This window comes from Aotus nancymaae, unplaced genomic scaffold (assembly GCF_030222135.1).
Source record: "Aotus nancymaae isolate 86718 unplaced genomic scaffold, 86718_ANA_hifiasm-v0.15.2.pri h1tg000025l, whole genome shotgun sequence".
Taxonomy (NCBI): domain Eukaryota; kingdom Metazoa; phylum Chordata; class Mammalia; order Primates; family Aotidae; genus Aotus; species Aotus nancymaae.
Window position 1 is genome coordinate 16,638,357 of NW_026988438.1, and position 144,179 is coordinate 16,782,535.

Consider the following 144,179-nt stretch of genomic DNA (forward strand, 5'->3'; position numbering starts at 1 on the left):
GAATTATTATGAATTAAGTAGGGTGGGAGAAATGCTAAGTCTTTGCTAGAAATAAAATACATTTTCTAAATTTAGAAATATTTACTTATACAAATAAAAATAGCACAATAAGGAACAATGAGGACTATAAAAAATAGTCAACAATGCTGCTTCTGATGCAACAAATGGAAAATATTCCATTTACCCTCTTAATGATTAAATCATGGTATAAGTGAAATGTAGGGAAAACAGCTGGTAAAATGCCACATGTTGTTTACACATTACCTGTCAAGATAGTAAAAATTAACTAATTGAACTAAGTTCTCATACACAAGTAATCTCATTTGCCCCCATCAGGTTGAATGGCATTTACTTCCTCTTTGTGAACTCATTTGGCAATTTTGATTCAGGGTCTATCTTCATTTCACTTTTTTCATAATATCTACTCGCTATTTTTCATCTTTTTTCAATTATTCCATTATTTCTGCTGAGAAACTGAAGATAATATTTGCAACTCTGATATTTTTCAACAAATGAGAAATAGTTGCTTCAACAATAAGCAATTTATTCTATATTTATGAACACATTTTGAAAAATATTTATATTTGAAGATAGATTGTATCAGTTTATTTTCATACTGCTATAAAGAACTTCCCAAGACTGGGTAATTTATAAAGGAAAGAGGTTTAATTGACTCAATTCCACTTGGCTAGGGAGGCCTCAGGAAACTTACAATCATAGCCAAAAGTGAAGGGGAAGCATGGACCTTCTTAGCATGGTGGCAGGAGAGAGAAGAGTGACCAAGTGCAGAGGAACTGCCTTTTAACCGTCAGATCTTGTGAGACTTACTAACTATCACAAGAACAGCATAAGAAAAATCTCCCCCATGATTTAATCACCAACCAAATCCTTCCTTCAACCTGAGGATTACAATTCAAAATGAGATTTGGGTGGGGACACAGCCTAACTATATCACAGACTATATTGTAATATAACTGAATTTGAAAATGTCTTTCAAAGATATTTTATTAATACTATCAATAATGATAAAGCTCAACATATTTATTGAATACTATGTGCTGAGGACTGTAAAACATTTTATATATACATTTATCTAATTCCTCAACTGCCCTATAATATAAAGACAGACTATCATTCACCTCATTGTACAAATGAGTTAATTGAGGCTAAGGGTGGTTAAGTAACTTTCCTAGGGTCGCCCTACTAACAAATGAGAGAGCCAGTATGTAAATTTTAAAAGTTGAATTCTAGAATCATTACTCTGAAACTATCATATTGACGCCTCATATCAGTTTTCATTTAAGTTATGTTAAGCTAACCAGATAATTATGGCAATATAAAGAATTCTAGATATATGACAAACAAATGTATGGAATTTAAATTCATACAACAGAGAGAAAAAAGAGGAAAACACTGGTATGTATGAGTGAAGACTAAACATCTTTAAAGTCCGTAAAAGTCTGAAAGGGCTTCGTGTGAGAACTAAAAAAATAGAAGATTATGTTCAGCAGTTAATAAGCATAATTCACTACTCAGCATGGCTTAAGCTTTTTTTTTTTTTTTTTTTTTGAGACGGAGTTTCGCTCTTGTTACCCAGGCTGGAGTGCAATGGCGCGATCTCGGCTCACCGCAACCTCCGCCTCCTGGGTTCAGGCAATTCTCTTGCCTCATCCTCCCGAGTAGCTGGGATTACAGGCATGCACCACCACGCCCAGCTAACTTTTGTATTTTTAGTAGAGACAGGGTTTCACCATGTTGACCAGGATGGTCTCAATCTCTTGACCTCGTGATCCACCCGCCTCGGCCTCCCAAAGTGCTGGGATTACAGGCGTGAACCACCGCGCCCGGCCAGCTTAAGCTTTTTATTACATAATTAACATGATCATTCTGTAAGAGTTAAAAAAAAAATACAAAAGATTTAGATAAAAATAAGTATTTTCTCTCAATCCTACAACTCACCTCCTCAGAGGAACCCATTTTAAACTGTTTCTTTTTTTTTATCATTCCAGATATATTTTGGTAAATGTAAATATATGTCTATTAGAAACACAAAAGGCATGAAACTATAAATATCAATATATAGTTTATTTTTAACTTAACAATGCCCGTTGCAGTTCTTTCCATATAATCCCATTTGATCTCATTCTTTTTAATAGTTATATTCTATTTCATTAATAAAAAATCAGTATTCTAGATTTTTCTGGTTTTGTGCCATTTCTAAAACTGCTGCAATAAACATCTTTGTATATTCTCCACATACTAGTATACTTGAAGTAAATTGATAGGAATGGTTGGGTTTAGGTTTTTTGTAGACCTTCAAAAAGATTGTATTTCTATGCTCCCATCAACAATGCAGAAGTACATTTTTCTTCATACAAATACCAATGCTGGACAATAGAAGACAGTTTGGTCTTTGCTAAACTAACAGGCAAGAAAACTCATGACATCAATTTGCACATAGTTAATTGTGAATAGCATTAGTTATAATAAAATCAATTATTTATGAGTAGAGTTTTCTCATATTTGAATAGGACATTTGTATTTTTTGTTATTCATTTTTATTGAGTTTTCATCTATTGATTTGCTATTTGTTTTTATATGGACTTCAGAGTACTTTCTGTCACGTATATTGTGAATATTTTTCCAAGTTCTTGATTTTTTATGTTTTGGAGTGTGTGTGTGTGTGTGTGTGTGTGTGTGTGTGTGTGTGTCCTTGGAAATAAATTTCAAATTCCTATCTTACCAGAATTATCAATCTGGCTTTATGTCTCCTAAGTTCAATGTCACCCTTGGAAGCTCTTTTTCTATTCTGTGATTCAATAAATACTCATATTTTGATCTACTGTTCTTAATGTTTCATGTTTTTACATTTACTTATTTTATCCATCTGAAATTTGTTTAGCAGTAGGAACTGAAGAAGAACCCCATTTTTCCCCCAAGTCTTTGAAGTTGTTCCAGTGCCATTTATTAAATAATCCATCTTGTCCCTACTAATATAAAATGTCACCTTTTCCCTATAATATTAAATTCCTAAGAGGAGTTGGACTTATTTCTGGATTTTCTGTTTAGTTACATTAAAATAATCCCTTTCAACATTCTCCCTGTGTCAATATTTTTCTCAATGAGATTTCCTTATCTTGGATTGAAAATGTATCCTCATTACAATCGTAAGATAGAAAGAAACCCTAAGAGGTCGATGAGTCTCACTGTCTTCACAGTAACAATACACAAGGAAGTTCAGTGTGTTTTGTTTCATTTTTAGTATTCCAGATCCTTAAACTTTTGATAGCTGGAATGTAAGAATAATTAAGGTTTTGTTTTTCTTTCCATATAGTTAATCTGCTCCTAGTTTTCAGCTATGTAATCTTTAAGGATTCTAAAAAAAAGATGGCAGCACTGTTATGAATTGTAATGCTATATTTAAAAGGTCTTTTGCAAAAATAGGCATTATTTATGGGAACAAATCATTGCTAGTTTATAACATAAGATTATTTAATCTTTACAACTATCTGAAGGAGTATTATTAACATCATCTAAGTTTATAGGGTGGAAATGTGTCTCCGAAATGCAAGTCATTAGTGCAAGGCCATATGGCTAGCAAATAAAAAAAAAAGATCTCAAATCAAACTCTGATCTTTTGATAGTAATCCAAAGTTTTTTCCACTACTTTGGATTTCCTGAGGTTAGAAGCATTTTCAACATTTGGGCTTTGTGCCTGGCACTGTGATAGGTATTGAGTAGTAAAAAAATCTTCTGTTCTCACTCCCTATATTAAGAGGGAATTACTTCTGAAGTCCATAATAGACTAGGCAGAAGCAAAATTATGATATCAGTGGTTAATCTTGACATCCTTCTTGCAACCTCATGACACCTGCTTCTCAAACACCCAGGCATTTTATACTCTCATGGTTCTAATGTGCAAAAAACCTCCCTAATGTCTTACCCAAGTTTATCTTCCTTCAACTTACTCTCATGCTCTAAATCATAATTTCTTTTCACTTTCAAAATGATAAATTTACAGCTCTGCATCTTAGTCTCCTAAAACCCCGTGATAATTTAAGAGTGATACAATATCACCCTCTCTTCTAAGCCTTTTATACTGTATAGAGGACTTCTGATACTGTATTATTACTTTTTAATTATAAAAGAAATATATAGATCATTTTAGAAAATAAGTAGTAGTATGGGAAAACTTCATCATCTTATAATTAGAGATAATCTTTATGTATATACATGTAACATACTTCTAGACTCTCTTGACTTGCATGGATTTATTCTTTTAAGAGTTCTAGTCATAATGGTTCATAGCCTTATTTTTGTTTTTTATTTTAGGATATGTTTACAACATCTTTTCATGATACTGAATTATCTTCCAACATAATTTGTAATTGTTGCATAGCAATCCACAATGTGTCTATCTCCTTGTTATGAGGCATTACACTGTTTTCATTGTTTGGTGTAATGATAATAATCCCAGTTAGTATTGCTGAAGCAAAAATCTTTATCCATATATAAATATTTCCTTAGAATAAATTCTGTGCAGTGAATTCCTGAATCAACGTGAAAACAAAATTTTGAAGCTTTGTGAAATAACTTAGCCTAACGAAACAACTTCGTAGTATGGCATTCGAAGCCATCCTAACGGATGCACCATAGTTTATTGGATCACATTACAACAAGCAACCAACTGTGCCACCTACTAGTTTGGGATTATCATGGTTTTGAAAAGCCATATTAAAATCTTTTTATATGTTTAACAGAGGGCGATGTTAAACATTTTACATTGTTTTGAGGAAAATTTTAAGGTAAGACTTGTAAAAGAAAGGATAGGACTCTGGGATATGGTCACACTGATTTTGAATAACAATGAAAATTATGCACACACATTATTTCATGTATAACTAAAAAAATAAATTCAATTATACTATGACTCAATGCTTTCTTATTTTTAAAACTTTTATTTTATGATTATTGAAAGAATTCTTTTAGATCCATTTATACATAGATGTTTATAATGTATCAGTCTTGTGGGAACATTGAAATAGAAATGGCGATAAAAGCAAAATTGTTTAATCTACCCTAAAACTTCACATTCAGATTTTGACATTCCTCAAATCACATTTTGACTAAAAATTGTCCATGTTCATATTTTTCTACTCAGCTTTGAATTCTGATGCTCATTCTACAAATCTGAATGTGCATTGGTAAGAAAGGACAGACAGCTTTATCATGACTGCCTTCTGGGGGATAGCAATTATAAGATCCAACTCTACTTTGGAGATACTCAGTTGTTAAAAATGTGCAAATGGTGTATGTGCATATATTTCATTAGAATCAATCAGACAAGAGTGCAGCAAAGAAAACATATATAAGCAGATATATTTGAGAAACATAAACAACAATATAACAGCTAAAGTAATACTATTCATAATAATCACAATGATATATTTTATTTGTGCCATTCATCATTACCAATCAGATGAGATTTTCCAAGCATTTTTGGTCAACATAAAACAGTAGGTCCATGCTTTGACACACCTGTGCCACAAACAAACTGAGTCAGGGATATAGTAACTGATGGTGCCTAAGAGTTCATCTCCCATAGGGTAATAACTTCATGCCATTTGCTTTAGAATGCCTGCAAATTTTCTGCTTATAAGTATTTTTTCCACACACAAGAATTCATATGTTAGGGGAATATTTTGTCTGCCTTATAGCCATCTTGAGAATGGTTTGAAAGAAAGTGATTTACAATGATAAGAATCATTAATTGATCAGTGTAATTCAATTTGTCAAAATGTATTTATCTAGAAGGTATGAAGAAAAAGGCTTATTCTACTGATGTCAGAAACACTTGAAGATGTGTTTGTGTCCAGAAGAAAAGCATGTTCACGGTTTTAGAAAGGACATAGATGTTGCTGGAATCCACATGGCCTTGTAATATAAATAAGTGAGTCGTACAATTTTAAGTTGCACGAGCATGATATTACTTTTTCCATTAGATTTCTAAAAGTATTTTTAAATAACCTAGATATACTGCTTATTTGTGCTGCTACCATTCTTAATGGCTCATAATGGCAAGTTATTGTCTCTGAATAATAGAACTTCTAGGATTATCTATTGGTCAACTGGTTGCATTCTTACAGAAAGAGAAAATAAAATTTATTGGAAAACTGAAGTAGCACTTTAAAATGTACACATGAAATCAAGTTAATGTTTTCAATAAATAATTATTTTGAGTGCATTAATACATACACAGACATGATGCTGAATATAAGAAATTAAATAACTAGATTTGGTAGCAGCAATAGAGTGATGTCAACTTTAGTGAGCTGCCATAATTCAGATTAGATTCTTATATTAATATATTATTATATTGAAGGTTTTACTTGTTTCTGAAAATTAATTATATATGATATTGATAACAACCAATTATTTATTTTATAGTATTGAAGCACTAACCAGAATTCTTCAGCACAGATCCCCTTCATATTCAGGGCTCAGTAAAGTATTACAAAAGTATTATAGCTACAATGTTTAAAAGACTATAAATATGTGTCAAATTCATAGTCAAATTTAAAGGGGTCAATTATTACATATTATATAGTTTTTTCTTTTCTGCCATAGCATATAGTAACCAAAATTGAACATATAAAAACAAATTATTTTCTATTTCTTTGATGGTAAGCTTACCTCTTAATTGAGCATAAGAGTTACATTCAGACTATGTCATCATATAGACTACAATTTCACCATCTTAGCTCACCTTGTCCTTTACTTAGTGCAGAGTGTAGTAATTGCTCTGAGAATGAATAAAATTACAGATAAGCAAAGTTCTAATGACTGCTTCAAACATAGAATGTTACCCGCTATGTCTAGCCTGTGATTTGAGGGAAAATGCTGCTCTGCAAGTGTTTCTCTATCAGATCTCCAAAGTGCATTGACCAGAAGATTTGAAGCATTCTTCATGGTTGTTCAATGTGGCAACCATGATTGAAAGAGTTTTGGAATACTGTAGAATGAGAAGGAAGGGCAAGGGATTTTAATTTCCTTCTGTACTTCTGTGTGAGTGAAAACCATTCCATAATTACCCTTTGTTTTGAGTGTTTATGGATATCTTCTTTGTCTTTTCCTGCTCTAAGCCCTATGTTAGCAAAAAAAAAAAAAAAAAAAAAAAAGGGAAGGGAGGAGTAAGCCATTCTATTTCCTGTTTACCCTGATAATACCAAGTGTAAGTCTATTTCTTACTAAAGTTGCAAAAGAAAATTGTAGCCACAAACTTCCAGAAAAGAGATGGCTCTCAGGATGTCAAAAAAGGTCAGTAAATACCTCTAGGCTTATATTTAAATTGACTTTTACAAATAAGGAAAAGCTAATTTGCTACATTTATTTCCTTTGTTGGTAAATAGAGTGTATTAAAGCAAATCTGACCAGACCACACAACTTCAAAATTAGACCTGAAAGGGCCTCAAGCACATCATAGAGGCTGCACAATAGGGCAAAGAAAAGGGCCTTAAACTGGAATATCTGGGTTATAGTCCTTACTTTAGCAATTATTAGTTGGATAATAATGGCAAATTCCTTGGTTTCCTTGTCTTATATCTAGCCTGTATAGATGGTAAACCACAAGCAAGTTCCTTCAATTTTTTTGAGAAGGAGTCTCAATCTGTTACCCAGGCTGGAGTTTAGTGGCACAATCTCAGCTCACTGCAACCTCCGCCTCCTGGGTTCAAGCTATTCTCCTGCCTCAGCCATCTGAGCAACTGGGATTACAGCCATGTGACACCATACCCAGCTAATTTTTCGTATTTTTAGTAGAAACAGGGTTTCACCATGTTGGCCAGGCTGGTCTAGAACTCCTGACCTCAAGTGATCCACTTGCCTTGGCCTCCCAAAGTGCTGAGATTACAGGCATGAGCCATTTGCTGTCCCTGTTAAGGGTTGTTGTGAAGTATAATTGAGATCCTGTATATGGAAGTCAACTGCAAAATACAACATGGTATGAGATCAAAGATGCGGAATAATTCACTCATAAGGATACTAATCTTCACACAAATCCTGCTCAGACCTTTCTGGTCTCCATTGGTATGGGCCATCTACTCTTGCTATGTAAGGAGACTGACACAAACAAACACTCTAATAACTCTGCAGAAACATTAGGCCTTTAAAGTTCAAATTTCATCATAACATATAGTAACCAAGAAGATTTTCATCCCTCTCCTTACATAAAGGTTAACAGTATATTTTCACTATGTGGAAGGTGGACATAACTCCTCTAAAATAGGTCCCTTTGTCTCACCACAACTGGAACTTACTAAACTTACAAATTCTTTTATTAGATGAGTATCACATAAGCAAATAACCCAGTCAGCAAACTGGAGCAGATTAGATCGATAGGCTGTCAATATCATTTTCATTGTTTTCAAGGCAAATGAAATATCTTGTATTTTATCTTCAATGACTAAGACAGTAAGCTAGACTTGTGGGTAGAGGTCAAGTACAATTTGAAAAGGACCTAGGTATCAAAATATATTAAAGATAAGAATATTTTAACAGTCCACTGCCAATATTAGACATATCAACGAGACAGAAAATTAATAAGAATATCCAGGACTTGAACTCAGATCTGCACCAAGCAAACCTATAGACATACACAGAACTCTCCACCCGAAATCCACAGAATATACATTCTTCTCAGTACCATATCACGCCTACTCTAAAATTGACCACATAGTTGGAAGTAAATCACTCCTCAGCAAATGCAAAAAAAAGGAAATCATAACAGTCTCTTAGACCACAGTGCAATCAAATTAACACTCAGGATTAAGAAACTAACTCAGAACCGCATAACTTCACAGAAACCAAACAACAGGCTCTCGAAAGTTGACTGGATAAACAATGAAATGAAGGTAGAAATAAAGATGTTCTTCAAAACCAACAAGAATGAAAACACAACATACCAAAATCTCTGGGACACATTTGAAGCAGTGTCTAGAGGAAAATTTATAGCAATAAATGCCCATATGAGAAGCAAGGAAAGATCTAAAATCAACACCCCATCATCAAGATTGAAAGAGCTAGAGGAGCAAGATCAAAAAAATTCAAAAGCTAGCAGAAGACAAGAAATAACTATGACCAGAGCAGACCTGAAGGAGATAGAGACACAAAAAAAACCTTCAAAAAATCAAGAAATCCAGGAGCTGTGTTTTTGAAAAGATCAATGAAACAGACAAACCACTAGCCAGCTTAACAAAAAAGAAGAGAGAGAAGAATCAAATAGATGCAATAAAAAACAATAAGGGGGATATCACCACTGATTCCACAGAAATACAAACTACCATCAGAGATTACTACAGACAACTCTATGCACATAAAGTAGTAAACATGGAAGAAATGGATAAATTCCTGAACACTTGCACCTTCCCAAGGCTAAACCAGGAAGAAGTCAAAATGCTGAATAGACCAATCATAAGGGCTGAACTTGAGGCAGCAATTAATAGTCTACCACCCAAAAAAACCCCAGGTCCAGATGGGTTCACAGCCGAATCCTACCAGACATACAAAGAGGAGCTGGTACCATTCCTTCTGAAACTATTACAAACAATCCAAAAAGAGGGAATCCTTCCCAAATCATTTTATGAGACGAACATCATCCTGATACCGAAACCTGGCAGAGACTCAACAAAAAAAGAAAACTTCAGGCCAATATGCATGATGAACATAGATGCAAAAATTTTCAATAAAATACTGGCAAACCGATTGCAACAGCACATCAAAAAGCTTATCCATCACAATCAAGTAGGCTTCATCCCGGGAATGCAAGGCTGGTTCAACATACACAAGTCTAACAACATAATCCACCACATAAATAGAACCAAAGACAAAAACCACATGATCATCTCAATAGATGCAGAGAAGGCCTTTGACAAAATTCAACAGCGCTTTATGCTAAAAACTCTCAGTAAACTAGGTATCGATGGAACATATCTCAAAATAATGAAAGCTATTTCTGACAAACCCACAGCCAATATCATAATGAATGGGCAAAGACTAGAAGTACTCCCTTTGAAATCTGGCTCTAGATAAGGATGCCTTCTCTCACCTCTCCTGTTCAATATAGTATTGGAAGTTCTAGCCAGAGCAATCAGGCAAGAAAAAGAAATAAAGGGTATTCAATTAGGAAAGAAGGAAGTCAAATTGTCTCTATTTGCAGACGACATGATTTTATATTTCGAAGACCCCATCTTCTCAGCCCAAAATCTCCTTAAACTGATAAGCAACTTCAGCAAAGTCTCAGGATACAAAATCAATATGCAGAAATCACAAGCATTCCTATACACCAACAACAGACTAAAAGAGAACCAAATCAAGAGCAAACACCCATTCACAATTGCTACAAAGAGAGTAAAATACCTAGGAATACAATTAACAAAGGATGTAAAAAGGATCTCTTCAAGGAGAACTACAAACCACTGCTCAAGGAAATAAGAGATTACACAGAAACACTCCATGCTCATGGTTAGGAAGAATCAATATTTTGAAAATGGCCATACTGCCCAAAGTAATTTACAGATTCAATGCTATCTCTATCCAGCTACCTATGACCCTCTTCACGGAACTGGAAAAAAAATACCTTGAACTTCTTATGGAAGCAAAAGAGAGCCTGCATAGCCAAGACAATTCTAAGCAAAAAGACAAAGCTGGAGGCATCATGCTACCTGACTTCAAATTATACTACAAGGCTACAGTAATCAAAACAGCATGGTAATGGTACCAAAACAGAGATATAGACCAATGGAACAAAACAGAGGCCTCAGAGACAATGCCACACATCTACAACCATCTGATCTTTGAAAAACCTGACAAAAACAAGCAATAGGGAAAGGATTCCCTGTTTAATAAATGGTGTTGGGGTAACTGGCTAGCCATATTCAGAAAACAGAAACTGGACCCCTTCCTGACACCTTACACTAATATTAACTCCAGATGGATTAAAGACTTAAACATAAGACCTAAGACCATAAAAACCCTAGAAGAAAACCTAGAGAAAACCATTCAGGACATAGGCATAGGCAAGGACTTCATGACTAAAACACCAAAAGCATTGGCAACGAAAGCCAAAATAGACAAATGGGATCTAATTAAACTCCAGAGCTTCTGCACAGCAAAAGAAACAATCATTAGAGTGAACAGGCAACCAATAGAATGGGAAAAAGTTTTTGCAATCTACCCATCTGACAAAGGGCTAATATCCAGAATCTACAACAAACTGAAATAGATTTACAAGAAAAAAAACAAACAAACCCATTCAAAAGTGGGTGAAGGACATGAACAGACACTTTTCAAAAGAAGACATTGATAAGGCCAACAAACATACGAATAAATGTTCATCATCACTGGTCATTAGAGAAATGCAAATCAAAATCACATTGAGATACCATCTCATGCCAGTTAGAACAGCGATCATTAAAAAATCTGGAGACAACAGGTGCTGGAGAGGATGGGAGAAATAGGAACACTTTTATACTGTTGGTAGGAGTGTAAATTAGTTCAACTATTGTGGAAGACAGTGTGGCAACTCCTCAAGAAATAGAAATTCCATTTGACCTAGCAATCCCATTACAGGGTATATATCCAAAGAATTATAAATCGTTCTATTATAAAAACACATGCACAGCTATGTTCATTGTGGCACTGTTTACAATAGCAAAGACCTGGAACCAACCCAAATGCTCATCGATGATAGACTGGACAAGGAAAATGTGGCACATATACACCATGGAATACTATGCAAACATAAGAAATGATGAGTTCGTGTCCTTTGTAGGGACAGGATGAATTGGAAACCATCATTCTCAGCAAACCGACACAAGAACAGATAAACAAACACCACATGTTCTCACTCATAGATGGGTGTTGAACAATGAGAACACATGGACACAGGGAGGGGAGCATCATACACTGGGGTCTGTCAGGGGGGACTAGAGGATGTACAGTGGGGGATAGGGAGGTTGGGGAGGGATAACAGGGGGAGAAATGCCAGATATAAGTGACAGGGGGGATGGAGGCAGCAAACCACATTGTCATGTATGTACCTATGCAACAATCCTGCAAGTTTTGCACATGTACCCCAGAATCTAAAGTGCAATCAAATATATATATATATATACACACACACATATATAAAATAAATAAATAAAAAGATAAGAATATCATATAAAAGATTAGGATGAAGTTTCTCGAGCTGTTATAAAAACTAGAGGATGTCAAGTTTCAAGGGACCTTAGACATTAGCTAATAAAACTTTTTCATTTTATAGATGTGAAACTAGAGTGATATATTGATTAGCCTAAGATAATATGAGTACAGTTAGCAGTAAAAACAGGACAAGAATATGGGTCAATATGACTTGAATATTATTTGAAATTCCAGTAATTATATACAGTCTTCACATTTCCTTCTAATTTTATTATAAATGTTGCTTCATAGGTACTTAGGGCATTCCCTAAAATGCTTTCCCCATCTCCTCAGGATGTAGAGCTGGTTCTATATAAGAATGATACACTCAAAGGAAGCTTTCAATAGAGAAGGTAAAGAAGAGAAACAGGATCTCATCCTTTCTTTAATCTGAAAGTTCTTTGCTCATTTGCATTCAGGATATCTAGGACAACATGTCTTAATATGATGCTCCCAGGAAATAGCACAACAGTTACTCCTCCTTCTCTTCTTAATATCACTGTGCCTCATTTTTTATCTGTAAAATGGGGTGACAAAAGTACCTACCCTATCTATTATGGTGAGAATTAAATGAGATGACACATGTAAAACATTTTGAACATTGCTGATACATAGTAAGTTCTAATAATATTAGCTCTTATTGTTGCTATTGCTATTGCTATTACTACACCCTATCCTCAGTGTTGGTGAGATGCAGTTTTTAAGCTATTAAGGTTAGTAACAAGACACATGAAAAAATCTGGCCAAATAGCCTCAATATAATAGTTGAGATTATTCAAAAAGACCAGTTTCAGAGCTGAATAATTTTAAGATTCTATTGGAAATTATTCCTTATAATTATAATGAGAAGAGGTGGTGTAAAGGATAGTATGTGTATAAATAGAACACTACTTTTTTAATGTTAGAGTTTAAAATTTGGTCATGAAAGAAAAAAGTTTACCAGGAATGTGTAAAAATAACCCATAAATGTTTGACTCTCTCCTAATAATCTTTTTGTACAAGAAGACAAAGGTTATCATCTTCATTCTATAAGCTTTTAAAGGACTTTCTACCTGCATAATTCTGGACCCTCTCTCTGACTTATTAGGCCATCTAGAGGCTACTTTATGCTGAATGAGAAATGGAGCAGGCCCAGGTCACAATAAACTAAATATCTGTATATTTATTTGCAAAGAAAATAAATATCTATATATTTATTTGCAAAGAAAATAAATATCTATACGTTTATTTGTAAATAAAAACAAGTATGTATTTATTTGTAAATAAAAACAAGTATCTACGTATTTATTTGTAAATAAAAACAAATATCTACATACTAAATAATTACTGCATGTCAACTGTTTTATGGACCTAACCTCCTTGAAGATCACATTAATGCTGCAAGAGAGGCATTACAGTCTCCATTTTTCAAATGAAAAAATGGAGTCTCAAAAAATTAACTTTCCAAAGGTCACACAGATTGTAAAGACCACGGCAGGGATTCAATGTTAGCTTACTCATTCCACAATGCCATCTGGAAAGTTAAAGTGGTTTTATTGAAAAACCAACTTTCTAGAAAACATTATCTTTTATAATACATACAGAAACATTAAGAATAAAACGTGGAACTACAACTCAAATAAATGAAAATGTAAAAAGTGAAGCAATCGCTTTTTAAACCAGCTATTCTATGAGAAACACGTGGTTCTATATTGTAGTATATAGATATACTAGAAATTATAAGGTTTCCTAGTAAATAAACATATATGTACTTCATTTAGTAGATGTTATTTGAAAGAGCTTTTTCATTTAAAACATTTATTACAGAAATGATCTTCCTTCAAAATAATTTTTTCCACATCCTTTATGGAACATTTGGGGCTGCCAATTGTCATTTGGGATTACTCATGTGTACCCCAATTTCCTTTGAAGTCAGTACTATGTTAAGACCATGCTAGACGTGCACTGAGAAGCGAAGAAGTCAGGATTCACATGGAGGTGAGGTTTCCAGGCTTTCTCAAGTACAGAACAGTGTGGAGGCAGCAGCTCTGTATCTGTATTTGGGCAATGGACATGTATTAGAAGAATGTTAATAGTCATTCCTGGACTTCATGAGGTCTCTGGTTTACCTTATTTTGTTTTGTTACGTAACAAGCTTTACTGCCTTAATTAGATGCTGGTTTCTAAATATGATAAGCATTGGTTGGAAGGAAAACAGTTATCATGTCAGTATCACCACTTATAAAGGAAAAAATTTTTTGAGTGCTATTTAGAACCATACAATTTTCTTTGGAATCATATGATCCCCCTGCATGTGTAAGGGGCAGGTGCAGCCAAACTGCATGGAGCTCTTCAAGAACTGCTGAAGAGCATCTTCCACTCTGCAAGAGAAATTGCTTTTTAATTAGACTTTTCAGATTGTCTGTACAAGTCATAATAATTCATTTCATCAAAAATATAATTATCTTAAATATTTTAGGATCCCCAGCTGGATTTAACTAAGCAAGAGGGTATCCCCATGTTTATACTCTTCAAAAGGTTGCTGATTCCATGTAAACTTTACAAAAGTCTCATCTTACTTGTATTTTTAAGGCCCTGAATTACTTTTATTACAAACTGTGGTGCCATAAAATTAAAGAAAGGCTTTTCTAAAAGAAGAAACCACCCTGAAGTACTGGGAAAATGAAAACATGAGCTCTAGCGTCAGAAAGACTTGGGTTTGAATTTAGATTCTACCTCTTGCTAAATGAAAGACCATGAGTAAGTCTCTTAATCTCTCTGGGATGCAGTTGAGTTCCTTCCCCAATAAAATGAAGATGTCAGGTACCACACAGAGTTGCTGGCTAAAGTACATAGCATGATGCCTGGTCACACCAGGTCTCCAAATGTTTTGAGGTCCTTTCTGTAATAATCACAAAGCATACTCTGCCAGACATGTAGCAAAAAGATTGAACATTATTCAGCCTACCTTTCACCCACCACTGAAGAGGCTATAGTTAATGGGAACTAAGCTGGGGCTTAGAGTTGGCTCCTAAGGAAGAGCATTAAGCCTGGCTGGTTCTAAGTGAAAGAAGTGTTCCAAGTGGAGGAAATTAAAATTGGGCAGATTTATGGTTGGATTTAACTGTGGAATCTGATAGTGACCGCCACCTCTCTACATTTACTCATATGCCAATAGTCCATGCCTACCCAAAAAAGAAGATTCTTTCTTTTGCTAGATCCAATCTGCTGTTAAGCCCATCCAATGAATTTTTATTTCAGATACAGGACTTTTTTACTTGTAGAATTTTCATTTGCTTCTTTATTAAATTTTTTAAATCTCTCTTAAATTCCCTACCACCTCATCCACAATGGCCATCATTCACTACAGTTTCATCCATTGTATTCATCATTTTCTGTAATTATTTAATGTATGTTTAATAATTGTTTTAAAGTGTTGGTCTGCAATGTCCAACAACTGCATTGTCTATGAGTCTACTACATTTTTTTCCCTCTTCAGAAGGAATTATATTTTCCCACTTTTTCACATATCTAGTAATTTTTTATTGTGGATGATCCTCACCTCTGAGCATACACCAATGTGTTCAATAAATTACTGATGAAGTGATTATTATAAAAATCCATGTAAGCCTAGATTTAGATCTCTCAACAATGGGAGATTTGTCATAAACTCTCCCAAATATTAATTTACTAATTTATATATTACTTGTTTTTAAAGAATTTAAAGTCTTGAGTAGATACTATTTATAATATATATGATACAAAAGTAATTGTATACTGAATACCCATTACCCAGTTTAAAAAGATCTCTAGCAGTACCTGTGAATCCTTCTCCAATTTTATCCACCATCCACTCCTTCCCACTCAGAGATAACTATTATTTGTTATTCTAGAATTTTTAGTTTCTGTGTTCATGATTTATTTTCTTAATTACATATGTGTCATACATATATGTATATACATATACATATGTCATATACATGTATATGTCTATATATATACATATATGTGCATGTGTGTGTGTATATATATATATAGAGAGAGAGAGAGGGAGACAGGTTTTTTCACTTTGCATGTTTTTACACTTCTCTTTCTGCTCTCAATTCAAGGTCTTCTTCTCTATGAAGGCTTCCCTAATCCCCCAGGCCCCATTCCCTAACTAGCTCTGCTTCCAGGCTTGCTCTTCCCCAATCCATTCTCCAAACCGAATCTCATCACGCTCCTAAATAATTTTTGTTTGTTTGTTTTTGTAAAGACAGGGTCCTGCTCTGTTGTCCAGGCTGGATGGAGGGGCAGTGGTGCTATCATAGCTCACTGCAGCTTTGAATTCCTGGGCTCAAACAATCCTCCTGCCTTGGCTTCTCAAGTAGCTGGGACTACAGGCACATGCCACTACACCTGGCTACTTTTTATAAACTTTTTTCTGTAGAGGCAGCATCTCTTTATGTTGCCCAGGCTGGTCTTCAACTCCTGGCCTCAAGCAGTCCTCCCACCTTAGCCTCCCAAAGCACTGGAATTACAAGTATGAGCCACCATGCCACACCCTAATTACCTCTCTTTAGAGACACATCTCTTTTTGTACAGGCTTAGCAATGAAAAATTTGGGGGGTATACATGTGTAAGCTGCAGTGTTATTTGTAGTTTTAAATGTTCTCTGCATTGGAACTGAATCATTTTCTGAGTGATAAAAAAAAAAATGTTCTCAAGTAACTAAAACTCCTTTAGGAAAGCCTTGCTATTCACTGATGGGTGCCTGCCTGGACCAGTAGATCAGATAGCAGTCTTCATGGGTCTGTCACAGAGAGACTTGGAGACTTTCTGAACTCTGGTGAAAGATGAACCCGATCTTAATATTAATGAGAGACCTGTCCCCCATGGATATTGGATGGGTTCTAAGTAGCTCCTGATGTTACTCTGAGCCAGAAAAATGTGGAGTAGAGAAATGCCAGCCTACTCTGATTTTTAAAAATAGCTTTTAGGAGAAGGCATAGTTTTAGATAATCAATGTAAATAATCATTGAGTATCCACCACCCTACTCTGAGTTCTGCTTTTATCAGTGAAATAATAAATAAATGTCCTTGCTGATGACAAATAAATTTATACAAAGAAAATCTCAAAAGTCTTTAGTAAGAGTTGTTTGTTCTTTATAAAGATATAGGTCACTCCAAATCATCTCTGAAAAATCCCTTCTAAATTAAAAAACTATTAAAAGCCTTATAAATGTAATACCCAACTAACTTGATTGGAAGGAAGCTTTAGGTCGAACAAATGACATAAGTCAATTGTATTTTTATGTATTAAACCTAAAAATATTCATGTTTTGGGATTCAAATTAAATATTACTAATTTTACCATAGGAATTCTTCAGTTCTATATTTAGACTTTCATAATATAGTATTGTCATATATACAATTTATTTGATTCTAAGTCCTTAGTCAGGGACACAGTCTACACATGCAACATTATTCCTGGAATAAATAAGATTTACTTGAGTGAATGATTTTATTGAGCAAATAAACTGGAAACTTCTATATTTGGCAAAAAGTTAATCTCCACATATGTGAGTGTTCTAAATGTTGCTTTGGCCAAAGATTTAGAAAGAAAATAAAGCTAGTTTCTGCTCTGAAATCAGTTGATCTCTAGAGTATTAGATTGATTCTAAATTGGAAATTTTTTGCTAAGTTGTCTTAAAAGTTTTTTCATTTTGTTTTGTTTTGTCCTATGTGCTAAAGGATCTAAAAGGATTTCGGGCTTCTGTTTATTTATATGATTTGACTTAGGAAGCCTATTAGTTCTTAAATGCCCTATTAGAATCTTCTCCTTTCCAGATATCTAATACTTGAATTTTAGAGTTGCCTGCAACTCTAGGAGAAGGTAGTTCCTTAAATTAGATTTTCAGTAGTGTAAGAGGTAAGACTTCATCATCTCCTGTGTAAAACTCAATATTCTGGGGGGAAATTTAAAGAAATTTGGATAAGAGAATTTTGCCTGGGAATCTTACAGGATCCCTTTCTCCCATGCTTTTATCTGAGCCAATATGGTACCATGGTGTCTTGCTCTACTCAAATTCAAGAGGAGAGAATATACACTCCATCTCTCAATGGAAGAGTGTCCATATCATCTTATAAGCAAATCACATGAGATGAGATAGAATAGCTAGGTAATTCAGTTTTAGTGAGGGAGTAGGAAAGAGAAACCCAACTTCTCAATTTTTAACACAGTGCTATAGAAATTACTCCTCAAAATTAGGGAAACATTACTGCAGGGCTACATTACTGCATGTACCTAGGGTCAATAGGTACCTGGACAGTAAAATCTTACAGACCAGGTACTAAATTCCAAATCTTCCACTTTCTCATCTGCAAACCTGCTTTCCTCTTAGGTTTTTTGAGAGTTAATTTGGGTAATGAAAGTAAAGGCCTTAGGCACCATTCTAGGCACACAGCTATTATAGCAAATAGATCACTACGAGGATTTGCCAGAAATCTTAGCTCTCTACCTGTAATGCTTTGACTAATCTTCATTTCAAACAGGGTTAGGTCAAAGTAATTCAATGACCCTACCCACTAGACCATTCAACTACTTTTTAAAGTCATAACTCTGCTTATTTATTGCTATATGAGTTCAATGTTAATAGAAGCAGAATTAGAATTACAGCTTAAATTCAATAAACCATGCATATAAAAGTAATTCTATTTAATGCTTTGATTGAATTTTGTTTAAAAAAAAAGTCCACCCTTCTTTATGAGTCCATATGCTCTCTGATAGCCACAGTTTTGAGAGTGTAGTATGCCCAACCGGAAAATATACTACTTTTGGCTTTGATTCATTTTCCCCTCCTCTTGACTAAGCACACTGAGGGTTTTTTTTTTTTTTTTTTTTTTTTTTTGCAAAATAATATGTACATTAGAATTATCTTATGTCAACATTCATGAAGTGTAAACTTATTTTTCTTTGGCTATATGCCAAATGGCAATATAGGTGTGAATTGTATTTAGTGCACATGCTTTCATAAGATCCTCTGAGTATGTCATATGACATATAAAACGGTTCTGGAACTTGTAAGTTACTCAGAGATTCTAGGTTGCAGGAAATTGGGTATATTAATTCTTAAAATGAAAATTGAAGAAACGTTGTCTTCTTCATCTTGGTCCATGTGAATAATTTTTTCTTTTTTTAATGCAGACTTCATCAGCTTGATTTTAGTTCTGCACACACAATGGTGGAGAGAAAGGTTTATTTGGTTTCTTGCACTTTTCTTGGTCTTTTTTTCTTTCCTTGGAACCTGATTCAACATCAAAGCTGTCTTGAAAACATTATACTGAGGGTCCCTCATGGTGGTGACTCCGTTCTTTTCAGTCTTGGCTCTTTACCCTCCCCACTTCTCAATGCCCTGACAGCTGCTTCTCCCTTTAAAGTACTGCTCCTAAACTAATGTTTTCTCCATCAGGTATTAAGTGACATATAACATTTGATTTCTCCCCAAAACCCCACTTCTTTTTAACCACTTTCTCACCTTATTAGTCCATTTACTCGTGTGTGTGTGTGTGTGTGTGTGTGTGTGTGTGTAAGTATTCTGGGCCTCCTTATTACATTAAAGTTGCTTAATATTCACTGATCCTAAACTAATATTTGGCCCTTTGGGCCTTTATTCTTTCCTGATGTATTAGTCCATTCTCACACTGCTAACAAAGATATACCCAAGACAGGATAATTTATAAAGAAAAAGATGTTTAATGGGTCCATCAGATTTCATGAGATTTATTCACTATTATGAGAACAGCATGAGAAAAACCCACCCACATGATTCAGTTACCTTTTACTGGTTCCTTCTCACAACATGTGAGGATTGTGGGAGCTACAGTTCAAGATTTGGGTAGGGACACTGTCAAATGATATCACCTGATTGTTAGCCAGCTTCCTGGAGGAGAAGTTCATGCATAGGAAAATAAGCTAGGAAGCTGAGAATCTCCTGGTCTTATGCCCCACAATGACCAAGTGAAGCCAAAAAAAAAAAAAAAAAAAAAAAAAACAGTCACAATCAACCACTATTTGATCAAATAATTCAACAAACAAATGAGCCATCTGGATATTTAGTAGCAAGTTGTAACAGCAACAGAATCCTGTTTATTTTCCTCAGGGTCATTAAGCAATATTCTTCTGTAGTGAGGAGATTGTTGCTTTTTGTTTGAAGGACATTAAGGAAATATAGTAAGTAACAGTAAACACTATCTCTGTGACTGCTCTTAAAGTCAGTGTGAGTTGGTTATGTAGCCTTAAGTGTGCAACTGAGAAACACACCTGCAGGAGAATATGGATAAGAAGCTGGGAAATTGGTCTTTAATAAAAAACAATTTCATGTCCTAAACTTATGAACCTCCCCGAAAAACCTAATCCTCCTTCAGTGTACCCTATCTCAGTGAATCCCATCTACATCAGTCATATTATAAAAGCCAGAAAACTGGTGAAGCAGCATCATTGTCTGGAGTAAATGCCTGGGGTTTGTCACGTCATACCAAGAAAACTAAGGGCACAGACAGACACGGGGAGTGAACTTAGGGGTGGTATTTTAATAGGCAAAAGAAAGAGCAAGAAGAGCTCTCTTTCCTTTGAGAGAGAGGGACACCTGAGTGGGACTTCTGGCCTGTGGCAGAGTGCACCGGATTTTATAGACAGGCTTGAGAAGGCAATGTCTGATTTACATAGGGCCCAAAAATTGGTTGGATCTGGTGTGATATTTACATAATGTGTGGGGAAGCTGGCTGACCCACCCTAATCTTATACAAATAGGGTCTTTGCCTGGCTGGCACTATGTTGCCTGCTCCTTCCTGTATGTACATGGGGCTGACAAAGAGAAGGGAAGATGGAGCTGCCATTTTGAACATTCCTAGGCCTTTTAACTCGTGCAAACTTCTAGCTAAAATAGGAAGGTAAGAAGTGTGTGCATGTGATTTTGCCTTCTATTTTGCACAGGAGAGTTAGGTCCTCCTCTTACCTCATTTTATAGACATGACTTATCTACTTCTCTTTTGATTTAGTCTTTATAATGGATTATAGTGGAGATAAGAAGTTCGGCAAAGTTCCCTGAGGGGAGAAGACAGGAGAGAAAGACATAGTGAAATGCTCACAGAAGGACCATCCAGCACGTACCTGATTCCCATTGCTGTGTACACACTTTCTAACTTTGGACAAGTTCTTTCTCCTCCCTGAGGCTTGGTTTCTTCATTTTCAAATATGGGTTTCATATTAGATAATCTCTAATGTCTGACTGACTCAAACATCTTTCATGTCTAAACTTCCCTGAATCTATCACACTAATTCATATCCTTCCGAACGTCCCAAATGAAAGTGCAACTATTTTTACAACCAATGTCATCAAATTCTTCTTGCTTTGACAAAAACAGATGCAACTGGATGTGCCAACTGATTCTTTGAAAAGGGAACTCAAACAATTTTTAGGGGAGAGTTCTGCAAAGAACATTGTGGTGACTAAGTTTTTGTAGGATTTTTTCCCCCATTGAATATATCTAATCTTATCTACACACCATTGAAAATATGCTAGAATTGCAGGCCTTTTTCAGATGTCCTTGATATTACTCAGAACTGGTACCTTCCTTGACACTTCTTTTTATTAAATAGTGTGGGTGATGGGACTATGTCAGAAGTGGCAGAGATAAATTTCTGTAGGAACCCCACTGCTTATACTATAAAAGCTCTTTCTGCAACAGCCTCTTCAGTGAGGAGGTGAGATACTACCTGGAAATATTGCTGCACCACTAAGATTTCTACATAAGTCTTGTATGGCTGCATCTGCTTTAGAAGGAACTTAGAGATGTCAGTCACAATTATTACCAGAGTGAATAGACAACACTAACTCAGTCTTCCTAAGAGAATATCAGAAAAGAGTAACTGGACAGATTTTATGTCATGTCATTCTTTTTTTTTTTTTGGAGACAGAGTCTTGCTCTGTCCTCAGGCTAGAGTGCAGCGGCACGATCTCAGCTCACGGCAACCTCCTCCACCTCCCCAGTTCAAGAAATTCTCCTACCTCAGCCTCCTCCCAAGTAACTGAGACTACAGGTGTATGCCACCCTGCCCAGATAATTTTTGTATTTTTAGTAAAGACAAGGTTTCACCTGGATGGCATCGATCTTTTGACCTCATGATTCACCCACTTCGGCCTCCCAAAGTGCTGTGATTACAGGAGTGAGCCACCACACCCAGCCTATATCGTTCTTATGGTATGAAGTTATTTTATTTCAGGAAACTTAAATTCTTTGTTGTGCTAAACTGAAAACAATACAGTTTTGCCTAAGGGTGAAAAGGAGAGAAAGGAATAGCAGATGAGGGTATTGAACATTTTGAACATTTATCTCTCTTAGGTCTTAAAAACTTTCGAATCATGGTAGGCATATTTATGAGTACTATTTGAGAGTCTCCCCAAAATGGCAGATCGCAGGTTTTACATATGGTGGGAGACAGAAAAAGACATTGCTGAAGAGAGGAAATAATACATGGTTAAAGAATCCTACTGACATTCTTTGAGCACCAAATATTGCTGAAGTTAGATATTGAAACTATCTCATCGTGTGTTACTTTGCAGTCAGGGGTTTCCTTATTTGCAGCACAGAAATAACTAATTTTAGCTATACTTAATATTACAATGATAGTTTTTTTAAGGAAGGCAATTGTGAAATATAAGATAGAATTTGTTGTTTTTCCCTGTTGTGGGAAATTTCCAAAGAACCCAAACAACGATAAGAATTAAAATGGGCAACTTGGGCAATTTTCTATAATATAGTGGAATCTTTCTGCCTTTGTTTGTATATTGCTGGAAGCTGTTTTTATGGGTGTATTACAACTATTCTTCACTGGCCACTGAGATTAATTTCCCATTATAGTTTTGTAATTACATTTGTGAAATACATTTTTTAACACCTAATCACCACCAGGGCACTCTTAAGAGATGTAATTAGAAAGCCCATCAGACATTCTGTATTCAATGTATTGCTAATTAGTACTAATTCTTTTTTTTATTGCAACTTGCTGTTGGTATCATGAATGAAGACTTAATTATAGAGAACAGTTCTCACTGAAATGGCATTCCCATTGGTGTAAGAGCCTTCTTTTAATTTGAGGGTTGTTCTTTATTGGGGATTATTGTCGAACTTTTAAAAAAGTATATTTCCAGTTATCTGAAGACCGATTGAAAGAAGAGCCAAGCAATTAAGGTGAAACAAGTATAATTTCCCTCCTCCCCCTCCTATTTTCTTATTCTGTACTCCAAAGCTACACCACACAGAACATTCCTATCAGCAACAGTGCATAAAACATAGAATAAAACAAGATAGTTCATTTCCTCTTTTTTTTCAAAAGCAATTACTGTATATTGCAAAAATTGGAAAATGTAGACAAGCAAATCAAATAAATCACTTTTAATCCCATACCTGGAGAGGTTTCGTCACCTTGCCGTGGAAACTTGTGCAGTTTTCCTGTGGGGTGCGTGTGTGTGTGTGTGAGTGTGTGTATGTGTGTGTGTTTCTAATTATTTGCTTTCTTTTTCCTCAGAAAAAGGATATATATTCCTAATTCGTTAACTTTCGCCTTAATGTTGTAACTTGCTTAGGGCAATAGGGTGTGAGTAGTTGTGTCTTACTTCATCTGAGCAAAGTTTCACTCCCCTGGCAGGACCATCTTCTGCCCTGAGAACAACATATTCCAAATGAGTGCTGCTCCATCAGCCCCGGGCACAGAGAGAAAATCATGTGGAGCAGATCCATAGAGGGAGCTTCAGCTGCTCCACAGTTACCATGTAATTTGAGGAAAAAAATCAGTTATTTTTAAAAAACTGAGATTTGGAGGTTGTTACATAGCAAATCTAGTATTTTGCCTAGCCTCTCTAAGATTCAGTTTTCATGGCTGCAAAATTACAGTAACAATAATAGTATCTACATGCGAAGGCTATTGAAAGGATTAAAAAAGGTAATACATGTATATTCATAGTGCTTGCTGCATATTATATTCTTTAAGCCTTTTTTCTATTCACATATAAATGTGTACTTACAAAAATGAGATTATGTCATACGTTCAGTTTGTAGTCACCTTTTAAAGTAATAACATACCACAAACATCTATCTAGGTAATTAAATATTCCAATACACATTTTTTAATGGCTGCAGAGTATTTTATTCATATAAAATATGCGAAAGTTTATTTAACAAATTCACTATTTGGGATATTCAGACTATTTTCAAATTCCACTACAGTAGGCAAAGTTATAATGGACATTTCTACAATCAAATCTGGACCAATTTATAATATCTAGAGGAAAAAAATCCTTAGTCAAAGGGTCTGGATGTTTTAAGAATTTTGACATATAAAATTGTATACCACTTACAAACTTACACAGTTAATACAACAAACCTTAGCCGGAAGATAGCTATGTAATCTTATAGGGCAGATCGATTAAAGAGAAAAATCATTAACAACTTATTTTCAAACTTCATTATTTTTAATGTGCATGTTGATTTAAATACGTATGTTTCTAGAATCAGTGTGAAATATGGAAAGAAAATATATTTTGAAGAACTATTTTCAAGTTCTGTCTCTGCCACTTATTGACTGTGGGATCTTAATGAAGTTATTTAACATCTGTGAACCTTTATTTCCTTACATATAAACTGGAGATTTAAATGCCTACTTGCATTTCATTTGAGGATAATGTAATGTGTATAAATTGCCTGGCTCCACTATGCATTCAGTTCATTTTAGTTCCTTCCTTCTTTTCCCCCTAGTTATCCCCTATTCCCAACCCCTCCCCAAAAAAGGAGTCCATTTTAATATTTTAATTTAGCCAAAGACTACCGTACATTCTTGTGTATCAGTCAACAAGGATAATGGATAGATTTTCTTGATAAACATTAGGTTTCATCTATATCTTTCCAAAGAGTATCAACTTTCTCTGAGAACTAAGACCAAGGGAAGAGCTCTGTTGCCTGTCACTCACCTGGCAGCAGTTAGTTCAAGTCCCAGAACCTACACATTAGCAATGGCAGAGAAGCAGTGAACTTAAGTTAGAGTCAAGTTGTACTTGGAGAAGCTATTGCTAGTCAGGTTTCCTTTAGAGAAAGCCACAGGTCCTACTCAGATTAATTTAGTCAACTCAGTTATTCCAGTTCAGGTCACTGACTTTGCATAAATTCTGGTTTAGTTCTATACTGCTCCCTTTAGCTCCTATCACTGCATGCATACCACCACCAGAGAGAGGTGAGGAATACAAGATGTCATAGAAATATGAGTCAGCTATCAGAAAAATATGAATGGGATTACCTATGGATCAAAATCACCTAGACACCTCTAGACACATTCTAACTGAACTCCTCAGTTATTAACTAATTTGCATCCCCAAACAAAATCACGTTGGTTAAGATTATTTGGTATTCCTGATTAAGTTTGTGAGGTTGATTAAACCTTGTTTTATGTGCTGTCATTTTTTGTATACTTAATTTTTAAAAAGTGAACTGATGATTTGATCATTATACCTCATGAATATGTAATATTACAATGAGTCAATTTTTAAAAAGTGAATTGGCAAGGTTAGTCATATGCAAATTTCTCACAATGACTAAGCTTTCTCAGCAGGGTGTTCAGTTCACCTGAAAAACTCAATTGCCACATTGAAATTGACTTTGACATCATCATTTCAGATAAAGTCCCTCAGATCAGACCATTGAGTATTAGCTGTTAGGGTCATGGTGGGAAACAACTGCTATGATGAAACTATTGTATATCATTGCTGACATTTAGAGATCCAACTTGGTTGGCCATCCCTGATATCATTAATCTCACTTAATCGCTCTGTTTTTCAAGGGAATCTAGCTACTTTTACAGAACCTTTTGAACTACTTAACAGCCATGAAGAAAGGATAATTTCCAAGAGCACTCAAATTTCATGGAAATGGATTCTTAAATAATTTAATAGGAAGAAAAGGAAAGTTTATCGTGATTAAATTACATTTGATGGTGCTTTTCTTTATTAGTAAATATAAGCTACTGAAATTAGAACTACAGGAACAAGCTTGTCTTTTATAAGGTTTTAGATGAAATATCTTTGTATGAAATCCCATAAGTGGTGAGAGGATTGAGAGAGATGTATATTAACGGGGTGCCTGAAGGTAGCTCCCATACCAGCAGTCTCTGCAATGCAGAAAGACTCCATAAGAGCAAGAACTGGATTCAGTAAATATTTGATGAGTGAATTTATAAACACAAGTGCTCTGCTTCTTTCTACCCCACTTTCATTTCTGCAAACACAAACATACAAAGATAAATGTACAATGCAAAGCAAGGTTATGGGGGAGAGGCAGAAAATTAAGAACCCCAGACTGCTTTATAGTAGAGTATTTGTACAACAGGGCCTGTGGCTAACAGCCAGCAATTGTTCTAACTGGTGGATGTTTCAGTGGCAACAACTATTAAATAACGTTGAATAACACCCCAGATGTCCTTTTATTTAACCTCATTTTATTTAGGTCTAAGCACATTCTTTCTTAAAATACTCTTGATATCAGAACCAAACAGAATTTCTAAAGGTGATTAACAGAAATTAAAGTAGGCAAGAGGATGAACTGTCATTATGGTTACTTCTACCCCAACTAGACCCATCTTTAGAACTTCATGGCAGAATATTGAAGTCAACTAGGAAAAATCTTTGATGTGAGACAGAGTGGTAATTTAGAACATGAACTAGGATGGACTCTATGATAGAGTTTTAACTAGAGCTCTTCCACTAACTTTCAAACAGGTTTGAAATAAATCATTCAGTAGCCTTTTTTAGCTCATCTATAGAGTAAAAAGTTTGGGATATGTGAATTCTAGGATCCCTTCCAGTTCCATCATTTAATAAAATCAGGTGTACTTTTTCCTGAAAAGGATTTTTTTCAACAGTGTGTGTATAAGGACAAAATAACATTTTGTATAAGGACTATATCTTAATCCCAGCACTTAAAATTCCTATTGGTATTTATAGAATGGTTTCGTATGTATGTGGCTTTGAATTCTACATAAATATTTTAAAACTTGGCTTAAAAGGGTTTATAACTTGTGCCAACCAATTTAGTTTGACTCAGAAAGTCTCCTGTGTAAGACATAATAGAAGGGTAATTCATCCATATTTGTGAAAGTGGACTTTCAAAACCAAGCACCAACATATTAAACCAATTATATATTTACCGGAGTTTCAATTAGCCAAACAAGTTGTAGCAAAGTCCTGCAATTTCTTTTGCAATATAATAAAGAAATGCTGATAAGTCTGCAACATTTGTCTTTTACTGCAGCCTCTTCTGCTAATCAAGAGACCAACATACTTTTCATTCGGGAAATCAATGGAAGGCAATTATTACCCAGACTTAGCCATCTATTCCTTGAGTATTCATTACACATTAATATTGGCAAATACAATTAGAAATAACAGCTAATTTAAATGGATTTATTTAGAGGATCCATGGTTGCAGGACTTTGTAGAAACTTTTAATATCCTAACACACTCGTGAATTTACAGAGAAGAGCATATGGTATTGCACATTTCACAAACTTTGTTCCGTGAACTACTCATGTCTCTTTTTGTTATTAATGAGTGTTCACAGAGATCATATTTTGTAAAACTAGTGTGGAAATGCTGTTTTAGTTTATTTTCTATTACAGTGTCAAATAGATATTTATAGATAAATATTGACTCTACTGCTATCTTGTCTCAGTCTGCCAAATACATGTTTTGTATTTTATTGATGGCTAGGTTAGAGCCTACCTTGGAGTAAAAAAGACCTTTAATTGTGGTCCAGTTGTCTAATTTTATAAATTATGAAATGCATGCCCAGAAAGATACAATAACATGCTTAAGAGTCATGTGGTGAGTTTGAAGTTGTTCTGGGATTACAATATGGATCTCTTATTCCTTAGCCCATTATTTTTATCCATTATACCACACTGACTTTTCTTCTAATATTTGCCATAGTTGATCTTAACAGAAGTTAAAAAGTTACAAAGAAATCTTGAACATACTAATTATAGTCAGGTTCTCCAAAGAGAAGATTCTTCTGATAATTAAATTCTCATTTGTCCAAAACTGAGTTTACTTTATTATTCATATCTGACAATCTATATGTAGTGACTTAGAACATGGACTTTGGAATTACTCCACTTAGGGTTTCTTCAATATGCTAGTAATTCCAGTATCTTCATGCAGATCCTTTAGACTGGATTATTTTTCTCCCAATCTCTCACATATTGAAGTTTAGCTTTACCTTAAAAAAGCAATGAAACACATCTAACAAGTGCAGGATATATTTTTAATTAAATTGATTTGGACCAAACAGTTTCTATCCCCCCATTATCATGGCTGTTATTAGAGTTCTAATACTAGAAAGTATGCATGAGGTTACAATGCCCTTTTCTTAAATTAGTTTTAATTAGACAAATCACATCTAATTATACATTAATAAGAGCCATTTGAGTAATGGCACAATTCTGAACTGCACATAATTCTGAACCATTTCTCTAAGATCTCCTTGTTTGTTAATGTTGCCTGACCAACTACTTAGATGTCATGTATCTGTTTCAGTCAATAAATATTTATTGAGCACCTACTATGTGCAAGGCTTTGTGTTGAGTCTTGTATTAACCACTCTGTTACACAGGATTTGGTACTCAAATTTGAAGTAAAGTCTAATTATTTCTGAAAACTTCCACCAAACCAGTATATATCATTGCTTTATTTTACATCTTATATCACTGTTTTGTTTCCCATTAGCAAGTATGATTAAAGTCCCTTAAGGAGATGGGTCTTAGAGTAGAAATGCTGACAAAAATGTGACCAGCAACGTTTCAAAATTTGTCAAATAATTTATACCACTCCACCAGGGTTAGGCTAGCATCTTGGAGTAGAAATATGCTTTCTAGTCATTTCCCCTTAATAGCTGGAAATGTATATCCATGCTGGATTATTCCACCATGAATTTCTGGACTGTGCACTTTTGGTCTTTAAACTTCTAGACAGTGATAATAAAAACATCATTTTTGTGCTTAAAAATAACAGTGAAAATAACATATATGAGTTGATAAACAGATATAATAAAGATCAAGAGTGATTTGAGACTGGGTTCCCCATGGAAACTTTGAAAATATATGAAGAGCATGGCTATTAGATCTTCTTTCCATTTATACACTCACAAAAACATGTATTGAACAAGTATGATATGGAAAGCCCTGGGCTGGTTGTAGTCAGGAATCTTGTTAAGACAGAAATAGCTTGGTGGTTGGAGAGACCACTCTGAGGGCACAGGACTAGGAGTCAGAACACCTGATCTGTCCACTCAATAACTTCATGACTGGAAACTAACCTAATCTCCTTGAGTTTTGAATTGCTCTCCATAAAAGGAGAATCTACAATATTTTGTCTTAAGAACGAAATCAAAGAACATGTATATAATAATCTAGCATGGTACTGAAAACACAGTAACTATTAAATGTTAATTAGATGCTATATACATATAATGTAAGATACAAAGTGGTTAAGTTTATAAGAAATCAATGTGTGGCTAAGTTAGCATGACTGGTATAAAAATACATAGCTGTATCAGGTCATTGACATGAGTAAAAGAAAAAGTCTTATTTCTTTCAATATGACATGATTTTTACTCTGTTTCCCCTATCAACTGAATTCTTCCCCTTATTGTGTGTCATGCTGTTTACCAATAACACCTCTCCAATGCAGAAAGTGCCAAATGTTTTTACCAGCTAGACTTGGAGCCTGGATTTAGATGGACATTTTAAACTCATGAAGAGGAGTAGAAAGGCACTCTGTTTTGCTTAATGTGGCAATATAAATTAGGTTTATGGCCACATTATGCCTTGGCAAGTTAGTTCCGGTAATAATGAAGACTAATTTTCAAATAGGTTGTATAATCAAGGAGTTGTCCAAACAGAATGCTTTGCTATGGCAACAAACTAGCCTATCCTGTGGTTTCACAAAATTTATTTGCTTATTCACTTAGACTGCACCTACAGAAACATATTAAATAGAACTGTCTAGAAAGAAATGCCAAATTTTATATTTTAAAAAGATTCTAGGCCTTGGGTGACAACAGCTCATAGTTGTTTTGAGACAAGCCATGTTCCTGTTGACTACTCTTTGCCCATATTCCTCATCCTACTCCTTGTTCTCATAGTCAGGATATTGGTGGAAAGGTTCTTGAAAAATACTTTTCCAAAGGAGTAATCGCCTGTGAGATGCCCATTATAGTAATGGGCTTTGTACCAAGGCTAAAGAATGTTGAAGACCTTAGAAATTCCACTTTTGCTTCATAAAGGGCAAAGAGAGAAAATTTTAAGTAAAAGGGTCGCTCGTTCTCATAACTTGCAGGCTTAATCAACTAGAGTGGTTTAAAAATTGCCATTGAACTAAAAGAGTATCTTCCAAAGTGTATTCTATAGATGGGTTATTGACTGTTTTCACACCATAAAAGTGTTTAATGGTCAATCAGGTTTGGGAAATGAAGAGTTAACATCAAAGGATTTATGTTTAAGTCTTTAATCCATCTGGAGTTAATTTTAGTGTAAGGTGTCAGGAAGGCATCCAGTTTCTGCTTTCTGCACATGGCTAGCCAGTTTTCCCAGCACCATTTATTAAACAGGGAATCCTTTCCCCATTGCTTGTTTTTGTCAGGTTTGTCAAAGATCTGATGGTTCAAACACCGCACGTTCTCACTCATAGGCGGGTGCTGAACAATGAGAACACATGGACACAGGGAGGGGAGCATCACACACTGGGGTATGTCGGGGGAAATAAGGGAGGGACAGCGGGGGGTGGGGAGTTGGGGAGAGATAGCATGAGGAGAAAGGCAGCAAATCACACTGCCATGTGTGTACCTATGCAACAATCTTGCATGTTCTTCACATGTACCCCAAAACTTAAAATGCAATTAAAAAAAACATCAAAGCAGTCTTTTTCCGTTTAAAGTGCTAATGTCTATAGCAAATCTCTTAGAGGAGAATAGGAAATACTTAATTTCCTAAACTTGTTTGGCCATGGAAACCTTATGCTTCTTCTCATGGGATTACTGCTCTTCTATGAAACATGCTTTTAGAAATGCCAGTCTATGAGAATAGACATATTATTTTCTGACATTGACATTTTGTACTCTTTCCACAAAAAAATAAAGATAATATAACTTTACTTTTCAAGGAAATTTGTTCCCCTTACATGAAGATATTCTTTTCAATTATTACCATGATTTACTGATTTAGACTTTATTTATTCACAGAAAAAAATGGTTCCCACTGAATCACCCACTTTTGCAACCTCAGGATGCAATTTTCTGGAGAGAAGTTTAGTGGCAAATGCCCATTTGTGGATACAATGCAGTGTAGATTCGGTTGTCTCACCAGTAACTGAACCTCTGACAATGGTTTCTTCATTTGAATGTTCTAAATCAGCTACCACAAACAGATTTTTAGGCTCCACATTGACCTGGTTTAGGCTCCACGGGGGCTCCTGCTGGAGCTTTTGTTTAAAAATATTGGTTAAAAGATATGTTGGAAATCATTACCCTGAGGAGCCAGATTACTGAGACAGGTCTCATATGTTTCTCCTATTCAAGGAGTCATTCTGTAGATAAGGAAGTGGCATAAAGGTGAAGCTCTTTGTTCAAAACTGAAAAATAATAATAATAAAGGGAGAAGCAGAAATTAGATTTTTTTGGCTCCACAATTAGGGCACTTTAGGAAAAGGACAATGCTTCCTGTCTTACCAAATTTTCAGATTGACATTCCTTAGGTTCGGTCCCCAAATCATCCAGTAAATCAAGCAACCAACATTTACTGAGCATTTACTATGTTCTAGGTTCTTCTGTAGGTTCTAGGGTTGCAAGAGTGAAATAAATCCTTGCTGTGGAGATGTTAATTTATCAAGAAGTAAGTAAACAAATATCTATGTCACAGTTAAACTTTGTTCTGTTTTTCTTTGAGTCATCTTCCTGGTGTACCAGATGATTTTCTAGTTGCAGGTCTTCTGAATCACCTATTTCCATTCCAGTTTGAAAGTTCTCAAGGTATATTTCATATCAACTAACTGCTGTTTCGTGATGTCCTTTCTACCTGGGTCCAGGTTTCACTCCCTAAGCCTCGTGTCAAAGCTTTTCTCCTGAAGGTCTCTGAACTGTGAACATAACCAATATCACCCTAAACCTGTTTATTTTAAATCCCACACTAATCAATCTCTAGATTCTACACTTCAATCTATCCATCCTTTCATTCTGTCTTTTCATCCTCTCTTCAACTAAGCTTCCTTTGGCTCCTGTCAGTTCATCCTGGATTTTTCATGGTTGTCACTCTCATTAACTCTCTCTCTCATTCTTTTCTTCCTTCTAATAATCTCGGAAAGGGGAATTATCTCATTCTTCAGTCTGATTCTACTCTTCTTTGTCTTGCTTTTCTCTCTGAAACTGATAAAGCACTTCCTTTCTTCACAGCTCTACCTGTATATGTTTTTTTCTCCCCTCCTCAGGAATCACCATAAAGTGCTTTTTTTTTTTTCCCCCTCCAAAAAACCATATCTACAAGGCATTGTTTAACCCAGGACAATTGCAGTGTAACTTTTCTAACTAGAGGCAGACTTGGTGAGCAGAGATCTACTGTAAGTTTGGGCATGAGGCATTTGTTATGGTTCCAAATAATGCAAGTCTTTAAAATTAAGACCTCCTCAATTAATAGGCAAAACAAAATAAGTTGTTCCTTATGTAAATCTCCTCTGTTGTTTCCGAATATTCACTCTCAGATCTGTCTTCACACTATTTTTGTTCTTTTAAGCTGTTTGTGATACATTTGTAAATGTCATGGATGGGACTTTAGGGGGTCCCCTTTTCTACAGCAAGATAACTGTGCAGTCCATTCACCTTAAAGTGACAAGCCTCCCATGGCCTCCAATGCTCCTCATTTTAATAACACTGTTGAGTCAAACAGCAACTTCTAAATTATAAAATATCAAATACAGACATGGATAGTACCATGTACTATCAATTAACCATCTAATCACCACATACTTACCTTCATAAAGAAGCTGGCTTCTGAACATCTTAGCTCTCACATTTGGAATTATTGAGGAAGACTACGTCAAGAGGAGATTTGGTTTTTAACTCTGGCACCACCCTTGGTGTTCTACATATTCTTTTTTTCTCAGAGGCTAAATTACAGGACAATTACGAACAGTAGCCTTTAGGAGTTTAATGTGTGTCTATGACTTCTTCATAAAATGCAGGATGTAGACAAGGAAAACTGTGTCAGCTTCACAAGTATGTATACATATCAAAAGCTCTACTTTCACACCAGGAAATAAGTCTCACACAATATATCCAAGTAGTAATATTCCCAATCAAGAAGAAAGACACAAATTAAAAGTTTGCCTCCTCCGCCACCTTTCCTTTCCTCAATTTATCTGTCCTTTTACCAAGCCACAAATCTAAGAGACAATTTTAATTTTTCTGTATTTCTCTTCATGATCATACTAGTGCTTGTTACTATAAGAGGGTCCTGTATTGTATTCCTAGCCAACAGTTCTTCGCACTTACTTAAAGTTTGCAGGGAATTGCTAAAGAAGGAAAAGATCGTACTCATTTTAATATACAATACAAGTTGGAGGGATTAAGACTTGAAGCAGGGAAACTGGTCTAGAAGCTGTTGCCAGGGAACTGAAGAGAAAGATGGTGGCCTGCACTACGGTGGCAGAGAGGGTAGACATGTTTGAAAGGATCCTGAAATTCAGATGGAATCAGAGTCCTAGAGATTAGATGTTTGGAATGAAGAAGTGAGTGGAGTCGAGGATGATACCTACTTTCTCATTCATACAATTCATGGATAATTGTGCAAGTCACTGATATGGGAAATCCAAGAAAATGGACAGAGAAAATAAATTTAGATTTGCCAATGTGGTGGTGTGGTGAGGATACAGTTGTACAAAATCAGAATTCCATATTTTATTTAACTCTTTAGATCACAAGGCATCATCATTATCAATAATAATAAGCCTGTGTAAGCAATTTTGTGATGTGCCAGAAATACACAGCTATCTAAAATATAATTCTTATCTGAAAGGGTTTAATATTAGGTAAGGTTGTTAGGATGTCTACATATGTAGATGAAAATACATGGAAATATATAGAATGCCAAAAGAATAGTTGGGGTAATAAATTTCCTAAGCACTCAAAACCTACTTATCCAGTCTTATTTCCACTTTCTAAGAGGGTCTACGCTCCAGCCAAATTAAATTATTATATTCATTATTATTTAGTTATCCTAAATTTTCCTAGATACATGTCTTGTTTTTATCTGCTTTCTCTGACTAGGAGGTCTTTGTTTTTCAAAACACTATTCAGGTTTTCAAATTTTAGTTCAAAATATAATTCCTTTCCTGTTCCCCCAATCAAAAATTATATAACCCTCTTATAAGGCCCTACATTTTTGCAGTTTCATTGAACCTTTTACCCAGTCTGCATTTGAGTTATTTTGTCACATCTTATATCATTCATACCCTTCCCCACTCAGATGCTCAGTTTCTTATACTGGAACCATATCTCATCCAGTTCATATTTACATCTCATGTAGCACCTCAGCACTCAATACTTCTAATTTATTGAGTGGACTTGAAATAAATCAGAAACAATGAATAATGATCAACATATAAAATGAGATTTCAAAACTATAATTTACATTGTCAATTTCCTATTATACCAATATGTAAATTGAATAGAATTTACTCTTCTGGGGACAAGTATAATGGGCATACATTGTAGACAGTAATTTATATCTGGCAGGATCTATAAATACTTTTTCTTTTTTTCTTTTACTGTTCTTTGTTTTTTCAAATATGTGAGTGCATATGTAATTTTTTTCTTTTTAAAAAATAAAATTTTTGCACTATCGACCTTTCCTCTAAGTTTCCTCCCCTCACACTCCACCCCCAAACAGGCCCTGGTGTGTGTTGTTTCCCTCCCTGTGTTCATGTGTTCTCACTGTTCAGTTCCCTCTTATGAGTAAGAACATGTGGCATTTGGTTTTCTGTTACTGTGTTAGCTTGCTAAGGATAATGGCTTTCAGCTTCATCCTTTGCAGGGGCATGATCTCATTCCTTTTTATGGTTGCATGTTATCCCATGGTGTATATATACACCACATTTTTTTTTATACAGTCTATCACTGATGGGCATTTGGGTGGGTTCCATGACTTTGCTATTGTAAATAGTGCTGCAATAAACATACATGTGCATGTGTCTTTATAGTAGAATATTTATATTCTTTTGGGTATATTACCCAGTAATGGGATTGCTGGGTCAAATAGTATTTCTGGTTCTAGATCCTCGAATAATTGCCATACTGTCTTCTAAAATGATCGAACTAATTTACATTCTCACCAACAGTATAAAAGCATTCCTATTTCTTTACAGCCTCACCAGAATCTATTGTTTCTTGACTTTTTAATAATCACCACTCCACCTGGCGTGACATGGTTTCTCATTGTGGTTTTTATTTACATTTCTCTAATGATCAGTGATGTTGAGCTTTTTTTCATATGTTTACCGACTGTGTAAATGTCTTCTTTTGAGAAGTGTCTGTTCATAACCCACTGTTCATATGTCCACTTTTTGGTGGGGTTATTTTATTCTTGTAAATTTGCTTAAATTTCTTGTAAGTTTTAGATATTAGACTTTGTCAGGTAGGTAGATTGCAAAAATATTCTCTCATTCTATAGATTGCTGGTTCACTCTGATGATAGTTTATTTTGCTATGCAGAAGAACTTTAATTAAATTAGGTCTCATTTGTCAATTTTGACTTTTGTTGCAATTGCTTTTGGCATTTTTGTTATTAAGTCTTTGCCCATGCCTACGTCCTGAATGGTATTGCCTGGGTTTTCTTCTAGGGTTTTTATGGTTTGGGGTTTTATATTTAAGTCTTTAATCCATGTTGAGTTAATTTTTTTATAAGGTGTAAGGTAGAGGTCCAGTTTTAGTTTTCTGCATATGGCTAGCCAGTTTTCCCAGCACCATTTATTGAATAGGAAATCCTTTCCCCATTGCTTGTTTTTCTCAGATTTGTTGACGATCAGATAGTTGTAGATGTGTGGTATTATTTCTGAGGTCTCTGTTCTGTTCCATTGGTCTATATGCCTGTTTTGGTACCAGTACCATGCTGTTTTGGTTACTGTAGCGTTGTAGTATAGTTTGAAGTCAGGTAGCATGATAAATGGCTCTTATTATTTTGAGATATGTTCAATCAATACCTGGTTGATTGATTGAGAGTTTTTCACAAGAAGGAAAGTTGAATTTTATCAAAGGCCTTTTCTGCTTTGTTCTTTTTTCTTAGGACTGTCTTGGCTATACAGGCTTTTCTTTGATTCCATATAAAATTTAAAGTAGTTTTTTCTAATTCCATGAAAAATGTCAATGGTAGTTTGGTGGGAATAGCATTGAATCTATTAATTACTTTGAGCAGTATGGACATTTTCACAATATTTCCTATCCATGAGGATGGGATGGTTTGTCCATTTGTTTGTGTAATCTCTTATTTCCTTGAGCAGTGATTTGTAGTTCTCCTTGAAGAGATCTTCACATCCCTTGTTAGCTGTATTCCTGGGTATTTTATTTACTTTGAAGTGATTGTGAGTGGGAGTTCATTCATGATTTGGCTCTCTGCTTGTCTATTGTTGGTGTAAAGGAATGCTTGTAATTTTTGTGCATTGATTTTGTATCCTTAAACTTTGCTGAAGTTGTTTATCAGCTTAAAGAGTTTTGGGGCTGAGATGATGGGGTATTCTAAATATAAAATCATGTCGTCTGCAAACAGAGACAATTTGACTTCCTCTATTCCTATTTGAATGCCCTTTATTTATTTCTCTTGCCTGATTGCCCTGGCCAGAACTTCCAATACCATGTTGAACAGGAGTAGTGAGAGAGGACATCCTTGTCTTGTGCTGGTTTTTAAAGGGAATGCTTTCAATTTTGTCCATTGATACAATATTGACTGTGGGTTTGTCAAAAATAGCTCTTATTATTTTTCAGATATGTTCAATCAATACCTAGTTTATTAAGAGTTTCTGACATGAAAGGACGCTGAATTTTATCAAAGGCCTTTTATGCATCTATTGAGATAATCATGTGGTTTTTGTCTTTGGTTCTGTTTATATGATGGTTTACGTTTATTGATTTGTGTTTGCTGAAACAGCCTTTCATCCCAGGGTAAAGCCGACTTGATCGTGGTGGATACGTTTTTTTGATGTCCTGCTGGATTCGGTTTGCCAGTATTTTATTGAGGATTTTCGCATCGATGCTCTTTGGGGATATTGGCCTGAAGTTTTGTTTTTTTGTTATGTCTCTGCCTGGTTTTAGTATCAGGATGATACTAGCTTTATAAAATGAGTTAGGGAGGAGTCCCTCCTTTTTAATTATTTGGAATAATTTCAGAAGAAATGGTACCAGCTCTTCTTTATACCTCTAGTAGAATTCAGCTGTGAATCGACCTGGTCCTGGACTTTTTTTGATTGGTAGGCTATTAATTACTGCCTCAATTTCAGAACTTGCTAGTGGTCTATTCAGGGATTCGACTTCTTCCTGGTTTAGTCTTGGGAGGCCTTATGTGTCCAGGAATTTATCAATTTCATCTGTATTTTCCAGTTTATTTGTGTAGAGGTGTTTATAGTATTCTCTGATGGTAGTTTGTATTTCTGTGTGGTCAGTGGTGACATCCCCTTTATCATGTTTTATTGTGTCTACTTGATTCTTCTCTCCTTTCTTCCTTATTAGTCTAGCTAGTGGCCTATTTTGCTAATTTTTTCAGAAAACCAGCTCCTGGTTTCATTGATGTTTTAGAGGCTTTTTCATGTTTCTATCTCCTTCAATTATGAACTGATCTTAGTTATGTCTTGTTTTCTGCTAGCTTTTGGATTAGTTTGCTTTTGCCTCTATAGCTCTTTTAATTGTGATGTTAGAGTGTCAATTTGAGATCTTTCCAGTTTTGTGATATAACCATTTAGTGCTATAAATTTCCCTCTTAATACTGCTTTAGGTGTGTCCCAGAGATTTCTGGTACATTGTCTCTTTGTTCTCATTTTCAAAGAACTTCTTAATTTCTGCCTTAATTTCCTTATTTACCCAGGAGTCATTTAGGAGCAGGTTGTTCAATTTCCATGTAATTGTGTGGTTTTGAGTGAGTTTTCTAATCCTGAGTTTTGATTGCATTGTGGTCTGAGAGACTATTTGCTATTATTTCAGTTCTTTTGCATTTGCTGAGGAGTGTTTTACTTCCAATCATGTGGTCAATTTTAGAATAAGTGTAGTGTGGCACTGAGAAAAATGTATATTCTGTTGATTTGGGTTGGAGAGTTCTATAGATGTCTATCAAGTCTACTTGATCCAGAGCTGAGTTCAAGTCCTGAATATCCTTGCTAATTTTCTGTCTCATTGATCTCTCTAATATTGACAGTAGAGTGTTAAAGTCTCTATTATTGTGTGGGAGTCTGTCTCTTTGTAGGTCTCTAAGAACTTGTTTTATGAAGCTGGGTGCTCCTGTATTGGGTGCACATATATTTAGAGTAGTTAGCTCTTGTTGAATTGTTCCCTTTACCATTATGTAATGCCCTTCTTTGTCTTTTTTGATCTTGTTGGTTTAAAGTCTGTTTTATCAGAGACTAGGGTTCTAACCCCTGCTTTTTTTTTGCTTTGCTTTGCTTGGTAAGTTTTCCTCCATCCCTTTGTTGTGAACTTATGTGTGTCTTTGCACGTGAGATGAGTCTCCTCAATACAGAACATCAATAAGTCTTGACTCTTTATCCAATTTGCCAGTCTGTGTCTTCTAATTGGGCCATTTAGCCCATTTACATTTAAGGTTAGTATTCTTAAGTGTGAATCTGATCCTGTCATCATGATGCTATCTGGTTATTTTGCACACTAGTTGATGCAGTTTCTTCATAGTGTCATTGGTCTTTATATTTTGTGTGTTTTTGCAGTGTCTGGTACCAGTTTTTTCTTTCCATATTTAGCGCTTCTTTCAGGAGCTCTTGCAAGGCAGGCCTAGTGGTAATGAAATCCCTCAGCATTTGCTTGTCTAGAAAGGACTTTATTTCTCCTTCGCTTATGAAGTTTAGTTTGGCTGGGTATGAAAGTCTCGGTTGAAAATTCTTTTCTTTAAGAACATTAAATATTGGCCCCCAGTGTCTTCTGGCTTATAGAGTTTCTGCTGAGAGGTCTGCTGTTAGTCTAATGGGCTTTTCTTTGTAGGGGACTGTGCCTTTCTCTCTGGCTGCCTTTAACATTTTTTCCTTCATTTTGACTTTGGAGAATCTGATGATTATGTGTTTTGGGGTTGATCTTCTCATGGAGTATCTTAGTGGTGTTCTCTGTATTTCCTGAACTTGCATCTTGGCCTGTCTTGCTAGGCTGGGGAAGTTCTCCTGGATAAAGGATATAAAAATTCTATAGGTAATGCAACGGATATAGTACAAGAGGCAATTACCACTTTGATGCAATCATAACCACTCACCCCAGTTGGAATGTAGGTTTCACACAAATCCCACTGATGAAAATAAATATATGTATATTTAAAATGTTTAATCCTTTCTTATCTTTTCTTGTCTAAAATTATCTGCAGAGCCATGAAAAACTGTTTGATATTCGTGACTAAGCAGCCTGTTTGGATATTATGCTCTTGAGTATGAATGGTGAGCTGTTAGATGACATACTCAATCATTGTTATGGAAGAAATTTGTCCTTACTAGCAACTTGGAGTTTAAAGAAACATTTATAGGAAAGAAAATTACTCATAGCTTTAATTAAGGCTACTTTTAGAATTGGCCTTAGATTACCTAAAAGGCATGACTATTAATCTTTCACAACTTATAGATTTTATTTGTTCATATCCGGTGAGGTGACTTCTTGGTAGATATCTTCATTGCAATTTTCAGCAGCTTTATTGATGACATATGTTAACTGATGCCGACACGGGTTGCTCTTGCTCTCTTGGAATTTCTTTATTTCTTTCCTAATATTCAAAGGTAGTACCAGAATTTCTTAATAGGAGGGCCTCAAGGATGACAATCTAGTTGACAGGAAGAACATTGGAATCTGCACTGCATTTGCTTCACAAGCATACTGTTCTTCCTTACATTTTTTTTTTAGGGTGTCTTGGGATGTTGATCCTCTTTAAGTCAATAGAAAGAAAAGTAAATGAAATGCCATAGCCAATATTAGAGATATATTAATTTAAGTCTTTGTTGCTTTTATATTTTTCTAGGACAAAGAAATCTTCAACAACCAAAAATGAGGTTCATATTTACAAGCCGGTTCTTGGCACTATTTCTTTTTCTACATGTAAGTAAAACAAAATCATCCTAAGCCATGCTAATGAGGAATGCTGAATAAGGAAGAATGTTTTGAGTGTGACTGAATTAGCATTTGCAAGGGTAGGCATTGGTTTCCAGACCCAAAATTAATTTCCTCAAAACCATTATTTTACTTAATATTTTGTTAACAAATCTCCCCTCTGAACTGTCTCTAATTTAAATGAGTGTTTATGGTCTTCCTAGAAATTTGAGCTTTGTTTACTAAACTTTAGCATTGAGACATCTCCATATTATCTTAGAAATTAACATAGACAGTAAATAATGTTCTCAGATAAAACGTTTTTCATGTTGAAAAACATTTTGAATCATAGTTCCAAACTATGATTTGAATTATAGTTTCTGGGCTGTTCAATCCTTTTAAAACATCTGAACTCTTTCAGTCTGGCTAATGATTTCAAATGTATTTTTCATCAAAAACTGACTACGGAATCTTCAAGTCTTTATATACCACTATTATTTCATAACTCTTCTCCAACCTTTTAAATTATGTTTAGTTTATGTAATTCTATATTGTTTTATTCCTAAAAGATTTACCAAGTAACCAGAAACATAATCATCTTATAAAACACTATCAATACCTATTATTTGTGTCAATTTTGCTAACCCACCATCACATCAGCTTCAATAGCACATAAAAGGGAGATGAGTACATTTTACATAAATTAGTGTGGAACTGCCTTGCTCCTTATCCTTTCTATCACATCAGAATAACATTTGCCAATGAATTACAGCTGGCAGCAAAGATCACTCAATATCTCATATTGTCCTACTCACCCACACAAAGCTTGCATAGGGTTCCAGGATTTCCATTGTTTATTAATGTGTATTTATAGGCCTACAAGTTTGTCTAAACTGCTTGTCTTTACGTTACTCAAGAAAAAAATATTACTAGTATTCCATAAATGTTCATTTAATTTGTGAGGCAATTTTTATTTTGTAAAATTATATATCAAATAAATGGTTTATGGGAATGACTGTTAATGCAACCCTTTTGCACCTATTTGGATAATGAATATAACTTATTGTCAGGCTATCTTATCATTTTATCCTATTAAATATTTCTTTGGACAACTTACAGTATAATTTTCTAAAAGTAATCAGTATTTGGAAACTCAGGTTAAAACACTAAACAAAAACTACCATGGAAACTAGTAGAATAATTTGACTGTAAATGCCCAGGCCTTATGTCTTCTATAGATGTAAAAATACAGCTATATATTATTGATATTGTTATTTTTACAGCTCAAATGAAATCCTAAGTGATCTAGTATATTTGAATATTTTTGAATAATCATGTTTCATAAAGGAAATAATTATATTGAAGATGACAAAAGAAAAACTAAAGAAACCACTAAATACTAACAAAATCATTTGAAGATTATCTAATTACTTTTTTACTACCAAAACTATAGATAATTTGTAGTGTGTTAAATAAAGTAGGTCATTTTTATTCAATACTTTTACCTAATGTAATCTATAATTTAAATATTGAAAAAATTTCACATCTTTGCATGAGTCAAGTACAGAAACATTTTAGGGTTTGTGGGCATCTCTTGACCAGCAAGCAAAACTGAACAGGACACTTAAACAGCTTTGTGCTCTCTTTGCTGTGACAGAGAGACATTTGCTACTCTGTCTGTATTTGGATTACATATTTGGATTTGGAGGATTCATGGATAAAACAAAACTGATATGTTAATTTTCTTCAAAACATTTGTTATGTTCACACTGACAAGTCTCAGAGAAAAAATATATTTTTAAATGACAATGTTCCTAATTAATCCAAAATATTACTTTTTAGACAATAGATTATTGTGAAAATACACTATCTATTAAACTCTTTCAACTCGATTTCCATATAGTTTTTATAATATCAGTTTGGGTCACCACCTTCCATTAGTCTCTTTCTGTTAACCATAACCACCCACTCAATTCTTCTCCTTCCTTACTTACTGAAGCATACAGTAAGTTTAGAACAGTGGTGATATAGAGTGAGCTCTCAGAAAAAAAAATGCTAGTAATGATGCTGATGACAACAATTCCAACGACAATAATGAAGACATAAAAAATTAGGTTCTTCAGAGCAGGCGTTACTGTTATTTGTTTACTTAGGTATATTCACCTATTTGCTTCGAATTAACAATATATGCAGTTTTGTTGTTTGTATAATGTAACTAGAATTACACAGTACACCAGCCAGGCATCTGATCATATCTGGAAGAATCAGGGCTAATACTTTTACAACATTGTACTCTGTCCTTTCTTATTTTGAAAAGTATAAGTAACTGAAAAGCAAAAATAATTATTTATATTATCAACATTAAAGATGGTGACATGAAAATCCCATTGGTTACATCAGTTTGTGGATTCTAGGTTTATTTTCTTTTTAGAGCAGTTTTGCCTGTGGCAATCAATAGGAAGCTCTCCCTTCAGCACGGCAGCTTGGGTCTATACACTCAGTGGGCTTGAACTATTGCAGAGATGAACCGTTTATCAAAGTTCCATGAAGAACAGCTCTGTAACTGTCTCTGTACTTCTAGAAACTTCCTGTAACCCAAAAGCAACCTGACTGTCCTACATCACAGTAGGAATTGCATAAGCATATGACCATTTCAAATCAGATTGCTTTCCTCTGGACTTCATGATTAGTGTGGATAAAGTCTAGAATGTAAGCTCCATGAGAGCAGGTGGCTTGCCAGTTTTGTTCATTGCTCAATTTCCAGAACCAGTGCCTGACATGTTAGAGGCACTCAAAGTATTTGTTGACTGAAATAAACAATGATATTTCAGCTGCTGACTACTGCTGTTGGTGGCAGCTTGGTGGTCGTATGTGTGGCGCCATTTACTTGATCCTTTAGGAGTGACATCACATATACGGCAGCTAAACTGCTACATGGGACAACAATTACGAGGTTTGTTTATTTGTTCGTTTGTTGAAAAATCATGTAAGATGGTTTATATGCCAAGCTTTGAACACTGATGTTTATTCAGAAAAACAATATGCCCTCAACATCTCATTTCTATCTGGTTGTGATCATATAATCATATATTTATTTAAACCCCCAAATATGTAGTATAGACATAACACTTATAATAAGTAAGATATGTTAAGTCTCTTACATTGCTTGGTAGTTTCATCTAATCACTACTGGTTTTATTTTGTCTCTGTATTGCTGAAAATAATACCACCTTCCCAGCAATTCTTATTTGTATAAAATTATCAGCAAAAGTTTAACATTTAATAAACTTTATGAAATTTGTATATGTGTTATTTTTTAAGCAGTAGTAATTCCATTATTGGAATCATATATTACATATATATAAGCATACATATACATATATTTATATCTATCTCTATCTATCTATACAGTCAGCCCTCCAAATCCATGGATCATACATCGGTAGATTGAACCAATCTCAGATAGAAAATATTCAAGAAAAAATTGTACTAAAAAAGTACAGACTATTTTTCTTGTTATTATTCCTAAACAATACAGTATAACAACTATTTACATCACATTTACATTGTACTAGGTATAAATAATCTAGGGAAAATTTAAATAAATTGGGAGGATGTACACAGGTTATATGCAAATACCACACTATTTTATATGGAGGACCTAAGCATCCTCAGATTTTGGTATCCACAGGAGGTCCTGTAACCAATCCCCTGAGTATACCAAGAAATGATTGTATATATAAACAGAATGCCCCAATGGGTAGGTTATTTTAGGAAGAAGGTCACTGAGACATTCATCTACTGCTGGGAAAATTCCATCTTCAATGCTCAAATGTGAACCAGACCAGGAACTGACGCAGATGACTACTGCTCATCTGACAACAGAGGTTCTAATTTTTCATTCCTTCAGTGTTGAGACAATCTCTACTGAACCAGCTTTAAACAAGTTCACTGGAGTTTGTTTCAATATTGCAAGAATGACAAGTTGGAAGCTACTTTCATCAGCATAAATTATAACTACTTGTATTCAAACTGTCATATTTCCACTGTTACTGATGTTAAAACTACATTAAAGCAAATAAACATGTAATTTAAAATACAAGCATAGGGTTTTCCACTTGATATCCTTGGACATACTATTTATCCATGGTCTCTATGAAAATCTCTTGGTTGAGTGTCAGTTGCATAAAAAGAGAATTCAGAATGTTACTTTTGGGAAGAAAGCCAGCTTTAAACAAAATATTTTCCAGTGTTTAACATATCTAATACAAGTGACAGAAAAGATTTTTATATGACATCATATTCCATCTAATTTGAAGATGGTGAGAAAAATGGCCCAGAAATTAACGATGTATCAAATTATCATTCTCATATTAACTGAAGATTACTAGAGGCACAAAAGAAGAATCTTAAATAAATGTATAAGCTGAACCAATCATTAATACCTCTATTGTGAAGACATCACGATCCATCCTTTTTTTGATGGTTACCTGATATTTAATTGAATTTTTATAACACACATATTCATACAAATGTTGGGTAATGAACTAAAAAAAGAAGCCTCAACATGGAATCCCCTCAAAATACTCTTTTTTAAAAAGTTTCACAAACCATGTTCCAATTCTATTAGGAATATATAAGAATTTTATGACTGATGATTCTTTATTGTTTATAATTTCTGGTATCGGAAATATGTTTTATATTGTTGATCCCTCTTGCCAGACTGTAACCTGTATGAAAGCAGGATCTATACTTATTTTGTTGAGCACTGTATCCTCAGCATCTGGCACAATGTTGGGCTCATCAAATGTGATCAATATTTGCTGACTGATCTGAAGACTGGGGGGAAGTGTCATATATCAATAGAATTGTGTTCAGCTACATTGGTAAAGGATTTTCACAGTTTTAATCATTTTTGTGGGTTCATTACTTTCTCTTCTGACATAAATTTGAGACATTAAAATTAGACATGAACAAAATGTCTAAAGAGTAGAGTGAACTTTATTCACAATTGGTGTCCATTTGAAGTTATCACAGTAATGTTACAAAAACAATGAATATTCACCCTTCTCTTTGCAAGCTATTTCCACTGGGATGGCTTGCTATCATCTCCAAAACTAATCCAAAATAGGGCTTATTCACCAAGAGGAAGAAGTTTCCCCTAATAACAATTTTCTTTCCAAGCAGCTCTTGTTTCTTGGGAATTATTTTTTTCCCAAATATCTAGGCTAAATATCTGGGCCATTTGACTATTACTGTTTTACATTCCTTGTATTCAAATATGACTTTATGTTTTGATTATTTGAGAAGGTGCTAAGAGTGGCACTTTCTTGTTCTAGCATGGATGAATCTAGTCTAGACAGGCCTTCAACTTCCTGGCTGCCCCCACCTCACCCTGCAACTTTAACCTGTGGACATCTGATGCCTGCTGCATGAGTTTTACTGAAAATTCTCCTTTGACAACCTTCACTGATTAAAAATCTATAAAACGTCTTTGTCATATTATATTATGTTACACTAACACGTTTTAACAATATTAGCTAAAATGTTTTGAACCTTTCATGTTACTGACAATTTGTGTTTATTTTATTGTTCATCTTCACAATATCATAGATGATAAATATTATTCTTATTAGTCTTCTTATTTTACATTTCCTAGGTTGAGGGAACAGACCTAGTGAGACGTTGCTAACCTACTCAAAGTGACGAAACAAGTTTTAACTCTTTTTTGTTACCTGAATATCAGATAATACAGAGTCTCGAAAGCAAAGTTCTGACCTTCTTACCTTCAAACATGCTCCCCCGCTTCAGACAAGATGTTTCCCTCACAATGGCTCATGCATGTCATTTCCAACCTCCAGACTTCTGTGGGAAAGGTCCCTCCATCCCAAAAGCCTTCTGTCTCTCCTATGCCTATGCAGAAACTACATAATTTTATTCAAAGTTCAATTCAAATTCTACCTTGTATCTGTAGCCATCCTGACTGTTTTTGCTCCCTATTCCCTCCAAACTCTGAATTTTGACTGGATTGTGTGCTGGACAGCTTAGCAGTTAGTGATGTGCTGTCATGTCAGACATACACAATGGCATACATGGAAAACAATGAGAATTCACCGTGAAGATCCAGGAATATATATGTCAACTCAATAGGGATGAGTTTTGTTTAGAAACTGGCACATACAGAAGAGTACATAACACCACTTCTGCCATCAATACAATTGGAGAAACTTCAATCTTAGAATTGAAGTTTCAATGGGTATGATAGATATTAAGCAGTATTCTTAACTTCAGAAAAAGGAAAGTCAGTGTATGCTGATGTTTTTAGGTTTCTCAAAAAAAAACAAAAAACAATCTCTATGCAGACCATGCATATTAAAAAGTCACAGATTCCTGAATCACTAAAAACACTGGCCATAGCCACAAAAGAAATTGAAATCTGTATAAACACAAGTTAGAAAGGACAGTATGACAGAGTGATCGTTTCAAACATCCACAGACATATTACCTTTGAAAAACAGAGACTTGTGACGGTAATGATTAACTGAAACTGAAAAAAACTACTGTCAATCTGTACCCAAAATGCAAATGTGCTGATAAAAATATCTAATAAATACACTGATTTTCATTAGGGAAAATAAATTGCCCTGTACAGGTCATCTGCTATTGAAACCAATTTAAGGAGATTATGGTCAATTATGAGGAGCAGAAAACATATTTTGTTTATTCCATGGAATAAATGGGGTAAATTTCTGGCAGTGTACACAGCACCAATAAAATTTAGCTAAAAGAATCAAATAAAAAAGCACATTTATTGAGCTATGTATATTTTTTAATAACATGATTCATGATTCTTAAGAGTAAGGCAAAGTTGATTTAATATTTGTATTTTTTGGAAATCAGATTATTTGTTTTGTTTACTTCTAAACTTTAGAATCATGGTAAAATTAAAACAATTCTAGCTGATAAAGAGGTGTGTGAGTGTGTATGTGTTATCCATTTTCAATAGCAAATGGAAACATGCAAATGTAAGACTTGCAGGTAGAATCTGTAAATGAAATGTAAATACATTTTTAGTTACATATATATGAAAAAAAATTCTACATGGAGACCATGAATAAGTATTGCTTAGAGAAGGAAAAATAAACATTTTCGAAAACTTTTTCATTGTCTCATTTATTTGTGCTCACCCATTCCTCCTGTCTATAAGTAATTGATTTTTCTTTTTAATACAGAACCCAACCACAATTTTTCCTACCAATTCAAATCAAACCTATTCAACAATAGAGCCGGAGCCATTTCTTTATGTCGTAGGACGAAAGAAGATGATGGATGCACAGTACAAATGCTATGAACGAATGAGGCAGTTACCCCCATACCAAGGAGAAGGTAAAAAGAAAGATATATATGAACATATGCTTGAAACACCATTAAAGATATTTTCTTTCATGGTTAAATATGTGTTAAATAATTTTAATTTAATATGCCGGCAGTTTTCACACTGTGGTATGTTTGTGTATTTCATGCAATGGATATGCCTAATTTCTTTGTTCAAGTTCATCTGACTACAGTTTGGCTAACATCTGCCCTCATGATAAAATTACTGCAATAACTCAGTATTCACACCTGGTGAGCAGGAACAATACAGGACTGAGGGAGGGAGCAGACAGGGAAACTGACAGGAAAGGGAATTGGAAAATAGTGGGCAGAGAACTTGCCTGAGGTGGAACCTATCAAACCCTGTCTTGCTTGTATTAATTAGGTAGTACCTTCCCTACCTATGGGTTGTCAATTGGTTGGCAACCCATACTGTTCTTCCACCCTTTCTGGGCCCAGTTTCCAGGAGAATTAGAAAAAGATACCTCCTAGCCAGACATTGTTTGTCTACCACCTTTTCTAGAATCGCTCTTTGTGACTGCCCATATATTTTCAGGTCTGCATATCCTATTAGCTGTAGAGGACCCATAGAAAAACAAAAGGGGAGATGTGATAGGTAAATTCATTGTAACATCCCTTTAAATTCCCCTACTTGTCCCCTGAGGCATTTAGAAAGAGTCAGTAAGATCTTTTACAATCAAATATTTTCTTTTTTTTCAAGACAGAGTCTCACTCTTTCACCCAGGATGATCCTCCCACTTTAGCCTACCGGGCAGTTGGGACTACAGGTGCATGCCACCTTGGCTGGAAAATTTTTGTAATTTTTTGTAGAGATGGGGTTTTGCCGTGTTGTCCATGCTGGTCTCCAACTCCTTGGCTCAAGTGAGCCTCCCAAAGTGCTAGGATTACAGGCCTGAGCCACTGCATCTGGCCTACAACCATGTACATTTTAAGACAACCCAACTTAGTAGGGAAAAAAATGGTTAAATATACTCTGTTACTACACATTCTTTGCTTTCAAATAGTTCAAGTTTTAGTTTGTAGTTCTTATTTTTAGCATTTTCCTTTAAACAAAAACATCAAGTCAACCGAAAGGCAGATACATGTTATTCTTCTGTCTACAGTAGTCTCAGTATTTATCAAGAACTGAACAGGGATTAGATATAACTTTGGCCAGAGGAGAAACCATTTCTTTGAAGCCAATGAGATAATAAAAACACAGAACTGATATTTTCTGAGTTTTCTGAGCATTTTCTTCATTTTTAAAATAATTTTTTTTGAACTTTCTTGAAAGCCTGAATCTGATTCTTTTGAATATCTTTGTAGATGTAAATCTTCATGGTTTGGGGTAGTTTTTGTTTTTGCTTTTGAGAGACAGGGTCTTGCAATCTTTGGGGCTATTTGCTTTTTTGATAGCTCAACTTTGGAACCTTTTACAAAATAGGAATAGAGCCCTGTTTGTCAGTGAGATAATTTGGTCACAGATACGCTATGAATAAAGAATAAATAAAGTTTAGAAACTTTATTTCCAAAATAAATGACTTTGGCTTGTTTGAAATGTAGGTGGCTATGACTGGTGTAGTGAATTCAGCTACATGTAATATTGTCTTGGGATCAACCTTCTCTTATAGTTACATCCACATGGCTTCAATATTAATTTTTTTCTAAATGGCCAGGTCCATATTGCAATCGCACCTGGGATGGATGGCTGTGCTGGGATGACACACCGGCTGGAGTACTGTCCTATCAGCTCTGCCCAGATTATTTTCCAGATTTTGATCCATCAGGTAGATTGTTTATTTTCATTTTATGTTCTTGCTATAAAGCTTTTAGAATTTTCATGGTTTTGAAAAATCAGATACAAAATGTACCTACCTAATCATACTCCACATTTTAGCAGGTTCTGAGGCATTTCCTTAATTGAAATACTACTTAGTTGTCCTTTTTTTTTAAGTTATATTGCTGTCCTTTTTTTTTAAGTTATATTGCTGGTCAGTTGTACATGTTGGTATTAAATTCTGGTTTATAAACATAGCTTTTCTAAAACTCTATGAATATTTTTATTTAAATGTGAGTTTTTAAAAATCTTCAATTGTGTCACTGAAAAGGGGGTAGAAATCTTAGTTACAAAGGAGACCCAGATGCTGAAACTAAATGGATTAGCTACAGGCACAACATAGAAGTCCCTGTTAATGGGTGAAATTTGTTCACGAGAGTAAAGTGAGCCTGAGCCTACAGGGGTTGTTTAAGTGGCTCTAGAATCCCAATTAAAGAAGACAAATGAGTCTACTCCTGAAATAATGTTTGAAAGATGCTTTCTGTGCTTCCTTCAAGAGTAAAAGATCGAATTTGTCCCTGAAAACAAAATTTTACCTCAGTAAGGCAAGATAATAGAAGTGGGATTGCAGAGGACCACTTTTAAAACCAGTGCAGGCCAGCCACTTCTGGGAATTCCCACTGTGATGGAAAAGTTGGGATGTAAAGAAAGAAAGGGCCTTGTGCCAGGTCCTAAACCAGCTACATTCCTGGAATCTCTAACTAAATGCTGTTTGATGATAATCCTTCAGTCCCTTATTGATTCTTCCCAATAAATGATGTTTCATTAATCTTGATTTGACTACATTAGAAGTAACTTGATTGGCACAAAGAGCTGTTGTGCAATTGAGGCTACTAGACCAGTTCCAAAGCAGCAATGGGGCTCTTGTCAAAGTATACATAAATATTGACTACAAGGCAAGGTTTTGTTCAACAAATCAGAGATTTCCAGGCATCGATCCATCTTTTCAGCCTGGTTCTTATATAGAAACCTCTCAGCTGAGGGACAAATTCACTTTAAAAGTATATCTGAAAAATATACATATATTCCAAACTTAAATTATAAATATATATATACACACACCAAACTTAAATTCTTTAGGATTTTATTATTGATCTAATGCTTACATCTTAATGATGTACAAAACACATTAATGAAATGCCAGAGATCTCACTTTGGAAAAAGTCTTTGGTAAAAGACAGATAGTGAAAGAGCAAACAACTGTATTGAAATTAAAAATAGACTGACATTCTAAGGAATATGCTGGAATGTAAAAAGCAAAATTTAACAAAGAAGCATTTACAGCCCCGCACTTAAAGCCAAACAAACAACGTTAATGGCACAAAGCCAAGATGGTCCAAATATGATTTGGGACAATGATTCTCAACCCAGATGTCCTTTCAAAAACTGAAAAAAAAATGGTGAGCTTTAAAAAAATGCAGATGCCTGCCCCCTCTCCAGATCAATAGAATTTGAATCTCAAGGGATAGGATGTCAGAATCTGCAAGTAGTTACTCCATGTGACTCTAGAGTGAGAGAGGCATACCCTACTTTTCATGGGTCAGTCCAAACATAGAGTATTTTAGAGAGAAATAACAATTATCAAAGCACATGTGGAAAGTCTCCAGGCTGTGAGCGAACAACAAGCTGTGGGGAGCGAGTAATGAGGGATGTTTGGTTTGTAAAAGGAAGACCGAGAGCAAACATAATCCTTTCTTCAAATACTGAAAGACTCATGAGGTGAAGGAGGACAAATTCTTGATAGTTGCAAGTTAATGCCAAGAAATGCCTAGATCTAAACTTCAGTTAAAACAAACAAACAAAAAATACCATTTCCTATAGCCTTGTTCATGAGTTGAATGACCTCCTTTTAAGAGTAATATCTCTTTCTGCATACAATATACTTTCCCATATATGGCTACATAACTTCATTAAAACCAAATTATGTTCATTTTATTTTAAAAAACTACTTTTTGCAATATATAAATATGAAATGTGGCCACTTTTAAAAATTGCAAATAGCTTGGAAGGGTTGTAATTGACGAAGAGCATTAGCAAAATCATTGACAAATTTTCAACATCAATTTTTTGTGATTAGTGCTAACCCTTTTCCACACATTGCTAGTGTCCAATAGTGATACTTTAGAGTTTGTCGGCCAGGGCATGGTGGCTCATACCTGTAATCCCAGCACTTTGGGAGGCCGAGGCGGGTGGATCACAAGTTCAGGAGTTCAAGACCAGCCTGGCCAACTAAAACCCTGTCTCTACTAAAAATACAAAAATTAGCTAAATGTGGTGGCAGGTGCCTGTAGTCCCAGCTACTCAGGAGGCTGAGGCAGGAGAATTGCTTGAACTCAGGAGGTGGAAGCTGTAGTGAGCTGAGATCACACCACTGCACTCCAGCCTGGGGACAGAGTGAGACTCTGCCACAAAAAAACAAAACAAAACACTATGGCAGTGTTTTTCAAATATTACCGTATGATTTTGACTTCCACATCTTGTGCTAAAAAAGAAAATAGCCATCTATAAAAGCATTATCTATAGGTATAACAATATTTGCCTTTGTCAACATAGAAAAATGCTTCAAAAACATTTTCCCTGAGAAATTATCAAAGATGTGAAGATTCCAAATACACTTGCAAAATCTCCCTGCATATTATGCCAATCTAGGGTTGCTATTTGATCTCTCAGACCATAAACATATTGCATGGGTGCTTTGAAGAACTAAAGAATATCTGAATAACTCAGATTAAATTTGGCCAGTATATTCATTTTAATGTTTACTTGCTGATTATTTTTATATTATTTAATTCAACATAATTTTTTCTTTCAGTTGCTTGGCTAATTGAGAGGTTAGAATTTAAATATTATCTTGTTGCCAACAACATTACCTAAAATTCTTTACATCACTGGAATGAAATATAGATAACCTTGATCACTTATGAGATTTCCAGTTCCAAATTAGAATACTGTAGACCAGTATTATAATACAAATGAGAGGATTTTTTTAGACAACAATTCAACTAAATTCTAACTTTATTTAAGTGCCATTTCAGTTGTTTGCTAACAATATACTAGTTTTACAATGTGTTTATCCTACTGGTAATAATGTCTTGATAAATATTATTTCACCATTCTGACCACTTTTTACTCCCAATATATATTGTTGTGATTTCCCAGTCTCATGCACTTTACCCAGAATCTCAGATACATACTAAGTTAATAATTAAGCAAATACAGAACAAAGCAAAATATAGAAAACAAAAAAATAAGTTTTCTTACTTATTTTTAAGATAGAGCACTTGATGTAGGGTCTGCCATATAGTAAGTTATCAAATGTTATTTTTAAAAATTATAGCAGTTGCTATCATGGCCTAATATTTTAGTGTGAATTTCAGCAAAGAGATCATGAGTCATCCCCATGAGAACTTATTATTTCTATCAATTTTGGAACTTCACTTTGTACTGATACATATATACTGCCTTAAAAATTAAAATTCAAAAAGTACCAAGGCTTTATCATACTGTAACCAGCACTGGATATATCACACAAAAATAACTGAAAAAATAATAAGCCTGATGGGAAGCAGCAGGCACCACAAAGCAAGCACTTGGAAAGGTTCTTTCTCAGGGTTCAAAGAAAGTCTTCTTGTCCTTTTCCTCCAGAAAATTTTTAGTCTAAGTAGAACTGTTAACCTCAGTGAGCAACCCCAGAAGCCTGGTAAGATGCCAGGCTTTCCTCCTCTTTGCTAAGCATCAATTAAAAAAAAAATGGGCCAAACCAGTGTAATCTTTTCTTTCTATGCCAAATCCAACTTCCAGGTGCCATTTGCATCATCTTATTTTCTCACCTACATCTGCATCTTAACAATAAGGGCTTGGCTCTTGTCTTCTCTTTGACCACCTAATACATTGCCACAGAAATAAGAGGTTTAATTAGTGCTTAATAGCTCTGCAATAGATTTGGAATCAAATAGACTCAGATTTGATTCCTGACCTCACTACCTTCTAGTTAGGGAAGGAAAATTTACTTATATATAAAATGGGAAAACAATATTCACTTCAAAGTGTCATCATTAACGTTAAAGAAGATAATTCTGCTAAGTGTTCAGCACAGTGCCTGGCCCCCATTTAATATGCCAATCCAGCTGAGTTAAGAATTTCATTAACTAGCATCTATGAGGTATTTTAATAAGTAAATAGTAAAAACTAAAGCCTGGATTCCTATACATTTTCTGTGGGATGAAGAGAGATTATTCAAATGAAATCTCTTGAGAGGCAGAAAAATGACCGTTTGACATATCCCTTAGTTGTGGACTTCTTTGTTCTATTTGATTTAACTATATGGGATTGGGAAGATTTGGCCATTTGATCCAAAAACTACTGTTTTATACAGTTAATCTAATGAAGAAACATTGCAAATAAATAAAGAAAGGTATGGTCTTGTTCTTCTCCAGTAGTTTCCATCTATAATCTTTTTAATGTCTTTTTATAATTTTTTAATGTCTTAAAAATTACGAGGTATTTTTTTCGTATGTTTGTTAGCTGCATAAATATCTTCTTTTGAAAAGTGTCTGTTCATATCCTTTGCCCACTTTTTGATGGGCTGTTTGTTTTTCTCTTGTAAACTTGCTTTAGTTCTTTGTAGATTAGATTCTGGATATTAGCCCTTTGTCAGATGGGTAGCTTGAAAAAATTTGTTCCCATTATGTTGGTTGCCAGTTCACGCTAATGATTGTTTCTTTTGCGGTGCAGAACCTCTTAAGTTTAATTAGATCCCATTTGTCTGTTTTGGCTTTTGTTGCCATTGCTTTTGGTGCTCATCATCCCTTGCCATTAGAGAAATGCAAATCAAAACCACATTGAGACACCACCTCATGCCAGTTAGAAAGGCAATCGTTAAAAAATCTGGAGACAACAGATGCTAGAAAGGATGTGGAGAAACAGGAACACTTTTACACTGTTGATGACAGTGTAAATTAGTTCAACCATTGTGGAAGACAGTGTGGCAATTACTCAAGGATCTAGAAATAGAAATACCATTTGACCCAGCAATCCTATTACTGGGTATATACCCAAAGGATTATATATTGTTCTATTATAAAGACACATGCACATGTATATTCACTGCAGCACTGTTTACAATAGCAAAGACCTGGAGCCAATCCAAATGCCCATCAATGATAGACTGGATAAAGAAAATGTGGCACATGTATACCATGGAATACTATGCAGCCATAAAAAAAGGATGAATTCATGTCCTTTGCAGGGACATGGATGAATCTGGAAACCATCATTCTCAGCAAACTGACACAAGAACAGAATACCAAACACCGCATGTTCTCACTTATAGGTGGGTGTTGAATAATGAGAACACATGGACACAGGGAGGGGATCATCACACACTGGGGTCTGTTGGGGACTGGGGCGCTAGGGGAGGGATAGTTGTGGGTGGGGAGATTGGGGAGGGATAACATTGGGAGAAATACCTAATGTAGGTGATAGGGGGATGGATGCAGCAAACCACCATTGCATGTGTATACCTACATAACAATCCTGCAAGATCTGCATATGTACCCCAGAACTTCAAGTATTTTATATATATATATATATAAAATTCTTAAAAATTATGAGGTAGAATATAGGTAGCACTCATATTGGAGTAGTCTGACCCATCCATGTCTTTGGATCTAAATCATCCTGGTTCAATCTCAGTGGCTTTTCAAGCTCCTTGACTCCTCTCACTGTCTGCTTTGAATTTTTAAATTGAAGATAGGAATGGCTATTTCGCATGGCTTTGCTAAAGATAAAATGAGACAATGCATATTGACACACTTTGTATAATACATGATTCGTAGTAGTCTCTAGTGACATATTCACATTAAAGTTCTATAAAGTGATTAACATGTTGGAATGGCTTTTAAGCTTTATTATTTTTCCTTCTTGGGATTTTGAGATATTAATGTAATAACTATTATGTTTCATTAACAGAAAAGGCTACAAAATACTGTGATGAAAAAGGTGTTTGGTTTAAACATCCTGAAAACAATCGAACCTGGTCCAACTATACTATGTGCAATGCTTTCACTCCTGAGAAACTGCAGGTAGGTTCTACTTCACATTTCACAATTAGGTGAGAATGTCATTATTTGTACAAAGAAATGAATGCATAACTGTAAAATATCTGCTACCAAGAAGTCAACGGATTTTGTGGAAGGAAATCATATGATAATTGGTAAATTTTAGGGAATCTCTAGAGTAGCATCAGCGAAAATGACATTTCGCATCTTGGTTGGTACTCAGAATTAAGAGTCAATTGAAGTTCTGTGAGCATACAGAATCCGACCATTTATGGCAGGGGGATAAGTGTCCATAGAACAGATGAAAGGATTCCCAATGATGCCAGAAAGTAAACAACATTTCAACGGACTCTCTAGCATCCTCTATTCTTAGAAGAGTTTCAAAACTACAGATTTTTCCACAAGTCATAAATAACATGCTTCCCTTGTTTTGGCCATGACCTTAGTTTTTACTATAAGGCATAGAAAGAACTCCTAAAGTGGAGCATCTCATCAGCCCATTGATACAGGTATGGCTGTTTAGATCATTTTCAGTGAAAGTTCATTCTTATTTGTTAGAATTTGCATTTTACTGGCTGTTAAATATTTTGAATATTATCTCTGCTTAGAAAAATTCATCTAAGAAAATGGGGGGCAGAGAATAGATACTCTTTCTTCCTCAGATGCATCAAAAATCTGAAAAGTTCACTAAGTCTACAACCAGCCTTCTCACCCCACAGATCTGGGAGTTGCAGTTGGTCAATGTTTAGTTGTGCAGGGTGTTTCTAAGCAACCCAGCTGACTTTAACATAAATCTACTGTTTCCTTCAAAGATAGGCTTATATACTAAATAATTATTCAGTTGAAAGCTAAGTGCTTTTGTCTGTTATTCAGATGCTTTCAGGGTGCAGAAAAGTTTTCTTTTATTAAAAACAAAACAAATAACAAAAACAAATGAACAAATAGCTTAGAGACCAGTTGAATAGGAGGGACACCTCATCACAAGCACAGGCTAAGGGCACCACAGCCAGTTATCTCTTTACAAATGGTTTAGTCACCCTGAGAATCAGATATGTATCTACACCCTAATGGAGAGCTGTTAAAAAAGTCTGATTAATAAGCTATATCACAGAGTAGGGAATTTTCCAAATGAGTAATGATTATGATGTTACAGAAAAAAATTATAATCACGTTAACTGAATGATTGAAAATAGTGCAAGTCAAAATCATTCTTAGTGCTGTCAATGGCCTTCTAACACACACTGGCCACATCTAAGAAGGAAATAATTTAAAGAAGAAATGCTCCTCTCTAGGCACCTAATATAATGATCAAAATGCTTTCCACAAATCTTCTATATAAATATAGTCACATTAAAATTTGAAGAAACCAACTTAGAATTCATTTTTAAAAAAACTCAACCTTGAGAATGACACAAATATGGCAACTATTATGAGTTGCTGATTTAATCTTATACATTTAGACAACTGTATTTCAGAAAAACAAATATTTTTAAAAGGAGTACTCCGGAAGCAATTAAAAATATGAATTAAGTTATATACATTTTTCTTAGAAATAAAGTCTGCAAAGATTTTTTAAAGACAGAAGAGGGGGTGCAGATATATATCCAAATTAAAAACAGTATTTTAAGGGGAAAGACTGTTCTACATAGCAAACTATTTTGAAATAAGAACTTTTAGAAAATGCCACTCCTGATATTGTCTACTAGTGAACTTAGAAAAATAGTCAGAAGATGAATTACTGGGAGAAAAGATAGGAGGTGAATGTTTGTATGTGTGTCTGTATTCTTTTTTTAAGATTCCTAAATTCCTCCCAAGAAAGATATCTCAAGATTTTATCAGCTCCAATTATAAACCAACTATTCTAACTTTATTAACATTCCCTTAAAGGGTAAAAAGTGCTATTAGGAGAATGGTATCAACAATGAAAATGCCAAAAAATATGGAATGTCTGGTCAAATGATGCAATAGGCACAACTTAGGAGAAGCTAATTAATCTATTTAAAAATTTTAAGGTCTAGAAAAGGAATGTTCATTTTAGGACAGCAATAATGCACATAATCAACAAAGGGCTCTGAACAGTTCGAATGCATTTTAGCAGAATTAGTGACTCTTCCTAAGGAAGTTGACAAGAATCAAATATTCAAGGACATATAAATGCCACATTTATTCCAGGAAGTCAAAGAACTTCATAAAAGTTATTCAACTTATCTACACTACATTTGCATTCATACCAAGACCCAACAAACTGTGGAAGGAACTTAAGACCAAAAGTCAAGAGATTCAAGTACAGCTACAAAATAATACACAAATTATGCTTCACTAAGAAAAACAGCAAGTGAAAACAAAATCCCTAGTTGCTATAGATTCAAGTCTACTTCAATTATAACTGATGAGATTGGCTAAATAATAAAAAATGTAAAGGCTAGTGTCAAAATAGAATGAGAGTAAGAGAGAGAGAGAAAGAAGACCAAAAACATAGAAACAGACAAAGAGAAACAGAGAGAGAAGACAGAGAGAGATGGGTGACTGGATCAATCTCTCCTTTCTCTGTGATAAAATTATATTATAAGGAAAGGAAAGATTGTGATGACTAGGAAAAAGATGGTATGACATCACGCATTTTATGAAGACATTCTTCCAAGCCAACATAATGTTATAGGAGAATAAATAAAATTAACCATGATTGTGAAAAAGAGAACTATCAAATGGCTGCCAAGGGGAAAGGTTTCAGCTTCAACCAACTAAATACTAATGATATCATTTTAAACAAAGGCACAGAAACCAGCCTCCACAGTCTCTGCACCCTCTATATATACTGACAGTCAGGACAGTTTGGAAAGTGGATTATTATTCTGCCAGTTCTGTGGTATAAAATTAGGCATCCACTGTCTAAAAGATTCCAGAAGTTAAAACCTACCAGGATTGTTTACTGGGCTTAGGGATGATAATTTTTAATGCACTTAAAACTACTTCTGAAATATATTTTTGAATAATCTCAAGGAACTTTATATTATTATTGAAATTGACATGATAATTTTTAATGCATTTAAAACTACTTCATGCTCATCATCACTGGTCATTAGAGAAATGAAAATCAAAACCACATTGAGATACCACCTCACGCCAGTTAGAAAGGTGATCATTAAAAAATCTGGAGACAACAGATGCTGGAGAAGATGTGGAGAAATAGGAATGCTTTTACACTGTTGGTGGCAGTGTAAATTAGTTCAACCATTGTGGAAGACAGTATGGGAATTCCTCAAGGATCTAGAACTAGAAATACCATTTGATCCAGCAATCCTATTACTGAGTATATACCCAAAGGATTATAAATTGTTCTATTATAAACACACATGCACATATATGTTCACTGCAGCACTGTTTACAATAGAAAAGACTTGGAACCAATCCAAATGCCCATCAATGATAGACTAGATAAAGAAAATGTGGCACATAAATACCATGGACTACTATGCAGCCACAAAAGAGGATGAGTTCATGTCCTTTGCAGGGACATGGATGAATCTGGAAACCATCATTCTCAGCAAACTGACACAAGAACAGAAAACCAAACATCACATGTTCTCACTCATAAGTGGTTGTTGAACAATGAGAACACATGGACACAGGGAGGGAAACATCACACACTGGGGCCTGTTGGGGGTGAGGGGGGCCAGGGGAGGAAGAGCAGAGAGTGGGGGGATTGGGGAGGGATAACATTAGGAGAAATACCTAATGTAGGTGATGGTGGGGATGGATGCCGCAAACCGTCCTGGCATGTGTATACCTATGTAACAATCCTGCAAGGTCTGCATATGTACCCCAGAACTTAGTGCATAATAAAAAAAAAAGGAAAGAAAAAACTACTTCTGAAATATATTTTTGAATCTCAAGGGTCATTATTCTTTGAAAATCACAATTTATTTTCATAACATGAATAAAGATAAACATAATTTCATTCTCTGAAATATTTGTTACAATTGTAGTAGGTTTTTAAAAGGAGGAAAACATTTGTTGATTTACACATATTTAGAAATAGAAACAATTTTCTCTCTGATAAATCATTCATTAATTTTTTTTGTGTTTTTACTTTTTGTTGTCCAGAATGCATTCGTCCTGTACTATTTGGCTATCGTGGGTCATTCTTTATCAATTTTCACCTTAGTGATTTCCCTGGGGATTTTCGTGTTTTTCAAGTAAGTACACTTACAACATCTGCTCTTTATTTCCTCCTTAAAATTACAGAAATAAATGGTGAATTCTGCAAGGTGGAGGTGGGGAAGGGTCTTCAGCAAATTACAAGCAATATGCAATATTAGGACTCATGAAGTAGTAAGAAAAATGAAATGAATTTTTTAACCCTTTTTTGGGGGAGAACAGGATAAATTTATATCATTTCCAAAAGCACTATGCCTCAAGGCTTCCCAAAATAAGACAGTCCTGTGAACCTATAAGCACACTGTTGTAATATGGTAAAGGTTCCTTTTACTATGGGTAAGTTTCTGTTGAGGGTGGAGGAGAGGATATTCCACCTTCTTTTACCCCCACTCTAATTTTTAGAGACCATAGCCACAAATCGACATATACCCTGCTTAATTATTACTTGCTAGCATTTGTAAAACTAAGGAATAAGCAAGCATATCAGAGCATGTTTCTGCAAAACCTAATTTAAATAATGCTTTTCTTTAGGTTTTATGGTACACAATTATGCTAGAAAGCAAAATATGAAAAAACACACAAGGAACAACTTGAATACTTTATCTTGTCATCTTAGGTGAATATAAAATAGGATATTTACAGGTAATGGTACATTTAAGTTAGAAACTGTTATATATGCTTTCATCACAATAAATCCTAGTGAAAATAAAGCAGTCATAACATTGTCCTAAGCTGGTTTTCTGAAGTATATTCACAAATGTAGATTCAGAGTAAGCCACATGTGTATTTTTTCTAGACACACTACATTTCAGTAAATATGTCAGAAACTGAAGTAAATTGGATAAAAATGAAATAATACATGTAAGGTGTCTGGATTCATGTCTGACACATAAGTGAAATATGTGTTTGATATCATTATTATTGTTATTATAGTTATTATTAGAAGCAATGATAGTCATGGTAGTATCATAGAAATGATAAACAAAAGCCCTTTTGTAGACTCAGATGACAAACAATCATCCACACTTAAAAAATGCGATATGTGATTAAATGTACAGTGATTCACATATAGAATGGGGGGGAGAATATATATGTATTTATCACTACTAAACTATATACTTAAAATGGTAAAGATGGTAAACTATACATCTATACTTAACTTCAATAAAAAAATAAATTTAAAAAACAGAATAATAGAATCTTAATTTGATTTTTGTTAAAATATTGTCAGGATAATACTAAGGAAAGTTAAACCAAGGGGAGAATAATCACCTGTAAATACATCCTTAGCACAAGTGCTATGCTTTTTTCCTTCATCATTTTTCAATCTTTGTCTGTATCTTAGTCAAGATTCTTATATGGACTAAGCAATAGAATTGAATAGTAATTTTTCAACTGAATAGCAAATGATAGCATAAGCAAACAGACAATGAGCTCTTTCCATAAATGATTTAACGGGAGAAAGACTGATAAACAAAGTAAACAGACATGAAGTATTAATTACTCAAATTAGAATAGAAGAGTACTTTCAGTGATAATGATCAGAATACAGTAATCACATAACATGATTAATCTTGGAATATCTTCATTTTTCAGTTGCACTTTATTAGGGCAAACAAATACATCATCATGGTTCTCAAACAACTTTTAAGATATGCCACTAAAGTATATTTTTAAAATTTTTTAAATATAATCATAAAAAATTGAAAGAAAAATTCCCTAAATTTGTAATCATGCAACTAATTGTAGTCAGGACTTTAAAGGTAATAATGTCAAAAGGTTATTTTTTAGTTCCTTATTTCTCCAGTCACTTAAATAAGTGAGGAGATGTAAGAGCCAAATCAGTGAAGAAATTAAGAATATTTTTCAATGATCATTTATATATCAAGCTATATTGAAGACGGGTGTGTAAAAGTGCAGCACATGGGCAAAGTAGAAAATTTCTCAACTCCAGTTAGTTCCAAAGCAAAATGATTCTGATTGAACCATTGAGAGAGTGTGGGGCAGATTGCCTAGAAATCACCCAGCTTTGCCCTACTGTCTCTCAGTTCTAAGAACCCATGAAACAGCAACTTAAATCTGGAGAAGAAAAACAAGTCTTACTGATTTATCATCTGAGTCTAATAATGAGAAGAAATAAACTGAAATAGCTGGTTCTTCAGAGCAGACACAAGAGACGCATACTGAGATGCCAAATACTTAAACCCAAAAAAGCTATAAAATTTTTATACTTGTTTTCAATCATATCTTAAACCTTACCCAAACTAAAAATATCAAGGGCATCTGTTTTCTTAAAATTTAACAACTATGTCCTTGACCCTTTCATCTTTTTTTATATTTGAATTCCAGAAACATTAAAAGTGATTGTGGAAGTAGAAAATAATACTGATCTATCACTGGAATTTTTTTGTGAATTAGCAAATTTGTTCCAGAATTTATTTTCAAATACTCTACATCACCTGTAAGATCTTTACTGCACATTACAATAGAAGGTTTCATAATTTATGCACTTAAATGGCATCATCTGTGTGCAACCTGAACAAAAAATATCATCACTCCCTTGCTTAATTCTATATTCCCAGGTCTGAGTAATTTTGCCAAACCCAAACAATTTTATAAAACTTTCATGAAACCAGAGTGAAAAGTTACCCAGCTCCACTTTGAGAGCTGATGCCCCATTCATAATCAATCATTCCACTGATATCTCACTGTAAAGCCCTCAGAACTCCTTAAAAGTGCCTTATAAAAGGCACTGTCCTCCTCAAAAAGCAGGCTAAGGAGGCCTGCAGAGCCATTTAAAGTCACTGATCATACAGGAGGCTTTGGAACTGCCAATACTTCACTAAAAATTTGGGCTATTACTCAGAATTAATTTATTAAAGCATGCCTTTAATCTTAATGTAATTTTATTCCGAGCATGCAGGGGAAAGTAAAAGGCAGAGCCAAGTCAGCAAAGAAATTAAGGATATTTTTCAATGATCATTTCTATATTAAGCTCTTGACGATGGGTGTGTAAAAGTGCAGCACATGGTCAAAACAGAATATTTCTCAACTCCAGTTAGTCCCAAAGCAAAATGATTCTGACTGAACCCTCGTGAGAGTGTGGGGGCAGATTGTAAACTGCAACCTTAAAGCAAACAGAAATCATGCTCCTTGTGCTGCTGGAAAATTAATGTAAAAATGTATACAAAGTCTTCATTTTAATAGAAGAAAATTATCTTCTATACCTTCTTCCAAGAGAAAGAGAAAAGGTAGGAAAAAAATTATCAGGTTTAATTCACAGAAAAGTCAGCATTAAAAATCTTAACTGTTCAAAAGTTTAAATAATATTCAAGATGATATGCAGGTCATTTCTGGTACATCAGTTAAAGATAGAAGACTGCACTATTAGGATGGTATTTAGTTTAAAACATTTGCAGAAAAAATCGGAGTGATAATATGAAAAGAGATTAAATATAAAAATCAAATTAGTTCAGCAAGATCTCTCACTGCTAGATGCCGATAGTAAGTGTCAGCAAGAGAGCTAAAATGAAGATACTTTTAGGAAAGATTGGTTTAAGAAAGACACATAGTGGGCATTATATTTGAACTTTGTTCTTGACAATTTTCAGCAAATTTCCAATAAATTCACTTACCCATAAATTTTAATTACAATTTATCAATTTGCTTTTCTGTGGAATAATCCTAATACTTCAACCTCTCACTGTATCATCTTATGAAAAGCATAACAGACCATTCATTAGCATTTATTTTGACTGACTGTTACCCATGCCTTTCTGATTGGCATTTTAAATATTCATTTTTCTTGCCTGAAAGTTGATAGAAATATAGGTTGGAAGACAGTCTCTTCATATTATTGTCTACAGTACATTACATTGGCCACATTGACAAAAAGGTAATCATGAAGGTCAACAAAGGTGGCTTCCAGTGGGTCATCCTGAAGGAAGACTGATTTCTCTACTACTTACTAGGTATTCTTTTTGTTCTATATCACCTCTACATATTGGGTGGATATATGAATCTTTATCTTGTGTAGTATCCACCACCATTTTACATCTCTGGCTACCTTCCTGTTGCTCCAAGAAAACCATGAAATCAATGGTATCAAAGATGGCCTCCTTTCTTCCAACTCACCAGTGGCAGGACAGACACCAAAGATAACTGTTGATGATACCACAGCATACTCTTCACCCACAGAACAGTAGTAATGGGAAAAGCAAGAATTTTTATTGAAAGATAATTTATTAAAGATAAGGATTTTGTGCTAAATCAAAAGGATAAAGTCCTTGTCAAATAGGGAAGATACATAATATAATGTATTTTGAATTTTTCCAGGAGTTTTAATGCAATCCATTTCACATTACTTCCTCTCTTCCTCTCAGTTCTCATGTTCATCATGAATAACATATTATCTCTAGGTCAATGAAAACTTAATGTTACACTAGAAGATAAGATGGGCTTGTACCAATTACAGAAATGATTCCTAATTCATATTTTCCCATGCATCAGTAACTTCACAACAACTTTTACTTGTTTTCTTTTTGCTACTTTCTTTCTTTGCTTTGAATGTGACTATAATTACACTGTCTTACATAGGAGAAAATACTGCTCTTCCTCACCCTGTGATATCAAATTGATTTACACAATCAGCAAAGCTCAAGACCAAAATTAAATGCTATCTTATAAAACTACAGGCTCCCAAAAAGCACACACTCACACACACATAGGGTACTAATAACTTGAAACAAATTCCTCAGTTGAAAGATTTACACCAGATAAGCTATAACCATGAAAATGACTTTCTGTTTTAACCTTAAAATATGACATCTTGAGATTCATACCCAAGTAAATCATTATCTCTTCCTCATATTTGAATGACACCTTGATTGGTAGATTATGTTGTAGAAGTAGATTATGTTGTCTCATCCTCCCACTATTGGAGAATTTATGGTACTTACGATTTCCCATCACTCAAATAATAAGCAATGTTCTGTCCATCTAAATGCCTGTTTGTTTGTTTTTTTATCAAGGGAATAGAATATAGCTAGTGTCAAGTTGGTGCTATTTCTACCTAAGATGTCTCAGATCTGACAGAAAATGTTATCAGCTTCTCTCATGTTCATTTAAGTGACATGATATTTGCTGAGGATTTTTAATGTTAAGTTCAGTTAATTCTCTCTAGCATCCCATACCTCTTCTTCAGAACAATTATCACAGTAAAAGCAAAAAAAAAAAAAAAATGGCATAGTATATAAGGTCCCTGTCCTCTGTTATCTTCCTGATGTCTACCAGCTCCGGATCATAGCGAGTACACAATAATATATTTTGGATTCTTGAATGAATTTTGAAAAATTTGCAGTACCTTTGACTCACTTCAAAAAGATGACTGTAAATGTCATCAAGTAAGTATAATAAAAATTTTAAAACTCAATGAGCAAAAATTATATTAAAACTTTCAAAAAACAGAAACTCATGTATTAGTAATACTTCTTTGGAGGCTAGCAACTTATCTAGTTTTAAACTATCATTTTCTCTATATTTCAACGAAAAAATATATACGATTATATATATATACAGTATTCTTTATATATACTATATCTATATACACTATATCTTTATATATTTATGTATACTGTATCTTTATATATACTGTACTTTATATATACTATAACTATATATACTGTTTGTATGTATATATACTATACAATATGTTTATTTTCAGCTAGTGTTGAACAATAGGATAATGTTCCATATTAGCTAGTTAATATGAAACTGAAGAATTTGGCAAATGTTCAGTACGATATGAAGTATAAAGAAGGAAATTATTTAGCATTTAATGTAATTATTTGATGTACTGGAAAGTTGCTTAGTGATCATGGCTCAAAACAGGAAATTTTTCTTAATTATATTTTTAAATTCAAAAAATGACTATTAAGCCCAATGATGTGTCAAACAGTGTTCTAGGTATGTAAATTCCTTTAGCACTTGCATTTTAGTGGGAGAAAAGGAGAGACTAACAGGCAATAAATAAATATATACTGTGTCAGAAGGTGGTGAGTGTTAAGAAGAAAAGTAAAGAGAAAAGTAAAGCAGGGACACCAGAGAGTAAGCTGGAGGTGGAGGAAATATATTTTATTCAGGGTGGTTTGGGTTTACACAGGAGAACAAAGTTAATGAAGTTATTTAAGCTAATGCACAACAGCAGAATATTGAACTCTCCCCAGTCAGAAGAAAACCAGGCATAAAAATAACATCGCTGTATGATATGTTCATTCATACTCTTTAGTTCTAGATAATGTCAATTATCACTGGTCTAAGCCAGGCTGAATTAAATAATGAATCCCATAATTAACTTCCAGTGAGAATTATAAATTGCTCTTGTGACTGTATGAAAGATGGCAGGTCACAGATTCAACTGTGCTGACTGCAGCAGTCACAAGATGGGCATTTATGCAGTATAAATGAGCATGATGTTTCACATAAATAATTTTTTGTTGAAATTTAAATTTGAAACGCACCTTTGATGTTATGATAAAACCATTTGGGTTTGATTTATTTAACAGACTTCTGTACTGCTGAATAGAGTAGTCCATAGAAGTGTGTGTGTGAGAGAAAGCTCTTCTCTGAATCCTATCTTTATCAGAGCCTGCCTCATGGATGTAAATTCTACATCCCATCCCTGCTTAACAAGTTAAATTTTTAAAAATATTATTTATTAATAATTTACCATTTGTGCTTCCCAAAAAGTCAAAAGCTGTACCTATAATAGTTAAAATATCCTCTAACAGCTGCCTTTATTACTTAAATTTGCTTTTTACCACAGGTAATTGACAACTGTTTTTCCTTAGAACTGGAAATATAGGAATGCATTGTAAGTAAACCCAGGCTATTTTGTATGTCATCTTTCCCCAGAATTTCCTTTTCAAAATTCTTCATTTCTAACTTTATTCCATGAAGATTTTTTTAGGAATAGTGCGATGAGTCGTTAGTATCATTAACCGCATATTTTAAGCTTTCACATGGTGAATGACACTATACTAATATTTTTTGCATTGTCAAATATCGTAAATATAAGATTTTCATTTGTTTAGAATAATCACTGCAAATTTGTTATAGCCATGACATAGGCTCTCTCCATTGCATCAAAAAATGAAATAGGACATTCAAATTAATGTTTGTTTATGTGAACATTCACACCAACACATATGTACAAGTTTATGAACTGGAGGAGAAAATAATAAAAGCCCCACCAAATTGCTTAATACCCAAAAGTGGGGAATGACTCTGCCAAGAAGCAGCAGCATTTGGATAGCTCTCATTGGATCCAAATCACAACATGCCTCATAATGAAACTTCATTTGAGCCTATTAAGAATTCTCTGCCTGTGTCTGAGCTCCACCATCAGGAGGGTTGGAAAAGAGGAACTACAGTGATTACTCTAGTTGGAATATAAGATCTAAGATGTTAAAAGAAATAGTGAAAGAGAAGAATGCCAGGAGACGTGAAGCGGGTGTATGTAATGGCTCAAGGACGTAGATTCAGTACCTTGTCACAGGTAGCCTCGGTTCTGACTTCATGCTCTGTGACCCCACTGGCCACATATTTTCTGCCTGGTTGCAACAATAAACAGTATGCTTTTCATTTGAAGCACACTCCAAACCCTAATGGTTTCTAATCTAAGAGTCCTTCTGTTAACTAATTTTACATTTGTTATAATTAAAAGTGATTTTATCACCTACTCTTTCAGTTGTTGTATGAAGTCACCCTGAGGACTGAACACTATGAGCTTCTATGATTGGAAAAGTGTTTTTAAAAATCAAGCAGAAAGGTAGTAATAAATCTGAAAGACGAGACCAGCCTTACTTTTTTCTCTATGTTCTCTCATCTGTTTTTAAAGAAAATATGAAAAACATTACCAAAATGTTTTTTTCCAAGTACTCCAACATTTTGGCACTGGTTAATGCTTTACGTTACTTTTTCTTCCAGGAGCCTTGGCTGCCAAAGGGTAACCCTGCACAAGAACATGTTTCTTACTTACATTCTGAATTCTATGATTATCATCATCCATCTGGTTGAAGTAGTGCCCAATGGAGAGCTCGTGAGAAGGGACCCGGTAAGTACTGAATAGTTTTGTTTTTATTTTTATTTTAAAGGATATAGTACTTGTAAATAGTTAAACTTAAGCAGCCGTTTACATGTGTAATCATATTTACTTCTACAGTCAAGTTTTGCATTTCATGAGGCATATCATTTCTACATGGTTTTTGGAAGAAATTATTACATGCTCTAGTAAAGAACTGAAAATCATTGAATCATAAGCAAATAAGAATCATAAAAAATCATGCATTTCTGGGCCGGGCACGGTGGCTCAAGCCTGTAATCCCAGCACTTTGGGAGGCTGAGGCGGGTGGATCACGAGGTCAAGAGATCGAGACCATCCTGGTCAACATGGTGAAACCCCGTCTCTACTAATACAAAAAATTAGCTGGGCACGGTGGTGCGTGCCTGTAATCCCAGCTACTCAGGAGGCTGAGGCAGGAGAATTGCCTGAACCCAGGAGGCGGAGGTTGCGGTGAGCCGAGATCGCGCCATTGCACTCCAGCCTGGGTAACAAGAGCGAAACTCCGTCTCGGGGAAAAAAAAAAAATCATGCATTTCTAAGACTAACCAATAATATAATATATATATATATATATATATATAGAGAGAGAGAGAGAGAAAGAGAGAGAGAGAGAGAGCACTTTAGGTTCCGGGGTACGTGTGCAGAACATGCAGGATTGTTGCATAGGTACATACATGGCAATGTGGTTTGCTGCCTTCATCCCCTGTCACCTATATCTGGCATTTCTCCACATGTTTTCCCTACCCAACCTCCCTACCCCCCATATCCCTCCCCTATTCCCCCACAACAGACCCCAGTGTGTGGTGCTCCCTCCCTGTGTCCATGTGTTCATATCCTTCGTGCACTTTTTAGTGGGGCTGTGTTGAATCTATAAATTACTCTGGGCAGTATGGCCATTTTCACTATATTGATTCTTCCTAACTATGAGCATGGGATGTTTTTCCATCTGTTTGTGCAGAAATCATAAGCATTCCTATACACCAATAAGATACTAAAAGAGAGCCAAGTCAAGAATGAACTGCCATTCACAATTGCTACAAAGAGAATGAAATACCTAGGAATACAACTAACAAAGGATGTAAAGTACTAACCAATAATTTATTAACACCTATGACAAATTTATTGACCACATCTTGTGAACATAGATGATACTAGGTACAGTAAGGCAGTGCTTCTTAGTGATCCTGGTGTGCCACAAATGGTTACAGGTGTGCCTAAATATTGATTCCCCTCTTCATTCTGATGCCAGGCTGGGCTTAGCCCAGTCATCTCCACTATGTGTAGCTATTCCCTTATGCTAATGAACCATATAAATATGATCATGTTTTGTGTCATTATGCTTTCAAAAAGGTTTATACTGACACAGGAAATGCAAAAGTCAGGGCAAGAGGACATACATCCCTGAAACTCATGTCTCTTCATGCACAATTACAACAAGCAAGCATGGTGTGTGTCCTTCTTCTATTTGAGTACTACAGAGAACAAGAGAGTTAAATCATTTAGCTCCATTACTGAGAACCATTCTGAATTTCTTCTACCAGAATCGTCCTGAGAGTTGTTCAGAGTAACGCATATTTGTTGTCAGTCTTCTCTCTTTATATCCAAGATAGTGTTTTTCACAGTGATTTCCTGGCTCTACTTCAGAATCAACAGGGGAGATTTCATAAATATGAAATAGCTACTGTCCACATGATGCTAGAGAGTCAGTAGATATGAGGTGGAGCTGAGGAATATATCCTGGGTATTTCTTTGCTGCCAAGTTTGGAAATTATCAGCCAACTACTGGATGAAGCAATTTAACTGGCAGGGGAGGACAGAGGAGGAGCATCTTGAGGCTTTGCTTTTTCATTGATATCAGTCCCTGGTATTACAAACTAACAAAAACCAGAACTAAAAGGGATTTTAGAGGTTATTTATTCTTGACTCCTCATCAGAAACTTGAAGATAAAAAGGCAAAGTGATTTCCCTCAAATCATAAAACTGACTGGAATGGGGATCAAGCACTGAAATTCGGGTCTCCTTACTCTCAGTTTTTGTTCTTTCATTTACATTGTCAGATGTGTCTCTGTAAATCAGTGAGGGTTTAGCGACACCAAACTGGTTGATTAGGTTTCCAAATCTACCAGATTAATTTTTTAAAAATCAAATCACTGTGGCACTGTAATACCAAGTAAACACTTATTTTACAGAAATTTTTATCTATCAATCCAGTGTTTAAATAATTTATAATTACAGCTTCTATTATTTAATAGTTATTTTGTCCACAGTAAATATTTTCATCTCAAAAACTCCACAAGTGCTTCTCTGCTGTCTCCTTTGCAAACCTGCTTTCCTTAATTTTAACAAATCTTTTCCTTTTAATGGGCTATGCTTTAATTGAATGATTCAAAATAGTTTAATGATATAACCGTTTATTCAATTAAATATAAAATTGCCAATATTTGATCCTTTTTGTTCTGCAAAATTGATGAATCCATATGTTTTATTCTAATGCAAATGTGTAGACAATGCACTAGGATATAGTAAAAGTGGGGACTATTTCCACTCGAGGCCTGAATGGACAAGTGGATGGAAAGGTGTATGAACCCAAAGACAGAGAGTTGGTGTGGTAAAGGAGGCCCTACGGAAACTCAGGACTTCCATCTTAGGACACAGCCAGCCTGTGGCAACCCCACAAAAGGAAGTGGAGAAATAAATATCCCTTGTTCACTCACTCTCATCTTCCAGTCTCTACTGATGGTCCCCATTAGCTGAGCTCAACCAGAAACCAGAGGGCAAGGAAGCCCTGCTGGAGATGTACAGATTTATTTCTGTGGGCCCAGGGTAGAGGGAACAGGATGGAGAGTGCATCTAGAAGCACGAATAGACGCTATCTAGCTCAAAGTGAAGAGCCAAGGGATATTTTCACTTTTGTTTCTCTGTTTAACTGTGTTATGCAAACATCTGTAGATAGCCTCATCTTTCAAAACTGGCATTTGACAGTTCTGCCAACCCAATAACTAAAATGCGTGAAATCTGCCCAGAGCATGCATCCTGTGTGACAGTGGCATGGCATGGGAAAGCAGCTTAATTTGGCTTCTAGTGGCTCCACAGTGTTAATAATTTTTGCAGTATGAATATATGCAGAGAGACATTATAATCTATCTTTTAAAACCATGGCATCTGTTATCAGATCTTTTAAAACCTTGGCATCTGTTATCAGAGACAAAGTCCTGTCTTACCTGCAGAATAATGTGACTAAATGGGTTTACCCTGATGAATGTTTCTTTTTAATGTCAATTGATCTAAAGAAAATTTATCTCACTTAATTTAATTTTTGTAATATCCTAGCAATGGGTGGAATTATCCCCATTTTTAAAGCTGGGACACTGAGGCTTGATGAGAACAAGCGTTCTCTGTACCATGAATACTTAGAGATGGGATTCAAACCCAGACATATCTCACACAGGAGCCAACCTCTCTCTTCTTTACCACTTGGTACTCTTGATTGTCTTTCTTTATTGACTAAGAAAGACATCTTCTTAAAGAAATGGGCTCAGTCATTCCAAAGTGATGACTGCCCGTAACTGGACATGCCCACAACAGTTAACGAGGGAAGCTGACCCCCATTGAGATGAAAACAGAGGTAGAAGCAATTAACTAAGAATCTCTCTGCAGAGAACAGTCACATTTTGGCTCTCTATTTTCCATGAAGAGTAGAAACCCTAGGAAAGTTACTCTCTGTAGGGAGTAGGCCAAGAAATGAAGCTTCAATTTTTGAATAACCAACCACATTGATCTTGGAGCATGCTCAGTCACATGATGAAGTATTATAAATGCTTGAATAGACTCTTTCCCCTCTTTTTGTGGGAGTCTCACGCCCATATCGCCATGCCTCCCACCTATAAATGTAAAAGGGACTTCTTATCTGCTATGAAATCTTCTTCAACCTATCTTCCTGAAATAGTCAAAATTCGGGTTTTTTTCTGAGTTTGCTACTAAATTATAGAAATCATGTAGCTTTTTGCATCAAATGGGAATAACGAAAACTGTTCTACTTACTTCCCAGCAGTTGTCCTGGAGCCCAAAGAAGCATAAAGTTTTTTAAAACTCTCAAGGGCCTAACATTGCAAGTGATTGCTCACAAGGTTGCTGTCAACTCTCACCTTATGACTAACTCCCTAGATTGCTGCACTTGACTTTTCCAACAAATCTCTTATTCTATTAATTGCTCTTGGCAGTCCCATTCATTGTAATTGTTAGATGTTGCCATTTTCGTAGGATTTTTAGGGTCATACATGCCAGGGACTCTGCCAGCCACAGCACAAAGGCTGTCGCCTACCTACCACTAAGTCAACCCACATATGCCTTGCGGCCCCTCTATTGCCTAGTAACCTTTAATAAACTCTGTAAGCAGGTATCTAGGGACCTGGATCTGCCACTATTCACCTGATTTCCTAGGAGAATATGAGTGTAAGATTCAAGGAGCCAGAGAAATTAACAGGAAACTTTCTTCTGGGTATGGAGGAGTGAGATTGATTCACCCACACACATTAGGCAATCTTAAAGTAAGTTTGAAAGAAAGAAAAGAAACTTATCTTTATGGCATGACTAGCACCTGGTTCTTCCAATCAATATATTTTTACCCTAACAGACTTGCTGTTTTTAGCTATGCAAGGGGAAACTTCCTAAGAACAAACGGTAAAACATTTTAAAGATAGAATTTCATCCAATCAATCAGCTATTTATTAACCACCAAAAATGTAACTTTTAGCCCTCAGGCTGAAGTGAATTTATACTGGTTTGGAAAAAATATCTATGACATCCCCTTCACAATCCCTCGCAATGAGCCAAATCTCACATGGAAATAGCTTCATGAATCTTGCAACCACACATATGGGGTTTGGTCACATTTTAACCTATTTCAAACTGTATTTTTTCCACAGAAAATAAAGAAACAAAAAATTTGGGTATTTTTCTCTATATGCCTAAAAGAGCCCATTTCCCTCTGAAGTTAGACAAAATGAAAAGAAGCCACCAGTAGCAAGCCACTTACAATGGTAAATGGGCAACATCATATGTGAGAATACACTGTGCATTTTGCATATTTTCAAATGTCTGTTTCTTCCAAAAAGAAAATTTGGAAACACATGTCTCTCATCAAATATATATAAATAGCATAGGCTAAAACCAAATAACTACAACGACAAAGCTTAATTCATGTTTGTAAATTGTGAAGCATATACTTCACCCAGAGGAAATAAACTAGGCTATTTGTTTTTAGCATTTTCTCTATTTTAACACAGTCATTGTTTTCCAATGAGAGTTTTGTTAGCTCTCTCGTCTAACCCTCCATATACAAGCAGCATAGGGTTGCTCTCTCTAGAAATGGGAAAATCAGTTTAAGAAAGGGAAGGAAAGAATTCTCAAGGACTCATGTTTTATACATTATTCATCTTTGAAACTGCTTATGTGGCATCACCAAGAGAGACATATATGGTAAAATTTGTATTGTATCTCACCTTGAAAATGCATATTCTGTCACAATGCATTCATAGAAGTCCAATTTCTTGAAGTCTTTCCCATCCAAAAGATTATTAGATTACAGTTGAAACTATAAATTCAGGTATCATGAAAGCAGTTGTCCCTGTTGTAATAGATTTCAATATAGAGGGGATAAACAAGAACTAGAAAAGATTTTACTGCTATTTTCAAGATTCATCTTTTCTAAGAGCAGAATTCTTTCACTTTAAAGATACAAACAAAATAGTATCCAAAGGCTGAGAATCATGTCATCAACATTACTAAGTCACGTGAAGAATCATATATTTAAAATTGCTTGAAATAAATTATTTAAAATACTGAATTTTTCTTGAAAAACTGACACTCCAGAATACCTTAGATTAAGGTCCTCCCTAGCCAAGAAAAGTAGAGACAGGGGGAAAAAAAGAAGAAAGAAGAAGAGACAAAGAAAAGCAGCCAAAAAAGTTTTGGGGAAAGAGAAGTTATTGGACATTTTCAACCTACAAATATTTATTGTAATTGCAACTAACATGAGAACCATAAGCACAGTCATAAATAAAGAAAAGCGTATCTATCAGCATGTCATCTGTCAGTGATTCGGGCATATATTTTCTTAGAAAAATAAGCCAGAATACATAATTTTTAAAGACAGTTTGTTCTTAAGCATACTAAAGACAGACAGGGGGTGGGTTTTTTTGTTTTTGTTTTTGTTTGCATTTTGAACCAATTCTGGGTCACTGAATCAGCAATGATTTTCCTCACAAATGCTCATGGGAATATATTAAGAAGTTATTTTTTGAAGAGGAAGGCTGCCTCATCCCAAATGTTGTCACACTAGTTCTATGAGGTTTTTTTGTTATTATTTTGTTAAGGGTAAGAAAAAATATATATACAATGCCCTGTCCTTACTGTCAGTAGAGAATCCCTATGGGTTTGTGGTCCTTTTCCCATTCAAGTAGTTTCTTCCCTGGGTTGTTTTTGGAAAGTCATATTATCTCTTGAATGGCCAAGGGTGAGAATCTTATTCCTTCCACATTTTTTAAAAAATTAAACTCAATATAATTCATGACATAAATAAGGGCTGAATACATCCTCAATTTATTGAGTGATATAAAAATTGCTCATTGTCATTTGTGTCAATTGAGCATTTCATTTCCATAATATCTAAAATGTTATTTTATTTTTTTCTTCTATCTGCTCATTCAATGATCTTCATGTAGAAAGTCAGGAGGCAGAATTAAAAGCATTGTTCTTGATGCATCTAAAAGAAGCTAGCAGGATACTTGTGATTTTTCAGAAATAAATTTTCTCTCTAATTTTTTTATCTGGGTCTGAAAGGCACAACGCAGAAAGATTAATTTTTACTGGAAACCTGAGCACTTTGCACCTCAGAAGCTGAAACAATCAATTTGTATTTTCTATAGCCTCTTGTATAAGTAAAGTTAAATGAGTTCCAGGTTCTGGAAGCAACATTAATGTCTTCTAACCTTTGTTTTTTTCAGGATGATTGAGCCACCAGGCTATGTCAGAGCTTCTTTCTAGGTAGGCACAGGAAGATTAGCTTAGAATGGATGCTCAGAGCCAAGACACTAGAGAAGATAAAATCCAGGATGGAAGCTGGACTCCTGCTCAGCCCAAGGGAGGCTGGTGCAAGCGAGAATATATAAATGTGAGGGAGGTGACTGAGATAGCAGAATTTTTGAGATGAGAGGTCAATAGTAAATAAAACTAGATTGGAATGATCTATTTCAGTAACTTATAGAAAAAATTAGATTGGGAATAAAAGTGTATGATGCATTTGAAAGGCAATGCACAGAGAGTAATACCAAGATGTGGTAATGGAATAAAGTATCTTACCCTGGTTATTTATGCTACTTCACTTTACTTACATGTCAAAACCAATAAATGATCTTTTAACCAAGGTCACATGATGGAGAAAAGTATAGAGGATCTCTTTATTCCTTTTTAAAGTTATTATTTTTAACTAGATGCTTTCTCATACAAATTTGAAGAAGAATCTCTTCCTAAAGTGCATATAAACATATACCCAATATCCAGTTTCTTTCATTTGGTCAATCTTGGTGGTACCTCTACACATACACAAGTCTTTATCTCAAAATTTGCAGTTAGCTTTCCCTGCTTTGAGAAGGCTGTCATGAATTTAGTCCAAAACTTGTTATAGATTTGTTTTTATTCTCAGAACTTCCAATTGAGATGCTAGAGGTTTTGCACACTCCGTTAGGGTATGTTGGATCATTGCTGGACAGTTGTGAAGTGACACACGATTTGTTATTTGTTGTGCTTAGCTGGATTACTCCAAATTATATCATTGTTCTTGCTGAACTGCAGAATCTAAATCTTCGCTTTTCCACTTAACAGATTAATCTGTAATCTTGAGCAAGTTATTCAACCTCACTGTGCCTTGCTTTCCTAACGTGTAAAACAGAGAAAATAATAGTACATTTCTCATAAAGCTGTCTGTGAAAAATAAGCCAATATTCCTAAAGTTCACAAAACATCATATGGCACACAACTCTGAAAAATCAGCTATCATGATTTGTATTATCATTGTTAGCTTTATCATTAGGGCTTTAGCACTTAATTACTAACTGTGGCACCTTGTTCATTTCTATGTGACACAGCACAGGAGGTGTGAAACATCAAGCATTAGTAAAACACTGCTTAAATCTAAAAGAAACTAAGTATAAAAGTAGAATACACGTATGTAGAGACTTGTAAATCACAAATAACCTGAAGGGGTGTGGTCTGAAAATATACGGCTAAATCAATGATGGCTTGAGAATCCCCAGTGAAGAATGATATAAGACCCTCACTATACCATATAGAGAAAAAAACCTGAGAGTAGTAAGTGGTTAACTTTTATTTACCTACCATATTTCTTTGTTGTTGTTGTTTTGTTTTGTTTTGTTTTGTTTTGTTTTTTAATCAGAATTGTGTATAACCTGCCCTTTTGTTTGCTCTGGCACTGTTTTCTTAACACTTCCAAAGTGCTTCCTTTGCCAATTTCCAGATCATCTCCCGATGTATTTATCTCAGATGAGACTTTTTTTTCTCTAATGTTTGTTTTTAATTCTTTTACTAAACACACCAAATCACAACTACACAGTTCCACAAACTCAAACTCATTTTCTCTGAGGCTTTATCAGGAATCATCTCAAGATTGCAAAGCAGACTAACTTTTAATTGAAAATGTTATATCCTTAAATTCCTCTGGAGAAGAATTGCAGCACTTTCCTACAAAGCTGCTTACTGCTAAACTTTCTGATTAGGTTTCTACTTCATTCAGCTGGCTTTAAAGACTGTACAGGTTGACAGTTTTCCAGATGACATGAGGGCCTTTTTGTCCCTTAGTTTATTAACTGAACTGGCATTTTGACACAAAGGTCTATAATTCCTCCTCATGGGGTTTTAAAATATAAGTGAATCAAAGTCGGGATGTTTCTCATTGCACTGTGAGTTTACTGCAACAGGAGTTTACTACAACAGGAGTTGCAGTAAATTCACTGCAACAAGTACTGATGAGGCCCTCTCGGAACCCTAAATTCTTCCAAGATCTGGTCTGCATCAGCATTACCTGGGTGGTCTGCATCAGCATTAACTTCGGTTAGAGATGCAGAATCTCATGTAGGTGTGTTACATGGACATCTTGCATGGAGTTGAGGTTTAGGGTGTGAGTCCTATCACTCAGGTAGTGTGCATATTACCCACTAGGTGGTTTTTCAGCCCTCTCTCCCTCTTGCCTTTAGTAGTCCCCTGTCCCTGTTGCTTCCATGTTTATGTCCATGTGTGCTCAAGCTTAGCTCTCACTTATGAAAGAGAACATGTGACATTTGGTTTTCTGTTCTTGCATTAATTAATTTAAGATAATGGCTTCCAGCCACATTTCTGTTGCTGCAAAGGACATGATTTTATTCTATGTCTGCATGCTATTACATGCTGTATATGTATCTTCTGTGTCTATATATAAAGGTAAATTTTAAAAAACTAAAAAATAAAATTAAAACATTATTATGCTAAAATAAATAAGTAAATAAGAAAACAGAATCTCAAGCCCCACACTGCACCTTCTGAATCACACTCTCAAATTCCTTCTCATGGACAAGGGCAGAATGGTGAAAAACAAAACTTAAGTCATGATGACTCCATGAAGTATGATACTTTTCATCTTTTTTCTGTGGTGGGAGTGGGAGTTGTTTTCTCTATAATTGCTCTTTTTCTGAGGAAATACAGTTTGGGGTCGAGGGGTGAATAGAAGGGACTCTGAGTATATTTGATTCAGACAAAGCTTATTTTCTTTTAATTGAAATGATAAGGGAGCAGAAAAAGACATGCTTTTAAATAGGCCCCATGTAAAGGTGGCCATTGTAGAAAAAATATTTCAATTGCATACATAAACAGGACTTCAATGGCAAGCATCCTTCTTAGTGTCACATGTAATTGAATTTGGCTGATAAATAAGACTCGCATCTCTTCTTTAGGAGAAAAAAGTGCTTATGGATTTTACATGTAATAAGTTCAAGGGCTTTGAAGAGTTCTGGATGATTTGCATGCAATGTAAATAATTTAAAAATATGAACCATTAGTTACAAAGTAAAAGCAAGTATACTATCAAAATTTACCTACAATTTTTACAGGCAACTATGTTTTTAAATATTTTATTTGAGCATTATCTCAAGACCAAAAAGGCATTAACATAAACTACAAATCATAAAGGCATTGCCTCAGAAAAAAAAAGTATTACAACTAAATAGATAAACTAGGGGGAAAAAGATTACTCCTGAAATGTAGAGGGACTGTTACTGAGCTTCTGAAAATTAAAAATCACCCTATTAATTATTAAAGTGTGGAATACATATCCCATAATATCTGAATTATATAAAATCTACTTTTTGAAGAAAACTGTTTTATTTAAAGTTTCCCATATGATTATCCTACTACCACAATTTTTTTTTCTAATTTTTTTTAATTTTTTTATTTTTCTTTAGGTGTATACTATATCCAGCATTTCTCCCCATGTTATCCCTCCCCACCCTCCACACCCCCCAACTGTCCCTCCCCTACCCCTCCAACTGCCCCCACTGTGTGATGCTCCTCTCCCTGAGTCCACATGTTCTCATTGTTCAACACTCACCTGTGAATGAGAACATGCGGTGTTTGGTTTTCTGTTCTTGTTTCAGTTTGCTGAGAATAATGGCTTCCAGATTCATCCAAGTCCCTACAAAGGACATGAACTAATTTTTTTTATGGCTGCCTTGGTTTTCTGTTCTTGTTTCAGTTTGCTGAGAATAATGGCTTCCAGATTCATCCAAGTCCCTACAAAGGACACGAACTAATTTTTTTTATGGCTGCCCTCTCTGAACCCTAAATTCTTCCAAGATCTGGTCTGCATCAGCATTACCTGGGTGGTCTGCATCAGCATTAACTTCGGTTAGAGATGCAGAATCTCATGTAGGTTTGTTACATGGACATCTTGCATGGAGTTGAGGTTTAGGGTGTGGGTCCTGTCACTCAGGTAGTGTGCATATTGGGCATTTGGGTCAAATGCCCATCAGTGATAGACTGGACAAAGAAAATATGGTACATATACACCATGGAATACTAAGCAAGCCATAAATACACAGGGCTGCAATGAACATATTTGTGCATGTGTCTTTATAGTAGAACAATTTATAGTTCTTTGGGTATATACCCAGTAATGCGATTACTGGGTCAAATGGAATTTCTATTTCTAGATCCTTGAGAAATCGCCACACTGTCTTCCACAATGGTTGAACTAATTTATACTCCCACCAACTGTGTTGGAGTGTTCCTATTTCTCCACATCCTCTCCAGCATCTGTTGTCTCCAGATTTTTTTAATGATCACCATTCTAACTGGCATGAGATGGTATCTCAATGTAGTTTTGATTTGCATTTATCTAATGACCAGTGATGATGAGCATTTTGTCATATGTTCGTTGGCCTCATAAATGTCTTCTTTTGAAAACTGTTCATATCCTTCACCCACTTTTGAATGGGGTTGTTTTTTTCTTGTATATCTGTTTTAGTTCTTTGTAGATTCTGGATATTAGCCCTTTGTCAGATGGGTAGATTGCAAAAATTTTTTCCAATTCTGTTGGTTGCTGGTTTGCTCTTATGATGGTTTCTTTCACTGTACCGAAGCTCTGAGTTTTAATTAGATCACATTTGTCTATCTTAGCTTTTTTTGCCATTGCTTTTGGTATTTTAGGCATGAAGTCCTTGCCTATGCCTATGTCCTGGATGGTTTTGCCTACATATTCTTCTAGTGTTTTTATGGTGTTAGGTTTTATGGTTAAATCTTTAATCCATCTGGAGTTAATTTTAGTGTAAGGTGACAGGAAGGGGTCCAGTTTCTGTTTTCTGCACATTGCTAGCCAGTTTTCCCAACATCATTTATTAAACATGGAGTCCTTTCCCCATTGCTTGTTTTTGTCAGGTTTGTCAAAGATCAGATGGTTGTAGATGTGTGGTGTTGCTTCTGGGGCCTCTGTTCTGTTCCACTGGTCTATGTCTCTGTTTTGGTACAACTACCATGCTGTTTTGATTACTGTAGCCTTGTACTACAGTTTGAAGTCTGGCAGTGTGATGCCTCTGGCTTTGTTCTTTTTGCTTAGGATTGTCTTGGCTATGCAGGCTCTCTTTTGATTCCCTATGAAGTTTAAAGTGGTTTTTTCCAGTTCTGTGAAGAACATAATTGGTAGCTTGATGGGGACAGTGTTGAATCTATAGATTACTTTGGGCAGTATGGCCATTTTCATGATATTAATTCTTCCTAACCATGAGCATGGAATATTTTTCCATTTGTTTGTGTCCTCTCTTATTTCGTTGAGCAGTGGTTTGTAGTTCTCCTTGAAGAGGTCCTTTATATCCTTTGTTAGTTGTATTCCTAGGTATTTTATTCTCTTTGTAGCAGTTGTGAATGGGAGTTCGCTGTTGATTTGGCTCTCTTTTAGTCTGTTATTGGTATATAGGAATGCTTGTGATTTCTGCACATTGATTTTGTATCCCGAGACTTTGCTGAAATTTCTTATCAGTTTGAGAAGATTTTGGGCTGAGACAACGAGGTCTTGTAGATATATAATCACGTTGCCTGCAAATAGAGACAGTTTGACTTCCTCCTTTCCTATTTGAATACCCTTTATTTCTTTTTCTTGCCTGATTGCTCTGGCTAGAACTTCCAATACTATATTGAATAGGAGTGGTGAGAGAGGGCATCCTTGTCTAGTGCCTGATTTCAAAGGGAATTCTTCCAGCTTTTGCCCATTCAGTACGATATTGGCTATAGGTTTGTCATAAATGGCTTTTATCATTTTATCATATATTCCATCGATACCTAGTTTACTGAGAGTTTTCAGCATGAATGGCTGCTGAATTTTGTCAAAGGCCTTCTCTGCATCAATTGAGATAATCATCATGTGGTTTTTGTCTTTGGTTCCATTTATGTGATGGATTACATTTATGGATTTGCATATGTTGAACCAGCCTTGTATCCCTGGGATGAAGCCTACTTGGTCGTGATAGATAAGCTTCTTGATGTGCTGTTTGTCAGTATTTTATTGAAGATTTTTGCATCTATGTTCATCATGGATATTGGCCTGTATTTTTCTTTTTTAGTTGAGTCTCTGCCTGGTTTTGGTATCAGGATGATGTTGGTCTCATAAAATAAGTTTGGGAAGATTCTCTCCTTTTGTATTGTTTGATACAGTTTTAAAAGGAATAGAACCATCTCCTCTTTGTACATCTGGTAGAATTCGGCTGTGAACCCATCTGGACCTGGACTTTTTTTGGTTGGTAGGCTATTCTCTACTTCAGTCCTTGTTATTGGTCTATTCAGGGTTTCAACTTCCTCCTGGTTTAGTCTTGGTAGAGTACAAGTGTCCAGGAATTTATCCATTTCTTCCTGGTTTACTGGTTTATGTGCATAGAGCTATTTGTAGTAATCTCTTTTGGTAGTTTGTATTTCTGTGGGATCAGTGGTGATGTCCCCTTTGTCTTTTTTTATTGCATCTATTTGATTCTTCTCTCTTTTCTTTTTTATTAGTCTGGCTATGGTCTATTTTGTTGATCTTTTCAAAAACCCAGCTCCTGATTTATTGATTTTTTGAAGGTCTTTTGTGTCTCTATCTCCTTCAGTTCGGCTCTGATCTTAGTTATTTCTTGCCTTCTGCTAGCTTTTGATTTTTTTTGATCTTCCTCCTCCAGCTCTTTCAATTTTGATGATAGGGTGTCAATTTTATATCTTTCCTTGTTTCTCATGTGGGCATTTATTGCTATAAATTTCCCTCTGGACACTGCTTTAAAGGTGTCACAGAGATTCTGGTAAGTTGTGTCTTCATTCTGATTGGTTTCAAAGAACATCTTTATTTCTGCCTTCATTTCATTGTTTATCCAGTTGACACTCAGAAGCAAGTTGTTCAGTTTCCAAGTGTTTGTGTGGGTTTGAGCGTGTTTCTTAATCCTGAGTTCTAGTCTGATTGCGCTGTGGTCTGATAGACTGTTTGTTATGATTTCCGTTCTTTTGCATTTGCTGAGGAGTGATTTGCTTTCAATGATGTGGTCAGTTTTAGAGTAAGTGCAATGTGGTACTGAGAAAAATGAATATTCTGTGGATTTGGGGTGGAGCGTTCTGTATATATCTCTTAGGTCTGCTTGGTCCAGCTCTGCATTCAAGTCCTGGATGTCCTTGTTAATTTTCTGTCTTGTTGATCTGTCTAATATTGACAATGGAGTGTTGAAGTCTCCCACTATTTCTGTGTGGGAGTCTAAATCTTGTTTTAGGTCTTTAAGAACTTGCTTTATGTATCTGGGTGCTCCTGTGTTGGGTGCATATATATTTAGGATAGTTAGCTCTTCTTGTTGGATTGATCCTTTTACCATTATGTAGTGTCCTTCTTTGTCTCTTTTGATCTTTGTTGGTTTGAAGTCCATTTTATCAGAAATCAGGATTGCAACCTCTGCTTTTTTTTTTGTTCTCCATTTGCTTGGTAAATCTTCTTCCAAGTGGAAGAAGACACACATACACCTGTATTTTCAGTGTATGTGTGTCTTTGCATGTGAGATGTGTTTCCTGAATACAGCACACCAATGGGTCTTAACTTTTTATCCAGTTTGCCAATCTGTGTCTTTTGATTGGGGCATTTAGGCCGTTTACAATCAATGTTAACATTGTTATGTGTGAATTTGATCCTGCCATTTTGTTACTGGCTGGTTTTCATTCCCGTTAGTTGACTCATTTTCTTCATTGCATTTTTGGTCTTTGCCAACTGGTTTGCTTTTGCAGTGACTGGTACTTGTTCCTTTCTGTGCTTAGTGTTTCTTTCAGGAGCTCTTGTAGGGCAGGTATGGTGGTGATGAAATCTCTCAGTAATTGCTTGTCCGTAAAGTATTTTATTTCTCCTTCACTTCTGAAGCTTAGTTTGGCTGGATATGAGATTCTGGGTTGAAAGTTTGTTTCTTTAAGGATGTTGAATATTGGCCCCCACTCTCTTCTGTCTTGTAGGGTTTCTGTTGAGAGATCTGCTGTGAGTCTGATTGGCTTCCCTCTGTGGGTAACCTCACCTTTCTCTCTGGCTGCCCTTAATATTTTTCCCTTCATTTCAATCCTGGTGAATCTGACAATTATGTGCCTTGGGGTTGCTCTTCTTGAGGAATATCTTTGTGGAGTTCTCTGTATTTCTTGAATTTGACTGTTGGACTGCCTTGCTATGCTTGGGAAGTTCTCCTGGATAATATCCTGGAGCATGTTTTCCAGCTTGGATTCATTTTCCCCATCATATTCAGGTACACCGATCAAGTGTAGATTAGGTCTTTTCACATAATTCCGTATTTCTTGGAGGCTTTGTTCACTTCTTTTAACTCTTTTTTCTCTTGTCTTGCCTTCTCTTTTTATTTCATTGAGTTGATCTTCAGTCTCTGATATCCTTTCTTCTGCTTGATCAATTCGGCTATTAAAACTTGTGTTTGCTTCACGTAGTTCTCATGCTATGTTTTTCAACTCCAAAGAGTCATTTATGTTCTTCTCTAAGCTGGTATTCTAGTTAGCATTTTGTCTAACCATTTTTCAAGGTTTTTGGTTTCTTTGCATTGAGTTAGAATGTTTTCCTTTAGCTCAGAAAAGTTTGTTATTATCCACCTTCTGAAGCCTGTTTCTGTCAATTCGTCGCACTCTTTCTTGGTCATGTTGTGTTTCTGTGTTGTTGAGGAGTTGTGATCCCTTGAAGGAGAAGAGGTGTTCTGGTCTTTGATGGTTTCATCTTTTTTGCACTGGTTTTTTCCCATCTTCATGGATTTACCTGGCTGTAGTGTCAGGGAGCTGCTTGATGAGGTCGCTTGTCTGCCTGTCAAGGTGCTACTGGGTTTCTAGGAACTCCTTCAGGTTACCCTACCACAATTTTCATGTGATGTTACAGAGTATATATTACAGTGGTTCATTATCTAAAATTGATTAAAAATAAAATGGTGATGGCCGAGTAGCTCCTATCTGGCAAAACCTCTTGCAGATAAAAACTACAAACCATGAACAAAATACAAAAAGAAATTATCTGAAGACCTTGGAGAGTGACAAGACAAGGAGATGCTAGAAGGAAATGTCACTTTAAAATGGAGATAGTTGTGCATAAAGTTTCCATGGTTTTATCCCTTTCCAGGACAAGTAAAATTTTGATAGAAAACTCTCAATTTTACTGACTTGAAGAGTAGAAGACAGAATTTAGGGCAACTACAGATCCCCAAAAGTGAAGGAAGTAAATCTCAAAAAAAAGAGTCAGAGGAGAGGGACCTCAGATTTAGTGTATATACTTATGCCTAGTCTTTCACTGACTCCATGTGAATGTGAAGGAGTCCATGAGCATGTAATACTTGTTCAATACATATTTTTTAAGTGCATGAATGAAAAGATGACCTAATAGCCATACCTTTCATAGAACGTCCAACAAGCTATAATACCCCATATCAAATTTATTTACTTTAAGAGATCTGACAGAGAAAAACAGAATACCTCAGTTAGGTTTAGGGGACCTTCATTAATCTTTAAAGGAGTTTTTCCCATTGTCCCATTGTTTGACACTTGAAAGTTGTTTAACACTTGAAAGTTGTTTAACACTTGAGTAATGAACCACAGTAAACTTTGTTTCGGATGAAGTGTTCTTTTATGTTGTAAAGTGAAAGAATAGATGGAAAAGGATGGCTTAAAGAATGCTACAAAATGGCCCAAATGGCCATTGAATATTCACATGGCCTTTGGAAAGTCTTTGCGTATACCAAAGGCACATAGGCATGCCCAGTCTGAAGACCATAATGCAAAGGAAAACACCTGTTTGACCAAGGCTGTAGGGGACTTACAGACCTTAGGGACTGCCAACTTCTAAAGCATTCACCCTGGAAACTTAGAAAAACTTGACAAAAATTTAAGATGCCCCCAGAGGAATTCACCCAGCATTGTAAGTTTTCTATTGATATCAGCAGCCTGACCCCTGCAGATATGTACTGATCTTTGCAGACTTTTGTAAGAATTGTAGTGCTTTTAGGTAAAAAGGTCCCTGGAATTTGTCAGATCATAGATAAGCAGCTCTTGTTTGAATACTCGATAAAATAACATTGAATTAAGAGTTAAAATATTTTAAATCGAACAACACTATAAACGCTACCCAAAACCACATTCATTTCGATTTAATAAGCAACTGTTGCTCATTTTCTATGTAAATATTACTGGGTTTAAGTCCTGAGGGTGGAGATAGAGGAAACAGCAGAGACATAAAGATGAATCAGGTAGAAACATATTTAACAAAAATTACATGTTCACTCAATATGTAATCTAGATATATATTAAATAAAATTTAATTTAAAAAATTAACCTGGCAAATTTAAGCAGCATAGACCACAAATCTTTATTATTCAGTCTCTTTAAAAATGTCTTTTCCTTCAGGCAAAATATTTAGAAATTAACTTATTGATTATTCTTCACTTGCTCAAGTAAACATCACTTCACACCCTTCCTTCTGAGCTAAAAGTGAACTGATGAGAAAACATTTTTAGAAGCTTCAGGGAAATGTAAATAATTATGTTTAATTATTAGAGATCATGCTGAACGTATAACAAAGTTTATTTCTGTTTTGAAACAAAACTTGGCAAAAATAAAATTTGCAGCTTTGATTCAGTGCAAAGTATTAGGAAGTTGGTACCTTACAGACCATTTCAAAGTAATTTTTAAATATTTTATATATTAATATGCTTGTACAGTAGGGAATGTGGTTTTAGTTCTTTGCTATAAGTTTCCAAACATATTTATTTGGCCCCCTAATAACTAAACAGGGAAGATACTCTTGGGCTCTTCATTTTGCCTCAATTTTGTCCATGTGAATTTGAAAAGTAAATTAACAGTCAGGTACCTCTTTTACTATAAAGTAGCCTGTATTGCAGCCCCCCAAAAATACAAAAGTTGGAAGAAGAGTAGAATGTGTTTGACTTTGGCAGAATCTGCTAATCCATTTCTTGTTAATTTTAACACAAACTGGGTAGATTATTTAATGTTAATAACACAAGCCCCACTAGTTTGATCCATTTATTTTCCTCTGACTTAACTGAAAAGAGAATTTTTAACTGTCTTAAAGTTGGCTAGAAAAATTACCTTTTTAGAAATCATTGTACATTGTAGCACTTATTTGTTTATATATCTGTCTCCCCACCAGAAGATAACTTCCTTGATCATAAGCATTGAACTTTATTTTTGCAGCCCTAGCCCAGGATTGGACACAAAAATACAAGTACAGTTACTGCATCAAACTTAGCCACTGTTTTGAAAAACCGAAAGATCTTAAGTATACATTTTAATCAAATCCTGGCAGAATATAAGAAACATATGGTTCTTATTTTTAATTCTCCTTTACCAAATCTGTTTGACAGCAAAACAAAACTAATACATCTCACAAAATTTTCCTTAGTGTGTTATTATATCGAACTATATAAAATCAACACAGAAGTTGAACCTAATACTCCTATTTTACCAATGAGAGGGAGAAATTGCAGTATTTTTTGTGAAAGCTATGAGTTTCTGTGCACATGAAATGTATCGTGAGAATTAAGTATACACTGACAATGAAATATGCACAGGCTTGGCCCTTGCCAAAGTTTTCTAGTAGAGAGCACTTACTTTTGGCAACACTTCCCAGGGTCTTCTCTTTGTGAACCTTTCAAGACAGTAAATTTCTTAGGAGTAGGGACTTTTTTGGACAACTGTGGATCTTCTAGCCTACTGCCTGCATCTAAGACAAGCTCAATAAATATTTGATAAACCATATTCCAAATCTGCATTCTCTATGATCCCCCAGCCGCTTTTCTTTACTTTCTTTAATTCTTCTACTCTGTGGTTTCGAAGAGTGATAGGATAAAATGTGTAATCCCCTCCTGAGGTATTGGCATTTTAGTAAAGCAAACAGCTTTAAGCTAAAGAAATGAAACCATATGGTATGTCAGGCATTATGAATATGATGGAATGCATTCTGAAAGGCAAGACAGTATTCCTTAGCTCCCTGTTATACCTGGTAATAGGCCTGTAGTGCAAATGATGCCAAGAACAGTTCATGGTAGATTTTCAATTGTTTAAAAGTAGGACATAGGCCATGATCATTGCTTTTCATTGTTTCCACAGATCAGCTCTGGTTTCCTTTCTATTTCTCATACTGAAGTTCTTTCTCTACCCCCACCATAACAGAAAAACACCTCAAAACATTGATTACCTATTATAAGGTTGGTCTTTTCTAAACAAACAAACAAAAATTCCAAAGCAGTTTACATTTGGAGGCATTCTTTGCTCCTCTATCAATTGTTCTTGAACATATTGCCACACAAGATTTCCTATGTTATACAGATCAAGGGCATTTTCTTAAGTGTCCTTGAAAAATATAAATAGGAAACTAATTCACTACTGAACATCTATCTTCTATAAAGTTTAGAGGTTGACTTGATTTATCAGACTAAGAAAAACCTCCATTCTATAATTCTGATTCCATTTTTAATCAAATTATCATAAACGCCCTTTGGGTCATTTTGTGGAAAAGACAGATTAAATAGTGTACCCAATCAAAAAAACTGAAGGATCCCTTCCACTTGAAAGTCACATAATTGCTCAACAAATTGTATGTGTTATTAAAACATGAACTGATAGTAAGGTTGCTGAATAGTGCTACAACTCATTAAAGCCAACTAGTACGGTTTCACTTCTTAGAATTGTTAGAAGTAAATTTTCTGTGCCACAAAAGAAATAGCACTCGAATATAAATTTTCTCAGCAAGGCAATTTACTTCTATAGAAGGGTGTGTCTCATGGATGGAGCAGTGGCGAGAGCATAACTGAACAAGGGAGGGGAAGGAGTTCTTATCCCTTATGCAGGTAGCCGCAACTTCTGTGTAGTTCTCCTATTGACTAGGGTTGGACTGCACAGTCTAAGTTGATTCCGATCTGCTATTTTAAAGAGAGAAGGAGTATGAGCCAAAGTGGCAGGGTGAGCAGTTTCGGCAGGAAAGATGGTTACAGAACAGATGATGAAAGGTGGTGATTCAGGTCAGAGCAGATGGCCAGGGGTGACTCAGGGCAGAGCAAGTGACTAGGATGAGTCAGGACTCTGAATATGTGGGTTAGGAGCAGGATGCACGAGGCAGGTGTGCAGTTTCAATGAGAGGAATAGGTGCAGGTAATCACGGGAACAGATACGAACTACTGATTAGAACTTCCAGGAAAGTTGTTTACTGAAACTAGGGGCAAGGAGATGAAGAAAATGATGAAGTTAAACTTTAAAATAAAGAAGGAACATGGAAACTGAACATACTGGCATACTGATTCTCTGAAGAGAGACTTGGAACTCACTGTATTCAACAGAATATGTATCATTTACAGTGGCAATTATCTCTTTTTATATTAATTAAGAAAATAAAATAGAGCATAATTCACAAATTGCATCTATTTTGGCTTCAAGTATTTCTTGTTTTACTTGTGAATGATGCATTTATATTATTTGAATATAGATTTTGTCTTGCAATCTGGGAGATCATACTACTTTAAACAAAATTACACTGCTGTGACTTATCCCTAGAAAGACAGTGGAACATTGCTTAGCTTATTTGAACTGGTCTCAGAGAGACTTCCTTAATATCCCATGCTGCTAATCAAGAAACCATCTCAGAATGGTGGTAAGGACTAACCCTAGGCAAGAGGCCTCATCATTCTGTTTACTGCCCAGTTTACTCCACTCTTGATGGAAAGATTATAATTAAGTCAGGGGCCATAAGACAATATCTTATTCATATTGATATTCCCAGAAGTAGATTAGTTCCTGGCTTCATGGTAGGTGTTCCACAAATGTTTGTTCAATGCAACTGAATTACCTTGAATATCATGGGCACAGGATTCTTAACCAGGGGTCTAAATTAGAAATATCTAAAAATACCTTGAAAACAAAAACAGAGATGAGGTATGGTTATGTGTATTTCTTTAAAAATCATCAGGTGACACTGATAAACCACCTTAGTTATAAACCACTAATCTAAGTGGTGAACTATTTTTGTGAAAAATTCTAATAGTCAGCTTGATTGCCTAAATATTTCTAATTATTTTTATGAGGTATTTATTTTAAAAATGAATAGACTGGTGATTTTCAAAATTTGTGTGAGCTTTTGAGACTTTAGCCTCCAAGCAGTATCTTACGCCAAACCCAAATATTGTCAGTTCTCATTATTATTCATGAATTCTACCTTTGCAAATTTGCCTTTTCACTATAAATTATTTGTAACCCCCAAATCAATACTCCTAGCAGTTTCACTGTCATTCACAGACACTCACAGAGTGGCCAGACATTGGAGCCACCCTTTGTGCAGCTCCCAGATGAGGTTAAACAAGGCATTGCTCTCTTTGCCTTCTTATTTCAGTTTTCATACTAAAAACAAATGTCCTTTTTGTGGTCTACTTAGTGCTACATTTTTATGCATTTTGTTGGTGATTTTATTGTTTTAAATAGCCCCCAAGCATCATACTGAAGTGCCGTATGGTGTTTCTAAGTGCAAGAAAGCTGTGATGTGGCTTACAGAGAAAATATGTATATCGAATAAGTTTTCTTCAGGTAGAAGTTATAGTGCTACTGGCTGAGAGTTCAGTGTGAATAAAGCAGCAACATATGTTAAATAAGATGTCTTTAAACAAAACACATAAAACAAAGTTAGCTATTGATTGCTGGATGAAAACGTTGTGACCAGAGGTTTATAGGAACCTAACCATGTGTTTCCCCTGGTGGCAATAGCTCAGGATTTGCTATTTCAGTTTTTGCAGCAACTTTATAGGCCATAAATACTGAAAATAACAATTATTAACTGTATATAAAACTTGAAGCCAAAATTGCTCTAGATGACATAGGCATAAGACCATCATTTTTGTTCTCTTATCATCTCTTTCTTCCCAAGTGACAGCCCCCAAAACATATACTTGTTTTCTGGATCCAGAAGGATGAATTTTAATAAGAATAGTCTTCCAAATGAATCCAGAGTAACAAATGAATTTCACATTTTACCTATATATTTGGATGTTATGTAGATATAGCAAGTACTTGCTTAGAAAATGTGAAACTAACATTATATTAAATCAAATAATTCCAGTTAGGAAGGTAATCAGATGGGGTCGGGGGGGAGGATATCCAGTGCTTTTCTGAGCCAAATATAAATTACTTTTAGATTACCTGGTGTTTTTAATTATCTGTACCACTATACCACTCTGGATAGAATCAGAGGTTGGTTGTACCTCTGACAATGCCATATCTACCTTCTGGGCCCAGGGGGCTTTTCTCTATGTTCAATGAAAGTAAAGGAAATACGATAGAACATCTGTTGACTCAGCACATCAGATTCTGAGTAAATGAATTACTTCTCTTACGCATTAAATAAAATGCATGGTTTGGAAAAGGTTGCTACAGTACTGAAAGTCACTTCATGGCTATTTTACTTTTTAAAGAAAAGGCCTAAAATGTAGTCAAATTCAAAACAAAATAAGAAGCAACATAATGTAAAACAGAGCATTTGGTAAAATAATAATAATGCAAATAACCCTTCCCTAATACCTAAGATTTTGAATGATAAATTCTGTTGTCATTGCTGTGGTTGTTATTGCCACTGAGAGATAAACATAGCTAAGTACCCTCAGGCAGACATCCTCAGCTGGAGATATTTTGCTCCCCAGGGGAGACTGGGCAACATCTGGAGACATTTTTGATTGCAAGATTGTGTGGGAGATGCTACTAGCATCTAGTGGATAGAAATTAGTCATACTACAAATATACAAGGCAGCCCCCATAAGCACAACAAAAACTGATCTGTTCCAAAATGCTAATGTACCAAGATGAAAAAACTCCTAGGAGTTAATAGTGAATAAAGGAATTCTATTATGCAGTACAAGCAATGGTTATTTCTATACAGACAACAATATTAGTGACTCTCCCAGGAGTGTGGCTCCTATATCTGCATTGAGTTCTCAGCAAGGATGTCATCCTAATCTCTGTGCCTAGAGAGGGCTTGATCCCAATATACAAACCAAGGCTCCCATATGAAAACAAAAGCACAAACAGCAGCTAGGCTCAGCATACCTCCTGGGTTCAGACATGAAATTTACCACCCGACTCTCTCCTCTTTATTGCTAAAGGGACATCATTAACAAATCATTGAACTTCAGGAGCTACATTAAAAATATCTGGGTTATTTTCTTCATTGACCATAGAAAAAAAGCCGTAAAGTCATGGATCAAATCCCTAGGTGCTGTCTAAGGTTATGAGTCTGACACATTGCAGGAAAATGAATCAATCTGTTTAAGTCCCCAGAATGTAACAAGAAAGAACATTTTGTGGACTAGTCTTCCACTGACTTACTTGGCTATTTACATGTAATACCAATAATCTGCACATTCACTCTGATTTATGGGTATAGCAGACGGTACATGTTGACAGATGCTTGGGAAACTGCCTTGCAAACTGAATGCAGATACTTTGGCTTCTTTTCACATTTACACTGTACTCACTGTCACATCTTTACCTGTGTCTTCTTCTGAATATCTTCCTTTCTTTCCGACAGGTGGGCTGCAAGATTTTGCATTTCTTCCACCAGTATATGATGTCCTGCAACTATTTCTGGATGCTCTGTGAAGGGATCTATCTTCATACTCTCATTGTGGTGGCCGTGTTTACCGAGGAGCAACGCTTGCGGTGGTATTATCTCTTGGGCTGGGGTATGTATTTTCCACAGCTAAGTTTTGAGCCACTTTCACCTCTGTATGCTTTCAGTTTTCTTCTAGTCTTGGTCTCAGAGAATAGAGTCAGGGCCCAGGTCCTTTAAGGAATAATGGAACACAGGTACTGGCAGGAGTTCAGTCTCCAAAAGACCTGGTAGAAACCCTTTACCAATCCCAATCAAACTGTGCTGTACATGAGGGTCTGCATAGAGAAGGAAAGTATGACTATAAGGATGACTTCAGGGAACAAACCCAGCTAACGATGGACACAAAACCTGCCCTGATTAGAGAAGATCTGATTAAGCCTTCTTCTGCTTTATTCATCACATGTTTGTAGAGCAAAGGGGAATTTCACATTTTGAATTCTGTTCCTCCCCTACCCTGGCTTCATTTTCCTTCCTCAAGAACATATCTTCCTGTCAATCCATCAGCAGGACTCCTCCAGTGAAAGCTCAGGAAGTACGGTCCAGCTGAGAGGCAGATATAACCACATGGGTTTCCAAGTAGAGCCTATGTGACATCATATCACATGGCAATGGCTCTGTAAAGCTTAGGGCTGAATTGTTTAAGCTATGGTTGTTTCTGTACAAACTTAAGGGAGGGCGCTGAAGTCCTTCAGGAATGCTCAAGAATTGCTCACTTTCCCCCAGGGCTGCTGAAAGTCCAGCTCCCCCTGGTGGAAGGGAAGCAAACAGATATTGAGGCAATGAAAGAAAAATGTTACAATAAAAACACATGCTGCCTTATCAAATAGTTTCAGCCTCACCTTGAAACTTCCATACTAGAGGAGAAACTCGTGGGCCATCCCTCACTGACTACATAGCCGAATGCTTCCCTCACCACATTCACTGATGAGGTGACTGTGACTCTGAGAGCAGAGGCTGTGGATGGCCTTCAACTAAGCCTGTACTTTAATGAAGCAGGTTGGGGAGCCCCTACAAATACTGGTAGGAGAGATGTAGTAAGAAGAAAGGATAATTTAAGGGATTTTTAAAAACATCACCTTTGTATTTAAAGCACTGCCCAACAGGCATTGTCACCAATTTTACAGAAATGTGCCTGGGAAGTCATAGAAGCAGTTTAGAGTCTTTTCTGCAATCTGTAAACTGCAGAAAGGGGCTGGTTTTATGCCATACTGGTTTCCATAATACCCTTACATAACAGGAGTACATGGTTTTAACCAAATGCATTGCCCAAACCCAGTGGGATAATCTTATAATAATGGGTCAGTGGGGCAGATAGGCGGGATACCTCAAAATTGAATTGATGATGCTACAATTCTTTGGTTGCAAGTAACAGAGTAAGATGTTCTAACTTAAGCAAATATAGAGAAGTTGTCAGAATCTAGATTATCTCATGGAAGCCAAGGGCAGAAATACAGCCAGGCAACTAAACGGGCTGTAGCCTGGGACCAGATAAACCAGGAGCTCTCTCCCTCTGCCTTTTATCTTTGCTTTTCCTCTGTGTATCTGTTTTTACCCTTCTCTTTCTTTACAAACCATAGACCACAGGGTCTCCACTCCCTCCAGTTTTCATAGTAAATGCATCCTGCCCCAAAATTTCCCGAGTATATATGTTTCTGTTCCAGGCATTCACAAAAACTAAATGCCCATCTTTAAGTGCCAATTATGAATAGCAGGACAAGAGAATCTGTGATCCAACTGAAGGCAGGTAGCCTACCCTGGTTCAATGAACTGTGGCCAAGAAAATTGAGAAGGATATTGTAATATAGTGTGAACATGTCTAGGGATACTGAACCCTCCAGCAAAAGACTGAGAAAGGGGTCTTTATGAACTGTAGAGGCTGTCTAGGATATGCACCAGATCACCTCATCTGTATGGCTGCTCCCTTACCAGGAGAGCAGCAGCTCCACCCTGTTTCCTTAGCCATCAGTGAAGTTAGAGGTCAGGCTATGACTATCCTGCTAATTCCACATCAGTTAACAGGTTCTCCTGCTCTTTCCTTTCCTCAAAACAGGCCAAAATGTAATCAAAATGGCCTTGTACTACTTTTTTTCTTTTAGCTCCAGCCTTCCACAGAGGCTAATATTTCCTTTCCCTGGCCTCCTCATTCTTGTGCACACCCTCTCAATAATTTCTAGACTTCCAAATCTGGTCATGCCAAGAATAGACTGGATACAATTTAATCACTCCAATAGCAATCTGATCATTACAATTGTAACAATTGGTGCTGTACAAATACCTTCCAATCAAACACCTGAAAACAACATTCCACCCCAAACACACACACAAACACACATTTCTGCCAGATTTATTTCCTTAAAATAATATCTATGGTATGTTTCTTTTACCCGTTTTGATTGTTCAAAACATCTATCTGCCACAATCAGAAAATTTCCCATGGGAAGAAAAGGCTGTAAATTGATTCTGATTCTTGTCCGTGACATTCAGCAGAAACAAGGGCACCCTAGAAGGAACAATTTATACTGCTTTTGGAATATACTGATGCATTGTAAATTAGTTATAAAACTTTTTGGCATTATCGTAGACAGCTCAATGAAGATATCTGCTTAAAACACATAAACAATTCAAAGGAAAAAAGGAACAAGCTGCTCAGCTGTATCAAAAACAAAGGCAATGATAATAAGTAAATTATTTATGTGACACCTTAAGCTTCTTTAATCAACAAATATTTAAAACTTCATTAGAATGATTCAAGTAGAATCCCGAAGAATCTTACACTTAGTAAGGAAAGCACAAAACGGGGAGTTGCAGATCAATGGGTGTATAAATTAAGTAATGCAAGATGAGAGATTTTAGGGATCTGCTGTACAACATTGTGCCTATAGGTAACAATATTGTACTATGCACTTAAAAATATATTTAGAGGGCAGATATCATGTTAATTGTTCTTGCCATAATAATATAAAATTTTAAATTAAAAAAAAGAATTAGAGGGATTTGCACTTCTGTAGATAGATTTTTGGAGTCAACCAAATAGTTCTAAAATGTAATGTTTTAGCATACTAAAGCTAAGAGTATCTTTCTATACGCGCACACGCACTCATGCACACATACACACACACACACACACACACACCAAAATTCCACCAAACTCGTTACCACTGAAAAATGTGTTGCCAAATCTGAACTCTGAGAACAAAACTGACATATTTTAAAGCAAGAACTCCTTTCTTAGAACTTAAAGCAATCATTAGCTTTGGCTGGGAGAAAAAGGGTGAAATTACTACCAATTAATTTCTCAAGAAAAAATAGTTTCACAGAAACTTTAAATAAAGTTAAATGAAGCAAGAGAAAAAGTCTCTTTTGAATAATATTTTTATTGTCCTTTGAAAATTCTTTTCGCATGAAGACAGTATGATAGGTCCTAAATTTTACAATACCAGAAAAAAAGCAAAACCTATATATTTTTAAAAGATTCTTGAAAGTTAGACTGCAGAAAATTTGGCCCAAAAAAGCCAAGTTGTATTATAGCACCTAATTTGTTTGCAGGTGATGTAAAGCCCATCCATTTAATTCAGCTTTGAATAATGTTACCAACTCTAGGATTTGAAACCAATCTCAAAGAATTGAAATTCTCTCCAACAGAAAATCAAAGAATGGTTCCTTCAGTAGTTATTCCCTTCCAAGTATGCATGGCATCACTTATTAGTCGATTTCTCTCCAATTGAAGTATCTTCAAATACTGAAGTTTAGTTCTCAGGAAAATCATTTATTTTGCGGCCCTCTCCATACTGTTCCTTTGCCTTGCCTTGCCTTGCCTTGCCGGTTTCCCCCTTGTTAGAAATCAAAGGAAGGAAACTCCCCCCATGGACTTCTACACTGAACAAACAGAATTTATCTAATCACCTTTAAAAGCATGAATCCTATGGAGACTGGATTATTCTGATCCTCATTGTCTTTGGTGGGAGGAATGGGTTGTTATGGATCTTGGGGCCTTGGAGAGAAGAGAAAGGAAAAAAGAAAAAACAAACTACATAAAAGAAGGCATCATAGCTAGAGGAAGGCAAAAAGCCATGGGTGTTGAAAGGTATGGGGTCTACACTCTTCTGCAGATGAAGTAGAAGCACTTTCCTTTCTACAAAATGATGAGGTGGGATTCAGTTTTCCATATGCCTCTCTTGCTGTCTAATTCTAAATATGCATCTCAAAATAAATCCAGAGACTTTGTTTCCATTTCTGAGCCCATGTGGGAAAATGGCATGTTAGAACTGTTGTGAATAACATAATCATGTTTTGTGTAAACAAACTCAAAATTATTTCAGGCCAAACATTAAATTGATGGTCCTATTGAATATATGCTTCCTGTAGAATCTGAGGTTGTTCTTAGGTGAAAATTCAATATTTTGAGACCTATTTTTGTATGTAACTCACAGAAAATAAAAGTGTGTTAATTTAATTCTTTCCTAAGACACCTTTCTTAATCTGATAACAAAATCTCTTCCTACAGATGTCTCAATCAAATCAAATGATACTCTGTTGTTTATAGATACATATGAGTAAAAAGAATTTTTTCTTTTTTAATGAAAATTACAACTTTAGGTTACACTTATAGAATGATAATTGATTGAAAAAATTATAATCTGGAAGGATGCATTCCAACAACTGTCTCCATTTTTCTGTTTATAAACTTAAAAACTTTTTCTTTTTTACTAGCATTTTGAGTTCAGTCAGGGAGGTACAGTAAGCTGCCTTAAAGTTCTCTAGCCAGAACCACAGAAGGTAGGAAATGTGCTGGCTTCTCTGAAGTATTCGTATTAAAAGGAAACAGAATCACTGCATGAGATATAAACAGACAAAAAAAAAAACAAAAAAGCCTAGAAGAAAGAATGTGAACATCAGCTATGGCTTTAGGAGCAATGGGACTATTACTTTCACACACCATCCCTTACCAAGAGAGCAGCAGCTCTCCATGAGAGCCCAGTTCACCTACGATGAAAGGCTTTCAAACCTCAGTTAATAGTCATCATTATAAACATAACAATGGTAATAACAGTCATAGTGTACCTACTACACTCAGCAATTTGTAAAAGGCTTTTAATTATCAGAAGGCTCTTAACCAATCTCTCTGAAAGCACATGATGTTCTAACTGGGAGCATTTTTAACTGGCTTGACCAAAGATAATTTTTGTGAAAATATCAGGGGAACATCTTGACAGACACACTCAATTTGCCAGTACTTTTGCAAGTACACTACCATTTTCCATGCAGTTTTACTTATAGGTTATGACCACGAAACCAAGTGTGATTTGTACTTTTCACATTTGTAGGGTTCCCTCTGGTGCCAACCACTATCCATGCTATTACCAGGGCCCTGTACTTCAATGACAAGTAAGTATTTTACGGTGATGTTCAGGTTAACATATTCATAAATAAAATGCATTTGTGTATTAATGTGTTTCCCACCCCCCTTTTTTACAGCTGCTGGCTGAGTGCGGATACCCATTTGCTTTACATAATCCATGGCCCTGTCATGGCGGCACTTGTGGTGAGAATTGGTTTTTAATGCGATATTAATAGTGTTATCTCTTAGTTGAGATTTGTATGTGTATGGTTCTATGTATCATATGTTTTATAACTTCAAAATGAAGCTCATTTGATGGTATTCTGTAGTAAGAAAAGCAATTTGATTTTAGAATCTTCAAAAAAATGCTTTTTACTTATACACATGGAGGGGTTATCATGAGCTCATTTTCATTACACACTGTAACAGCAATGTAGCTCATATTTTAAGACTTTTATAACTAGATTCTCCTAGGTAAAGGTAAGAGGCCAAGGGGCTGCAAGAATTTTTAAAAGGTTGTGTTGACAAAGAAAGTGAATTACCCTAAAGTGTGTAATTCCTGTACCTTTTTCCCTAGGTCCTAGAGAACAAAACCATCTTCTGTTTCATCTTTGGTCCATGGGCCATCATCATAAATACCCCAATCACACACTTAAAATATTTTAGGCATTTCACACACATTGTCATGCTGTTTTTAAAAGAAACTCTCTAATGGTAATATGTAAGGCTGTTTTACTCTTGGGAAAAAAAAAAAAAAAAAAAACCTAAACCCAAGTCTGTAGTAATCTCACTCAAAAATCTCAGAACTAAGAAGAAATTTGAGTTAGAATAAAAGGGGGACAGAGAATGAGCCTGTCTGATTCTGAATGCTAGCTCCTTTATTTCTACCCATGTTTTCTTTACTACATGTTGGCCAGGATCAGATAAAGAAAGTGAAATATCATATTTAATATTTAACCACATTTAATAATTTGACATTATCTTTCCCATTAATCTTAAAGTCAGTGTTTTCTTCAGATTGCAGTGAGAAAAATGAAAGCAGTCTTAAGTTGTAGACTACCTTCTGTTCCTGCATTGAGAAAGCATTATTTAGTAACTGTTCAAGTAGGCTTATTATCCAGACTTTCTTCTAACTTTCCTGGCCTTTCTAATGGAAATCAACTTCACTAGCCCGTCCTCAAGAGGACCTACTGATACAGGTCTTGAACTTTTAAAGCACACCATAAAAGTTAAATTATTACCAAAGTTCATGTTATTTCTTGAAATTTTGGGGAAAAAATAATGTTTATTTATATTCTAGGTAGAAAAATAATTCTACACATTTTTAAATTGTCAACTAAATTTTAAAAACAATTTTGGTTTCAAAACTAACCTTTATAGCCAAAAATAGTTTGTGACCCAGAAGATGTCAATTTCCTATATTTTTAATTTATACTTAAAGATCTTTTCCCATTGTGTTTGCTAATCTGGTAGAGATCATGTTTCACATCAAAATAAAATTAGAAAAAATGTCCCTTCCTTTTTTTTAGATAGTTAAATAAACTTCTGTCTTATTAACCAATTCATTTAAAATTGATCAAATATTTTAATTTTATATTTGGTGTTATATAAATTGTTTCTACTTAACATTAAGTGTCTGTTCTAGATGAGCATTTTGACGATCCTGAAAAAATAATTTTTAACATCTTTGGTATGCAGAGAAATTTTCTCTGTAACATTTATTATTTCATCTAGTGTTTCTGCTTAGGAGAAGTTTGTTTGTGTTATGAACAGCTAGGATCTTTGAAAAATTTGACATTCCAGAACACTAAAAGTCTTTGGTTCTGTGAACTTAAGGTCAAGAAACTCAAATATCCAACACAAGCTCAATTAGTGAGCTAGTAATAAATAGTGGCCTCACAGCCAAATGTCACAAATTCTTACTGGGGACACTATGGTTCTTATTTACTTAGGATTCAGTAGACTTGCCTCCATGGCTTAACTCTATCATCTATCAGCTCTGAAAATTTAGATAAATCAATTAACCAAAAAATGTCCCCTGATTTTTTTAAGGGAAAAAGTTAGATTAAACTATCTTTCAGGTACTTTTGGAAGATAATCTCTAATTCTAGGTCACTGAACCTTAATACTGCTCTATATCTTTATCTGTTAAGAATAATAAAAACAATAATAGCTGTCTATAAATTCATGGTTATAAAATATCTGCTAATAAAATAATAAATGAAGTAAAAACTTAAGCAATTATTCTTATCTTTAAAATTCTAAAACAAATATTTCTTGCCTTAATTGTATAGAAATTTTGAAGGAAATGTTGATTCTAAGATCCAAATTGTAAATGTGTATCTGAGATGATCATGTGTATACTTCATTTCACTGTGAATGACATAAATTAACAGAAAGTGATATATTTGGAATTCTTATTAATTTCATGACTAAAGGAAATGCACATTAGTATATTTTAAAACTAAAAAATGATTTAGCAATTAACAAGGTGAATTATTTATACCTTGATAGATGATTTTTCTCATTTTGAAAGAGCTGCCCATGCAAATATGGACACTTGATTTATGACAGCAGCACTTTTGAGCAGAGGAAGGAGATGGTCAATTAGATATACATACAGAAAACACATCAGACATGTGTTTAGGCAATGCATATGTGTGGGGAAAAAAGTAAATTCTGACTCCTTCCACAACCAGACACACAAAAAAATGTATTTTTAGTGAACTGTAGGTTTAAATGTGAAAGACAAAACAATAGTGCCCCTTAAAAGACACATTAGGTGAGTATCTTCATGAGTTTCAGTACAAAAATATTTCTAAAACAGGATACAAAAAGCACTTAACAAAGAGATTGATAAATCAACTACGTTAAAATGAAGACAACATTTAAAGACTAAAAAGACAAACCTTAGTGTCCAATAAGGTATCTGCAATGTTCCAAATAAAGACTAATAAATTTATGAAAAGGTGTTCAGCTCATGTGTCATCAGGAAAATGCAGACTAACACAAGAATGAGGTAATACTACACCCCTCCACCACCTGCTCCCCCATAGAAAGGCTCATATTAAAAAGAGTGTTCATACCAAGTGTTGGCAAGAGCAACTGGAACTCTTTTACATACTGCTGGAGGAAACATAAAATTAAACCACCTCTATGGAGCCCTAGAAATGCTAAGCAAATTGTGCTACCTCTGAGGTAGATTGTCATGTTCTATGTAGGTAACATTTGTCGCTCACACTAGATAAACAAGAATTTGAGGACAGTGGGCATTTTTAAGTGATACTTTTCTGTATGATTTGCTCAGAACATCATATATTTGCAGGTCAATTTCTTCTTTTTGCTCAACATTGTCCGGGTGCTTGTGACCAAAATGAGGGAAACCCATGAGGCAGAATCACACATGTACCTGAAGGCTGTGAAGGCCACCATGATCCTTGTGCCCCTGCTGGGAATCCAGTTTGTCGTCTTTCCCTGGAGACCTTCCAACCAGATGCTTGGGAAGATATATGATTACGTGATGCACTCTTTGGTTAATTTCCAGGTAAGGAAGCCAAAGGTGTATTTATTCAACTACTGTGCTTATTCAGCTAGCTGATCTTAACTCTAAAGCCCATGGTCTTAAATGTCATAACATTTAAGCCTCCAATTCAACAAGCCCAGCCAAAATTTTGAAGGACACTGGTTTTTTTTTTTTGAGGCTCCTTCCTGCTGTCTATTTCTGTGCCTGCTTTTTTGTCATTCCCAGGGCCCTCAGCTGGTCCCATCCAGGCATGTTTTCCCTGGTCATAGATATAGAAATTATCAGATCATCCTTTATAAATAAATGCTGGCTTTGGGGTAATGAGGAGTTTGCACAAAGCTGTCCATGCCACCTGCTCTGTCACCCTCCATTTGTCAGGTAAATGTCAGGAATAATTTATGACGGTCCAGTGCCTATAAAGGGAAGTTGTATCCAGGCCTCTCCTCATGCAGGAGAGAATGCAGTGGGCTCCCAGAGGCTGTCCTGGACTGTCCAGTGTCTGCCACACTGGATAGGAGAATGGCTGCTCTAGTTCCATTCACCTTTCTCCAGATTAAAGCCCCACTGAAAGCATAATGTTGTATTTGGAGAGCAAGATAGGATGTGGGAGTCCTCGGCAGGAGTAATTCTATCACAGGCTCTTAGGCCAGAGTTTTGCTGTCTCTATTACAAATTTCAAAAGAGTTTTATTTTCTATATTAGGCTTAATGTGAGAAGGAGGTCAAAATTAATGGGGTAAGAAAGAAAGTTTAGGGATTGTTTGAATAGTTCAAGCTGTTCTTTTGGCCATAATCAAAACTTGGGCACGAGAAATCTTCCAAGCAGTGACCAGGACTCAGGCAGTTTCTTAGCCTATGTCCTTATCTGAGAGATGAACTGGGTGGTGGGTACACTACTGCACTAGTTCACCATGACAACACAGGATGCAGACCCACAGCCACCCACTATGACACTTGTGCTTGCTGTGCTTGTAAAAGATTCCTCTACTGAATTCTACAAGGTCTCCATTTGTTTGTTTGTTTTTACTCCAGTCCTATAATTAGCAATTTCTCCAAGGAACTCTGGTTCCTTTTATTGTAAAATGGTATTAAAAAAAAAAAGAAATTAAAAAAAAAAAAACAGAAAAATATCTTCGTTTTTCAATTTTCTAGGTATAGATTTTTTTTCAAATTCACCATAATCAGCATATGCTGCTATAAATCTCCATGTTAAAGGGAGCAATATATTAATAAGATTTACTAGCACTGTCTTTTTACCCAAACAGTGGAATCATAACAAGAAAAATATATTTCTAATGAAATATTCTTGTAGTGCAGCACTGACTATGAATGGTAGATAATTTTTTTTCTTCCTTTTTTTTCTCATCGAGTCTTGACTTACTACTGCAGTAGTGAAGCATTCCTCTCCGGGCAGTCTATTATATTGTTTACTAAGACAACATAATGCACACAAAAATAACTTCAACTGTATTTTTCCTTCCCTTTTTAGGGCTTATTTGTTGCTACGATCTACTGCTTCTGCAACAATGAGGTAAGCATGCATTTCATATAATGCTGTTTATGTAACGGCAGCATTTTACAATTTCCAAAGGGCCTCCATACACATGTCATTTCATCTCACTCCTACAGTTGACTTTATAGGGTTTTGTGATTAGCAACATTATGTTTTTTTCCACTACTCCAAGCTGAATCTTATCTATGGACGTGTAGTACAATGGCAAATAGGATTCAGACAGGCAGCTAATTTCCTTGGGTTGCATCTTGAACAGATCAGCACCCTCAGCAGCAATAGTGAAAGCTATTCTGGACACCATTAGAAAGAGGTCATATCCCTATTCTCTTTGGAAGACCCAAGCCCTCACACTAGACAGAGACAATCTCGAGTTTTGTACTGGTTCCTCACCTTCTTTTCTAGTTGCTTGTTCCTAGTGTCCTACTACTTATTCGGCGTTTTGAAAATCACTCTGAAGTTAAGATTCAAAAAGGATTCTCAAATAATCTACAATGTGAATATTTAGATCAGTAAAATCTACAGATCCATATGGCTGATCCATTCTGCTCTCAGGGTGTTTTTAGCCAGAGCACCTTTTCTTCCAAACAAATCTTGCCTGGGAACCAAATCTATAAAACATAAAAGTGGAGCTTCTATACCCTCCAGACGTCCTTCCAAAGAACTTCCAGGGTCTTAGGGAACATGATTCAAAATCTTCCTCATTTTTCAGGGAAGAAATCTAAGCTCCAGAAAGATCATGTGACTTACCCAATGTCACAAATGCAATTATGGTTATAACCAAGACTAGAACACAGATTTCCTGATTTTCAATTTAATTAAGTCCCAATTAACTTACCTATGTCTATAATCCCTTCCTGGTGCTATGTTAGTATACTTTTTCTAGGACCACACAACTTTTAATGCCAAAGTATTTTTGAACATTTTAACTCAATTCCTATTAAGAATAATTCCATACAAGGCAAATCATTTTGCCAAGACATCAATATATTACTTTCCTATTAGTAATTAGAAACATTTCTAACCATTGTCAGTTGATAATTTATTCTCTATTCTTTTTTACTAAGTTAAATAATATTTAGTGAGCACTTACAATATTTTGCTATTCTGTAACTTGTTCATACCCGTTTCCAACCCCAACATGACAAAGCTTTTATTGTTCCTATTCTCCATTTTCATTATTACATTGCATTCCTTCCTTTCTTCATCTATTCATCTACCAACTCATTCCTTCATTCGATAAAAATATATTGTGCATTTACTGTTGCTAGGGGCTAGACTAAGGGCCTAGGATAGAAATGAAAAGACATCCTTCCATTCCCAGATGTTAGAGTGGCAATATTTTTTAGAATTTTAATATTTTTGAGAATAATAAAAACTAATAAATGAGTAGGGCATAAGTCACCCCATGTTTATGTCAATTTCTGTGAATGTATATCCATGCCTTTTGGATTGTTTCAGGTGGCATGCAAAATAAATTTTTTATCTAAAATTATATCAAAATAGGGCTAAGAAATCAGGCTCAGTGGGACTACCTGGAAAAACACAAGAGGATTGCATGCATTTGTAAAATACCATAATATTTATTGTGTCTTAACTATGATACTGTCACTGGAAGTGTCAGACATAGAAAGCAAACCCAGGGGTACCCTAGCAATTGAATATCTCAAGTTCATTTAAGTATATCTTATCTCTAATTTTGAAGAAACCATTTCCATTTTCATTAAGATCCTATTACAGGGGTAAGGTACAAGTGTGACATTTCTAATAATGTAGAAATTGCATATTGTGCCAAATGTAATATCACAGTCCCATGGATTTTAGGCATCTGGGTCTCAGCTGGGCATTCTGTGGATGCATCACCTTACAACATTGAACACAGGCAGGGCACTCACACATGCCAGAAGTTATTTCCAGCTGCATCTAAGATAGGGCTGTGATGGAACTATGTCTGGCTGAATACTGAGTTTTAGCAGAAATCTATGGGGCTAACTCATTGTAATGATGAGATCATATCACATTGTGTTAAGTGCAATTTAATTTTGATTATGATTGGTATGTTATCAATGAAATTATTTCATTTTTGAATTTTGATTCATGATTGGTGTGTTATCAGTGAAATGATCATTATGAAAATAAATCATGTAGAGAGTCAATGGGTAGACTAGAAGCAGGAAAGTAACTTGAAGAATTAAAGTAATAGGAATCAGGAGATGACCATGAGAGTATACTTATGTATCAAGAATTTTCTACAACTCTTCCAAGTGAGTGGACATTGATTATCCAAATATATCAGTAAATTATTACATACCTAAGAGATCTCAAAAAGATGATTCCAGCTATAAAATGCACAAATTATTTCCAAGAAGTAGCTTAGAAATGGAAGTACTAACAGCACACTGGATTTTCTCCCTTTTCTTGTATCTTGCTATTGCCTGTACATTGTGGATAAAATAGTTTATAGATCAAAGTAGCATGATCAGAAGCATCTCAATTTAACTGGCACAAATTGGAGTGTGCAAAAGCTAAAATTTGGTTTATTTGCTGTAGCTTATCTTGCTTTCAAGAGATCATTCCACTAGCCTCTAGTGGTTTACAGCAGTATCTTTATAGAAAATACTCAATTCAAAAGCCTTTGTCGAAAAGAGCAACTGGCTACCAAGTTACAATGCCAGCACCCACTGTTGAAGTCCACACAGGTTCTCCTTACTTCTAAGCACTCAAGAGGTATTTTCACTCTGTGGCTTCCTTAATGAAGACACAACCTTATTCTGATTCATGAATTCTTTCCTCCAAGCCACCTGAGGAGCCTTGAACTCCAGCTCCTTTCTTCACATCACATAGAGCCTGTGAATCTGTCTTCAGTACTTGCCGTAGCTGTTGCTGCTTCACTGTTGGATATGGTGCCTGGGGCAAAAGTGAACTTCTTTTCAGAGCTAGCTGTTTTCAGGACTGTGCTCTTAGAATCAAAAAGAAAGACTTGTTATAATGGAGTGTTCCTAAGAAAGCAAATTATATCTTGCTTGATTTCTTCTCCTCATTTTCCCAGAAGCTCTCACAATGAAGGGGAAATCTACGGCCATTTGTGTGTCTGTCTGTCTCTCCTCTTCCTCTTAGGCTTGTTAGGGCTGTGCACTCATCACTTCCCCTCCATGTCTGTGAGGGTCTCCACCTATGTCATATCCTACATGTTCTCTACCCTGTAGCTTTTAGTAAAATACTATCTGCAGACCAGTAAGATTTTCACAACATACGCAAAGAGAAGTTTTTCTGTTTAGAAATTCTCCCACTCAATATAGCCTGATTTTTAATGTCTTCCTAGACTCATAAGAAAGCCAGCTTTGAGACCATGAGTCTCAAAGCTAATCAATAATTTCTTTGTTCTAGACCAATATTCTCAAACTTGAGAGTACATCAGAATCACCTGGAAGATTTGTGAAAACAGGGATTGCTTGGTCCCAGCAACAGAGTTTCCTATTCAGTAGGTCTGGGGTGGGGTTTGAGAGTTTGCATTTCTAACCAAGTGCCAAGGTGATACTGATGCTGATGACCATTTAAGAACCACTCTTCTAGACACAATCATATTTGTTTTTCAAGCAGTGGATGACCCTGACTTAATGAATTGGGGTGAAGCAGGAAATATTATTTAAGAAAATTAAGAAATACAATGGTTAAATGTTTTCAAAAAGTTTAACTTTATATAAATGGTACTTATGTATTGTTATATTTTAGAACAAGGAATCTTTCCTAAACATAAGAAAAGAGATAATGAATGAGAATCAGAAAGCCCTGATTTTATAATCAAGTACTCAATTACCTCGAATTATAGAGCATATAAATTCTGTAAGATAAAATCAGAGACCAGTAGAGATATTGCCACTATGTCCTCTAAAAGGCTGAAAATAATGTTGGCAACAACTTTGTAAATAATATTCACAAGTATCCATTAGCATCTAATTAATAGATGGTAGGCATTTCTCCCCATGCTATCTCTCCCCAAATCCCCACCCCGCACTGTCCCTCCTGTTTCCCCCCAACAGACCCCAGTGTGTAGTGTTCCCCATGTTCTTCACATGTACCCCAAAACCTAAAATGCAATAAAAAAATAAAAAATAAAATAGATGGTAGGGATCTGGCTTTCAGAAGTCATATAAAACCATCTAAGGTGTGCAATTACTTTTTAACTTCCAAGTTTTGTTTTTTTTAAATCATTATTTTTAAATCTTAAACTCAGATTGCAGCAGGTCTGTTAGATTGTGATGACAGTGTGAAGGAGTAGGCTTTACAATCATTGGATCAGACCTCCTGGGGTAAACCCCACCTTCTATTATACTCCACTGCTTATAATGAACTCAGGAAAAGAAAGGTGAAAGACAAAAACATTCAAATTAAATCATGAAGACTCTAACCTTATTTTGTTTTGTAGAAATGCAGGAACTGAGGCCTAAATATACCAACTTTACAAAGCTCATTAATAGAGACAGGTATAATAATTATGTCTTCAAACTGTGAGGCCAGGCTCTATTTTTTTTAAGTTGACAATACATACATTTATATAATCAGGAAAAAATGTAAAGTGAATTGTGTTTGTTGCTTTTGTAGTGAGTGATGAATTTATAGATTTCAAATCTTTTTTGATTATACTTATCGCATTTACAAATGATAACATTTATTTTCAGGAGCAACAAAACTCTGTTGTTGTTCTTGTTGTTGTTGTTTTCAGATTAAATGCCCTTATTCTTGTCATCAAAGAAGCAACAGGCTCAACCTGTGATATTGTAGGAGATAATTGCCCTTATTAGTCTATAATTATTTAAGCATCTTTTATATGCTGCTAAGGGCCTATGTATAGTTATATGTATAGTTTACAAATCAAAGCAAATTGCCATCCCCACACAAAAGGATGGGTTATAATTTTGGGTGCAATTAGAGAAGGCCGTGAACCTTTCTGTAATAATAACTTCTAAAAATTAAAATAGAATTCAAACCCTCTGGCCTCATGCTGGGCTGGGTACTTTATTAATATAAATATATACTCATATGAGAATTATTTTAAAAGGACAGGTGCTCACGCCTGTAATCCCAGCACTTTGGGAGGCCGAGACGGGTGGATCACGAGGTCAAGAGATCGAGACCATCCAGGTCAACATGGTGAAACCCCATCTCTACTACAAATACAAAAATTAGCTGGGCATGGTGGCGCATGCCTGTAGTCCCAGTTACTCGGGAGGCTGAGGCAGGAGAATTGCTTGAACCCAGGAGACAGAGGTTGCGGTGAGCTGAGATCGCGCCATTGCACTCTAGCCTGGGTAATAAGAGCGAAACTCCATCTCAAAGTAAAAAAAAAAATAAATAAAAATAAAAACAGGACAGGTGAGGAATAAAAGACCTCTTTTTCATGCTGGATGCTTTTGAAAACTAACTCTAAACTTGTAACTACCTGCTTAGATACTCCTAAATATCTGTGTAAGATTTAGCTATAAGGATAATCTTGGTATTTAAGAGATGCTGAATCTGTGGAAATTATCAGCTTCCTTTGACTGGAGACATTGCTTCTCCAAAAATGTGCTGAACCTCTGTATTTCCCAGTTTCTCAATGGGGCATTTGATGGTTCCCAGATTATAACCCTGGCACTTAAAGCTACAGTAATAGTACCACCCAAATAAAGCCAGGCTCTCACTGGTTATAAGAGCTAAGGAAACCTTTTCTTAAAACTAGCAAACAACCTTCCCAGGGGTAATTTAGGCAAGTAACTCAGTTCTTCCATTTGCAAATTCTTCTTCCAAGTACTGTGGTTTTGCCATTCTAGCTACATGATTTGGACATGTTGCATAACCTCAGCCCCCGCATCCATAAAGTGAAGATAGTAGTGCCCTTCTTGTAGGGCTGTTGTAAGGATTAAATAAGTTAATACAAATCACATACTTTGTAATATGGTACAGAGTAAACACTCAATAAATACCCAAAACTTGTTATTCTAGCCTTTATTCCCTTGTGTGGCTTTTTTCAATACAACTTTCAGCTGCATGGCACATCTTACTCCTTAGCACTTAAAAGTTTTGTCTTTGTCTCTTTTAAATCACTTTAGACATAAAGTAATCTGCATGCAAGCACTCATTACCTCCAAAACAAAATAAAACAAAACTCAGGCTGTGTTGCCTCCATAATCTGAAAAGTCTAGTATTCCAGATTATCAGATTGCTAAATAATTCTGATTGCCATTAGTTACCTTGAACCTTACGATTGCTCTGCTGTGTGAAGATAAACTTCTCCAGCTACAAGTTCTATACCCCCTTTACTTGCTTTCTGAGGAATCATTTGACTTTGTCATTCCCTGAGTAAAATTTTTAAAAATATATGAAAAATACTAATAATTCTCAGAAGAAATTGTTACTCTACCAGATGCAGAAAAAAAAAAGCCTATTTGCCACACAAGCATTCAGCCTTATATTTTACATATAGTTGTATAACATTAATCGGTTTTGCTGTCATTTTCTCTTTTTTCAGATTTGTACAAATGTAAAGTAGATAAAATGGTTCTCCATGATCAAGTAGTTACATGACTTATTTCACATTATATATTCCCCAGATTCTGTCTCATGTGTTTCACTGTCATATGTTAGTTTGGCAGCAGAATGAACTAAGAATGTATTAATAAATCGATGCAAACATTTTTATGTAAGCTTGTCACATGTACTGAGCAAAAGAAACTCAGAAATACAGAATAATCTCTTTTCTAGTTTTGTTTAGCTATAGAGAAAAGCAAGAAGTTTGGAGACAATAGGAAGGATGAACCTAACTACTAAATTGAATTGGGTTCTATAAAAAGCAGAGCTAGACAAGCAAATTCATTGTCTGTGGTCCTATTTTCAGTTGTGGTTATTGTAGTTTTCATATTTAGAGCTTCCTGATGTTAGCACCTTCTCCTCCTTTTGTGTTCAATATATAATTTGTCATATTTATAAAACAAGTCTGGCAGGTTTGTTTACATTTTAGAAGTCTTTCAAAAGAAAAAGATTGAAATCTTAGTCTTAAAAAGTTGTCATGGCATTAACCAGAGGTGTATCTGGCACACCCCATCTCAAGTCATGTCAGACAAGGAAAAGATAATGGTATGAAGCCATTATCATAAAATCCAGTACTGTGCTATGGTTTACATATATGTTTTTCATGTCCAATAATGTGTACACTTAAATTAAAAACTTCTGCCTTATCAGGGATGGTAGCATATAAAAAGTTTTGTCAACCTTTCTCCCTATTATGACATGTACACCACATTACCTGTGAAACCAAATCGACTTTTATTCATTGGTTACAAGAGCTAAAAAAAACCTGTTTTTAAGCCAGGCGCGGTGGCTCACGCCTGTAATCCCAACACTTTGGGAGGCCGAGGTGGGTGGATCACGAGGTCAAAAGATCGAGACCATCCCGGTCAACATGGTGAAACCCCATCTCTACTAAAAATACAAAAATTAGCTGGGCATGGTGGCACTCGCCTGTAGTCCCAGCTACTCGCGAGGCTGAGGCAGGAGAACTGCTTGAACCCGGGAGGCGCACAGCGCCACTGCACTCCAGCTTGGTGACGGAGTGAGACTCTAGTCTCAAAAAAAAAAAGAAAGAAAGAAAGAAAGAAACCTTTTCTTAAAACTAGCAAACAACCTTCTCAGGAGTAATTTAGCCAAGTAACTCAGTTCTTCCATTTGCAAATTCTTCTTCCAAGTTGGTATATTCTGTGGCCACAGCATACACAGCTCAGCTCTTTAGATCAGCATTACAATTCAACTTTAACCTCTGATAAGCTCTAAAAATCATGTTCACACACTTTGCATTGATCATTTCTGACTATCATATGAAAATAAGGCTCCTTTTTCCCTTCTAGGTCCAAACTACCGTGAAGCGCCAATGGGCCCAATTCAAAATTCAATGGAACCAGCGTTGGGGGAACCGCCCCTCTAACCGCTCCTCTCGCGCTTCAGCAGCAGCTGCAGCTGCCGCCGCCACCGCTGCTGCTGCTGCTGCTGCCGCCGCCGCGGAGGCCGACAACATCCCGGTTTTCATCTGCCATCAGGAGCCGAGGAATGTACCAGCCAACAGCCAACGCGAGGAGAATGCTGAGATGATCCCTTTGAACATCATAGAGCAAGAGTCATCTGCTTGAATGTGAAGCAAACACAGTATCATGATCACTGAGCCATCATTTCCTGGGAGAAAGACCATGCACCTAAAGTGATCTCCATCCTCCCAGGAACCGAACATATCATTTGTGAAGAATTATTCAGTGAATTTGTCCATAGTAAACCTGAAGAAAGTTATTCTTGGTACTACTGCTTTGGGAGACAGTCTAGGAATGGAGTCTCCCACTGCAACTTGTGAACTCCATCATTCATCCAGGACTGAGATGCAAATGTCACAGTAATGCAAGCAAAGTATCAAAGAAACACAATGAAATTGACCTAGTTCAGATACAGGGTGCTCCTTGTTGATATTGAGCTATTTATACCTTTGAAAAATTAAAATCATTCTCAATATTTTTCTTTTTAACTCTAGATTTTGAATTAGAGTATTTCTGTATTTGACTATGGATCTGATTTTTAATTTTTTTTAATTTTACTCAATACTGATGTTACTGAGAAGTTTTACCATCCTTACAATGTAAACCACACGAACTACGTGACCTCTGCAAGACAAAGTAGCTTTCTAATAGACAGATGACTAAATATGTGAAGAAAAAGACCTGGCAGGAAGATGTATGCTTTGAATGCAAAAGAAATTTAGAGTCAATTTGCGGGAAACATTACATGCTCAGCTTGGTTTTGGATAATCCTGTCCATTGGGCAGGCCCTAACTGCTGTAAGGAATTGGTCTTACTGTTGAATGTACTTTGGTTGCTGACATTTATAAACTGAGAGGTCACAAAGAATCCATCACTAAAAATTTTTACAAAACTGCCAAAACTATAATTCTTAGTGGAAGACAATATACTCTCTTTAAAGAGAGTTTTCCACTTTCCTAAACTCCAGGATTTATAAAGCAAATTACTTCAAGGTTTATAAAGCAGATTACCTCTTGCCCTTGGGTGCTATCTAGCAGTAAAAGATAAATTTGTTGAAAACTGGTAATTAAAAGACTCCATATAATCCATTAACTGCTTTCCACCCAGCTTCAAAGCTTAACAAGATCTCAGTCTTTTCCAGAAAGATTCAAGAGGGCGAATTAGAAATCAGTTTGTGGTTGACCTCTTGTTTCTTGTTATTAGCAAAACAGGAGGGGGGGAAATTGCTACAAATTTAACCATAAATCAATTCATTTTAAAAGTTTCTCATTAAAATCCAGTATTACAGTCCTATATCTCTCTTTACTTTCCAGTATCAGATTTTTGAAAATCCCTGAATAAACCAGTATCATTACTGGTACCTAAAATTAATTTGTGAATTTGCAACAGTAATCAGAGTTACCATTATTTAATTTGTATACTAAATGAGGAGATACATTGAAATCCTCCAAATCTCCAGTCTCATCTATGTCATATTTTTCCATTGCCTTTCAGAAATGATTTAGTTGTGGAAAGACAATAAATTGATTTGTTATGGTTATATATTTAGTGCACCCAGAGAAAATTATATTTCTACAGAGAAAATGAATTTTGGATACTAAAGTAGTTTAAGTCTCCTTTACTGCATATAAGGGGGGAATTGAAAAGAAGGTATTTTTCCAATCACAGTGTTATGTAGTATTGTTCTATTTTTGTTTACAAATATGGAAAACAGAGTATTTCTGGCAGCTCTGGTACAAATGTGATAATATATTGCTAAAATATTTTAGATGTTTTATGCTAATATAGTAGGGCCTCAAGAAAATAAAATAGCTTATTATAGAATTGCACATAGTTCTGCCCAAATTATGTGAAATGCTTATGCTATATATATATGTATAAATTAATACAGAGTATGTTAAAAGCAAAAGATGTATATTTGCATATTTTTCTAAAGAAATATATTATTCATCTTTCATTCATTCATCTTGTCTCCTGCTCATTCCATGCTGTTTTTCATTTCAGCCATGGGCTGCTAACATCACATGTTGTTTGTACTTTGGGAGTGGGAAAGATAATCTAAAAGTATAGATTAGAAACCATGCACAAAATATCAAGGTTATTATCTTTATTAGTACAACCATCTTTAGTCTCAATTTGATTGTAAACTCAGTGACACTGTTCTGAGGTCCTTGATAACACAAAACCACACATCACTGTCAGTCAATATTGCATTAGTTTAGGAAGGACAGCAAAGAAATCAAGGGCAAGAATATCCTTTTATTGTTCTTGTTTTTTAATTCATTATTCTGGGACCAGATTTGATCTGTCCAATATCATGTCAGATCATTAGAAGTGTTACAATCATTGGCTGTTAATATAGTTTGGGAGAGAGACTAAGGCTAGATGAAAGGCAACTAATTAACTATCATTAGAATGCATAAAGGCCACCATTGGAAAGATTTTCAGATCTGGAAAGCATGAAATGGAAAAAATGAGTATTAAATGAGAAGTTGGATGGACTAATAAAGGAGAACAGGAACAATGTGTAGATTCTTCTCATTATGTGAGAACTTCCAAAATTGTGGCCTCATGAGATCTGGGAAACTTCTTCTGAAAGGACATATAAGGATTACATCTTTCCCTTATGTTCCAGAGGGGGATAAAAAGAGATATTATTATCTTTGTAATCCTGAGGAACAAAAACAATTTCTCATCATATCATAAAACATGATTTCTCAAGAGATAAACCAGTACTCAGATGGTCAGCTTCCCTTTTACTTTGACTCCTATTTTTTGATCCAAAATAGGCCTTTAGGTGCAAATGAATATTACAGTTACTGCAGGGAAAAATGTTGAAGAAAACATCACAAAAATGCTATCATCCTTGAGCTACAATCATTCTCATTCATTCCTTCACTCATTAGACATTGATTAAATAGATGTTTCATATGCCTTCCATCCCGCTATAAAACAAATATTTATCAATAGTAGTTATCAAGGCAAACCTTCTTTACAGTAGGGACTGCTTCTTTTTGGTGTAAGGGTAAAAATCAAAACCTGCTAAGTGAAGCATTACCCTCAAACTATAACCACTGATGGAAGAATGAAGTGACACATGTGGCTGGAGGTGGTAGCTGAGTGTGATCTTCCCTCCTCATTAACACTGGACATAAGAGCTTCAGTTGTAAGAAACATTCTCAGAACATGATCTCAGGACAAAGGCTCAAGGAGGACTCACTGTCTTGACAAGGTCTAAAATAGTGGTTCTTCCATTGGCTAGATTACAATTTAACTAGTTATCATAGGAGTCAACACTTCTGGATTTAAAATGAAATTCTTTATGAAGAGGGTAGATCAGAATCCATATTTAGAAGAGCAACCAGGTAAACTCAGAAGGAAATTCTATTTGCTATTTTGACAATAAACAAGATGACATTCCTAACTTAAGCTTATGAAAGTTGATTTTACTGAACTAATAACTTGTATCAAGCAGGGGGTTATAGGAAACAATAACTGGAAACATACAGAAAAGGATGATAATATGTGCATGTGTGGGCAAAGGAAAGTAGAGAAGCCACACTTGCAAATTAAGAAATAACTGTATTTCTGATGTTTTTTCTTCTGGACATGAAATTAACATTTGTTTAATATCTGTGAATAATATGAAGCATTGGAGGAAAGAAAACACAGTCACCAAAACTATAACCAACAAAGTGCAGGAAGATTTTCTAATATAGTATCCTCCTTCATTCAGACTAGCAAAAATCTCTGAGAATTTTCAGAGATTTTCCATTATCTTAAGCATAGGCCAGCCAGTCTCTTAAGCCACTGATCAATGTCCATTTTCTGTTTACAGAAATTCAATGCCTTCTATCTAGCTTTCCCAGAAATCCTTCCACTGAGACACAAGCTGTGCCATCCCTTTTCACCTATTGACCAGCAATGTCACCTCATGTCACTACAGTCTCTTTTGCTTAAGAGACCTGTTATTTTAATTTGGAGAATTTTGCCTCCAATAAAATCTCAGAGTTTTACAAGTGAAGTGCCTAATAGAAATTCAATACAGCCAGTTGAGATGTCATTAATGAAAAAAAAGTTAGAAAAGATTGAGAAATCTGTCTCTATCCAAACCTGCCAGACTGGCTGATTAAAGCTAGCACATTGGTTTCTCATACAGAGGCCATACAACGAAATATACAACCATCTATAAACTCCTAAGATCTCTGCATAGCAGAATCAGTGGCTAGTCTCTGTGCAGCAAGAAATTTCTCTGGATATAGTCTCTTCTTCATTGCACTTATGCATTGCAGCTTCTTTATGCTCTCATCAGGAGAGGAATATTGTGAACTTAAAGCTATGGAGAGCATCCCTTTAATAGAGACAATTTAAGAAGAAAGAGAGAGATAAACACCAATCATTAAAACCCTGTACTCAATATAATAGACCAATAGACATTAGCTCACCTACTCTTCATAACACTATGAGTCCTCTCTTTATGCTCATTTTAGTGATGAGAAAATTACGTGGAAGATAAACTGAATAAATTGTCTACCACAATCACACATAAGTGGCTGAGCTAGGATTTAAATCAAGGCTACCCAATGCCTCTGCTTTTTAAATTGCCATCTTGGTGGGTCCTACTATCCTAGCCAGCCTCTCAAGGTAAGGCTGTTTCCCTTTTTTAACTATAAAAACTATCACATAGTAAATTCCCAATGGTTAAGAGAAGAGAGATCATTCACAACATGTATCTTTTTAGTCCAAAGTTAACTTAATTCATTGTCCATAGACTCCTTCAACCAAAAAGGATCTTCAGATGGCATTTATTTTTCTGTAGTTTCAAGGGTTTCTTTCCATAGTGTTGATTTCTATTTTTAGCCAGAGAGTTTTTCACACGCAATGCTAGTTTGCAGTTTCTTCACTTTGAATGACATCTTTGTGTGGATATTTGAGAGACAAAACATGTTTTGGGAAAATTCATGGTTTCTCAACAGACACACCAGTCCTAATTTGAGACCTGCGAAAAAGCTACATATAGTAGTCAGGACTGCACTTAATACTGTTGCTGGCAGGATTTCCACTTCTTAGTTTCAAGAATTGGGATCTGAAGAGATAGGATGATGATTATGAATATTCATTCACCCATTCAACTATGCATCAGATGATGAAAAAAAGGTAGAGAGTCAAGAAAGAAGAGACACTGAGGAATGGGAGGGACAGCCAAGGTGACAAACTGGTTAGGGTGCTAATTCCCTCTCTGGATAACAACCTTGGACAAACTATAGAAGCAGAGAAAACCCATGCATGACAAAAATTAGTAATTGATTTAAAAAGAAACAAGAAAAAAGGAAGCCAGTGGGCCTATTGGTTATAAAAATGCAATACCTGAATAACACTATACTGAATAGTTGAAATAAATAACACATGATAATTTAGACACCACTGAAAAATTAAGTAGTGAGTTAAAAACTAGATCAGAAACCTCAGAGAAAATAGGAAAGAATAAAGATATAGAAAGTAGAAAAGAAAAACCAAGAGATATAGAAATGGAATTGCCAAAATCAGTAATAGGAATACCAGAAAAACACACAAAAAAAGAAAATGGAGAAGGGGACATATTCACAGACGTATGTTTTAAAACTCTCTGTAGTTAAAGACAAAATACCTCAGCTAACAATAACCCCAAAATTGCAAAATAAATGCCCCAGCTAAAATTCTTGTTAATACTGATCAGGGCAAGAAGAAATCGTGACCTGAGAGCTAGCTAAAGCTTCTCTCTTTTAGGAGAAAGACACAGATTTGGTAATTAAAAAAGCAATATGGGTAAGTTAATGAGTATGGGTCTTAAGATGTGTAAAGTAGAGAGAGAGATCCAAGATGGCTGATCACTAGCAGCTCGGGCACGTAGCTCCCAGTGAAAGCGCAGAGAACGAGAGGACGCCACACTTTCAGACGAATATTTGTAGCTCACGGACCAGGAGATTCCCAGCGGAGGAGCCCCACGGGTCGCCAGTGCGACTCTTGTGGCCAGCGCGGCGGTTTTGCTGGCGCCTTAAAGCGGCAGTTCTTGGTGCAGAGTCCGGAGATTCCTGGGCAGAAAGGCACCATCAATCTTAACACCGCTGTTTTGGCCGGCACAGTAGATTGCTCAGTTTTCGGCGCTGGGAATCAAAAAGTTGGACGTCCGCTCAGAGACCTAGTTAGAAAGTCGGTAATTACAAAGACGACAGATGGATAAATATATAATCAAGGGAAGAAAGCAGCCTAAAAAGGCAGAGAATACTCAAAATCAGAATGCCTCTCCCTCTACAGGGGATCGCAATTCCTCATCAGTAACGGAACAAGGCTTAATGGAGAACGAGTGTGTTCCAGTAACAGAAGCAGGTTTCAAAACGTGGGTGATGAGAAACTTCTGTGAATTAAAAGAACTTGTTCTAACGCAATGCAAAGAAACTAAGAACCTTAAAAAAAGGTTTGACGAAATGCTAACAAGAATGGACAATTTAGAGAGGAATATAAGTGAATTGATGGAGCTGAAAAGCACCACACGAGAACTTCGCGAAGCATGCACAAGCTTAAACAGTCGAATTGATCAAGCAGAAGGAAGGATATCAGAAGTCGAGGACCAGCTCAGTGAAATGAAACGAGAAGACAAGATTGGAGAAAAAAGGATAAAAAGGAATGAGCAAAGTCTCCAGGAAATATGGGACTATGTGAAAAGACCTAATCTACGTTTGATAGGTGTACCTGAATGTGATGAAGAGAATGAATCCAAGTTGGAAAATACTCTTCAGGATATCATTCAGGAAAACTTTCCCAACCTAGCAAGGCAAGGTAATATTCAACTCCAGGTAATACAGAGAACACCACAAAGATATTCTTCAAGAAGACCAACCCCAAGGCACATAATTGCCAGATTTATTAGGGTTGAAATGAAGGAGAAAATACTAAGGGCAGCCAGAGAGAAAGGTCAGGTTACCCATAAAGGGAAATCTATCAGACTTACAGCAGATCTCTCAGCAGAAACCCTACAAGCCAGAAAAGAGTGGGGACCAATATTTAACATCCTTAAAGAAAAGAACTTTCAACCCAGAATTTCCTATCCAGCCAAACTAAGCTTTATGAGCGAAGGAAAAATTAAATCCTTTGCGAACAAACAAGCACTTAAAGAGTTCACCACCACCAGGCCTGCTTTACAAGAGCTTCTGAAAGAAGCACTATACATATAAAGGAACAACCAATATCAGCCTTTCCAAAAATATATCAAAAAGCAAAGAACATTAATACAGTGAAAAATTTACATCAACTAATGGGCAAAACAGCCAGCTAGCATCAAACGCCAGTATTAAAGTTATATATATTTTAATTGAATAAAAAGCCAAAACCCATCGGTATGCTGCATCCAGACCCATCTTACATGCAGCGATACACAAAGACTCAAAGAGAAGGAGGAAGATTTACCAACCAGAGAGTAAAAATAAACAAATAAACAAAAAGCAGGAGATGCAATTCTCGCCTCTGATAAAGTAGACTTTAAAGCAACAAAGATCAAAAGAGGCAAAGAAGGACATTGCATAATGGTAAAAGGATCAATGTAACAAGAATAGCTAAAGATTCTATAGATCAACGAGATAGAAAATTAACAAGGATATTCAGGATTTGAACTCAGACCCGGAACAAGTAAACTTAATAAACATTTATAGAACTCTCCACTTCGAATACACAAAACATACATTACCACCTCACACCTATTCCAAAAGTGACTATATAATTGGAAGTAAATCACTCCTCAGTAATCGCATAGCATTTCATAGGTTTAAATGAAATATTGGTTGGCTGTTTGTTTGTTATCTTCTTCCCTTATTCCTTCCTGACTACATCATTAAGTATAATTATCAGTATAAAAGAGGTTTTCAATACCCATTACTAAATTGCATTCTAGCCTGGGCAAGAAAGCAATACTCCCATTCTCTCTCCCTCTTTCTTTTCCTTTTTCCTCCTCCCCATTCTTTCTCTTTCTTTCTCTTCCTTTTTCCTCCTCCCCATTCTCAAAAAAAAAAAAAAAAAAACAAAAAAACAAAAAAAAAAAAAAAAAAAAAAAAGATGTGTAAAGTAAATTTCATAACAATTATAATAAGGTGATGATAGTTGCCAATTAGAAACAGAAATTCTTTTATTGGAAAAAAAAAATCAAAGCCCAACAGACAAGAGACACATAAGACACAAAGCACAACAGGCAATACAAGACATACGTAAGACAAAAAGAAAACAAAAGATTAAAAATCAATGGGAAAAGTTATGCTAGAGAAATATGAACCAAAATAAATTGGAAGTCCTCTCTTAGTATCTGACTAAACAGAATTTAAGACAAACAGCAGGGCACCGTAGCTCACGCCTGTAATCGCACCACTTTGGGAGGCTGAGGCAGGTGGATCACCTGAGGTCAGGAGTTCGAGACCAGCCTGACCAACATGGAGAAACACCGTCTCCTCTAAAAATACAAAATTAGCCAGGCATGGTGGCGCATGCCTGTAATCCCAAGCTACTTGAGAGGCTGAGGCAGGAGAATCACTTGAACCCCGGAGGCGGAGGTTGCGGTGAGTCGAGATTGCACCAACACTCCAGCCTGGGCAACAAGAGTGAAACTCCATCTCAAACAAACAAAAAAAAAATCAAAAAGGGCAGGATCTTGATACATTCAGGCTGCTGTAACAACACACCTTAGACTGGGTAATTTAGACAGAAGTTTATTGCCCATAGTTCCAGAGGCTGGCATGTCTAAGACAAAGGCACCCGCAGATTTGGTGTCTGGTGAGGTCCTGCTCCTCATAGAAGGTGTCTTCTATGTGTCTTCCCATGGTGGAAGAAGGTAAGGGAGCTTCCTCAGGCCTATTTTATTTTACTTGTTTATTGAGATGGAGTCTTGCTCTGTTCCCCAGGCTGGAGTGCAGTGGTGCAATCTCAGCTTGCTGCAACCTCCACCTCCCGAGTTCAACCGATTCTCCTGCCTCAGCCTCCTGAGTAGCTGGAATCTCAGGCCTCTTTTGTAAGAGCACTAATTCCACTCAGGAAGTAGGCACACACATGACTTCATCACTTTCCAAAAGGTCCCACCACTTAATACCAAACCAAGGATTTTAACACATCGGTCTTAGAATATGCTAGATCAAGCAAATAAAATGTTAACAGTATGGTAAAATACCTGAAAAATACGACTATCGATCTCAAGCAATTAAAAACATACCAAACACTATGCTCAACAAACAGGAAACATGCATTTTTAAAATATAGACAGAATGTTTACCAAACAGCCATATTTAAGATCCTAAAGACAACATCCATTAATTTTAAAGAATTAATACCATACAAAAGATCTCTGACCATAATGCAAAAAAAAATTAGAAATTAATAGCAAAATTGTAGACTAAGCAATCCAATAATGAAAACAATGAACATTTCCAAATAATCCTGGCTTTTTTTTTTTTTTTTTGGCACGGAGTCTTGCTCCATCACCCAGGCTGGAGCGCAGTGGTTCAATCTTGGCTCACTACGACCCCCACCTCCCAGGTTCAAGCAATTATCCTGTCTCAGTCTCTGGAGTAGCTGGGACTACAGGTGCCTGCCACCATGCCCAGCTAATTTTTGTATTTTTAGTAGAGACGAGGTTTCACCTTGTTGGTCAGACTGGTCTCAAACTCCTAACCTCCGGTGATCCACCAGCCTTGGCCTCCCAAAGTGCTGGGATTACAGGTGTGAGCCACCTTGCCCAGCCAATAATCCTTGCTTTTAAAAAGACAGCAAGAATTATAGAACGGTATCAATCTTATATCAGCATCATCATATTAGTTTTAACTACAGTTGTCCCTGGATGTCCACCTGGAGATTGGTTCTAGAACCCCTCCCCCATACCAAAATCCAAGGATGCTAAAGTACGTTATATAAAATAGATTGTATTTGCATACAACCTACATACATCCTTTCATATACTTTCAATTGTTTCTAGATTATTTATAATATCTAATACAATGTAAAGAATACATAAATTGTTGTTATATTTTTCATTTGCATTTTTTCAATCACTGTATTGTCAATTTTACTGTTTTTTAAACATATTTTTGATCCATGGTTGGTTCAATTTGCAGGTGTGGAATCCGCAAATATGGAGGGCTAACTGTATTAATACTACGTTGATAAAGAAAGCGTTACATCTCTACATTTATGGAACATGCCTAGAGCAATTCCTAGAGGGAAGCTTAAACTTTAGATATCATTAAGAAGAAACCAGAAAGTGAGCAACTGAGTAAAAGCAAAAACACAAGAAGGGCAATGTCATATGAGAAATTACCTTCATGTAACAACAACCTCCAAGTATATTTTCAGGCAAGCTAACCCAGAAAGACTCACAGACTAAAGATGCTCAAATCATGCAGTTTACTTAAACAATTGAAAGCACTTAGTGAGAAGCTTTGGGAAGGAGATGAAAGATAGGTTAGCACACTTAGGATAGAGCATTAGCATGATAGTATAGCCATACTACCTGAATCATTAGGTACAATTTCACATGTCCTCTCTAATCACATTTTCCCTGATGAAGATGTAGATGTGAGAAACCAGAGTTGAGGTCTGAGCAATGGAATACAGGATATGAAAGGTGACTAGAGCTAATCAAGGAGCTGCAAGGGCAAGTACTTGTGGCTACTGTTGTAGCTTTCTAATTATCACGATTTGGTTTTTATAATTTCTGTGGTACCTTTATTATCCACTATTTTATTATATATATTTGAAATAAGAAGCCTCTTTTTTCTTTGATCAGTCTCACTGGAGATCTTTATTATTTTTTAATAATATTTTTCAGAGACCAAATTGACATTACTGCTAAACAATCTTATATTGGAAACAATAAATATTTCTAAATAACTCTTACTTTTTTAGTTTTTATATGGGTTTTATCTGCATTTCTTAGGCAGAGGACATAAGAAGTAAAATAGATGTCACTATGGGTAGAAGATTTAAGTCTATGTTAAGCACATATCTGCTCTATTCAACTCATTCTATGTCTAATATATCTCACAATTTACTACTTGTTATTCATATTTCTTTTTCACTTTCCTTGTTATATAGCAGAACTAAATGATCTAAAATAACTCATCAAACACATATTGCAAAGGGACAAGTGTTTCGAACAGAAATCAATGAAATAAGGAATGAGAGACAGAGCAAGAAAGAAGACCAACAAAACCAAAACTACCTAAATTAACCATATTAGTTAAAACTAACATAACACTGATATAACAGAGCCACCATTCTATAATTCTTAATATTCTGTAAAAAGTAAGTTATTTAGAAATATTTGTTATTTCCAGCATAAGACTGTTTAACAGTAATGTCAATTTGGTCTCTGAAAAATATTATTAAAAAATAATAAAGGTCTCCAGTGAGACTGATCAAAGAAAAAAGAGACTTCTTATTTCAAATATACATAATACAAGGGTGGATAAAATAGGTATCACAGAGATTATAAAAACAGTACTATAATTATGACATTCACATATATATGTTCAGTATGCAAGCATACACTAATAAATCTGAAAACCTAGATGAAACAAATTTCTAAAGATATATATATATTTATATAAAAATGAACAAAATAGGCACAAAAAGAGAACTTGAGTAAAATACGTAGTCAAAAACTACAGCCTGAGATCATTTAATGGTTAAATCCTATGAAATGTATTGAGGAAGTATTAATTTTTATCTTAAAATAATATTCAGATAAGATTTTCCAGAATATATAATGAAGGTGACACTACAAATCAGGGAAAAATAATGAGTTATTTAATAGATGATGTTGGAAAAACAGGCTCACAACATAGAGAAAAATAAAACTGAACTCCGAAAAATCTCACATCGAAAGATAGATTCCTAGGAGATTAAATATCTAATTGTAAATGATCAGTTTATACAGTTGTAAAAAGAATATGTATGAAAATATTTTAGAGCAGAAAAAAATTTCTCAAATAATGTAAATCAAAAGGCAAAAAGAAATGTTTCTTTACATTAAAATAAAAAATATTTGTTCAACAAGAAATACCATCCCTTATTAAACAGATATCTTGAATTGACAAATGATAGCATTAAAGAAAAATCTGACAATGAATTAATATCTAGAACATAAAAAGAACTTCAGCAAATCAACAAGAAAGTATGGGTAAGGGATATGAACTGGCAGTTTACAGAAAAGGCAGTAGAGGTAATCCAAAGGTTAAGAAGTATATGAAGATAGGCACAGATTCATTAATTAGCAGACAAGTGCTTACTAAAATGATGCCCCTATTACACATAGAAACAGAGTATTTCTTGGGAGAACCACCAGAGTTTGTACCCAATCTTGTGAGAGGGTGGAACCTGAAAAGTAGGCATTATGTTTGTCTGACTCAAAAGTTGTCACAGGTGTTATGTACTTTAGGAACAAACAGGTATTCCTAACTGAGAGAAAGCAACCCTCCTACAATTTATTGGAAGACTAGAAAGAATAGAAGAAAGTAATTCTGAAAGATCAGAAAGGAAACGAAGTCAAAGTTTGAAACCTAGTGATTAGAAAAACACATAGAAAGATAATCTTATCATATTTGTGAGATAGCTAAGTGGTCATGGAGAGTAAAATTGGAGTATTTAACCAACAACAACAGTAACAGAAAAAACCCACCAGCCTACAAGGCAGTTAATAATAAGAAATAACATGTCTACCCTCTACTCTTAGTATATGTTTTAGAATGATTGAATCAAAGAAGGCAACTCATGTGCTTAACAAGTGGATAAATCTCTACTCATTCTAGAACAGTGAGTGTGTTGATGTACTAATAAGCCACTTACTACCTCTTTGTACACATCACTATCTAATAGACTGTCCCCTTACCCATGCTTTGGCAGATATGTCTAGACCAGGTGACCTCGCTGGCGTCTATAGCAAAGATGCCATAGAACACTGGATGTTGACAGTCACCTAACTCGAGCTGGGTTAATCAAATTATCTCTCTTGGGAATTTTAAATAAGAGACATAAAAACTATTAACCATATGGTGATGTAGCTTAGAGATATAAGTCCACAAATAGTTGTGTGATGATGATGATGATGATGATGATTATTATTATTATTATTTTGAGATGGAGTTTCACTCGTTACCCAGGCTAAAGTGCAATGGCGCGATCTTGGCTCACCGCAACCTCTGCCTCCCAGGTTCAAGCAATTCTCCTGCCTCAGCCTCCCGAGTAGCTGGGACTACAGGCATGTGCCACCATGCCCAGCTAATTTTTGTATTTTTAGTAGAGATGGGGTTTCATCATGTTGATCAGGATGGTCTCGATTCTTTTTTATATATATATACATACTCTAAGTTCTGGGATACATGTGCAGAACATGCAGTTTGTTACATAGGTATACACATGCCATGGTGGTTTGCTGCACTCATCAACCTGTCATCTACATTAGGTATTTCTCCTAATGCTATCTTAAGAGACCTGGCTGTATTTCTCACAACAGAATTCTATAATGTTGCCCTGCATTCTCACAATTAATCCCTTTTCATCCTAAAATACTTTGAGTAGGTTTCTATTCTAACCTCACAACTTGGCCTGGCTAGAATAATTACCTTCTTAGACCATATATCTAAGCCCTGAAAAAAAGCTTACAAAGGTTCATTACATGCCACAGATATAATCTTCTTATTCTCATGAGAATACATAGCAACGTCAAAAATACATTTCCTTTCACAGAGGTTATAGGTAAGAAGCTGAGAATCATGAAAGCACAAATACTTTTCATCTCTTCTTCCAAATGAAGATAGTAGCTTTGCCAGTAAAGAAAGATAAAATAAAAAGAATTCAATCTGAGAATATCCATGAAAAACGGAATTTGATTTTCTGAATCTTATTGCAACAGTATGTTGAGTAACTGCTGAGGGACTGTTTGCCCACCCTAAATGCTGAGAGGATTCCATTGGGCAGAAAACCTACTGGTAAAATAAAGATGTTTTCCAACTGAAACATGAGGCAGAAAGGGATAATGGTTTTCACATTTGCTCTAAAATCTTTTCTGGAGGATCCCATCAGACAGATAAAATAGAACTACAGGAGAAGAACAGGATACATTTCATGGGAAATTACCTAGAAAAAAAAGTCAGAAATAATTTGTACATCCTACAATCATTACATAACAGGGCAGCTTGGGAACACCACAGTGAATCAGAAATTCGAAAACAAATAGAAAAGTAATGTCACATGGATATTACAGAGTTACAGAGACAGCAGCAACAAAATAAGTGATAGCTTTCATCTTTTTTAAGGACTCACCTATTGAAGGGGTGGAAGGCCAGAATAGTATTTTATGCATGTATGGAAAAATCACTGTTCTGCTTGTACAACCGAAAGTGGACTTGAGGAGAGAGAGAAAGAGCATCTAAAGTAATCAGTATGTTATTCAAAAAACTCTCTAAGCAGCATGCAGCACTTTATTAAGAAAAATGCACAGCTGAAACTCTTACTTCTACTAGTGGATCATCAGGTAATTCAGATAATTTTGTCTTAGAAAACAACTAAAATTTTTGATTAAATATGAAAATCATTTTGTTAAAAGCATCAAAGTGAAAAGAAGAAAGAAAAGCCTAAGATTAAAAAGCAAAGAGAAAATAATAAGAAGAAGCCACTTGTACACTGAGGGTATTTGCCAATGTGAATCTTAATTTTGACCAAAAAGCAGAACAGGCAAATAACAGACAAAAAAATTTCTCCCATGTTAAGCTGGCATCCTCAAAAGGCTATAACTCCAAGATAAGGATGAATTAAAAAGGAAACAATTCTTATGGAGTTATAGCTCACTTCACTCCCTAGAGTAAGCTCTGGAACTTATTTTAAGTTCTCCAGAAATACTTAAGCTACCAAGTGCTTGGCAAAAGCACATTTAAATACTCTATCTTTTTAAGTGTAAGTTTTTTTAAATAGTCAAAAAAGAAAAATTTAAATATGCTTTCCAGCACCCAAAGATAATTCAGCACATAAGGAACTAGGCTACATGAGGACAACTGGGGAAAAAAGGTATGAGAATATATCAACTATTGAAATTACTATGTACAGACTATAAAACAACTTTGCTGACTATGTTTAAACATATTAAAATGTTGAAGATGCATGCAAAAGATAAAACAATTATATAAAGTGCAATAAAATGGTAAAAGGATTGAATATAATTTCTACAATACAAAAATATAATATTTGAGAGACAGTTGATGGGATAGTTTTATTGGAGATAAGGCGATACAGAGGATTCATGAACTGAAGGAAGAGTGACAAGAAATTATCCAGAGTTTACATATTAATAAAAGGAACAGGAAAACATGGTCCAATCAAAAAATATAATAAGTAAACTAACTTCAAAGATATGGAGATATATGAATTACCTGATAAAGAAATCAAAACAACTGTCACAAAGATGGTCAATGAGCTCAGGAAAGTAAGGCATGAACAAAATAAAAATATCAACAAAGATAAAATATATAAAAAAAACCAAACAGAAATGTTGGAGCTTAAAAACACAATAACTGAATTGAAAATTTTACTAAAGGGATTCAACAGGAGAACTGATTAAGCAGAAAAAAGGAATTGGTTAATTTGGATACAGATTATTTGAAATTATCCAGTCAGGGCAACAAACAAACAAAACAGAAAAGAAGGAAGAAAGCCTAAGGGACTTATGAGACACTACCAAGCAAACCAATATATGCATTGTGAAAGTTCCAGAAGAAGAAGAGAAAGAGAAAGGAACAGAAAGTTTAAAGAAAAAAGACATATGCAGTTTTTCAGGCAGTGCTGAGTTTCTTATACTGAGGGGATAAAATATAATTACTCTCCCAAACGGCATCAAAGATGAACTAAATAGATATATACTTTTTTACTGTGTGTGAGAATTAGTATTTATCAAGCATCTACTATGTACCAGTCATTGTATATACATTACTTCATTTAACATTTATAACAACCTATTAGTGGTTGTACAGGTATGGAAAAGTGAAGTCACACAGGTTGTGAGTGGTGGAGCCAAAATACTAAGTTTGACTCTATAACCCATGCTCTTTATATACCAGTGTTTCTCAGTGAACACAGAGGGCCATGAGCAGTCCAATAGCTGTTGTGCTTATTAACATGCAGATTTTTGGACCCTATTCCAAGTCTCTGGAATTAGAATACCTACAAATGGCGATAAAAACATGGATTTTTGAGAAATAGTTTGAGAAGCCATGTGACTAATATACGCCATCATGAACTACTCTTTCTCTGAACTTGAGCATTTGACGTTTTTTAGATGAAACGATTCATTGTGAGGATATATTATTTATGAAAGCACTGTTATCTTCCTGCCAGGAGATGATTCAGTTATTGGGAAGATGGGCTTGTGTTTTATTGGAAAACCCTCATTTCAAAAAAGGCATAACAACTATTAACAAAATATCTCATCACAGGACTTTCTTTTACCATGTCAGCACTACAGACTGCTTTACCAGATTGCTCTAATATGTGGCTGCAATGTCTGTTTTGCAGAAATTTCTTAAGCAAGTATGAGCCTATATATGACACACTAAAAGCTTTTAAAGAGATATTTTGGCTTGGCCATCCATCAGCAATCCTCATATGTGACCTTACAATTGACAGAGACTATTTCTGACTTTGGGTCTATAAATAAGAAAACAAAGGTTAAAGCGAGTTCTAATTTCTGCATGTGATAGCAGTTACTAGCCTCATTATATTCAGTTATTCTCTCTGTCATGAGCACACGGGAAGATTTTCTAGCTTTCTTGCATGTAATGGGACTATGTGCTTATTCTGACCAATGGCCTGAGTGTAGAAAATGATGTGTGTCACTTCTAGTTCCAGAGAGTGAAAAAAAAATGTGCTTTATTCATTGCTCTCTCTACTGCAGTAACTATAGAAGTCACAGCAACAAAAGATGGAAAAAGAGCCTCTGACAAACTGGCTTCCCTATAGCAGAGCCCTCACCTAGCCAGCATCAGCCATGTGGGACATGCAAGAAAATAAGAACTTTGTTTGTGTTAAATCCAAATTTTGTGGCTAATTTGTTACAACAATATAATCTAGCCTACTCACACTCATAACTGGGTTTTTTGAAGCAGCTAACACTAGAATGGAGACCTAATAGGGGACCATGGCCTGAAAGAGAACAAAATTGAGACTTCAATTATGTTCCTAACTTGTTATCCAACCTTAGTCAAGCCACTTCACCTTTCTGAACATCACTTTCTAAATCTGTAAAACGAAGATTTTGGACTACATTCAATTCAACAAGTGTTGATGAAATGTTTGATATTGTAAGATGTGGGGCAGTGTGCTGGGCACTAGATATTAAATGATCATAAGGAATTCTTCCAAATCCACACCAAGAAACCTCAATCACCTGACCTCTAACATCACCCACAACCTATTGAGTGTGAATGAGGACCAGTGGCAAGTCCACACTTTGGATGATAATCATAAAGCTGATGTGTGAATGATCTCACCTCTTGAGGGAGAAATCACAAGCACTTTCAGTCATTCTCATCGTTTCCTTTAAACTCATTTTGTAAACTGGTTCTTCCATACTGCCTGATAATGTCTGGGGAAGGCACCTTTGCAATCACAAGAACAATTTCATTTCTGGAATTAAAATGTTTAAGAGAGTGTAATAAGCACATAACTCCAAAATACTTTCAACCTAAAACCTTTTCCATCCTTAGGCTCCAGCAGAGAAAACTACAGTGGAGGTATGGGAGATAGTGCCGATCAGCAATACCCCCTGCCCCCTGCCATTCTAGCTGATGTTTCTGACTCCTCCAGATTTAGGCATAGGGATGGCAGGACTAGGAGGAAAAAAAGTAGTCTTACATTGTAGTTATATCTGTGATCTGTCTTTATTCATTCTGGATGTATAGGACCTACAGTTTCTGGCTGTTTCTAGTGCAGGGTCCTCAGACATGCTTGCCCAGAGGTTGCTACCATCTGACCCTCTGACGGAGGCTTTATTTATGGGGACAAAAGGTAAGGGAAGACACTACTCTCTTACTAGCTGACTTTCTCTCAGCCTGAGACTCTACCATATACCCTCTCTGGTAAGGTCACCTCTTCATTCCAGACTGGCTCCCCTTCACTAAGTTCACATTTGATCCCTGGAGAGCATTCATCTTCACCCCACTGAATGCAAGCCCAGAAACCCTCTCTACCTGCCATTAAGCCAGGGCAGCTTCAACCTGTCTCAAAATAACAGGCTCTATGGTGGACATCTGACTTCCGACTTCTCTCACACTTCTTTCAGCATATCAACTTCTCTCCTCTCAATGAACCTCTTTTCAGCACTTCTACTCTAGTTTATGTTGGAGAGGAAGCCATCACCTGCCTTGTGCCAATGGTGGAGAAAAGGAAGTTGGAGATCACTGAATAATTACAACTCTACAAAGAAATCCTTTCTCTTTAGGCCTCTTCATTCCTTTAAGTGCCTCAAAGCACATGATGGAACAATACTGGAAAAATATATTTACAATCCCCTGGAACCTCCAGTGTGGGCTATACCTACATTCTGTAGGTATATAACACACCTAACGTATTGTTATTGGCCATTGTAGTCTCAGTTAAAAATGGGACACATTTTGATATTCTATTTATAATACTAACATTTATATATATATATAGCATAATACTTACACATATAACATTTTGGCATTTTATTTATAATACATATATGCATATGAATTTCACAAACTTCTTATTTGTAGGCAGGGTGGTATAATGAAATGAACACAACTTCTATTATTGAATAGAATTTGGTTCAAATTTGCCTCTGCCATTAGTAACTGCACATCATATTCCCCATCTATTAAATGAAGCTAATGTCTAATTTTGCAGCATTTTGAGAATTAAATTAGTAATATGTAAATATAATAACATTACTGACTCATGGTAAGAAATCAACAAATCAATTTCCTTTTTCCTTTCCAAGCTTCCAGCAGATATTCATTACCAATTTCCTAATGACATTAAGTCAGGAACTAAATGACAGAGGCTAGCCTCAAATACAGGCTTTCATACTCTAAATCTCCGTTCTTTTGCCAAATCAGCTTGTCTTTATGTGCCAAAGCTTGAAGTATACATAGATGCTTCAGAAAAACATTTCTCTTTATTGGCTGTTTCTAGTTTGTAAAATTTAATAGAAGTGGTGGAAGACATATTACTAAGCCCACTCAGACACTTCCCTGGTGGCTTAGATATGCATCATGTATCCTGAATAAGCCCATTTGTGTTCAGAATTTTGATTAGTTAGCAAATTCACAATAATTTGAAAATCAGTTAGGAATTAATTCACAGCTCTGGGGATGACTGTTGATGACTACATTTATAGAGATTGCTGTGCAGAGAGCATAATTGATTGTTTGCCAAGTTCCAAGCACCATCATTAAAATTTATAAATTATTTTTGCACCCAGGATATTCAAAGTCTTTGCAATGGCAGCGGTTTTCATCCAACAAAGTAAGTGAGACACTGCTCTCCTAGCTTTAGTTATTTATACCAAGCATGTTTCCACAGTTACATATTTGAAGGAATACAGATTGGGGTTTTGACAGACATGGAGAGTGTCATTTGGTTAGCCCTTTCAGAAAGTACTGGCTATTCAGGTGTGTGATTAGCTGAAAACTGAGGGTGATTAACTCCTTCAGATTTCCTTCATTTTTTAAGCTGAGTGTACACTCTTCTCAGGGTGGCACCAGACAATGAGTAAATGTTATTAAATTTCTTCAATGTAAAGTCTAGAAGCAAAACATGCAAGAGAAGAACTTAAAGAGTAAAATCCGCATATATTTTTAGCATTTTCCAATCTTTACAGTTGTCTCACCCATCCTTAATTCAACAACAATTTTTGTAACTCACTCATCATTGTTGTTCCAAAGAATTTAACTTAATTTTCTCAGAAAAAAAAAACTGTCTTTTCACACTCTTATTAGCTTTATGTGATATTTAGTTAAATTATGTAATTACAAAAGCAAAAGTAATTAGTATCAAATGATTTTGGAACAAGTACTTGTTATGCAGGTATACTTGTAATAGTGACTCTTAACCTTTAGTGATTATCAATCATCTGGAGATTGTTAAAATGCAGACTCCTATTTAGCAGGTCTGAGGTTGGGTTGCTAACACCAGGTGATCATGCAGGTGATGCCAATGCTGTTGGTTCTTGAACAAACCATCTTGAGCAGCTTCCAGTCATGAGCATTCAGCATGCCCTGGGCATCCACTAGTATGTTTTATAAAGGGAAGAAACAACATGGCTTCATCTGACAAATCAGGAGAGTTTGTTCAATAAGGATAAATGAGGTTTTACTTTGGTTATATGCTATGCTAAGCACTTTACTTACATCATATCATTTAATTTCCTGAAACATCATATCCACAAAGGTAATATTCTCATTTTATGGATCACAAAACTAAGGCTCGGCCAGCTAACCTGCTCAATGCCACACAACCAGTAAGTGACAAGAGACACTCTCATTAGGAGAGAACAGCTATACATTTTTCGAGTTAAGATTTTTAAAATCAACAAAATAGAGGAAATTTTAATAAGGACTGTAGTCTAAAAAGACCAGCCCACCTCTCACTTTTTAAAAATTATAGTTCAGGGAATGTTTCCCAAAAAGAATGTGAAGAAAATGAAAGACTAAACAAAGTATTCAAATTCTTAGACTTCTGAACAGAACCTGGGTGAGGTAAGTTTACACCATACCTCACTTACTGAAGGAAAATTTTTTATTCTTATCAATGAAAACACCTTTTATGATTGAAATTTTGATTGATTTATTAATTCATAATGTTTATAGATTTTTGGGTGCTCATGAATCAAACCTTTATATCTTATTAGTCTTATAAGGGATACAGAATATTCTGGAGTGATGCCAACAAGACGGCCTACTAAAGGTGCCTAACATTCATCACCCTACACAAAAAGGATCAAAACAATTAATAAACAACCACGTTGACTAGAGTATCTAAAGGAGAGGCTTGGAGCACAATGGGAGTGGCAGACACTCTGGAGAGCAGAGACTCAGGATGCCCACACTAAAAGGGGAAAAAAACCCACTCTGCCTTTACCACTCTGTCTTCCCAGTTGGGATCAGCTTAGAACCAGGAGAGACTCTCCCCGTGGGAAAAGGGTAAGCAGGAGACTTACAACTGTCCCCATTAAAGCTGCAGACATCTACAATCTTCGTTGTTCAAAAACCCTGTAGTCCTTATAGGCCCTGAGACCAGCCTAGTAAGCCGTCTGGAGTTCACATAGATGCATTACTCTAAAAAAGATGTTCATGTTGTTCCCCTTCTCTCTCCCATGATCCAAGCCACACTGCGAAACCAAAGCCACTTCTAAAGCAGTTTCTGCTCTCGGGGTCAGTAGCTATTGCATCTTTCCATCTCTGAGGCTCTTTTGCCACTACATGGCACATATACATGGTAACACTATTCCCCAGCTGAGTAGCTACAGCTTCATACACACTGGTAATAATCTACCTAGGAGGCACTCCATCTTCCCCATCCTAATGCCTGCAATACCCCAAACCGAGCTCCTCAGAGCCTAAGTCCAGCTGAACAGCCATAATTCTGGCACCCAAGCTCATGTAATGTCCTGCTCCCCAGAAACTAACAGTTCTGCCCAGTATGGAGACTTTTGCCCAATCCAGCAAAGCAGCTCCCATGTACCCCTGACATGTGGAATAGCCTGGCACTCCTGTCCCCAGTGGGGATCCCACTCCTGACCCAGCAGAGCACCCACTGCATACTCTCAGCACAAAGAATAGCCAGCATTCCTAACCCCAATGGAGAAGTTAGGCTTGACTCAGAAGAGCAGCTGCACAAACTCCTCCAGCCTAGGTCACTGAGGCAGTCACAGGCATCACTGACATTTAATACTGCAGAAGAAACTGCACAGAGCCTACACTACTTGTACACTGGGAACCAAAGACAATGCACCCTACCCAACCAATACCCTAGGACAAGGCTACAAGCAAAACATTTTCTCTATGAAAGCTACCGTAAAAACTGGAGAGGTGATTGTTCTACCAGATACACAGGTATTATCAATGCGGGGATATAAGAAACATGAAAAAACAATGATACATGATTTCATCAAGGTAATATAGTAACTCTCCAGTAACTGAACCCAAATAAATTAAAATTTATGAATTGCCTTTAAAGGAATTCAAAACAGTGAACTTAAAGAAACTCAGCAAGATACAAAAGGATATAGACAATTCAACGTATCAGAAAAACAATTTATTAACTGAATGAGATATTTAACAGAGATAAATATCATTTTAAAAAACAGAAATCTTGGGACTGAGGACCTCAACAAAAAAATTAAAAATACAGTTGGAAGCTTCAGCAGACTAGATCAAGCAGAACAAAGAATTTTTTTAACTTAAAACCGACTTTTTGAAATAAGTCAGTGGAAAAGAATGAAATATGACAAAGAAAGCCTACAAGACCTATGAGAAACTATTAAGCAAACAAAAATTTACATTATGAAATTTTCATAAAGAAAAGAGAGAAAGGCACAGAAAGCTTATTTAACAAAATAATAGCTGGAAACATCCCATGTCTTTAGAGAAATATGGATATCCAGATCTATGAACTAAAAAGATCCCAATTATGTTCAACCCAAATAGGTTCCCTCTGAGGCATATTATAATCAACTGTCAGAATCAAACACAATGAGAATTCTCAAAGCATCAAAAGAAAGTGTCAACTCACAGGTAAGGGAATTCCCATTGGATTATTAGCAGATTTCTCAGCAGAAACCTTGCAGGCCAAGAAAGAATGAATGAAATAATACATTAAAAGTGCTGAAGGAAAAAAACTTCCATCCTAGAATACTATTCCCAGAAAAGCTATCATTTTGAAATGAAAGAGGAAAAAAGTCTTTCCCAGACAAGCCAAAGCTGAGAGAATTCATCACCACTATGGTACCCCTACAAGCAGTGCTTCACTTAGAAACAAAAAGATGTTAATTTCTTCCATGAAATCACACAAAAATGTAAAACTCACTGGTAGAGGTAAACTCATAATCAAATTCAGAATATGCTATTACTATAATGGTGGAATATAATCTTTCACATCCCTAGTATGAAGGTAAAAGTCAAAATGGTCTACAATAACCATAGTTAAAATTAGTTGTTAAGGATTACACAATATAAAAAGATGTAAATTAAAGCAAAAAAAATTACCAGTGTATCCAGGAGAGTAAGTCTAGAATATTTATATGCAACCAAAATTAAGTTGTTATTAGATTAAAATAGTCATCTATTACTATAATATTTATCAATGTAAGCCTCAGAGGAATCATGAAAAAAATTGCAGCAGATACACAAATGAGAAAGGAATCAAAGCTTATCACTACAAAAATCCACAAAACCACAAAAGTAAACAAGAGAGAGGGAAAAAGAAAAAGGAGAAAAAATGTGTACCAAATAACCAGAAAACAACTAACAGAATGACAGGAGTTAATATCCTTGAATGAAAATGGATTAAATTATTCAATTAGAATATATAGAGTGGGTGAATTTAAAATTAAAAAACACCCAACTATATGCTGTCTATAAGAGATTTGGCTAACCTGTAAAAACACACATAGACTTAAAAAAAGAGAAAATGATATACATGCAAATGGAAACCAAAATAGAACAGGACTAGCTACACGTATATCAGATAAAATAGACTTTAAATCAAAAACAGTAAAAAGAGACAAAGATAGTTCTTATATAATGATAAAGAGGTCAATTTAGCAAGAGGATATAATAATTGTAAATACAAACGCACCCAAAACCAGAGCATCCAAATATATAAAGTGAATATTACTAGATATAAAGAGAGATACAGTAATAGTAGAGAATTTCAGCACCCCACTTTTAGCAATTAACAGATCATCCTGACAGAAAACCAACAAAGAAACATCAGATTTAAACTACTACTCTAAATCAAATGAACCTAACAGACATTTAGAGAACATTCCACCCAACAGCTACAATTCTTCTCATCAGCACATGGAACTTTCTCTAGGATAGATCATATATTAGGCCACAAAATAAGTCTCAACATATTTTTTTAAATGTAAATAATATTGAGCATTCTTTCTGACCCCAATGGGATAAAACTAAAAATCAGTAACAAGATGAACTTCTGAAACTGTATAAATACAAATAAATTAAAAAACATATTCCTGAATGACCAATAGGTCAATAAAGAAATTAAGGAGGATATCAAAAATTTCTGGAAATACATGAAAATGCAAACACAACATACCAAAATTTATGGGATACAGCAAAATTACTACAAAAGAGAATTTCATAGCAATAAATGCCTATATCAAAAAAGTAAAAAGATTCAAATAAACAACCTAATGAAGCACCTCAGGATCTAGAAAAGCAAAATCCAACCAAACCCTAAATTAGTAGAAGGAAATAAATAATAAAGAATTAATTAGTTAGTAGAAGTAAAGATTAATAATAAAGTACAGAGCAAAAGTAAATGAAACAGACTAAAAATGCAGAAAATTAACAAAATGAAAAGTTGCTTTTTTTTTTTTTTGAGACGGAGTCTTGCTCTGTTGCCAGGCGAAAAGTTGCTTTTTTAAAAAGATATACAAAATCAACAAACTTTTAGTTAAACTAAATTAACAAATGAGAAGTTTTTTAAAAAGATATACAAAATCAACAAACTTTTACTTAAACTAACTTTAAAAATATTCAAAGAAATAAAATAAGAAACTTAAAAGCAGATATTACAACTGAGGTCACAGAAATACAAAGGATCATAAAAGACTGTTAAAACAACTAGAGAGCAACGTATTGGAAAACCTAGAAGAAATGAATAAACTTCTGGACACACACAACCTGCCACAATTAAATCATAAAGAATAGGAAAATCTGAACAGACTATTAACTAGTAACAAGACTGGATGGCTAATAAAAAGTCTCCCGTCAGAGAAAAGCTCAAGTCCTGGTGCCTTCACTACTAAATTCTACCAAGCATTTAAAGAACTAGTACCAATCCTGTGCAAACGAATAGAAAAAATTTAGAGAGAATTCTTTCAAACCCATTCTATATGCTAGCATTATCATGATACCAAACCCGACAAGAACCCAAGAACAGCAAAATACTATAGGTCGGAGGCTAAGGCGAGCCCGGGCGGCGGGCGGACAGGGAGGGGCCGGCGCGGGGTCAGGGGCTCCGGGCGCGCCCACTCGGCCCCCCTAGGACTGACGCAGCCAGCGCAGGTGCTGTGCGTAGCGTCCCTCAAGCCGCGGCCTCCTCCGGCGGTGCTTCCTCAGGCGGCGGGCCCGGGGCGCGGGCGGCGCTGCCATGGGCTCGCAGGGCAGCCCGGTGAGGAGCTACGACTTACCTTCTCAAGCTCCTGCTGGTGGGCAAGGGCGAGATCCTGGAGAGCTTGCAGGACGGCGCGGCCGAGTCACGTATGCCTACAGCAACGGGATCGACTACAAGACCACCACCATCCTGCTGGACGGCGAGCGCGTGAAGCTGGAGCTCCGGGACACGTCCAGCCAGGGCTGGTTTTGCACCATCTTGAGGTCCTACTCCAGGGCGCTCAGGGGATCTTCCTGGTGTATGACGTCCCCAACAGCTGGACCCTTGACAGCATCGACCGCTGGATCAAGGAGATCGACGAGCATGCGCCCGGAGTCCCCCGGATCTTGGTTGGAAACCGGCTGCACCTGGCCTTCAAGCGGCGGAGTCCTAACGGAGCAGGCCCGCGCATTCGCAGAGAAGAACTGCATGACCTTTTTCCGAGGTCAGCCCCCTGTGCAACTTCAACGTTATCGAGCCCTTCACGGAGCTGTCCCGCATCGTGCTCAGGCGGCACGACATGGAGAAGATCTGGAGGCCCAACTGAGTGTTCAGCCTGCAGGGCCTCTGCTGCCGGGCCATCGTCTCCTGCACCCCAGCGCACCTCATCGACAAGCTTCCACTGCCCGTCACCATCAAGCCACCTCAAGTCCTTCTCGATGGCCAACGGCATGAACGCGGTCATGATGCACGGCCGCTCCTATTCCCTGGCCAGCGGGGACGGGGCGGTGGCAGCAAGGGCAACAGTCTTAAGAGGTCCAAGTCCATCCGCCAGCCCCAGAGCCCCTCTCTTCCCCCGCAACTGCTCACGGAGCAACTGTAATATCTCCTAGCAGAGACGGGTGGGGCCGCCTGTGCAGATGCTGGGAGGGCTCGAGTTGGACGCTCCCGGCCAGAGGAAGGGCCAGCGCCGCCTACATGGAAGACTGGTCACACAGCTGCCTCCGAAGCGCTGGGCTTTCCTCACACCTGAGCCGGATGCGGGGAGGAGCATACACGGAGCACGCGCGGCAGGCGGAAGGAGGGTGCGCGCCTGCGCTGCTGGTGCTTCCCGGAATTTTGGTCTGAAACAAGCCAGGCCACCCCAGCTGCCTGGGCTCCGCTGGCAGGTAGGCTGGCTCGCCTTTCTTATTTATATAGAGAACACTTCACCTTTTTTGTAAATTTTTAAGAGGCCTTCAGGGAAGCCTGGGTGTGGCCCCATGGTAGACTGGTGACCTCATGGCCACGCCAGCCAGGTGGACGCACTCGGGACGCCTCGGGAGGGAATTTGTGGCAGCGATGGGAAGGAGTTGTCCTGTGAATCCACGCACGCGAATAGCGGGGCTGCTCAGAGGCCAGGGGAGCAGATGGGGTCGGTGCTCCCTCTGGAAGCTCAGGTGACCTCTGCCCCGGCTCCCATGGGCCGCTCTGACCTCAGTGGTCACCGTACTGGCAGTGGTTGGAGGGTGTGGCCCTGTGGTCAGAGCCCAAGGAACACTTGGGAGAGGGGAGAAATGAGGTGCGCCTGGGAGCCCACACTTTTGTTGCTGCCCAAATTCCTCCCGACATGGGGCTGAGAACCTGCTGTGATGTGACACCTTCAGGGACGTCTACCACTCAAAACTAAGAACAGCGTCTCTCCCACCCTGAAGAGGGCAGAGCTATCTGTAGACTTAGGAATACTTGACGGGCCACAGCTCAGCTGCCTCCGGCGGCATCCGGACCCCAACACCTGCATGCAACCTCCTGTTCTCGGCAACTTCTGTCGCTGGTCCTGGTGTCCCCATAGCTGCTGCTCTCCTGTGAGGTCGCACGGCATCGGGACCATCCTGACCTGCTCCCGCTTCTTAGGGAGGCGCCTGGAACTGCCTTGTCCACGTCCACGTGGGGGTCTCGGGAGGCTAGGCCCCTCCTCAAAGCCCCACCAGCCCGGCACTCGTGCTGAGCCCCAGGTATGCAGGGCAGGCCAACTCTCTCCTTCTGAAGCCATTGGCCGCTCCTTTGTCCAGTGCTTCTGCCCACATCTGCACCCAGCAGCCCCCGCCCGCAGCACTGGTGCTCACCTCTACCTCCTAGTCTCAGGCCGCACGGCACAGCATGGCCAGCAGGCAGAAGGAGCCCTCCCAGGGCCAAGACCCCCCACAGCAGGGACTCCATGGCACATGCTTCCCAAGGTGGCCCCACGGAGTGTGCCACCAGGCACCAGTGGACTTGAAGCCCCATGGCCGGTTCCTGGAGATAAGGTCCCGGAGATAAGGGACGGGGCCTGTGTGAACTGCCACGTAAGTAAGGGAACCCCGGCCAGGCAGCCCTGCCACATCCCCCAAAAACCCTGGCTTCCTGATCCAGCTTCGCTGTCCTGGCCCCACCTGTCCTCTTGCTGCCAACAGGGCCCTTGTTTGGGATTATGAACAAACTACACAGACTTTGAGGATTTAGACGGCCCTGTGTTCACTACCCTCACTGCTGTTAGACACTCATGCCATTTCTGGTTCTTTCCGAACCGTTCTTTCTTCTTTGTACAGTAAATGTAATTCGGCTGTGGGGGCGGGAGGGGGGGACTGTAGGTCAACATTTCTGATGAACATAGATGAAAAATTTATCAACAAAATACCAACATACAAATTCAGTAGCTAGTTAAAAAGCTCATTCACAATGATCAAGTAGGATTCATCCCAGGGATACAAGGATGTTTCAATAGTTTCAACATAGGCAAATCAATAAATATTATTTATCCCATTAACAGAATCAAAGACAAAACCCATATGATCATTTCAATAAGCACAGAAAAATCATCTGATAAAACATTCCTTCATGATTAAAAACTCAACAAATGGGACATAAAAGAAACACACTTCAACACAATAAAGGCTATATATAACAAACTCACAGCTAACATCATAATGAAATGGGAAAGATTCCAGATCTTTTCCTCTAAGATCTGGAAGAAGATAAGGATGCCCACTTTCAACATTTTTATTTAACGTAATATTGAAAGTCCTAGCCAGAGCAACTAGTTAAAGAAAGAAAGGGAATCTAAATTGGAAAGGAGGAAGTCAAATTTCTCCTCCTGCAGATTACATGATCTTATGTATAGAAAACCCTAAAGACTACACACACATACACACACACACACACACACACCCCTGTTAGAACTAAAAAATTCAGTAAAGTTGCAGGATACAAAATCAGCTCACAAAATTCAATAGTGTTTCTATATGCCAACAGCAAACTATCCAGGAAAAAATTCAGACAAGCAATTCTGTTTATAATATATATGAAAATAATAAAACACCTATGAATAAATTTAACCAAGGAGGTGAAAGATCACTAAAATTAAAATTATAAAACATTGATGAACAAAGTTGAAGACACCAAGAAATGGAAAGATATTCTACTTTCATGGATTAGAAGAATTAATACTGTTAAAATTTCCACACTACCCAAGGCAATCTACAGATTTGATAGAAACACTTTTAAAATACTGATGGCATTCTTTACAGAAATAGAAAAAACAATCCTAAAATTCTTACAGAACCACAAAAGACCCCGAATAGCTAAAGTAATCTTGGGCAAAAAGAACAAACCTGAAGGCATCTCTATCTGACTTCAAAATATACAACAAAGCTATGTAACCTAAACAGCATGGTAGTAGCATAAAAACAGACATACAGACCAATGGAACACAATAGAGAATACAGAAATAAACCCACACACAGCCAACTGATTTTCAACAAAGACACCAAGAACATACACTGGGGAAATAGTATATTCAGTAAGTTGTGCTGGGAAAGCTGAGTATTCATATGCAGGAGAATGAAACTAGAACACTCTCACCTTATTAAAAAAATCAACTCAAAATGGATTAAGACTTAAATATATGACCTAAAACTATAAAACTACTGGAAGACAACATAGAATAAATGCTTCATGATACTGGTCTGGGTCAGAGATATTGTCAAGGTAGGCTCCGTAATAGAGTAGTGATCATGATGGCATGGATTGATAAATTGATGATTTTTGTAAATGAAGAGCGATGCTCAGAGAAGGTCTGGTAGAAAAACATTTCCGTGTTTGTAATTTAGTTGTACTTCTGGTCAGTGAGGAAAGTGTAATCCATGTGTAATTTTGCCTGTATTTTATTGCTGTGTGGATTACATTGGTTGCTTTTTGAAATATTCAAGTAGTGCATCCCTGGGATAAATGTCACTTAACCATTGTTTAGAATTCATTTTATGTATTACTAAATTGTATTTTTAATATTTTAAAGGATTTTGTATCTAAATTCATGAGGAATATTGGTCTGTAGTTTTCTTTTTTGAATGGTCTTTGTAGGGTTTTGGTATTAGAGTAATAATAGCTTTATAAAAGGAATTGGGATGTTTTCCCTCTTTTGCTGTTTTATGGAAAAGATTGTTTATAATTGGTGTTAATTCTTCCTTAACCATTTGATAAAATTCTTCAGTGAAACAATCTGGGTCAGGAGATTTCTTCTTTGGAAATTTTAAATTACAATTATAGTTTCTTTAGTAGATACAGGGCTATTCAAATGTTTGTAATAATTTCTTATTATCCTTTTGGTGTCTGCAGCGTAAATAGTGACATCCCTGTTTCATTCCTGTTATTGGTAGTCTGTGTCTTTTCTTTTTTAGCATTTGTAAATCTTGCTAGACACTTGACAATCCTACTGGCCTTTGCAAAGAACCACCTTTTTTTGTTTGTTTGTTTGTTTCTTTTTAGTCACTAACAGCAGAGTGGGACAAGAACCACCTTTTGTTTCACTGACTTTTCTCTGTTGCTTTTCTGTTTCCAATTTTACTGACTTCTGTTCTTTTTTAAAAATTTTCTTTCTTCGGGTTCCTTTGTGTAATAAATTTTAATTTTGTTTTGCTTCAGTATTCATTTTGAATAAAAGTTTAACTTTATCAAGCCAGAAGCAGGGCTCAGTCACCCTTGACTTTGAGAATTTTACTTTCGTAAACTTGAAAGTCACCCTTGAAATAGTTACCAGATCTACACCACATCCAGATGGCTCAAGCTGGTGGCCAGAGATAAGAATTTAGAGGGATCTATCCCCACTTTCTTTCCACTTCTTTTGGACAAACCATTCAAGCTCCTGCCTGGGAACTTAAAGTGACCCACACCCTAATCCATTACATGTACTGCCAGTTGCCCTGTGCTCTTCCCTCCCTAGCTGACTCTGAATTCCTGCTTCACGTGACCCAGGACAGAGGACTGCCCTCCCAACTCATTACACCCTGCTTACCCAGAAGGTGTAAATAGAAAATCTTTGAACTTGTTCACTATTGTGGTAGTGCATTGCATTGGCACCTTCCATCTGAAGAACTAAGTAAGGGCTGCCACAAGTTGAGTTTTCCCAGAATGCCAGGGAGAGCACAAGATGGGCTCGCAGTGCCAGAGCAAAGATCAGGCAGATATAAAGAAAAGAACCACGAGGGCATCTACAGCTATAAACAAGGATCCTGTGTAAGAGATCCCCTGGTCAAACAACTAGGCTTTAGGCCATCTGCCTGGTTTAAAAAAAAAAAAAAGAAAAGAAAAGAAAGCAGAAGTATTCCATGAAAGGCACACTCTAAACACTCATACCCAGCTCCCCTTCAATTTCTATTAGGGCAAGGTTGCCAGCCACTCTGGTACTAAAACCCCAATTTACTTGGAGGCTCTCAAAACACTTTGATCTTCTTTTTAGTGAATACTTAGATTTTTTATTTGAGATTTTTTTCTAATGTAAGCATTTGGGACTATGAGTTTCACTCTCAGTAGTGATTTAGCTTCTTCCCACAAGTTTTAATATGTTGTATATTTACTTTCATTTAGTTCAGTTTACGTTTTGACTTCCTTGAGGCCTTCTCTTTGACCTATAGATTATTTAGAAGTGTGTTGCTTAGTTTCCAAGTGTTTGGAGATTTTTCTATAAGCTTTTTGCTATTGATTCCACTTTGGTTCCATTGGAGTAAATTCAATGGCGAAAGAATAGCACAGAAAAAGCAATTTAGAGAAAAATCAGCATCCGTTCACAACAAAAACTCTCAGGGAAAGGCATAAAGGGGGACCTACTCATCTTGCTAAAGAGTACCTACAAAAACACTACAGCTAACATTGTAGTTAACACTGACAAACTGATTTATTTCCCTTCAAGATTGGGAACAAAGCAAGGATGTCTGCTCTTAACACTCTTACTTGCTTTTACGCCAAGATTTATTATAAAGGTGTAGTAATCAAGATGGTTTGGTAGTACTGTCATGATGGACATATAGACAAATGGAACATAGTTGAAAGTCCAGAAATAGAGCCACATACGTGTCAATTGACTTTCAACAAAATACAAAGATAATTTACTCAAGAAAGAATACCTTTTCCAAATGGTGCCAGAGCAATTGGATATCTGTTGAAAAAAGAAAAAGAAAAAAGCACTCTCAAAAACACCCCAAAACAAAAGAATAGATTCATAGCTTGCATCAGATACAAAAATTAGCTCAAAATGAATCGTAAACCTAAATATAAAACCTAAAATTATAAAACTTCTTGAAAGAAACAAATAATTCTTTCTGACTTGGATTAAAGATTTCTTAAACTCAATATCCAAAGCATGATCCATAAAAGCAACATTTATAAATTGAACTGCAAAAAAACTAAGAACTTCTGCACTTTAACACAGGCATGCACTACACTTTGAAAGACATTATTAAAAGCAAAAAGGCAAGTAATAAACTGAGAGAAGATATTTGCGAATCACGTATCTGATGAAGCAATTGCATATAAACAATTGCATCTAGACTATCTAAAAAACCTTTAAACCTCAAACATTAGAGAACAAAAACCCAATTAAAAATAAGCAAAATAGTGCAATAAAATATTAAATATATATATATGTACACACTATTAATCACATATTGCCTGTTGGCACAGCCATTAAATAAACTATACTATTCTTTTTTTAAAAAAATGAGCAAAATATACAATAGATAGTTCAGCATAAGAGATATACTGACTACAGTAAGACCATGGAACGATAGTCAACATCGTTAGCTATTATTAAGGAATCTTAAATGCAGTTTATAGTACATCAATTTTGCCTCAATAAAGCTGCTGACAAAATGCACTTAAGTATTATTTTACACTTGCTAAAATGTTAAGAAGTTCAATTTCAATCATGTGTTTAGGGGCCCTCCCCTCCACTAAGACCATATAAGAATTACAGAGACTCCCAATGTTTCTGGAAAATGGGTGTGAGACCTGGTCTTCCCAATTCCCATTGACTTTTGCTGCTACTGATCCTGCTGCAGGGTCTGGTCCTACCTCTGCTCTTGGGTCATAATTCTTGGGTTTACTTCAGAGACAACCTACTCCCTGTTACTAACAAATCAAAGGCTCAGACCTAGAGGCCCCCATAGCATCTTAGGGCTCTGTAGCTACCCTTCACAACATTCCTTGCTTTCCTAGCCCTATCTGTAGTCCTGCACAGAAGTGAGTTGTAAAGGGAAGCAGTACCCAGCAAACTATGTCGGTGATGAAGCACAAAATCTTGAAGAGTCTCCTTGGGAAAGGGGGCCCACACTAAGAACACATTTACGTTATTCTGGCAGTGAGAACAAAACACAAAGCCCCTTCTGAAACTTGATCTACTCCCATACATCATCACACTCGTTATCATTGAGGCCTGCCTGACTCTAAAACTCAAGCAGAATCTTCAAACCCTATTGGGCCTAATATTTATTGACAGAATGTTTCTAAAATACCTCAGTCTGGTAAAGGCAACTGTTGGTAAATAGCTGAGAGTTAATAGAGAAGTTTTTTGTTTTCTTTTTGTTTTGACAGTGACTAAAAACCTTATAGTAACTGAGAGTCATCGATCTCAGAATTAATTCTTAATATTCAAACATTTCAATATATGTGAAAGAGATCAACTGTATCTGTCCTTTTTGAGGGGGTTAGTATTTTCACTAAATCTTGTAATTTGTGCTTCTTTAACTGTTTTCTGTTTTTCACAGAAGGTACGCTATTGAATCAAAACTGCTATTGAATCAAAGCTTGTGGTGATTGGAGATTTTATCTTTATTCTGAAGCTGGCCAGTGGATATCTAGACAATTTGATCCTTCGTGAAGGAAGTTCATGAGTTGTTTAATGACAGGGACAATATAAAGAGAATCTGTAGCTTTAAATAACTTCAGTAAATCTTAATTGCAAAAAGTCTCATGAGGTATAATTCAGGTTGCACACAAAAAAATATAGCATAAAAAGTCTAGTATTTCTCATTGACACCCTTAACCTGAAAATATTCTGAATGGAGCATTAATTTTTGGATGAGAAAAGGCAAGTCTTTGGCTCTATAACCTTGATCAAAAAAAAATTGTAATGTTTGGCTTAGGGTATACTTTTATTTGGAAGTGTAATGGTTAATTTTATGTGTCAACTTGACTGGGCCATAGAGTGCCCACGT

At 35.9% G+C, this 144,179-nt stretch overlaps 1 protein-coding gene and 1 pseudogene across 1 annotated transcript; both read left to right on the plus strand.

Annotated features, from left to right (window-relative positions):
• The first annotated feature begins 40,572 nt into the window (after positions 1-40,572).
• On the plus strand, positions 40,573-110,418 carry CALCR (calcitonin receptor). The gene is made up of 12 exons (XM_012450900.1): positions 40,573-40,623; positions 47,847-48,000; positions 49,665-49,775; positions 55,796-55,908; positions 59,989-60,080; positions 68,029-68,155; positions 91,806-91,959; positions 97,214-97,274; positions 97,365-97,431; positions 100,553-100,771; positions 102,239-102,280; positions 110,140-110,418. The coding sequence occupies exons 1-12, from the start codon at positions 40,573-40,575 to the stop codon at positions 110,416-110,418; spliced, it is 1,470 nt and encodes a 489-aa protein (XP_012306323.1).
• A 25,314-nt stretch (positions 110,419-135,732) lies between these two features.
• On the plus strand, positions 135,733-136,568 carry LOC105716300 (ras-related protein Rab-40C-like; annotated as a pseudogene).
• Positions 136,569-144,179: the final 7,611 nt, after the last annotated feature.

Excerpts from the sequence above, each read along its gene's own strand:
- CALCR (XM_012450900.1), top strand. The coding sequence starts at position 40,573 with ATGAGGTTCATATTTACAAGCCGGTTCTTGGCACTATTTCTTTTTCTA. Across the intron at positions 60,081-68,028 it reads GGGATTTTCGTGTTTTTCAA|GAGCCTTGGCTGCCAAAGGG; the intron begins GTAAGTACACTT and ends TTTTTCTTCCAG. Across the intron at positions 97,432-100,552 it reads CTGTCATGGCGGCACTTGTG|GTCAATTTCTTCTTTTTGCT; the intron begins GTGAGAATTGGT and ends ATATATTTGCAG.